Genomic DNA, 144,179 nt, shown 5'->3' on the forward strand with positions numbered 1-144,179 from the left:
GAGTCTACAGTATCTGTTTAAACAGAAGGATCTTAATTTGCGGCAGCGGAGATGGTTGGAGTTGCTTAAGGATTATGATATCACCATTCTCTATCATCCGGGGAAGGCCAATGTGGTGGCCGATACCTTGAGTCGTAAGGCGGAGAGTTTGGGCAACTTAGCATATTTACCGGTAGCAGAGAGGCCTTTAGCCATGGATGTTCAGGCCTTGGCCAACCAGTTTGTTAGATTGGATATTTCCGAGTTGAGTCGGATTTTGGCTTGCGTGGCTTCTCAGTCTTCACTTTATGATCGTATCAGGGAACGTCAGTATGATGACCCCCATCTGCTTGTCCTTAAGGATACAGTTCAGCACGGTGATGCAAAGGAAGTCACTATTGGAGAAGACGATGTACTACGGATGCAGGTCATGCTATGTGTGTCTAATGTGGACGGCTTGCGTGAGTTGATACTCCAGGAGGCTCACAGTTCGCGATACTCCATTCATCCAGGTGCTGCGAAGATGTATCAGGACTTGAGATAACACTATTGGTGGAGGCGGATGAAGAAGGACATAGTGGGGTATGTATCTCGGTGTCTAAATTGTCAACAGGTAAAATATGAGCATCAATAACCGGGTGGATTACTTCAGAAGTTAGAGATTCCAGAATGGAAATGGGAGCGGATCACTATGGATTTCGTTGTTGGGCTCCCACGGACTCAGCGGAAGTTGGACGTAGTTTGGGTGATTGTGGATAGGCTGACCAAATCAGCTCATTTCATTCCTGTGATTACCGCTTACTCTTTAGAGCAGCTGGCTCAGGTATATATTCACGAGATTGTCAGACTTCACGGTGTACCAGTATCTATCATCTCTGACCGGGGTACACAGTTTACCTCACGATTTTGGAGGGCAGTACAGCGTGAGTTGGGTACCCGGGTAAAGTTGAGTACAACATTTCACCCTCAGACGGACAGGCAGTCCGAACGCACTATTCAGATACTAGAGGATATGCTCCGTGCATGTGTGTTATATTTTGGGGGTGCTTGGGAACAGTTCTTACCACTTGTGGAGTTTGCTTACAACAACAGTTACCAGTCAAGCATTCAGATGGCTCCGTATGAGGCCTTGTATGGTAGGCGGTGCTGGTCTCTAGTGGGTTGGTGCGAACCAGGCGAGGCTAGACTTTTGGGTACAGACTTGGTTCAGGATGCCCTGGAAAAGGTTAAGTTGATTCAGGATCGACTTCGTACAGCCCAATCTAGACATAAGAGTTATGCGGATCGGAAGGTTCATGATATTGCATTCATGGTTGGTGAGCGGGTATTGCTCCGGGTTTCGCCTATGAAGGGTGTGATAAGGTTCGGGAAGAAGGGCAAGTTGAGCCCTAGGTATATTGGGCCTTTTGAGATTCTTGAGAGAGTTGGAGAGGTGGCTTACAGACTTGCACTACCACCTAGTCTTTCTGCGGTTCATCCGATATTCCATGTTTCTATGCTTCGGAAATATCACGGCGATTTGTCTCATGTGTTAGACTTCAGTTCGGTTCAGTTGGACAAGAATCTATCTTATGTTGAGGAACCAGTGGCAATTTTAGATAGGCAGGTTCGAAAGCTGAGGTCAAAGAACATTGCTTCCGTAAAGGTTCAGTGGAGGGGTCATCCGGTCGAGGAGGCAACTTGGGAGGTCGAGAATGATTTACGCAACTGTTATCCACACTTATTCACCAGCTCAGGTACTTTTTCTAACTCCGTTCGAGGACGAACGTTTGTTTTAGAGGTGGAGAATGTGATGACCCAAAATGTTATCTTTAAATTTAATAATTAATTATGTGATCTAAGCACTATTTACCATTACTCGACTTGCGTGTGCAGTTAGTAAAAAATAATTCGGAAAGATTTCAGGTGAAAAATGAATTAAAATGTGAATTAGATGTTTAAAACATAACTGAGTTGACTTTGGTCAACATTTTGAGTAAACGGACTCGGATCAGTATTTTGACAGTTTCGGTAGGTCCGTATCGTGAATTGGGACTTGGGCGTATGCCCGGAACCAAATTCCGAGATCCCTAGCCCGAGATATGGAATTTTGATGAAAAATTTAAAGTTTGAGTTCAACTAGTGACCGGATGTCGAATTATGTGCAAATGACCCCGGAATAGAATTTTGATGATTCCAACAGCTCTGTATGGTAATTTTGGACTTAGGAGCGTGATCGAAATTTTATTTGGAAGTCCGTAGTGAAATCAGGCTTGAAATGGCTAAAATAGGAATTTAAAGTTTGAAAGTTTGACCGGGGAGTTGACTTTTTGATATTGGGGTCGGAATCCAGTTTTGAAAATTTTCACAGCTCCGTTATGTTATTTATGACTTGGGTGCAAAATTTGAGGTCAATCGGACATGATTTGATAGGTTTCGACATCGAATGTAGAAGTTAGAAATTCTAAGTTTCATTAAGCTTGAATTGGAGCATGATTCGTGATTTTAGCGTTGTTTGATGTGATTTGAGGTTTCAAATAAGTTTGTATGATGTTTTAGGACTTGTTGGTATTTTGGGTTGAGGTCCCGAGGGCCTTGGGTGAGTTTCGGATGGTTAACGGATCAAAAGTGGGACTTAGCTACTGCAAAAGCTGCTGCAATTTTTCTGCTGGAAATGCTGTCAAAATCGGGCTGCCTGTCAAAATTGAGTTGTTTGTCAAAATCGAGCTCCCTGAAAAAATCGAGCTCCCTGACAAAATCGAGCTACCTCAGAAAATCGAGGTCCCTGACAATCGAGCTCCCTGACAAAATAACAAAATCGAGCTCCCTCACAAAATCGAGGTCCCTGACAAATCGAGATCCCTGACAAAATCGAGGTCCCTGACAAAATCGAGGTCCCTGACAATCGAGGTCCCTGTCAAAATCGAGGTCCCTGATTGAACTGGACAGATCGAGCTCCCAAGATCGAACTGGACAGATCGAGCTCCCAAGATCGAACTGGACAGATCGAGCTCCCAAGATCGATCTGGACAGATCTGTAAGTTATAAAAACAGTGGCATTCAACATTTGCCATTTTTGACAAACTTGAGCTTGAACAGAGGCGACTTTTGACAGATTTTCAAGGAAAGACATTTGGGGTAAGTGATTCCAACTCGGATTTGGTCTATATACACAAATATATCATTGTTTTCACCATTTAATTAGTGTTTTGAGATTGAAATTTGAATTTTTTTAGAAATCTCATAGAAATGAATTTTTGAGATTTCGGTGTCGATCCGGAGTTCGATTGGAATGAAACTGGTATGGTTGGACTCGTAATTGAATGGGTTGTCGGATTTTATAAGTTTCGCCGGATTCCGAGATGTGAGCCCCACGGGCAAATTTTGAGCTAATTTCGGATTTTATTGAAAAATGTAGTATTTTCTTATGAAATTGATTCTTATAATTTTTGTTGACTGCATCGAATTTTTTATGACTAGATACGAGTCTATCAGAGTCGAAAAATTGAGAAAAAAGCATAATACTTGGTTAAACTGGAGCAAGTCGAGGTAAGTGACTTGTCTAACCTTGTGTCAGGGAAATTTTCCTAGGATTTGTATTAATTGTAATGTGATGAAAGTCGTGTACACGAGGTGACGAGTGTGTACACGGACTAAATGTGAAGGATTATGTGTTCAAATTATGAAGATCACTGTTACATATTAATTAAATTATTAAATCTTGTTATATTCTCCATTAATGATTTGATTTGTATACCTTAAATTTGCTTGACATTTTTCTGCTAATTATTTTACCTGTTTGATTGAAACTTGGTTTTTTTTATACTGTGCATTATTTGAAGGTTGATTTTTCTTTAAATTAAGTATTATTAATATGAAATATTATTTTCCTGAATTATTTTATTCCTGATTATTTTCGCAAGATTTTTGGTAATCATTGTGATGGAGCCGTGAGCTCTTTATTGCGGAAAAATATTATTTTTGGATTATTTTGGCATGAGCCGTGAGCTCTTTATTATTGAAAAAATATTGTTGTTGATTTATTTTTGAAAAATTAAAATATTGGGCACTTGAGGTGCAAATTGTGATATATTGTGATATTGATACGTATACGGTGGTATAAGATCTGGGGATTGAAACACATGCGGTGAGATAAGGGTGACTTGATACGCGTGACTAGTAGGGGTGAATACTAGAAGTCATGCGGTGTGATAAGGGAGGCTAAAACGCGGGATGCTATTTCGGGAAAAAATATTTTTTTTAAATAAATTGTGAAGGCTCCCGCGGTGATATAAGGAAATGAGATATTGTGAATTTATTTATGATTTGGGACTACGAGGTGATACCTCGGTAGTGCCCTTGTTGATATTGATTTATGGTCATAGTTGCCTTCGATTAATTGTTGTGATTTTCATAAAGCTGAAAGGAAATTCTGTTTTGATTCCACGAGATATTATTTGCAATTAATTGGTGTCATTAAATGTGACATACTATTAGATTTATTTTCGCAGTTATCTTATTAAATTGTTTAAATATTTTTTCATGTCATTATCTATTCTCCAGTAGGGCCTGACCTGACCTCGTCATTACTCTATTGAGGTTAGGCTTGGCACTTACTGGGTACCGTTGTGGTGTACTCATACTACGCTTCTGCACATCTTTTTGTGCAGATCCATGTATATCTTACCAGTTTAGACGTCAGTGAAGCTACCTGCGCACGGAGACTTCGAGGTATATATGCCAGCATTCGCAAACTCCGGAGTCCCCTTCTATCATTTTATGTTGCTTCCTTATTTTTCTTTAGACCTTGATACATAGAAATATTGAGAATAAATTTTAGAAGCTTGCGACTTATTTCTACCGGGTTTTGGGAGTTGTAATTATTTGAATTGTAGTTTATTTATTTCAGATATTTATGATTATTCCGCATTGATAGGCTTACCTAGTCTTAGAGACAAGGTGCCATCACGACCTCCTACAGAGGGAATTTGGGGTCGTGACAAGTGCGCACCTGCGGACAATCGTCCGCTTCTGCGAAGTCCTCACCCACTCGACTCCCGCTTCTGCGATCACTCCCTCGCAGGAGCGGTTCCGCTTCTGTGCCCCTTTTGTTGCTCCTGCGACCACTGGTTACCCAGACCAGGGCCACAACTGCGAGCTCTCTTCCGCACGTGCGAGTCCGCGCGTGCAGTCACCCCACCGTAGGTGCGATTATACTAGAAGCTAAAATGCTTCAGCAATTCCTTTAACTCCCAATTTGATCTGTTGACCATCCGAAGTCAACCTCAGGCCTCCGGGATCTCAACCAAATATACCAACAAGTCCCATAATATAATATGAACTTAGTCGAGGCTTCAAATCAAGTTAAACAACGCCAAAATTACGAATCAAATTATGAGTTTTCAAATCTTTCAACTTCTGTAATTTGCGTCGAAACGTATCAAATCAATCCGGAATGACTTCAAATTTTGCATACAAGTCATAAATGTTATAACGAATCTATTCCAATTTCCAGAATCAAATTCTGACCTAATTATCAATATTTCAACCTTCGGTTAAACTTGTCAAAAATCTTATATTTCCAACTTTCGGCAAAATGCGTCGAATTGTGGACTTCCAAATTCAAATCTGGACACACGCCTAAGTCTGAAATCACCATACGAAACTATTGACATCATCAAAGTTCCATTCCGGAGTCGTTTGCTCAAAAGTCAAATCTTCGGTCAACTCTTTCATTTAAGTTTCAAAAATGAGAATTTCTCTAACAATTTAATTTCGAACCTTCCAAAAACCAACCTCGACCGCACACGCGAGTCATAATACATATTACGAAGTTGCTCGGGACCTTAAGTCGATGAACGAGGTGTTAATTCTTAAAACGACAAGTCGGGTCGTTACAATTATACATATACCATACAATACATTAGTGGCAGGGCGAGAATTTTTACTAAGGGGTATTAAAATATAAGAATTTAAATACACCGTAAAATCAAGGGGAGTCAACGTATAGTAAATATATATAAAATAAAATAAAAATTATCTAGCAATACAATATAATTTTGCGGCGAATGGGTGTTAACACCCCTTGGTTGAATGTGGCACCGCCACTGTCATACATGGATATACATATATTATATAATTGCCGGCTATTTTTAATTTAAACAGTTGGGTGGACAGCTATTTAAGTTAATTCTTATATATCTTTTTAACCATAAGTCATGACATTTTATTGGAGACAAAAGATTTGGTTAATAAATTGAATGATAGACTTATCAAAGAAATGGGACAAAATTAAACCCCACTTCTACCAGCTGAAAGTTGCATGACATATGATATGTCTTAGTCGTAAGTCGTAACATGTTGTGATTAAACACCAATCTAATTCTTTTTGGCAAAAAAAATGGTAATTATTAAAGGTCAATATATAGGTAATTAAATGGTCTAATATATATACATATATATATATATATATATATATATATATATATATATATATACATATATATGTATATATATATGTATATATATATATATATATATATATATATATGTATGTATATATATATCGTTCTTTTGTTATATGTTCATTGTACAATAATAAAGCATCCACTTTCTGAATTATTTTGGCAATTTACCAGTAAGTTCCATATATATAGGAAATTTGATAATATCAAATCATTAAAATTAGAACTTAGTGAAAATGACTAATTCTTTTCGGTACATTTTCTTAAATCTTTTTCTTTTATGACACAGATTATAGGAGAATAAGGGAATGTTCTTTGCTTTTATCAAATTCTTTAACAGAACTATTAGTTATTGTTAATTCCCAAAAGGAGAAGATAAGGGAATGAAAATGACTAATTTTTTTATATGGTTTTCAAGCCTTATCTGATATATATATATATATATATATATATATATATATATATGTGTTTTGTATTTGAGAAGACATTGAGAATTTCCACATATTTGTGGTTGACGATTTTGCTTATTTCTTGTACATATGTATACGCAAATACACATAAAATAGAGTAATTAAAGCTCGAGTATAAAGTTGACTTTGAAAATAATGTGAATATTGTATTGAAATTATAGATCTCTCCCTTTCTCATTTCAATATATTAACATTTCTTTAGATGTTATTTAAGCAACATTCACCTCTTAATAAAAGTTCAGTTTTGTTGAAAAACTTCTTATTCTGAATAGAATGACATCTAACGAAACACTAATTATTTGGGTTATCATTTTCAATTTTTTTTGAAGTAACATTCCAACTTATAAAAATGTAGAGTAATTAGAAGCATAATAGATATCACTAAAGATTGCGGTGGAGTGATAAATAACCTTCCATCTTTACTAACATATATTGATTGAGTTCAAATTTTAGGAATGAAATTGCCTTTGATAAGAAGTATTTATTTTCAATAAACATGGAAAGTATTATTTCTTCCATAATTTCTAAGAAGTGTAAATTGAGGATGGTACATATAAACAAGACATATGTATGAAGTAAAGAGCTCCAACCTAAAGTATCACAGAGCCTACAGGCAAGCACATGACTTGTACATTCAGGTTCGAGTTTGGAAGTCTATCAGAGTTCATTAGATTTACTAGGTTCGAAGTCTATTATTTATACTTATTTAGTAGATATTTAACACATACACAAGATCCAAGCCAAAGTAATTGCGTTCAGATGAATCCATAAGTTACCTACATATCAGCCCTGACATAGGATAAAATTTAAACTATTCGGATGAATTCATAAGTTACCATCTATATCAGCTCCCGACGACAGATAAACTTTAAACCATGTTAAAAAATAGAGTAATTTAGATTATTTTTTCCTCAAAGCATTTTGACACGTGAAGTTCAGTCATTTCATGTTGGAGTTCTATTAATGACAAAACCAAATACGAGATAATTTACTAATGGTTAAAGTATAAATAAACCTAATGTATAATAAAATTGAGTGATTCCAAATAGTACATGAATAAATTTGGACTTTTTTCCTTTGAAAGATTATATGAGACAAGAACTTTAGATTATAACATTTTATAAGATTGAGAAGAAACTTCTGTCCAAGTTTAAAGTGAATTGAAGCAATCAAAGTTGAAGCAGATGCAATTTTCAATAAGTTAGTTGGTTGAGAAATTCAAAAGATCTGACGACAAAATGGGGTCAAAACAGAAGTCAGTGTAACCTTAAAACTAGACAAAGCTGTAACTTTAAAGCCACCTCTTTTCTTCATTTGCTTGCGGCGCTGGACATTCGGAGTTTTTAGATGACAAATATATATATATATATATATATATATATATATATATATATATATATATATACACACACGACGTTATCAGAAGTTTGGTTAATTAATGGTTGACCTAATTCTATATTTGGTATTCTCTCAAATAATTTGTCGGATTTTTCTTTTACACGCCCCTTAAGAAATATTAGTTAGGAGGAGGATTGGACTATTTAATTTACCATTATTTATATCTTAAGATATAATCTCTCTTCATTTTTTTCGATAAGAATAATTCTTCATTTAATATTTGTTCTATTTATGTGCATCTCCCTCTTCAAGAACAATTATTATTAAGGGTAAAATAGAAAAAGTATAATTTATTTTGTCTAAAACTTATAAAATAACAAATAACAAGTTCAATAACAAATTAACCATAACAATCGAAAGTGTTTCATTAAAATCAATAATTTAACAACAAATGCTACTATTATGACACCAATAAAGAAGCAATTACTATCATTTGAATGCTTCAATTTGCATTTTTCCTTTGAGGTTACAACTTGCAATTGATGAATAAAGGCACCAAATTCGTACCAAAGCAAAAGTTGAAGGCCAAAATAATTGCTCCTATGTTATTATATTGATGCAACAGGCTAACTACCTAGGCTTGTCACTCCATCCTCCCTAGGATTTAAGATATATATTTTTTATTTGTGATGTCCGCCCCAATTTATTACTTGCATATCGATTAATTTCAAGGAATACACGCTACCATTTTGAAACATCATCACCAAAAATTATATATCGGGACACATAAAATATGCAACAAGAACGAAGAGAGAGAGAGAGATTGTAAGTTGTAACCAAAATATCCAATAAACTAAAATTTCTTTTCCAACAAACTACAAAGATATTGTAAGTTATAACCATACTTCTTATAAAGAATTTTTGGAATGATCACTGACTCACATTGTTACATAAGTACTACTATTCTTTATTGTTGAAGGAGCTTTGGAACAATCGTAAAGTTATTTTTATGTAACCTGTAAGTTACGGGTTCAAGCTGTGGAAGCAGTCACTATTACTTGTATTAGGGTAGGTTGCCTACATCATACAGTTAGAGGTGCGGCCCTTCCCCGGACCCTGTGTGAATGCTAGATGCTTTATACATCGGGTTGCCCTACTATTCTTTATGTTGTATTTAGAGGCGGATCTAGAGTTTATACTCAATCAGTTCAAAATTCATTATATTTTTAAAGTTATGTCACGTTGAAATTACTGAATTCAGATGATCCAGTGCTTTAAACCTGCATCCGTCCCTGGTTGCATTCACACATTTCCAATTCTAAGGGTGTGTTTGGTATGAACGAAGATGTTTTTTTTTATATAAAATGAGTGGTTTTATCACTTATTTTACTTTGTTTTGTTGGTAAGTGAAAACTTTTTTTCAGGAAAATATTTTCTAGTATTTGGTTATAGAGTAGAAAATATTTTTTTATGCTATACTCTTCACTCCCCTCCCCCCCCCCCCTCCCCTCCCAAAAAAAATACCCAACATTTTCATGACTTTATTTTCTTCAAGAATTTAATTGTTCTTCTAAAATTCATACAAACCCAAAGGAACTAATGTGTTGCTTTACTTTTTTACACAAAAATAATGTTGAAATTTGTGTTCCATAACTTAAAAAGTACTCTCTTTTTTTTGTTGAAAAAGAAACTACTATTTCTACAACATGAAAATAAAGTACTCATTTTGTTGAAATAAAAGAAAATACTTTTTACTATATCATTTTGTTGAAATAAAAGAAAATATTTTTTCTACATTATCAAAAGAAAGTACTTTTTTTTTGTTAAAATGAAAAAAAAAACTTTTTTTATATCGTGAAAAGAAAATACTCATTTGTTGAAAAAACATACTTTATCTATAACATGAAAAGAAAGTACTATTAATAATATTTTTATTTATAATGGGGTGGGTGATGGTGGGGTGGGTGAGGTGGGGTGGAGATGGGAAATGGGGGAAAGTTGGAAAAAAGTTTTGGAAAATATTTTTCCTTTTCTTGATAGGGAAAACATTTTCCTATCCGAAACATTTTAGCGAACCAAACATGAAAAAATTGAAAAATATTTTTATTGACTAAGAGGTAAAGTAACCTAAATGCTAAGTACCAAACAATAAGTAGGGTATACCCCAAAAATATTAACGAATTTTTTATTGGCTAAGAGGTAAAGTAACCTAAATGCTATAGGCCACAACAAAAGTTAAAGTTTAGGGGGGGACTAAATTTTGATACAAATCTTGAGCTCCCCGTGATATGGACTCATCATGATCTATTATAGCATTTTCATGGACTTAAATTAAAGCAAGTGGTCCTTTATTGATTTATTTATTAAGTTATAATGATGTAAAATCATCAATATGACTAATCATATTACACACAACCAAAAGAGAAAAAGAGAAAAAGAAAAAGAAGATAAAATATAATTCTTGATGCAAAAGTTCATGACGCACGGTTCAACTCCCGACTTATGCGGTATCAGGATTTGAAGTTTATGGTTCTGAACTTGCCACAAAGTTCGTAGTTCGACTCAGTTAGTGGATTTGCAATTAAGAATTTATACATATTAAATAAATCTCCTAATGTAAATACATAATCTAAACAATTGTTATTGAGTTCGCCTGAACTCGTACTCTAGCTCCTCCCCTAACTTATATCAGTACATTCATAGTATATGAAATAACGATATCACTAACTCGACATTATATATATTTGACTTGAAATGTTGGCTTGTTGAGGAAAAAATTAAGTAGGAGTTTGGACATAAAAATTATAATTTTTGAAAAAAAATAATAGTATTTGGAGTTAAGTTGAAAAATAAAGTATTTGAAATTTGAATTTATGTTTGGATATGCATTTCACTTGAAAAAATATTGCGATTTTGTGAGTGGAGAAAAAAAATTAAATTTTTTGAAAAAGTGGTCAAAACCACTCTTTGATTTTTGAAAAACTCATTTTCGAAATTTTTTCAAAAACTTGCAAAAATTCATGGACAAACATATTTTTGAAGAAAAAATTCGATTTTTTTTTAATGGACAAACGGGTCCTAAGTTTTATTTGCAATTTTTAGCATCATGTGTGCGATTCATGCTTTCCGAGTTGAAAGACCCTTTCATTTCAGAAGTTGATGTTCATCTCCCTGTTTGACGAACACCACTTAAATAATAAATTATAGTTGGTATTCGTCAAACTATAGAGATTATTTTTGGTAAATATCAGAAGTTGATGTTCCTCTCTATGTCGTGACACATTTAGTCCAATAAATGTGCAAATTAAGTGTTTGATAGGACACAGGTTCAGTTAAAGTACTTAAATAAAAAACAATGTGACAATTTTAGCGGAGCTGCCTATATATTTAGCTTATTATTTATATATGCCTCTAAATTGATTGTGAAATTGAATATCATAATATGTGATTGTATATATTGTGAGTCATATAATTCTTCTAATCATTGAGCAATTATTCATTTTACCACAATCTTATGAGGAGTAGTAGTTTTTTTCTTTTTCGAAATAATAGTATCTTAAATCATTACGAAAAAGAAATGGATGAAGAAGAATTAGACCAAGTAATAATAAACATTATAATAATTTTAAAACTATTTTCATCTCTTAGTTGACAAACTCCTCTCAATTACTTTTCTAAATTTTTTTTAACTCCACTTAATGCACAACTAATGAGACTTTGATGAACTACTACAATAATAATATCATATTCAGTGTATTTTCACGATATGAGGTCTGGGGAATATAGAGTGTATGCGAACCTTACATCTATTTCGAGACGGTAGATAATTTATTTTCGATAGTTCCTCGTTTAAACATTGATGAACTAATAAGGAAAAGGAATTGGTCACTTCCTTTAAGCCGACCTACTATGATTTTGACAAAAATAAAATCCTTAGTTCAAGTATAGGAATACTAGCTACTTGAGTTGTATCCTTGAATGATGTGATATGATGATAACGATTTATTATTTTTACTTAATTAAAGGTTTTAAGTTCGAATGTTAAATATAAAATTTTCAAAAAAAAAAAAAATTTACTTTTCTTAATGACCTTTATGACAAGAAACCAAATTAATCAAACACGTTGTCTTTGGATTCAAATACTTGAAGCAAAAACAAAAAGAACTTAATTTGTTAATTGTAAATAAATTACAGTAATTACAATGACGTTAATTATTTTATTTTTCATATTGAATCCTTCTTTCAAAATTGTGTCCACCCTCGAGAAACACAACTCATGCATATCAATTCAAACTTTTTTGATATTTTATTACCATTAGAAGTTTGACACGATCTCGACATAGATGCGGCTAAAATTTAAAGTTTATGCGTTCTGAATTTGTCATAAAACCATAGCTCATCTTGGTTATTGAGTTCGTTATTAGATATCAAAATATATTTAATATAATTTCTAATACAAATACAATATTTAAAAAAAAATAACTATGTTCGATCGAACCCACACCTAATAAAATAACTTCGCCTCCGCCTCTATGACCTGATATATGTGTTATGGTAGATAACATGTATTAATGAAATAATTAATGCGTGTGCAAACTGATCTGATAATTCTGTTATTAAAAAGAAATTTTTAAAGTCGGAAAAAAAGTAGAAGACGTCAAATCGCGGAATTCCCGAAGATGATATCGTTATTATTATTAATTATTAATTATTAATAAAGAGAAAAATAGACAAAAAAGTTTGAGTTTTTTGGCCTATTTTACTAATCAAAATTGGGTGGCGCCAAAAAAGAAACCAACTACGTCTTTTCTTTTTCTTCTTCTCCTCTCTCCCCAAACCATATTATACGGTTAATTAACGTAACTTCGCCGGGAAATTAACGGCGGCTGTCGTCCGGCGGCGACTTTGATGTTTTGATTATTTAATTACTGGTTAGTTTTGATTTCTCGCATTTGAATTTGTTCTGCGAATATTATATACACGTGATATATATGTATTTGAATTTTGAAATTCGTACGCGATTACGTGTTTTCGCCGGCAAATTAACAGCGGCTGTCGTCCGGCGACTTCGATTAACAGTATATTTTTAACTTATTTTTCTTTTGTTTTACAAATTAGAATATTTTTTACAAAAACTGCAAATTTTAAATCAAATTTCGGGCTTTTTCTGGATTTTAGTTATATTTTCCGTCTCTGTATTGCTAGGGTTATGAACTATGATCATGTATTAAAAACGAAACTTTTCAATTGGATTAGAACATTTTTAGCTTTGTTTGCCGTGTTTTTCGAATTTCATATTCTAAAAAGGATTCTTCTTTTGTCATATTTTGACAATTTTATTAAGATTTTTAATTTTATAGGGAAAATTGGACTTTTTTGTTTAAATTTGGAATTGCTTTTCTCTGTTTAGCTTCCTTTTTATCTCTGTTTTGCAACGGTTTTGATCAAGTTTTTGTTACCAAAATTTGTTCAACTTTTTGAACTTTCAAATCATATTTATGATGGCACTGTGTTCCTGATTTATGTAGTTGTTATTGTTCTATTGCCTCTTTTTCATCTTCTTGTGCTTCGAAAACAGCTTCTCTATCCGGGCAAGGGTATTTCATGCTCCTGTGTTTTAAGAAATAAAATTATTCTATCATTATGTTTGAAAACTTACTGAGTATTGTGTAAAATTCTCTTTCATCACTCTGTTTCTATGTGTAGGCAAAATAATAGTACTGCTACTTACTAATTAGGAGTAATTTGTTTCTAGTTTCTGAACCATCTTTATGGTGACTGTACATGAATAATGCAGATGTCCACAGAATTAGGAACAAAATCTGCCACAGCACATTATTAGATCTATTTTTCTTATGATTTCAATATATTCTCAATATTTCGTTGGTTTTTGTTCCTAAAATCCACTAAACAAGGGAAATAGTTAACATAAGAAATATTTATTTTTTGAATTTCTCCTTTTATCGATGTAGGCTTGTTTAGTGTAAAAAATAGTGTATATAGATTTTTTACATAGATATGAATAATTTTTTAAGTGCATTTATGATACTGAGAGTTCATGGGTATGGACAAAGATCTTACTTGCACGTGGTCCTCCATTTCCGCCCCCATAACCCTATATATTTATCTATCATTTGCTTGCTTAATTATTTTCTTATTCCTTTTATGGAGTATGATTGGGAAACAAACAAGAGTTTTATTATAATTTTATATCATTCTCCTAATTATTTAGTTAAAGCACCGAAATGCAGTTAATCTTGAAAAAGATGATTGAAAGCTTATTTGCTTGTTGATTCAAGCGTGACCTCCTAATTAATGAAGATAGGATCAAATCTCAGGCACGTAGTCAAAAAATAATATTAGTACTTCCTCCGTTCTCCGTGAATACGAAGTTTAAGAAAAAATGTAGATTTTTAAAATTTGTGGTCCTAAACAAATCAAAAAGGGACCTATAGTATTTGTGTGGTTATAAAAGCTTCTCATTAGGATAGAATTGTAAGTTTAACCTAAATTTTTTTCAAATTTAGAAAATTGTAATTATTTTTGGAACAGACCAAAAAGAAAATAGATTTACGTAAATTGGAACGAATGTAACAGTTGATTTCTTGCATATGCTCAAACGAGTTGTTTGATACTTGTACTTGTGAGAGGCAGTAGGTAGGAGTAAAATTAATTAGGTGCCTACAAGCTAGCTTGAAAGTCACCGCTATTATAAAAAAATAAGAAACCCAATTTATTTATTTGTGAGAAATTATCTTGTGTATAGTTACCTTAGGTGTAAGTTTGAGTGTAACTGAATTCCCTTTCATGAAAAGGAGTTGGGTGTGGGAGAGAAGGAACAAGACAGAGGGGCTGTGACTATCTGTGTAATATATCCAGCTTGGCTGACCATGGCACTCCCGTGAGAGGGATAAAAGGTTGTTGTTGGGGCCACAGGGAAAGAGGGGGGTCAAAAAGGAGAAGCAAAATTAGGAATGGGAAGGAAAGAGATACCAAAACAAATTATTATTAAAGGTTATGGTTGAATGCGGAATGGTAAATATTCTTCCATTCTTAAATAGAAATTTCTAGTTTAAGCCATGGTATATAATAGTCACTGATAGGGAGTAATGTTACCTCCAAAAGTGGAATTTTTTGGTATGAATTTGAACTGATCGCTTCCCAAAGCGTGTATTGGACCTCGGGTGGAAAAGTAAAAAAAAGAAGGAAAAAAAAGTAAATGAGAGAAGCTTTTCTTGTCCTGTGCATCATTATTAGTCCTATTTCTTATCCTACACCCACCCCGTCTCCCACTATACTTCCCCATTTCGAGGGAAGAGGTTAATATAACCTCTTTCTCTTTCTTTAACAAGCATACAATTTTTAATTTTTTTTCTCTGCCTGCCAATGTACATTCTTGTCTTGATAATATTACTGATTTGGCATATATTAGCTTAGGGATTCCTCTTTTAATTGAGTTCTTGACATTTGCTTGATCTACCTGGTTTTGGGTATTGATCATTGTGATTATAGAACAAGAATTTGCATTTTATTGGCTGGGATTCTAATATTGATTCTTCTTTAGATCTGGGTGCCTGTAAAGATGTATTCTTTTGATCATCCTTTTTCTTTTTTCAAATGGTTTATTAATTATTCCTTCTTTAATTTTATCTTTAGTATATCTTACTTTTAGCCTCGAATTTTTGTGGCAGATTTACAGCAGAGAAAAGGATCTTACTTTATTGGCATCGGTGTATAATTCATCAGATTAAAGTTGGGTTCTTGAGAGCTGAGCTTTTCAAGAATGGCTTAAGTTGTTATTAATATAAGAAAGGGGATATCATTATATCAATGCTGTCTAATCTTGGACAGTTTGGATGGATGTGTATGAATCAAAGTTAGCATTTCAGAAGCAGAATTCAACAGTGGAGAAGAACAATGGAAACACTCGCAGGCCAAGAACCAGAGAAGTTAGTTCTAGGTACAGGTCACCTACTCCTTCAGCAGCATCCTCTGGCGTTAGACGTTGCTCTTCTCCAAATGTCACAAGAATTGGAACTACTACATCAACAATGTCGTTGCCTAAACGAGCCATATCGGCTGAAAGGAAACGCCCCACCACGCCTTCATCACCTACCCGTACTACATCACGACCATCAACACCTGTACAGGATACATCTGTGGAAGAATTGTTGTCCAGAAAGTTGGGAGGTAATCGGTTGCCAGAATCTTTGTGGCCCTCAACAATGAGGAGTCTCAGTGTTTCGTTTCAATCGGATACCTTTTCTTTACCTGTAAGTAAGAGAGAAAAACCTGCCTCTCATGCTCTATGTGATCGTACTTTGAGGCCATCATCAAATGTAGTGCAGAAACAGGGCGAAACGCCTCCTGCTTCTCGAAAGGCGACACCAGAGAGGAGGAGGAGTCCATTGAAGGGAAAGAATTCTGCTGATCAAGCAGAGAATTCTAGACCAGTTGATAGTTTAAATGCTCGATTAGTTGATCAGCATCGATGGCCCAGTAGAATGGGTGGGAAGGTATCATCTGGTACTATGAACAGAAGTGTTGATCTGAGTGATAAGAGTAGTAAAATTGCGCCAATTAGACGCTCAGTCACGCCTTCCTTGAGGAGATTATCTTTGGATGGTTATACCACACCATTGCAAAAATCTTCCAGCGACTTGCTGTCACTAGTATCATCCGATGATAGAGTAAAAGGTAGAGTTCTGTCAGTAGATGATAGTTCACTTTCAATGCAGAAGTCCACATCTTCGAGTTCATTGGAAAGAACAGTACAAGGGAATCCAGTAGCTAGATCTCAGACTGTTTCAGCTCCTGGATCACGACTTCCGTCACCGAATAAGGCATCTGTTATATCATCCTCTGCATCTAGAGGAGTCAGTCCATCTCGAACAAGATCAGTCCCAAGTACACCATCTAGAGGGCCAAGTCCTTCTCGGATAAGACCATCTAGTCCATCTAGACAACCCAAAACTTCTACTTCTGTCCTCAGCTTTATTGCAGATATTAAAAAGGGGAAGAAGGCAGCTAACCACATAGAAGATGTTCATCAGCTGAGGCTATTGTATAATAGACATCTCCAATGGCGGTATGCTAATGCCAGGTCAGATGCAGCATTGCACGCGCAGAAACTTCAAGCAGAGGTTTGGTTATTTCCCTTGCGAAGCTTCATTGTGTGCCTTTAGACTTATTTCTTTAGTTACCTTATAATCATTAAAAAAAAAATCCATTGTGCCTCACGGAGTTCTCTTCTTCTAAATTGGTTAATAGTGATCTTATGCATGGAAATGTTCATTTGGTTCCTGAGAAGTACTGCATGACAGGAAAATCTATTAAAAATGACTGCGGTATGGACATTGTTTGGAATATTAATACAGAAGGGGAAAGATTATAATTAATGAACTTTTGATCACAAGAAGCAGGTTAAAACCCGTTTTTTATAATAGTATAGAAAAGCTGGCATTCATTTATCTTACTAATATTGGCTTCTTACTTTCTAATTTATTATTTAATTATGTTTTGTGGGGTTGGGATCATGGACTGATATCTTTGTGGCTTGATGTTCTCTGGGAGCTTTCCGATATCTCCCCATCATATAACCGACTTGGTTGCGTTTTTGCTGATTTAACTGACAGTTTTAATTTCCGCATGTGCAGAAAACATTGTACAATGTCTGGAGGAATACGTCAGATTTATGGGCTTCTGTTATTAAAAAGAGAACTGCACTCCAACAGCTGAAGCTGAAGTTGAAGCTTTTTGCAGTCTTAAATGAACAGGTAATGTATCTTTATAACATATGATTCGAATATCATCTCTGATGTTTTAATCTTTATGTTTTTAGTGTTTTCCAGAAAAATCTGTGGATTGTAGATTTCTAGAACTTCCTTATCATAGGATGATCCAGTTCAAAATGAAGATTTGAGTTTAAACCACATCTTTTGTCTTTTCTCGTCTGTGTAAGGGATTTAATATAGGCAATTATTGGCTTGTGGTTGAAGTTTGTAGTGATGGAAAGCAGGACTTTCACTGTGGAATTCCATGAATTTTCCTCTGGCTTAGTTCAAATCATTGAACACTATATGAATGTAGTCTCCTTTTTGTGATGAGTTTCTCCTCATAATTGAACTATTAGGTATGAGTAGGACGCAGTCACTTGTTAGCCAGAAGAATGTACCATTTTTAGGTACTATATGATATCTTCCTGTTATCTGGAACCTAACACCCATAAAATGCTTGAGGTTTTGATATGAATATGTGAATTTAGATATCTTCTGTTCATAATAGTGAAAGCTTTTAAACCTAGAATTTTGAGCTTGATTTTTTCTTGCAGAAACAGTCTCTAGTCAGGTCTTACCTTTAACTGTTCCAGACTTCTTCGTAATTCCTTTCCTTATGCTGATTTGACTTCTCTGTATCTGGATATATTTTGAAAATCAGGGTTCAGAAGAATGGTATGTAACAATATCATTTGGGGAGGGGGGGTGGGGTGGAGTAAGAGGTTTTTGTAGCATAACTGATGTTAAAACTCACGTTCATTTGTTCAGTAGACAATATGATTTCTATTTAGATCTTTACTGTAGATGTGGCGTTATTGTTTAAACTGATTTTGTTTCGGAAATGATTGGTTCAGCTCACCTACCTCGATGAGTGGGCTTCAATTGAAAGGGATCATACCAGTTCAGTATCCCATGCTATACAAGATCTACAGGCATGCACTCTCCGTCTTCCGATTATTGGACGAGCAAAGGTATGCAACTTGATACTTAGAGGTAGTTTGGTAGAGTGCATTAGAGAAAATAATGCATGCATTATCTTTGTGTATTAGTAAAACCTTGTTTGGTACACTTTTTCAACTTATGTATAACTAATACATCTTTGGTATTATCCTATGTATAGCTAATGCATAGCAAACCATGGTATTAGCAATACCAAGGCTATTAATGCATGCATTAGCATGGTTAAAGGCCAAATTATCCTTATAGTCCTTTAAAGCTAAAGAATATGGAGGGCATTTTTGTAAACAAACAATTTTCTTAAAAATTATGCAATGGATTCTAATTTTTAATACACTACACCAAACAATGGATAAGAAATAACCTTTGCATAGCTAATGCTTGCATTACTAATCCCTGCATTACTAATACACCTTATTCAACATTATTCTTATACACCCTACCAAACGACCCCTTGGTGTTTTGAGATCAATGCTTCCTAAGACAGAGTCTTATTCGAGTTGGCTCTTTTACAGGGTGATATTGAAAGTGTTAAGGAAGCTGTTTGCTCAGCTGTTGATGTAATGCAGGCAATGGGATCCTCCATGCGTTTTATATTGTCTAGGGTAAGTTCTTATATTATTTTAAGTTCTACTTTTTCTTGTTCTTTCTTACCATTAATTTACTTTCCCTATCTCTAGTGTTTAAGTAACATAAAATGCAATAGCAAATTGGACCAAATGGTGTTGTCTTTTACTATCAGGCTTTTTACAATCCACAATTGTTGTTTGAGATGAGAGGGAGTGAGAGAGCTGATATTAGAGAGATAGAAAGGTCATTAGCACCAGAGGCGGATCCAGGATTTAAATCCTGTGGGTTCAATTTTAAGATTTTTAACATTGAACCCATTATATTTTTAAAGTTATGGGTTCATATCTACTATTTTTGCAATTTTAATAAATTTTTACATACAAATTTTTACTCCGCGTCAAAAGTTATGGGTTCAATTGAACCCGTAGCTAATACGCTACATCCGCCTCTGATTAGCACATAGTTTTCTGTAACAGAGCTGGTAGCTACGTTATGCTAGAATCATTTTAGTTTGTTGAGCAGCAGAAGTTGCAACTTTGACTGTTTGACAAATGTAGAGATTCTCTTTGCACATTTTCTATTAGTGTTATACTGAGCGTCGATTTTCAAAAATAATATTGATTTGACGGAATGAATGATATGTATCTCAGAAAAATTTAAAGATTCTCTTGCTATTTTTTTCTTTTTCTAATAAATCTTCTTGCTATTCAAGATATGTTGCAGATGGAAAACTAAACTATAGATGAATACGACAATGCTCTGAGAATTAGGCTTAAAATTCTTACGCTTAGACTTCTGGATTGCCTTTGGCCTTTACCGACAGTTAGAAACTCTTAAATTGCCGAAGTCCACCCAAAAAGTAGATTTTATTTCTTGTGTAAGATAGCCTCAATTGAAGTACTAAAAGGAGTTGATACTACGAGCACAAACAAAGATCATGGGGCCATCCAGACTGCCAGTAATTATTGAATCACAAGTTATATTACATTCTTTGTCTATCTAAAAATGTGACTTTCAAGAGCATGATTTTTTGAAATGTGTTAAAAACATTTATTGAACCTGGGCCAATTGCTTTCAGTCTGTTTTATTAGAATTGAATGTCAAACAATCTAAAGTCTCAACTTGGTATCTTGATTGCTAAGAGCTTCTATATAATTGTCTGCACTGCGCTTTTGTTTGTGGTAAAATTGTTTCATACAATTTTCCCTAATTTTTGCATTCTGCACTTTGCAGGTGGAAGGGATGAACTGCCTGGTTTCTGAACTTGCTGATGTGGCAGCTCAAGAGCGAGCCATGCTGGACGAATGTGAAGCCTTGTTGTCTTCAACAGCGGCTATGCAGGTGAGACAAAAATTGGGGCCTCATAAAGTTATTGCCTTCATTACAGAATCTCCTCAACTACTCCTTAGTCTTCACTCTTCTCCCTGTCCTATTCACTTCTCCATTTAATGCCTTTATCATAGTTCAACCCAGTTGATGTATCATTTTTATCATCTCCCATATCCATATAGTGATCTTCTTCTTCTGGCATTTGGACTGAAATTACTTTTTACTTTATTTCAGATTCATTCTCCATTCCTTGCATGTTAGGATGACAATTTACGGTCATTATGGATCTGCATTGATCAGCATTAGTTTTTACCCAACAATGAAAATTCATGGTTCTAGTAACCAACAAAATGTGCAGTATCTATTATAGAAACTCAAAAAGTAAAGTCCCACCATGTCTAGCTTAAACGTCTTAGGAGGTTATCTCAGTGCGTAGGGCAGCTCGGTGCACTAAGCTCCCGCTGTGCGCAGGGTCCAGGGAAGGGCCGGACCACAAGGGTCTATTGTACGCAGCCTTACCCTGCATTTCTGGCTTTCTGCAAGAGGCTATTTCCACTGTTTGAACCCGTGACCTTCTGGTTACATGGCAACAACTTTACCAGTTACGCCAAGGTTATCTCAGTGTTTGATAGTACATATAGTTCATGTAAGGAGGGTTTGTCATCTTCATTCTAAGCATGTGCTAATTCATTTTCCATCTCTATTCCAAATACATTACACGATGGATGGAATAGCGAGTATTTTTGATGTTCCATGTCCAATGAACTGATTATCTAATGCGATTACTTGACAATAATGCAGGTAGAAGAATATAGCATTAGGTCTCATCTTATACAATTGAAACAAGTTTGGAGAAGTGATGAGCAGCTGATACTTGGGAATTAGATAGCTTTACCAAATGCTTCTCAAAATGCAATTCTAACCAACTTTTCCTTATCAAATGAAGAATATGCCACATCTCCAGCCTTAGCTAGTGTGTATAGTAATAGTTTTTTTTTTCTTTTCATTCTTTTTTTCCTTCTAATTTATCATGGGAAATCTTGAATTATTCCATTCTTTTTTTCTTCTCCACATATCTTGCAAAAAGCTGTCGTCCCTATCCTAATGTAACTTTTTGTATCATCAACAAAAAAAGGAAATGCAAAGGAAGAAAAAGATTCAAAATTAGTTATAGAGAAGAAGCAAACTTCCCCGAAGATCATCTTTGAGCACGTTCTTAAACTTTTCCTTAAACTCAAATTTTCTATTTATTCATTTACATACAAACAAATTTGACAATCTTTTTTTCTATTGATCACTTAAGATTGGGATTGGAAATCATAAATAGAGAGCAAGTGACCGTTGCTAAAGAAGATGACTCACTTTGACATAATATGATTTTGAGTCTAGTTCTGTTCATTTATCGAATCATTGACAGCTCTATGCATATATTGCTTTAAAATTTTTGGAAACTCAAATTTGCCATTTATTGGATTCATTGATACCATTGCTTTTAGTAAATGTTTAGTATTTACACCATTCAGAGACTTTTATAATGTTTGTGTTTACCAAATGAATATGCTAAATTGGGAAAATTTACAAACGTAGCATGAAATAACAATAACATAATAAAGGGCATTTAAATTTGTTTAAGGAATTAGAAAATCTCCAATTCATAGGTGAGTAAAACAAATCCTTCGAGGATCATTCACAAAGTTGACAGCCTTAGCAATTTAGGTTATACAAAGGTTGAAGAATGGGATAGCTTATTCTATTCTGTTTTACCTTGCTCAGTTTTCCCAAAACACTCTTCATCGATGGCCTTTTGTCTCCAGGTCAGCTCTGTGATATCTGAAGCATTCATGAACCAAATGAGTTCTGCCAAACATAACCTCATCTACGACTGGCTCATATTAAGGATAACCAAATACAAATTCCTTTTTGGTTATCAATTCTATCAGTACAAGACCAAATATATAAACATCAGATTTCATCGTCGGTTTACCTGCATTGATCCAGGAAAATAAGATAACCACAATATGCATGCACATGTAGAAACAACAAATATGAGTAAATTTTTCCATACTTGGAAGCTCAAGAGTCATAGTTCTTAAAACAGATGCATGCTGTCAAAAAAGTAGGAAAACATAGAAAGTGCCATGGTATTTGGGGTTTTAAGAAGGTGCTTTAATTTAGTGAAAATGAAAACAAAAGTATAATGATGCAAGAAAATAACTACAATCATATGTCAAAGCAAGTTCAAACTTCAAAACTATCTTAAGTTCGGATTCAGATGTATAAATGCAGTAAGAAGCTCCAAGTTTTCTCAAACTAAAAAAGTACCTAATATTTCTATACCTAACCACTATCACTTTTGTTAACAATAATATCTGCTTTTAGAAAGCAAGAGGAACATCTCTAGTGGCGGATCCGCATTGTAACTAGGGGCGGAACCACGTGTTACTAAGCGGGTTCAACTGAACCCGTTTCATAAAAAAAAATAAAACTGTGTATATTAGTAAGTTTCTGATAAAATACTATTAGGGAGCATTTGAACACACTTGATGCATGCATGCTCTCTGTATAAGCGACCATTTGGGTTCGAACCCCGCTTTCACATTTGTGTATGCATATTTAAGTTTGTTTTTCCTTTTTGTATTTCGGTGGGCCTAGTAAGCTTGCGGGTCAAATTAACCACAACTTCTTGTAAATTTATTACACTAAAGTTTATTTTACTCGGTGTTGTCAAAAACTCATTTAAGGCACACTTAAGTCCTAAAGCTCAAAAGAGTTCAAGAGGATGCTTCACCTCGCTTATGTTGCACTTCAGTGTAGGCAAGGTACTAAAGCGTGTGCCTGCCAATGATTTCTATCTTGAATAGAGTTGTAATAAACAACCAAAGAAGTGTATTATATTGCGCATTTTTTTTACTAAAGCTCACACTTTAATTGCGAGTTGCACTTAACCCAATAGACTTAGAACACTTTTTAGAGTTTTTCGCCTTTGACAACACTGATTTAACTACAAAATTAGACCCTTCTACAAAGTGAATTTTCATTATCTCTTTCATAAAATTTGCTAAAACATGCAATTAATTTTATTTGATGAAATTATTTATATTTATTTAGAGTACGTCGAAAGTTTTTATTTGTCTTATATTGAAATTTTTGGTTTAGGGTATACGCCCCCTTGCTTTAATTATTGGCCTTAATTTAGTGATTTGTAACTCTTTTCTTATTGTCTTCTATTTGTAAATAATAGTAACTTGTTATTTCTTAACACAAACGTATTTTATATTCTGTCAAATTTCTTAGAGTTGATAAAAAATTTAAATTGATTTATTTGTTCAATTTTAACAAAACCTTGACTTCGCTGAAGTAATATTTGTTTAAATTAAATAGATAAATTGTTTGAAAAATAGAAGTGAATAGCTTTTTTGTTCTTCTTTAAGAATATGTGACAACAACAATAACAAGCCTAGTAATTTTCCGATGATAAGATGTACGCACCCTTGCCCCTACTCTGAAAGGGCAGAGAGGTTGTTTCCAATAGACCCTCGGCTGGAGAGCGGATGAAAAAAAAAGGTAGTGGTGACAATAAGTAGGAATAACAACAAGATAAAAAGACCGAAGTCAAGAAAGCAGTTAAACTCTAGGTAGTAAAAGCCAATGAATAGAAGGATATCATACGAACACTAATACTAGTGAACAGAGTAAAACAAATAGAAACGCTCGACTGCCTACCAGCCTTCTACCCTAATTTTTGACCTTCACACCCTCCTATCTAGGGTCATGTCCTCGGTCAGGTCCAACTGTGCCATGTCCCGCTTAATAGCTTCTCCCCAAGACCTTTTAGGCCTACCTTTATCCCTCCTAATACCCACTGACCTCTCGCACCTTCTGACTGTGGCTTCTATACTTCTCCTCTTAACATACCCGAACCATCTCAACCTTGCTTGTCGCATCTTATCCTCCACATGGGCTACTCCCACCTTATCCCAAATAATTCCATTCTTAATCATATCCAATCGGGTATGCCCACGCATGCACCTTAACATCCTCATCTCAGCTACTATTATCTTCTGGACATGAGGATTCTTAATAGGCCAACACTCGGCTCCATATAGCATAGTCGGTCTAACTACCGCCTTGTAAAACTTGCCTTTAAGTCTCAACGACACATTCTTATCACACAAGACACAGGAAGCGTGCCTCCACTTCATCTATCCTACTCCGATATCCGATATGGTGCGTGACATCCTCATCAATCTCTCTGTTACCTTGTATTATAGATCTAGGGTATTTGAAACTACCTCTCTTGGGGATGACTTGTGTATCAAGCTTCACCTTCATATCAACTTCCTGGGTAACGTTGTTGAACTTACATTCCAAGTATTCCGTCTTGGTCTTGCTCATCTTGAAACCCTTAGACTCAAGGGTCTGCCCCTAGACCTCCAGCCTCTCTTTAATACTACCTCGCGTCTCGTCAATAAGAACAATGTTATCATCAAATAACATACACCATGGCACCTCTCCTTGAATGTGTCGAGTCAATGCGTCTATCGCCAAGGAAAATAGATATGTGACCTTGGTAAAAGATATAGATATGCCGAATTTAAAATGACTTTATTTTAAAATCACGCTATGAATAAAAATGACAAAATGAAAAAGGAAATAAAAAAGATGCGATCAAATCCTTCCTGTAGTGCTCGGCACCGCTTTGACTACTGATTACCATCGTCTTAAAGCTCATTTGGCCAAGTTGCCAATAACTGCTTGTTTTTAAAAGTGCTTTTATAAAATACTCCACTTATTTGTTATCTCTTACGGTGCTGATATTATTTATCCGGTTTATGTTATTGTTACGGACCTTTTGTCTCTGAGCTGATAGTCTCCCGGAAACAGTCTTTCTACCCCTCCGGGGTAGGGGTAAGGTCTATGTACACTCTACCCTCCCTAGACCCCACTAGTGAGATTACTACTGGGTTGTTGTTATTGTACTTTTACAAAATACTCCCTCTGTTTCAATTTATGTGAACATGTCTGACTGGCACGGAGTTTAAGAAAAAATAAAGACTCTTGAACTTGTGTAAAATGAGGCACATATTTTGTATGACTATAAATCATTGCATAAGGTAAATTGTGTCCAAATATGAAAAGAGGTCATTCTTTTTTACATGGACTAAAAAGAAAATAGGTTCACATAAATTGAAATGGAGGGAGTAGCAGTTTGTGTTTGTCCAACTCATTCACGTAGTGCTTTTCGCAAGCAAATTGTGTTTGGGCAATCTTTCTAAAAAAATACTTCTAAGTATCAAATTAGGAAAAAGAACAGTTTGGGTTCACTTCGCAATTAGTACTATTTAAACGAAAAAAAAGAATTAAATATTTACTATAAAAAAAATTCAATTCAAATATAAAATACAAAAAAATATATAAATTAAATTTTTAATTAATATAAAATATAGTCATTCCCAATCAATAATATTGGGGGTATTTGGTATTATTTGTTATGTACATGATAATTCAAATATATTAAAATACAACATTCAATATAAATTAAATATACTATTATAAATCACTATATAAAAGAAGAAACTACTTACAGTAGAGAGAATATTCTAAAAGAGGGATAGGAGAAGGAACTAGAAATTGTCCGTCCTAAAACTCTCTTAGAGAATAAAAATATGATGAAAATACAAAAGAGAAGAACGTATGGTAGAAAAAAGAAAAAAAAAAAGGTTAAATTAATGAGGGATAATTTAGAAAATATAAATTTATTGTAATGATATTTTTGTCCTGAATAAATTAATTTTGTACTTCGACTTCTTGAAAGAAACTAGAATTTGTAGCTTCTGAAGCAGTAAAACTACTTCTGTTGTTGTTCAAAAGCATTTTTTTTTTATTTTGGCCAAACATCTCACAATTCCAAAAAAAGTACTTCTTTGATAGGAAAAAGTACTTTTGACTTCTCCAAAGCTTGGCCTAACAAGCTCTTACAAAAGCTTTAGCCGTGCCTTGCATATGTATTAAAAAATACAGTAAATATTTATAAATATTTGATTGTGAATCCAATTATTATTGTTTTCTATCAAGAATAATAATTACTATTATATATTAACTGAAAGTTGCTATCGAAACCCATAAATTGGATACACCTCTGAACCTCTCAGGCTGCATTACAGCTAAAGGTGTCCTTCAACAATAAACTACTCTAGCCTGATTAATCACATTTGGGAAAGGAAAAAATTAAGTAGAAAATGACATAAAAACAAGAGAAAGGTGTGAAAATGAATGTTATAATGTTGGAAATTAAACCAAGATTAATTATTATTCCTACACTGTCTAGAATTTGATGTTTACTAGTTTATTTAATTTATGTCTAATTAGGATTCACAACCAAAATCATGTAGGAATAGGTTTTCTAGATTCTATTCAAGTCTTGTTTTGTTGTATTATAAATAGGGGTGCTACTACATATTTTCTAGTGTAGAGAGATTCAAGAGTTTATGAGTTGTGAAAAAACTTTCTACCACGTTCTCTCCCGAGTTTAATAAATTTCTTCTATAGAGTTTTTGTTGAATTTTTTGCTTGTGCCTAAATTATTTTTGGGGTATTTCTATCCTTCAAATTGGTATCAGAACTTGTGTGAGGTTCTGTTAGAGCCTGTGTGAGATCCAAGAAAACAAATATGGATACTCTATTACCTAATTGTCCCATTTTTATGTTTGATGGCAAAAGTAATTTCAAAACTTGGTATCAACAGATGAAGAATATTTTTAAGGCTATTGGATTATGGTCCACCATTGATGAAGGATTTGAGGAACCCTCGAAAGGTGCAACGTTGACTGGTGATATAACTACGAAATTGGAGAAGAAGAGACATTTAGATTATAAGGCACGCTACTATCTCGCTATCAAGGTTGAATTGCATGTATCTAAAAAATATTTGCATGCAAAGTCATCAAAGGAGGCTTGGACAATCTTGGTGAAGTCATATCGAAAAGTTGCTGAAATAAAAAAGGAGAAACTGCAAGAGTTTAGGAGTCAATTTGAGTTGGCTCGTATGAGACCAACAGAGTCTATCAAAGAATTCTTTACAAGAATTGAAGAAATAGTCAATGGTCTAAGGACCAATGGAGAAGTATTGGAAGAAGTTAAAGTTGTTGAAAAAATATTGCAGTCTCTAAGTTTAAAGTTTCACAACAAGAAAGTTATTTTTGAGGCTACCAAAGAACTTAGCATGCTCAGACTTGATGATTTAAAAGGTGAATTGGTGACATACGAGATATCAATGAATCAACAGAAAGATGAGACATTGGAGGAGGCATAGCAAGAAAAGGATGATCAACCAAAAGAAAAGGAAGGCACACCAATAATGGTGGAAATAAATCAAGAAGGCCAAAATTCAGAAATAAAGATGAAAATAAGAGAAGATACATGTAATTTTTGTTGTGATAGAGATTCCATTAAAAGCGAAGAAAAGTCAAATAATGTTCAAATTGATATGCCAAGAATTTCTGCGATTGTTAAAAAAGACGATTTGGTTGCAAGAGATACCCGTCCAAAAGAGATTGGTGTTTTACAAGAAAAGTTATTTGATGGTATTGAAGATGAACCTAGTAACGAAAAAAGCAAGATGATTCATCAAGAGAAAATTTATGATAATCTACCCAAGATTGAAGCAGAAATAATTTGGGATTCAGAACTACAACACGTGATTATAGATATTGAAGATGTAATCAATTTCGTGCCATTGTTCGAGATTGCATGTTTCAAGCAAGAGGAAATGTTTATTGGTGGCATTACTCTACATCCTATAGAATGACAAATTAGAGTTGATTGATTGTATAAGTCCAACTATAAGGAAACCAAAAAAGTAGTTGATTTCAAAGTGAAGGAGAAATATGTTGATGATATTTTGAAGGGATTTACCATGAGTAAAGCCAAATCATATAAGAGCAATATTCAAGATAAATTGAAGTTGACTAAAGATGACACTCGTGATTTTGTTGATGCTACATATTTTAGGAAATTGGTGGAGAGTCTAAGGTACTTGACTTCTACAAGGCTTGATATTACTTATGGAGTTGGATTAATTAGCAGATTTATGAAGACTCCGCGACAATCCCACTTGCAAGCAGCAAAGAGATTTTTGAGATATATTCAAGGTACGCAGACTGATGGTATATTTTATTTAAAGACTAATGATAGTAGTCTTGTGGGATTTACAGACAGTTACTGGACTGGTGATACGATATAAAGAAAAAATACTTCTAGCTATGCATTTTATTTGGGTTCTGGTGTATTTTCTTGGTCTTCCAAAAAGTAACAAGTTGTTACTTTATCAACAGCTAAAGCAGAGTACATAGTTGCAACAAGTAGTGCTACACAAACATTGTGGTTAAGAAGCATGCTTGGATTTCTTCAACACAAGCAAGACAGTTCTACAATAATTTTTTGTGACAACAAGTCTGCAATTGAGTTAATAAAGAATCCAGTTTTTCATGGGTTTAGCAAACATATTGATATCAAATGTTACTTTATTCGTGACTTGGTTCAAGACAAGAAGATAGTTATTGAGTATTGTAAGATTGGAGAGCAAGTTGGTGATGTTTTCACAAAGCCACTAAGATTGGAGTTATTCATCAAGTTGAAGAAGATGTTGGGCATGATCAAGTTTGAATATCTTGGTTTAAGGGAGGCTGTTGGAAATTAAACCAAGATTAATTAGTATTCCTACGCCGTCTAGGATTTGGTATTTACTAGTTTATTTTATTTATGTCTAATTAGGATTCACAACCAAAATTATGTAGGAATAGGTTTTCTAGATTCTATTCAAATCTTGTTTTGTAGTATTATAAATAGGGGTGCTACTACATATTTTTTAGTGTAGAGAGGTAACTACGATATAGAGAGATTCAAGAGTTTTTGAGGTGTGAAAAAGCTTCTTACCATGTTCTATCCCTAGTTTAATAAATTTTTATTTATAAAGTCTTTATTGAATTTTTTGCTTGTACCTAAATTATTCTCGGAATATTTCAATCCTTCGTATAAACACAAGATAAAATGACATAAGCACAGCACGCGTGCGCGCGAGAGAGAGAGACGAGTAGATCATAATATTGCCTTCCTTAAACTCAATCGAATGGAACTATCACCAGCGTAATAGAATTCAAAGGGCAGAAACACTAGATCTGGACAATAATATAGCAAGAGAGAGGAGAGAAAAAACCTAGAGTACATCGAGCAGTAACGACGAAAAAGCTGTTGGTTATAGCGATTAGTTTCTTCACTAAGCATAGGGTTATGCCAATCTGACTCATACTCGTTGAAAGGTTGGTAAAAATATGGTAAATCACGGCATTCCTTCATCTTCTATCGCATCATCTGAATGCAGCTCACTTTCATCTCCTCCTCCTTCTCCTCTCTCATCTCAGCAAATTTCTAGGAGACGAGAACCAAAAGTAATTAGAGTCCCTTCTTTTATAAGTATCCCGTGGGAGGACTTTAAAATTTCCTCAACTTTTGTTGAGCGAAAAAGAAGAAATAACGCAAATACTGAGTTTTTTAAGGAGTAGATCCCTTATCTATAATTATTCACATAAATAATTAGTGGTTTTGGTTTATTTTAAAAATAGCAGTTTATTTTTACAGTTGTAGCATATCTCAAGATTATGCATTAAATAACAATATATTTAGAAAAACAAACGGACCCACAAATTAAGGGATTAGTTTTTTAAATCCTTTCACTTTCTCTCACATCTTAGATAAATATTCTTGGCTGAATACATAGACACCCCTTAAACTTGTCGTTACAATAAGGAATATGCGTGTCGTTCAACCTTCGGTGACATGGCAAAAAACCAATGAAAAACTGACGTGTGGCTCTTTCCCAGAAAAAACTTTGAAGCAATGTCCTTTTTAACTGTTGAGCATTAAAAAGGAGAGAACAATTCTGTATTTTTTTTCCAACTCTATTCCTCTGTTCATCTTCTTCCTTAGTTGCTCTCAAATCTCAAATTAGTTTATAGCTTATTCTTTAGCTTATAATTTTTTTCTCTATCGTCATCTTTCCCACACAAATTTCATTCCCTTTTTAAGACTTTTCTCTATTAGACCAGATTGAAGATTATCTCCGCCGGGATCGTCGTGTGTTATTCACCAAATTATGATCAAGTTCTATAGATTCTGGACAAAGTTTTCATCTTCTAACTCAATTAACAATACCGTGTTATGGAATAACAAACAACTAATTAAGAGAAACACTTTTGGGAGTTAGTTTTTTGTGAATAAACCAACAAACCTCACATCACCAGCCCCAAAGAGAACAACAAGAATTTGTCAACAATTGTGAAAGTAAAACGAAAATTTAAAAGTGTGACGAGCTGAAATTTTTTCTTTCTTTATTGCTAGGTGTATATTTCGCATTCTCTGTGCAACTTTGTGTGCTAGGCTTCTGTTTGTGTGTTTGTTTTAGTGAAGTTATGGTATTGAAGAGTGAGGACTAATGGTCATACTCATGTTGGTTTGTAAGTTTTGAGAGAAATTTTCTGTTTTGAGAAAAATAAAATGAGAGCAAGAAGAGAAAAATCAATGGGACTAGTCGTGCCTCTTAACAAAAATTAAGGTTAGTTTAAGTGTCTAGGTGAAAAAAAGGGACAAGTTCAAGGGTTGTCTATGTATTCTGCCAATATTCTTTCAAATTCTCCAAACCTTTACCACTGTTTTTTCTTAGCCACTGACTCGACAATTTTCATTCACTTACTTTCACTTAGGATTCGTTCAATTTTTGCTTAGTATTTTTGCAATATTAAAGATAACTTAGATAATAAAAACATAAACACGACTATTATTAATATAGTATACAGGTATTGTTGGAATTATAATAGTTACAAATAAAATGCATAAAAAATGTATCCGAAACATCAAGATATCATTATAATACAATAATTATACCATATATTATATTTGTATGGAACTTACATGATGACGAAAGTACTGTCATGGGCTGCTTTCCGGTCACGCCTCATGACCCCTTGGACGCGCCCCGTGACGTCCTGACAAGCTTCTCAACGCCTAATGTCATGGTCGGTCTCGTGGTCTCGGCAGTGCCAAGTGACAAGCGTGCATGTGCCTCTATCGCCACAACGATAGTCCTTGCTAGCGCCCAGCGGCAGGCGAATACCAACAGTGTCGAGCGCACAGACTATCATGCTGCCAACAGTGCCGCGCACGCAGATCCGATGACAAGCGCCAACCCAGCCGCAGGCAGATTCAAATAGTGTTGCGCGCGCCGATCCTGATGCTCAGACAAAGTTGCTGCCAAACGGACTTGTTTCTACCTTGTAGAAGACTAAGTCCTTTTTATTGTAAATATAAATTAGTTTTACTTCATTTATGTTCAGTGTACTCCTACAGCTTTTATAAGTCAAGTCATGTAACTTTGGTTTATTTTTTTTAAACATTATTAGGGGGGATCAAGCAATCAAACTTTCTAGCAAGCAAATAATTCCTTGTACTGGTGTCTCTCCCCCTCGACACTGCGTTGCCTTTATGTAATAACTTTCATTAATGTAATCAAGCTTTCTTTCAGTTCTCATTTATGTTCTCTCAATTGCTCTTGACATTGGTTTTCCCATACGGCAATGACAATCTCGTCTAGCGTACGGAGGGGACTTCAGTTGGCGGACACCAACTACACTGACATCAGTTGCTTAGCCTTACGTCACCCTTCCAAGGAATCTTAGGAAGGCGCCGCGTAATAGTTGGTATCAGAGCCTAGGCTCGACATCAGACGAGGGAACACATTTCCATTACCACTATTTCTAACCATGGTGAATCATGGGGATCGCATTGCGGCCCTTGAAGAGACGGTTGACGTATTACGGTCCATCGTAGATATGGTGCCTGATCCAAGAACCAGCCTAGTGCAAAGGTTGGACGAACTGGACCGCAAGATGCGGCATGCCGAAGTTGACATAGCAAACATCAGTTACGACTCTGAGAAAGATCGGCAAACTGCAGCCGTAGAGGCAACCGAAATTCATGGCAAAATCGAGGACCTCCAGTAGGAGCGTGCTGAGGATTTAGCCCATCGGGAACTAGAGGCAAACAGAATGACTGTCATGCAGCAAACCATAGACAACGTGATATGCCAGCTCAATATTGTCAGTGCTTATCTTCAAGGCCTGCTTAGAGGAGACGAAAACCAAATCAGAGGTGCCATGAACATCGCACATGTGCCCCAAAAGCTGAAAATTTAGAAGCCAAAGCCATACAACGGAGCTCGGGATGCAAAAGAAGTGGAGAATTTCATCTTCGACATCGAACGTAGAACAGTTGGACGAAGCCAAAAAGGTAGCAATTGCTGCCATGTATCTTCAGGGTGATGCTAAACTCTGGTGGTGAGTGAAATACGAAGCCATTAGGGTCGAGAAAGATACTCTCAACACATGGGCAGAATTGAAGGCAGCCACACGCCTGCAATTATTCTCCGAAAACGTGGAATACAATGCACGGAGAAAGCTGCATGAACTCCGCCAGACTAGGTCAGTGCGAGATTACGTGTGGGAATTCTCCGCACCCATGCTAAACATACGGGATATGGGGACAAAGACAAACTATTTGCATTCATAGAAGGTTTGAAACCTTATGCTCGTATGGAACTGCAAAGACAAAGGGTAGATAACCTACCCAAAGCGATCCAAGCTGCGGAATGCCTTGGGGATAATCATATGGAAACTCAGAAGGATAGGCTCCAGCCACTTATCCGAGAGGGATATAACGGGAGCCAGCCTAGCAATAGTGGCCCTAGTAGAAATAGAGGAGATCGAAGTGCATCCAAATCTAAGACTCCTTCCTCAAGAAGCAATGGTGTTGCATCAGTCAACAACAATCAGGGAAGAAAACCCCCATCAGAATGTCGTCGAGGACGTCGCCAACTCAGGTGGGGGAGAATGTCATGGGTTGCTTTCCAGCCACGCCCCATGACCCCTTAGACGCACCCCGTGGCGTCCTGGCAAGCCTCTCAACGCCTAGTGCCATGGTCGACCTCGTGGTCTCGGCAATGCCAAGTGACAAGTGCGCATGTGCCTTTGTCGCCCCACCGATAGTCCTTGCCAGCGCCCAACGGCAGGCGAATACCAATAGTGCCGAGCGCACAGACCATCATGCTGCCAACAGCGACGTGCACACAGACAGTGCCGCGTGCGCATATCTGATGCCAAGCGCCCAGCAGCAGGCAGATCCAAATTGTATCGCGCGCGCCGACAACAATGCGCGGGCAGACCCTGATGCTCAAGATAAAGTTGTTGCCAACGGACTTGTTTCTACCTTGTAGAAGACTAAGTCATTTTCATTGTAAATATAGATTAGTTTTACTTCATTTATGTTCAGTGTGCTCCTACAGCTTTTACAGGTCAAGTCATATAACTTTGGTTTATTTTTTTTAGTATTATTATGGGGGATCAAGCAATCAAACTTTCTAGCAAACAAACAATTCTCTGTACTGGTGTCTCTCCCCCTCGATACCGCGTTGCTTTTCTGTAATAACTTTCATTAATGCAATCAAACTTTCTTTCAATTCTCATTTCTGTTCTCTCAATTGCTCTCGACATTGGTTTTCCTGTACGACACTGACAATCTCGTCTAGCGTACGGAGAGGAACCTCAGTTAGCGGATAGCAACTACACTAATATCAGTTGCTTAGCCTTACGTCGCCCTTCCAAGTAATCTCAGGAAGGCGCCATGTAACAGTACTCATGATACCATTATTATACAAGTATTATTACATATACTTGCTAATAAATTACATAAAAATACATATGAATCATCAAGATACTACTATGATACTAGAATCATACCATATATAATATATGTAATAACCTACACAAAAAATATATCTGAAGCATCAAGATACAATTATTATACCATATATAAGACCTCCAAATAATATACACAAAAGTACATGAAATATCAAAACACTACCATTTTAGACAAGTAATACTCTTTTCTGTGTTCTAATTATAGAATACAAGTATCTTGAATATAATGGATTGAGACCTGGGCAGTATTTCTATTTCAGTTACAGAATTTAATATTTTAGAACAAAAGTATAGGAAGTTAATCATTTGCGGTTGTACTTGCGTAATTCATTACTTTTATTTAGTAGAAGCTTTTATGATATGTTAATATTTAGTTGCCAAAAATGTTAATTAATGAATCATGCTAAGATTTTGTAAAAAAATTGTAAATATACAATGTTATGTTTTTTTGACGTTTCTCCGTTCGGATTGGATTGTTTGAATTTTTGATTTTCGGATTGAACAAAATGACAATCCAAATACATTCCAAATAAGTGCAAATTTTTTTAAATTTGATTTCGGATTAATCGGTTTGGATATTTTCGATTTTCGATTTTGAGCTTATAAGTTGATGAATATCCAAATGTATATAAGGTTTGGATAGATTGTATCGTTTACTATCGTTTCATGATGTCATGCACTAACAATACGAATAACAAACTTACAACATTACTAAGAAAATATAGGATGCAAAGTAGAATTATTATATAAATAAGTAGAATAAAGTATAAAATATGATTATTTAATAATAAATAAGGGCAAGATGAGAAAAAAAAGTAAGAAAACGACGCCACCATACTAAATACATTGTTCCATAAAGTGACACTTTTTATTGTTACGTAAAGAGACTTAACGATATGATACAATAAATTTTAATTAAATATCAAAATAAATATTATATTTAAAGTAATATGATACAATAGTATACGTAACAACTTGTTACCAATTTACTTCACAAAATTGACATTCCCGCCAAACCTATATATATGTTGCCCACACCACTCCACTCTGAAGCAAATTCTTAAATGATTTACAGAACCATAGCATCCATAGCTCAAAGAGACAGAAGCTTCTTCGTAAGCCTAATAAACCAAGCCACCACACTCTCACACCTCAATCAAACTCACGCCCATTTAATCCGCCATAGCCTAAGCACTGATCTCATTACAATCACAAAACTCACTCACAAACTTTTTGACTTTAAAGCCATTTCTAAAGCCAAGAATGTATTCACCACCTTTAATAAAACTAACCCACCTGATCTTTTTCTTTATAATGTCCTCATTAGAGGCTACTCAAAAAACAATTTGCCTTTTGAATCTTTACAACTTTATTTACAACTTATCAAGAATACAAGACTTAGACCCGATAATTTTACGTTTGCGTTTGTTGTTTCAGCTTTTTCTTCATCTGGGTATGAAAAAGTTGGGATTTTGATTCATGGGCATGTGTTAGTTTGTGGATTTAGTAACGATGTGTTTGTTGGGTCGGCTTTAGTGGATATGTATATGAATTTTTCAAGAATTGGTCATGCGTATAAGGTGTTCGATGAAATTACTGAACGAGATGGTGTTTTGTGGAATACAATGGTTTCTGGGTTGGTGAAGAATTGCTGTTTTGAGGAGAGTATTCGGGTTTTTGGCGATATGGTTGCAAGAGGGATGAGGTTTGATTCTACAACGTTGGCTGTGGTACTTACGGCTGTTGCTGAGTTGCAGGAGTTGAGGAATGGAATGTTGATACATTGTTTGGTTGTCAAAATGGGTTATCATAGTCATGAGTATGTTCTTACTGGTTTAATTTCTTTGTATTCCAAATGTGGTGATGTATCCGCGGCTAAATTGTTGTTTGGGATGATAAGAGAGCCAGATTTGATCTCGTGTAATGCAATGATTGCTGGTTTCTGTTTTAATAATGAGAATGAATCTTCGGTGAGGTTATTTAGAGAATTGCTTGTTCAGGGGGAGATAGTTAATTCAAGTACCATTGTTGGTTTAATTCCTGTTTCTTGTCCTTTCGGTCGTCTGAACCTCACATGTTCTATCCATGGTTTTTGTGTGAAATCTGGGATGGTCTCGAATCCTTCAGTTTCTACTGCTTTGACTACAGTCTACAGCCGACTCAATGAAATGGAATTGGCGCGGAGGCTGTTTGATGAGTCCCCACAAAAAAGCTTAGCATCGTGGAATGCCATGATATCAGGTTACGCCCAAAATGGGTTGACAGAAATGGCTATATCTCTCTTTCAGGAAATGCAGAAGTTGGATATCCATCCAAATCCTGTCACAATCACGAGTATACTTTCTGCATGTGCTCAACTTGGAGCATTAAGTATGGGAAAATGGGTCCATGACTTAATAAAGAAAGAGAAATTTGAGTCAAACATTTATGTATTAACGGCTTTAGTTGACATGTATGCAAAGTGTGGGAACATTGAGGAGGCGCGGCAAGTATTTGACAGCATTGTGGAGAAAAATGTGGTTACTTGGAATGCCATGATTTCAGCTTATGGTCTCCATGGATGTGGTCGAGAAGCACTGGTGTTGTTTGATCAAATGCTTGATTCTGGAGTTTCCCCAACTGGCGTCACTTTCCTTTGTGTCTTGTATGCTTGTAGTCATACCGGCTTAGTAGAAGAAGGTGAGAAATTATTCCACTCTATGATTCATGATCTTGGCATTGAACCTTTATCTGAACATTATGCCTGCATGGTGGACCTTTTGGGCCGAGCTGGAAAACTAGAAAATGCGTTGGAATTTATTTATAGGATGCCTCTTGAGCCAGGTGCAGCCGAGTGGGGTGCATTACTCGGGGCATGCATGGTCCACAAAAATATGGATTTGGCTCGCTTGGCCTCGGGTAAGTTATTTGCGTTGGACATGGGAAGTGTTGGATACTATGTTTTACTTTCAAACATCTACTCAGCAGATCGTAATTATTTTCAAGCTGCTTCAGTTAGGAAAGTTCTTAAGAACAAGAATTTAGCAAAGACCCCTGGGTGCACTTTAATTGAGGTTAATGGACACCAGCATGTCTTTACATCCAGCGACGAGTCACATCCTCAAGCAGCGGCTATTTATGCAAAGCTGGAGGAGCTGATGGAAAAGATGAGGGAGGCTGGATTTCACGCTGAGACCAGCACAGCGTTGCATGATGTTGAAGAAGAAGAGAAGGAGTTGATGGTCAAAGTTCATAGTGAGAAGTTAGCTATTGCTTTTGGGCTTTTAACATCTGAACCTGGAACTGAAATCAGAATCATCAAGAACCTAAGGGTTTGTGTGGATTGCCATAATTTCACCAAGTTTGTCTCCAAGGTTACGGACAGAGTTATTGTTGTAAGGGATGCCAACAGGTTTCATCATTTCAAAGATGGGGAGTGTTCCTGTGGAGATTATTGGTAAAAAGGACTTTTTACTGCCAAGGATGTTTAGTCAGCTTTTTAGGAGCAATATGGAGGTTAATGGAGCCAGTTTGTGTTTACCTTGTGCGTAGATCCGATTCTTATAGGAACAAGGACAAGAGGATAGCTCAATCACTTGTTGCACATGCAATGTCAAAGGTTCAAGTTTATCGATGCCATTATTTGCTGTTTATTTGAAGTACGCTACACGGTTTGGCTCATAAGAAAAGTTTAACCGGAAGGAATCTTTTGCTTGTAATGCAGTTTAGTGAAGAGTGTAATTTCTTCTTTGGTCATGAAAACTGGTTGTTTTCAGTGGCTTACATGATTTTAGTTTGTCTGGGCAAAATCAATAAATATCATCATACGTCGCAGATTTTATCCTTACATTAAGACAGCACTTGAATTTGCAAGAACAGCAGTCTTTCATTTCTTTTTCCTTCCACCCCTTTGTTAGCTTTCGAGTTATATTGATGAAATATAATCCATACAAATGTATATAAGAGCAGGATATCAACTGAAAGTTACTTTGGATCAAATAGGCATAACTAGGTTGAGCTCTTATACACATTTTCCTTACTCATATGATATCCCATTTCTCTTAATCTTATTTTTCCAAGTTGTCCTAAACCTGTGGTGCACAGGAAGTTGCTGAGGAGTCTATCTGCTTGAATTCGCAGAAGATTTGGCGAGAAAGGTTGCATAAATTTCTCAGAGAACAGGCTCTTTAGGTACTAAATCCTCTCAAAACCTAAAGAAGTACCACTCATCTACTTTTATTTCATTCGCTAACATGCATCTTCAAGTGCCAAGTGTTATCTTCTTGGAAATTATATTCACTTAACTCTTTTAAGATAGGATGAGGGTATTCGGCACATTCAAATTCTTCATTCATTAGGACTTCCCTCGGATATTGCACTGCATATTTGTTCATTAAGTTCACAAATTTATTAGCTAAAAGTTCTATCAAAACTCATAGTTGGTCACTTAAGTGGGAAAAAACTTAGCAGATTGTTCAAATACTTTCATTTAGCCATATGCAAAATCGAGTACAATTTGTACACTAAACAAAACTTCTCACACTAGGTTTATTCTTTTGTTTGCATACTCCACTTTGAGGGATGTGCTCCGAAGAGAAGTATGAGCAAGCACGTCAGCAGTTAAGTCCACATTGCTTGACATCTGGTCCCTTGGTTTTGAGCACAAATGGATCAATTCGAACCCACAGCAAGGAAAAGATGGAGGCTAAAAGTATTGACCATATGACGACAATGGTTGGGGTCCTGTTCTGCCTACCCATAAGACCCTTGAGGAATGGATATAAATGAACAATGACCCAAAAAGCAAAGAAAAGCTTTCCGAACAGGGGACCCCACGATTGGTATCCGTTGTTGATGGCATCAGAGATTCCGGCTACAACCCCAACCAAGTTGATTATGAGAATCGTCGTTGGAGGAATAAGGAGAGTAGTCCACTTGAAGGCATATAGCTCTCCAAAGTTGTCATCATCTGTTGCCTTAGATGTCACAGTAAAGTTGGTATCTATGCCAGCCAAAATCTTGAGAAGACCTTGCACTACTGCAAAAAGGTGGGCAGATATCCCTCCAATCACCCAAAATTGCTCATTTCTCCACCATTCCTCAATGCTTACTCCACTCCACCTTAGCTCGAGAATTCCCGTTGCAAAGATTGAGAGGAAAAGAGCGATGAAAAAGAGACTTGCAAAGGTGCTTATCTGCATCAATGAATTTAAGTTCAAGTCAACTGAATAACTCAGAAAGCAAGTAAGCTTGTGACATAAGTAGCTACTTAGTTGCAACTGGTGCTAGAACCATTCCTAATTTTCACTTATGGCCTTTAAGAAAAAAAATCGCATCCTTACCTCTGGCATTATGAATTTTCCAGTGAGCAAGCAGACAGCAGGGAGAGTACAGTAGGCAAGGAGAGGTAAGGAAGTGAAGGGGTAAACGGTTGTGTTAACATATGATAATCGTTCAAGCCACTTAAGTTTTCCCCCCTTGTGGCCATACCAAACTGGGCTGTGACGACTGAAAAAGATCTCAACGGAACCAAGAGCCCATCGAAGCACCTGGTTGAGACGATCTGACAGGTTGATGGGAGCAGACCCCTTAAACGCAGCTACTTTAGGCATACAGTAAACTGATCTCCAACCACGGCAGTGCATCTTGAAACCTGTTAAGATATCCTCTGTGATAGAGCCATAAATCCAACCCAGCTGCAAGTTGAAAAGCAGTTTCAACCAATCAAATGAGATATTCAGAAAGGTTATTACATTAGAGGTGGATTATGATTCTTTATATATCTCAAGCTAGCTGCATATGTTACTGGTACAGAAAATTTTAAGCATTCATATCCTCTTTAATTCACAAACTGAAATATGCTTGTATCCATGCAATAGCATATTTTCTCTAACCACAGTTTCTTTTCGTTAGTTTTAGTTTGCTAAAGAGTTTCTTGAATGTAATAGTCGAGCTATTAGAAGTACATCACACCACTTATTGATAATATTACCTCCAAACCCCATTCTGTTTTGTCTTCATAGCCACAGCTGATCACATGGATTGCTTCCTTTAGCAAGGCTGCTGGGCTCGATGAAGGAGGGACCCCACCTTCAATCATTAAAGTTGAAGTCACAAAAATTGCTGACTGGCCAAATTTCTTTTCAAAATTCATCTGGGACATTAATAGCTCTTTGTCATCGTCAAATCCTGAGGAGAAAAAAGAAAAAGAAAATAAGGGAAAAAATAATCTCAAGAGGATCTTATTAAACAAGCTGCTTAGGTTATCTTGAAAGTTGAAACATAAAATTTTAGTAATATGACCTTGAGCATTTGCTGCATCTCCATTGACTTCACATTTATAACTATCAAGCTTCTTTTTGCGTCCGAAACATGGGCAACAGTCACAGCTGACCATTCTTGGACGCTTGGCACGTTTAGGAGGATTGTAGCCATATAAAGCCTGCCTTCTGAATACACATCCTGTGCCAACATATACTGGACCTTGTATTCCGTCTAGGCCTTTCATGTTAATCTGCCCAAGTAATAGAAATAAGATCACGGTAAAGCTAATCTCAAATAAGTTAAAGAAATTGACCATCACTTTATATGTTTGCTATATTAAGTATTGTCTGTAAAACATCTTCTCAATTCTAATGTATATAATTTTTTGGTAGTGGCCTTATGTGGCATATTTTGCTGGATCTTACATCAAAGAAGACTGTGTTTCGGTTGGCATATCTATCGTGCCTGTCTATTCCATCAAATCTTTGAGGAAACTGGACGAAGCAAACTTTTTTGCCCATTTGTGGGTCCATTAAGAAGCACATGGCTTCTCTGGCAGCCTTGCTGTTGTTAAGGTAGTGATCACAGTCCAAGTTAAGCATAAATGGTGCATTGGTAAGAACTCCTGAAACACGAACCTGCAATGTTCACATTGAGAAAATATTCTGTCATTTCTGCAAAAATTCTTGTCAAAATATCTGATGTGATGTGCATAATGTTTCTAAATAGATGTGTAACAATTTTGACTTGTCAGTATGTTTACCAGGGCATTCATAGCACCAGCCTTTTTGTGATGCTGGAAACCAGGCCTTTTTTCACGAGAAACATAAACAAGACGAGGGAGTTCATTTCCTTCCACGTCAGTTCCTCCACTTTGGCCTAAAAAGACTTGAATCATACCGGGATGGTCCCTTGTATTATTTCCCGGCCATGGTGTTCCATCTTGCATGATCCACCCTCCCGGAGGCATTTTAGTTGCTTTGGCAACTAGTGCATTGATTCTTACCTTAAATTCTTCATACTCTCTCTGTCAAGTACAATAACGTTTGTGATTTCGTGACTTGGGAAAGTTTTATATTAGCACTAAGCTGCAGATGAAATCGAGAGTTCAAGCTATACCTTCATTGCTCGTCTCTCCTTAACGAATGTTGGCTGGACTTTGTCCTTGAGATAATCGATTTTTTGAGAGAAGTAAAACTCTGGTGCTCGAGGCTCTATAGCAAACTTCTTGCAGAAGGGTACCCATTTTCTAGCAAATTCTGCAGTTTCTGATAGTGCTTCGAAGGTGCACATTGAAGCTCCATCATCAGATAGGTAGCATGAAGTTTTGTCAACAGGGTAATCCATTGCTAATATTGAGAGGATCGTATTAGCCGTAACAAGAGGAGGTTCCTTCATAGGATCCACTGTACTGACAAATATATCGACGGGGGCTAGCATGTTTGGTTCTCCTTCCCTCTCATACCTACATAAAAATAAATTGTGAAATATGTATTTCTCTAGTGGTAAAGTTTGTTAGAACTTTTAAGAAGCAACTCGGAAAATGATTTGACTTGTAACTGTGAAAATTATAATCTCATTCAGATTAGATTGCAAATATGATTTGTCATAGTTTCTCTTCTAGTAAGTTTTGCCTGAATGCTAAGCTCTTCCTCTTCCATGGAACTTTAATGTGGTTCTGTTAGTATCTAATACATTGTACTTAGAGTATGGCATATTTTTGCGAAAACAAGGGCCACACATCGGCAATACTCAATTGGTTTTATGTCCGTGCTTAAGCAGGACAATAGACTTGCAAAGATTTTTCACCTGAGAGAGAGACGATCAAGGTAAGTCTCACGGTCGATTGGGAACCATTTGGGGAACTGATCAAGGATCCAAGAGAAGGCAAACCAGATCTCACAGATGATAGAAGTTAGCCAGAGACCAATCGCGTCATGCACTGGATTCAGAATTCTGTAACGAAGGAAGATGGCCAGAATAAACAGCCTAGCCACAATCACCATCCGGTAAGGATTTATCTTGCTTGATGCTATTGGCACTTTTCTTGACAAAGGCTGTCTTGCTTCATCCACCCTGCATTTTCACATTGATTAGCTGAGAGTATGTTGCAGTTTCTGTTAGCTAATTTTAAGCATTGAACTGATGGATTTGAGAAGAAATCACTGCAATCTAGTGAACCGGATATGCATTATCAACTAATAATCTACAAGACTAGATATACCAGAATTTTTTAGCGACTATAGATTTCTATACATCTATAAATGCCTTCTCATTTCAGCTAATTCATTCTTACTCCTACTGGCATGAACTTGTTATATGTAATCCTTTCACTTCCATTCATGTGAATGTGATTGAGAAAGAAGGGAGTGATTTTAAATAGTCAAATGCTAGTATATCTATCTCCAACCACAGGAAATAACCAAGACACAACCGAGATGCAGAGGCGGAGCTAGAAGTTCGAGTACGGGTTCGGCCAAACCCAGTAGCTTTTGCTTAAATAGTGTATTTGTGTTAAAAAAAAATTAGAACCCAGTTATTAGCACTTCAAGCGTTTCAAAATCCAGAACCCATAAAGTTGAAATCTTGGCTCCGCTTTTGCCTAGATGTGAGCATTTTGCATCGTGTAATTCCCATGCCTCAGTGTTATGGTTCAAGATATGTATTTGCATAATGTTTTCATGTTAAAGTTCAATGTTAACTACTTACATGGCCATATCAGGGTCAGCATAGTCATCATAGTCTTGCCCCAGATTTCCTTGCTGCAATTTCCAATCATCCATTCTTTCTTTCCACCCTCCCTCTTTCTTATCATCCCATCTTGCACTTTCAGGTTCGGAAGCTGGATACGGATGTATCCTTTTGTGAAGGGAAGATCCCAAAATCTGCTCTCCGTTTGCATGACTTGATATCGGGAATTCACCACTAACCTGTATCCATGAAATGCATTCTTATCCAAGGTATTCAAAATTTTCTCTTATCTTAGAAATTCTTGGACTGAGATTTTAATATTCATACCGGATGTGAGCGGATTCCAGCAATGACAGGAGGGTACTGAGCGGAATCTTCATCTTCTGGTCCTCTTCCATAGGTCATCTTACCATGGAGAATGGTCTCAACAATATTTCTATTCTTGTTTTGCTCGTCATCAATTTTGAATTCGTGTTCAATATCGTCAATATCTTCCTCATCTTCATCTCCCGCCACCCTTGGACTCCCTTCAAGACATCAAATACAATTTAAAACAAAAATTAAATAACACGAACAATTATCCAGAACAAGTTTGCATGGATGTGAATGTTTTATTCATCAAGATGTATATGTATATACCTTTGAGACGTTTGTATCTGGTCTTGCACTGTGGACACTGTTGAGTTCCTTCCCTTCTCTCATACTCGTAGCACGGCCGGCACACAGGGAAACCACACTCATTGCAGGCCACAAAGAGATCACCATCCACTGTTAGTCCTATTTCATCCCCACATATCTCACAAACTTGTCCACTCAAATCCTTCAATGGCTTATGCTGCACCAAATATAGGACAAGAAAGAAAGTTAGAATCGAACGAAAGAGAAAAGCAAAGGCATCTTTTCCTTCTCTATATTTCATATTGAACATAAAGATATAACGTAAATGTAACACTATGAGGGGTCGTTTGGTACAATGGTGGGATATCTTTAGATATCCCATGAGATTAGCTATCCCACCTTTTGTATGGGAAAACTAATCCCACCATTTTCTTGTAAAAGTTGTCCCGGGATTAGCTAATATCCTAAACCAAACATGGGACAAAATTAATCCCAATTCTATCCCGAGATTATTATCCTTATCCCATGTACCAAACGACCCCTAAGATTACTTCTATGCATGCAGTTCAATGTTAACTTTGGACATTCCAAAAGAATGTTCCAAAGACATAATTACCTCTTCATGGCCATGAATGACGACGAGCTCGTTCCGGTTATGCGAACCAGCGACAAGACCGGCACTGGCTTCCATGGCAGAGGGAGGTGGTGGATATGATTCTAGTGAGAAATGGAGGGTGATGACAATGGTATATATGGTTTAAAGTTTACTTTTTAAATGAAAGAAAGAATGATGGAAGGTAAACATTAGTAGTACTAGTGTCATTTTCTATGTATCTTTCTTGTACCTAATATATGTCCATTCTATGGAAGATGTGTTGGTTGCAGAGTCTTCATTGCCTTTAAGCTAAGCTTCCTCAGTTTTTCAACAACCATGCATATTCTTTTTCTCTGTCTCCAACAGAATTTGCTAGTATGGCCAGCTTCTTTGCTTAAGCTTTTCCTTTGGTTGGTTATTTTTGTCAAATTAGCCCCACTATTTTTCTTATAATGTGTAATGGTCCTTTACTTTTGAGAATTACTACTACGAATGTTCAATTTCAGATATGGCTTTTATTCAAATCATGATTAGTATAAAAAAGTTTTCTACTCTCTCTCTCTCTCTCTCTCTCTCTCTCTCTCTCTCTCTCTCTCTCTCTCACACACACACACACACACACACACACACACATCAACAGATTTGCTAGTATGTCAGCTCTTTGCTTAAGCTTTTCCTTTGGTTGGTTGTATTTTCATGTTAGTTCCAAGGTTTTTCTTACATTGTATGAATGGTCCTTTACTTTTAAGAAATTACTATTGTGAATTATTAAATTTCAGATTTGGCTTTTATGCAAATTATGATTAGGATAAAAGATTTTACTTATTAGTAAGTCAAATTTCTTTCAACTGAAAAGCACATATTAATTTCTAATTTGGAAAGTAATTTATTGATTGGAATCTAGTTTTTTTTTCTTTCTTGTCGTTAAAAGAAGCTTTTTTATGATAATTGTTTTTAGAAGTGGAATATATAAGAAAACAGCATAAGTTTTTTAAAGGAGAAAGTCAACGTTATAAATAACAGTGGGAAAGAAACCGAAAAACTGAAGTTTTTATATAAGTATTTTTATACTGAATAACTTTATAACTCAAATTGTATCCAACGATACCTTACAGCTTATCTGAAACTTATCACATTCGACGATGTGATGCTAACAGATTAAAATCATATTTAACTTGTTAAAAAAAAAAACAGGTAACCCAAATATTTAGTAATTGTTAAACAAAATAAATTGCAAATGAAAAATTATCGGTAAGAAATAACTGTATATCACCCTATTATCGATGAGATAACCAAGAATTGACATACTTTGGACCTTGACTTTGGTTTTTTTTTTTTTTTTTTTTGGATTTGTCGTCATACCTTATATTTGTGCCACATTTTAACATGTACCCTATTTTTTAAAATTATTGATTTGGTAGCCATTTCACAAAAAATTCGTAATAATATGACAATTACACCCTTGACAAAAGATATAAAACGATCTCCTCCTCTCCTCTCAGCAACTTTATAAAAAAAAAATTAGAAACTTGTCCAGATTCATCTTCAGAATCACACTTGCATGAAGTTGTTTCACCTTGAAGCTAAAACTTCATGCTATATAACATGAAGTTGTTTCACATTGAAGCTAAAATTTCATGCTAATGCATGCTGAAGTTATTTATCCTGCAGTCTACAGTTTTGTCATGAATCGTATCCGAAACATCAGTCTAAACATGCTGAAGTTATGTAGTTCATTTGCTAAAATTTCAGACTAAACATGCTTAAGTTATTTAGTTCATTTGCTAAAACTTCCGACTAAACATGCTTAAGTTATTTAGTTCATTTGCTAAACTTCATACTAAACATGCTTAAGTTATTTAATTTATTTGCTAAAACTTCAGACTAAACATGCTTAAGTTATTTAGTTCATTTGCTAAAACTTCAGACTAAACATGCTTAAGTTTTTGTCTTGTAGTATGTAATTTTCTAATGAGTTTTTTTCTAATGCATGCTGAAGTTATTTAATTCATTTGTTAAAACTTCAGACAAAACATGCTAAAGTTATTTAGTTCATTTGCTAAGACTTCAGACTAAACATGCTTAAGTTATTTAGTTCATTTGCTAAAACTTCAGAGTTTTTGTCTTGTAGTATGTAATTTTCTAATGAGTTTTTTTCTAATGCATGCTGAAGTTATTTAATTCATTTGCTAAAATTTCAGACAAAACATGCTGAAGTTATTTAGTTCATTTACTAAAACTTCAGACTAAACATGCTTAAGTTATTTAGTTCGTTTGCTAAAACTTTAGACTAAACATGCTTAAGTTTTTGTCTTGCAGTATGTAATTTTCTAAAGAGATTTTGCTAATGCATGCTGAAGTTATTTAGTTCAATTGCTAAAATTTCATACCAAAACATGCTGAAGTTTTGTAACGCAGTCTACAGTTTTGTCCTGAGTTTTATCCGAAACTTCAATCTAAACAAGCTGAAATTTTTTAGTTTATTTGCTAAAACTTCGGCCTAAACATGCTTAAGTTTTTGTCATGCAGTTTGTCAATAGTCTTTTATTAAAGAAGGGCAAAATCGTCTTTTTAAAATACTTTTAACAAAAAAATGGGTACAGATGCAAACGAAAAAATAAAACGGGTATAAGTTAAAAATGGGCGACCAAATAGGGCGCCCATGCAATTTGTACGTTTTTTTTTCTTTTCCCTAAAGGCATTACAGGCAACTATTCGTTTTATTAGAGGAAATGTTATAATATACAAAATTAATATCTATTTCATTTTGTGCGATCGTGTTTGACTTATATCAAATATTAGTTAGTAATGATGGAAGAATATACTAAAATAGTGGCTGAAAAAGAGAGAAACATGTATTACATTAATGTTAAGATATGAATACTTCAATAATTTAATTTCTTGAAAGTTGCAAATGCCGTATAGAAATAGTATTATGTCAGATATTTTGAGAATTAATAAAACGAAAAAGTATCATATAATTTAGAAGCGGAATGGACATTTCAAACTTAGCGAACCGAAAAACCTTAGTAGTTAAAAGGAAGAAAATAACCACAATTAAATATCTTTGAAATGGATCCTATATTTGAAGTGCCAACAAGAAATATCGTCAGAGGATGCTTAGGCTGCAAGTACTTCTATATAAAGTTTCCCACAAAATAAGCTATTGAAAGTGTAGCTAGAAAACTAATTGATAGCTCATCATTCTGATAAGGAAATCCCTCCCTTTGGTATAAAACTCTAACCATACAAAAATGAAAGGGAGAAAAAGAGGACCCAAATTCTCTCTTTTTTTTTGGGTAAAGGTAGTGTTGTGTCTGAGCCAGCTTGCGCACCTCGAATGAGTATCTGCTATCTCCCACCAATATAGGTATCAAATAATTCTATTTACTATAACCAACACACGAATCGAAAAACTGTATTTACTATAACTTAGAACCGCTCGCCTTTTCATCACTTTGGTCTGGAGACAATCTAGGGTGTACACTTGCTTCGCATAGGCTCGGATCGATGGTAAGCGATCCCTTGCCTTATTTTGTAGTAGGGCAATTGGATGAGACGGGGGCACAAGTCTCATTCTACTTGGGATTCTATATTTGGAGATCGAGAGCAGGGTCCAGAATAACATGATGTCTTCGTCTGAAGGCGAAACCGGCCTCGGACCCGAGGGAAGGAGCAGGCCCGCGACCTATACCTCTCTCCGAAGGAAAAAGGTCACCTAGCATTTTTACATCTGCTGGATATTTGAACCCTTATCTGCTATGGTCCATTTTACCTTTAATTGACTGATAGGCCACACCCATGGATACTTAGAGAATATTCAAATTCCTCATGCCAACGCGTGAAATATAACAAGTGAAGTAAAGCTCAACTTACTTCAACTTCACCTATTAGATGTTACTACAAAAACTTGAATGTTTCTTGCTACTATTACAGACACTACACAAGTGTATATCCTATTACAGACTTGTATTTGACTAATTCTATACAAGACATATATCAGGGTGGCATCTCACATTTCACTTTAGAAACATATGCATATGATTATCTGCTAATAAATTCATCTGATGCTCAAACACTGGCTGAAACTTCAGTTGCTGGTTTTTCCTTTTTCTTCGGTTGCTCTTGACCTTTCTGTACAATAGCCTTATTCGGTACCAATACTATGAACATGTTCCTATCCCTGAAACTTTTGTTCTCCTCGGTTGCAAGCTGCGAATGGCACCATAATATAAGACGTTAACTAGCCGGAGAGTGAAAAAGAGTTAGACTACTTCACGCAAAATAATTGAAATCCTGCATGCACCAAACTTACCTCGCCAATGTCATTCTGAAAACGCTTTATTAGCTCAATAGCATTATTTCTGAACTCATTTTCACGGCCTTTTAAGTTCACTATGATTTTTACCTGCAGGAGTTACCATTAAATAATGTTTAAATATTAAACCATCAAATTCGCAAAAGCACTTGCATGCTGAAATACAAGATTCCGAGCTACCTTGTCACCATCTTTCAAAAACTTTTGAGCAGCTCTCAAACGCACTGAATAATCATGAGAATCAATATTGTAACTGCAATAATATTCAAGAGAACTTTCAGATACCAGGAAAGGAGGCCAAAACAAATGAGGGAAAATAGGGTAAAAAATGTACCATGCCGCAACATATTAGTAAAGATTAGCGCTACAACCGTAAAAGATGTGACCTACTAGGTTTACTGGTCTTTTTTACTTCAGAGAACATTGATATTGAAGCGCTTACCGTGTGTTAAAACCTAACAATATAACTAACTTTTCTTGCTGGTAAATATGTCAAGCAATTTAACTAAAGCAAAGAGAAATACAAATATTGGAAATTCCCCCTTTTACCATTGAGAAAGCCTATTAACACAGAGAAATGGGAAGAAAACTTCATGCGCTTTTTTTCATAGAGGCCAAATCGATAGAGCAGCAATCACTTTAGAGACAGAGGAAAAGGATACATAGCACAATTGTTGACACAAAAGAGTAGTGTGCAGATGAGAAGAACCGTTTCAGAATACTTACAACTCTGAAAAAAGTAAAAAATGCAAGACCTATGGTGTGTGAGGTTCAAAAGGACTTACTGGTCTTCTGAAAAGGAGAAACGGAAGGTAAGTCACCCGTAACTAGAATTTCATGTGTCAAGTCATAATAGCCATTTCTTTTCATAGACAAGTCGTAGATACTTGTAAAGAGTCAACTGCTTACAATGAGCTCTCAGAGCCAATCCTTAGTAAACAGCCAAAACTAGTTAACTCTATGATGATCCACATCAATATTCAATAAACACATTAGGGAACTTGTTCATGATTATTACTTCTCCTTAATTTGAGGATACCTCAGAAGAGTTGATGTACACAGAGACGAACAATGAGTTAGATTATACCTCCGGTACTATCTTCTAACATAGCTAAAACATACTCTCTCTGTCCCAATTTATGTGTCATACTTTCTTTTCTAGTCTGTCCCAAAGAGAACGTATACCTCCTTATTTAGAAACAATTTAACTTTAAACTTCTTACTTCACCCTTAATGAGATGATTTTATAGCCACACACTTTAGACCACAAGTTTCAAAAGTCTTCATTTCTTTCTTAAACTTTGTGCCGAGTCAAACAATGTCACATAAATTGGGAAGGAGAGAGTATGTTTTCTCAATAAGTAAATAAAGAATCTAATAGCTAAAATAATTTCCTTTCCTAGTTTACCAAGGATTTTTCACATTTGCTCAACTCTCACAAAATCCCATGCTCTCTCTATCTTCTCTAAAACTCTGAAATTCCAGGATTTCACTTTCTTAGCCATCAAGGAAAAGGTTTTCACGGTCCATGTCTTTACTCAAGCCAAAGCAGATGTGACTTATATTTCTCTGTTATGTTTTCAGTCTTATGTTATTTTAGCAATTTACTCGTCACAGTCTCATTTTATATTAAATCAAAATGACTTAAATTCAGAAGGTAAAATCAACAAAGAAGTACAAAAAGGCTTCTATTGTTAGAGTATGCCCCATTCGACATAGTCAGATGGAAGACAACAAATTAGAGACACATCTCTGGATTTTATGGATGAATAAATTGATGCCTGATTATTTTGCATTTGTATATGATATCAGCCGATGGTTTTTCAAGTCTACATGCACTTCATTCTTGCTGTTCTAGTGTTAGTATTATATATTTGCATTAAATGATTTTGTTATTCTCAACCTCTCGGCCCAATAGCAACGCTAATGGTAAGAAATTTTTTTAAGATAAATGCAGCTCAAATGAATTATTTCCAGGAAAGAAGGCACATCCAGACAACAACAACATCAATTTGAACCCGTCCGCATTCCTCGCCTTCAATCCTACCCACCTGGTCTCCTGAACACAAGCTATATTGACCTTCCTCTTCTGGAGAATCTTCGCAAGCTCTATAGACTTACCCGTCAACGTCCCTATATTCCACGATCCAATCCTCAACCTACAGGCTCCCTTGTTGCCTTTACCCCCTCTGGTCCCCGTCCCACCCCCTGACCCGTGTCCCACCCCCCGCCCCTCCGCCCCGAGGACATGACCCTACTCTGCCATTACTAACCACACAAAAACCATAAACAATAAAGAATAAAACTTTAAATACTGAACCACCAAAAATCAAACTAAAGGAGAAAATATGGCCATAGTGTTAAAACTTTTCACCAAGTAGCCATCTAATGAAGGACTAGGAAAAAAGCTAACATTTTCTCAATATACATCAGCGCTAGGTATACATGATATGGAACCTTACCCCATTTTGAGCTCCTTCAAATCCATGCGGCTGGCTGCCATTAAAAGAAAAAGTTCATCCGTAAAAGGAAGTTAAAACGGGATCTATATTTCAAACGAAAAGCAAACTTCTAAAAAGGCAAGACATGTACCAGCATTTTTCTTTTGCTGCTCCTTTTTCTTCTTTTGCAGTTCATACTTATACTTACTGCCAAAAACAAAGCAAAATATCAATGCACTGATCTCTTAGCAATTCAAAATAATAAGAAATATGTGAAAAAGATCATTGCATCTAGTCAGCATACAAACGATCTAAAATTGATAAGCAGATAATAATTTGCACTATAACGTAATAGTCAAGCAAAAATAACACAGCATATACCTATGATCGTAATTTCTAACCCACCTAATTCAAGCCAAATAGTATGCTTTTTGAAACTTGCTTGGTTTTATATGATTTTCACAGTTTCATACAAGCTCGGCTTCCGGTTTAAGAAATATTCTTAACCCAGTTTGGTAAAAAAGAATCAAAATTCCAGCTCAAGCAGATCGTATTTCATGATTTTTACTCTTTCATTCTATTCCCAAGAACACAGAAACAATTAAACAACCCTACAAAATAGTAAACACTCTTAAATCTTATACTAGTAACAAGTTCATGTAAAACTAGGACTAATGAAACGGAACAGAGGGCATACCAATTACTCCTATTAGATGTGTCAAGCTACAAATTACGACCTTAATGACTCATATGGCTTATACTCAAATTCTGCACGTGTGTAACTAGATCATTCCAGGAATCAAGAAGCATCTGTCAAGATTGAAAATCAGAGACAACAAAAAACTTCTGATGGATATATCTTACTTGTAATCCATCATTTTGACAACCGGCGGATCTGCTTCTGGAGATAGAATCACCTACAAACATCCGCCAAAGAAAGAATAACATAATCAAACCAATATTAACTTTATCCTAATCAGTATTCTGGATAAGCTACTCTTCGTCTAGCTCAACCTAGGATAGAACTTCTGTTGACCACTAAATACATCATCTTGCATTTCAATTTTTTTCCTGCAAGTAATATATTCCCTTCTAACCAGGGGCAGATCCACCGTTACAATATCAGGTTCATCTGAACCCAATATTTTCGACATGGAGCACAAATTTATGCATAAAAATCCACTAAAACTGCAACAAATAATAGATATGAACCCATTACTTTAAAAATATAATGGGTTCATGCGAAGAACCTTAAAGGTTGAACATAGAGTTTAAATCGTAGATCCGCCTTTGCCTACATCTAATAACCTGAAGCAGTATTATTCTTATCTTCCTGTAACCCCCCAACCAACCAACCCCCTCCTCCCCACCCCCAAAAAAAAAAAAAAAAAACAGTACAGAGTATATTATCTTTCTTCTTGGAGCTTCATAACTGCAGTCAACTTTGCCTAGTTTAACACTTATAACTGCATATTTTTTACCATCTTTGGAATAAAATTCTTTTCTTGACACCACATTATTTTTTACCATACAATACAAGATTACTAGCACAAATGAGGAAAATTAGAGGACTACATTATCATAGTTGAGGGATATTTTATTATCCCCGTAAACACAAAACTTGAAGAAAAAAGTTACATACAATCAATTCAGTCTTTCAAAGACATACCAAGTCAAGGCTGGCATCCTCAGCTTTCTGAAGAGCTTCCATTTTTGACACTATCCCCAGCTATATAACAAAAACCAATTAAACAAAATCAATGATTAATAACAACTAAGAAACCAACACAAGAAGCAAATATGAAATTAGACTAACCATGTTCTGCTTTTCATCAATGAGCCTAACCTTGTCTGACCTATTTCAAAGCACCACAAAAAAACTAAAAAAGTTAACATCTCTAACACAAGCCCAATACATTTCAACATTTAAAAAGAACATTTAATATCACAATAACTGAGAAAACCAAAAAAAGGACATGAATTTCCTATAAACATTACAACAAGCTGAGCGCACAACAGAAGAGACTAAAACAAAGTTAACATCTTTAACAAGAACCTAATACATTTTAAAATTAAACAAAAACATTTAATATCAAAATAACCAAAAACTCTATTAAAAAGCAAAATGGATAAGAATTTCACATAATGTTACTCAAGCTGAGGGCATAACAAAAGAACATGTGGAATACCTGATAGAGGAAATATCAAGGGCTTCATCATCATCAGAACGTGGGGGCGGCCGGAAGTTACCACGGCCGCCTCCACCGCCGTAGCGGGCGGAGACAGTGGCAGCATAATAGATAAGGGAGGAGCAAGAACGGAGCTGAGGAAGGTGAAAACGGAGGCCAAAAAGAGAAGAATTAAGGGAAGGAAGAAAAAGGGGTTTAGTATTTGGTTTAGAGGAAATGGTGGGTGTGAGAGTGAAGGTGGTAAGACCCGCCATGGATGATGGGGGTGGGTGGGTGGTTTTACAGAGAGAGTTAACACACAGTGTGGTGGATCTTATCCATAGGTGCTCTTGCTCTTGAGGCTTTGCTACAAGTTTTTTTCTTTGGTGATATTTATATGGTTGATATAAATATATATATATATATATTCTTATTGGCTCCATTGTTTCACCCTCATATTCTTTTATTAGGGAGGTGGATTTTATGATTCATTAATATTCTTTATTTTAATATGTCATTAAAAAGGCAGTCTGATACACTAAGCTCGTTAAAAAGACAGTTCGGTACACTAAACTCACTCTATGTGCGAAATTCGTAATTCAGACTATATTTTTGTAAGAGACTATTTTCACGGCTCAAATCAGACTATATTTCTATAAGAGACTATTTTTACGGCTCGAACTCATATCCTCTGGTAACATAGGAGCAAATTTATCGGTTACACCAATGCTCTCCTTCAATATTTTTATATGTTATATATATATATATATATATATATATATGAGATTTGTTAAAATAATATATTTTCTATTTAAATTATAATTGATCATACGTGATCATTATTTATTCCTCCATATTGTCCTAATAAATTAGTTTTTGTTTTCTCTTTTTTTCTTCTTCTTGTTTTTTATAACACTAGTATTCGAGCTAGCTTTAGAGAAAGGGCAATCTGGTGCATTAAGCTCTCGCTATGAGCGTGATTTGGGGAGGATCGGACCACGACGGTCTATTGTGCGCGGACATTTTTGCAAAAGACTATTTCCACGGTTCTAACCCGTGACCTCCTGGTCACCTGACAGCAATTTTATCAGTTATATCAATGCTCCCCTTTTCGAGCTAGCTCGCCTTAATTATTTTTTAGCTAGAAAGATACACAAACCATTAAGTTTCAAGAAATTACACTCAATAACCTTGAAAATGAATGGTCTTGATTTTTTAAATCATGTTGCCCAATGGATAAAAGTTTAAGGTCAAAAGTGTTGCTCATGATGCAAGCGAGCAACACTTATTAAATTTAAAGTTTTACTTACGAAGCAAACGGGGTCAAAAAAAAAATAAAAAGTGTCACCTGAAGTGTCCTATATGTGCAAATCAGTTTTGGTTATGTTGCTATTAAGCGAGCCAAACTAGTTCCTTAAAATCAAGGAGTGGCTATGTTTTAATAAACGGAAAAGAGCCAAAAATACCCTTAAACTATTTGAAATAGCTCAAAAATATCCTATGTTTGTTTTTTTTTACCAAAAATATACCGATCGAACCGGAAAAACCGGCCGAACCGATAATTTTAGTTTTTTCGGTCTTTCGGTCGATTTGCGGTTTATATTTTTAAAAAGTTCGGTGATCGGTTTGGTTTTCGATTTTCAGTTTTGGTGCCCCAATTTTCAGTTAAATCGAAAAACCAAAATTTTAGTGTATAGTTTTGGTGGGCTCTTCTTCACCTATTAATCTCTAGCCCAATTTGCTTACCCACACTCTAAAGGCTGAAGTCCAAAAATCTATTTTTCAAAACCAAGCCCTTTTGTTAATATATACGTATAGTGTATAGTTTAGACTATGATTTCAGTTTACCAAATCCCTTTTCTATTTTCTCATTCAAGATTAGTTACAGTTCATAGGAAAGTTGAACACGGCCTCATTCTTTTTTCATTTTTGTGAGTTTGTGATGTATTAGTATTTAACTAGTTAACCGGAGAAAATGTACAATTAACTTTTAGAAAAAGTTAATTGTAAAAAACTGAATTTAAAGGTCTTTTCTTGGTAGAAAAAGCTCAAACAAAAATCCCTTAAACCGACCGAACCAAATCGAATATCGACCGAACCGAACTAAGAAAAACCGATAAAAACGAACTAATATTGGTTCGGTTATTGGTGCACCAAATGAAAAATCGAAAACCGATTAAACTGAACCGAACTTTTGAAAAACCGAACTGAACAGATCAATGCCCACCTCTATTGCCGTCTATATTTTGGACTACAAATGTCCTTAAACCGTTAGTCTTGCCATTGAAGGTGACATGGCAGTCCAACTGGGATAGATTTGCTTACATGGCCATCCACCTAAGCAATCTAGCATGGCAAAATTAATTTTTCGGAAATTTTTATTAAAATACAAAATCAACACTTATTCCGAAAAAAGTAAAAAAATTTCGAAAAAATATTTATTTCTGAAATTTTTATTAAAATATAAAATCAACACTTATTCCGAAAAAAGTAAAAATTTCAGGAAAAATAACCCCCAAATATTTATTTTTCCGGATTTTTTTTACTTTTTTCGGAATAAGTGTTGATTTTGTATTTTAATAAAAAAATTCGAAATAAATATTTTTCCGAAATTTTTTACTTTTTTCGGAATAAGTGTTGATTTTGTATTTTAATAAAAAATTCTGAAATAAATAATTTTTTCAATGGCATTTGTGGTCCAAAATATAGACTGCAGTGATATTTTTGGTACAAAAAAACAAACGGATGGCATTTTTGAGCTATTTCAGATAGTTCAAGGACATTTTTGGCCCTTATCCGTTTAATAAATTTACAAAAGCTGGTTATATTATGAACATTATCCTTAAACGTGGCCTTCTTTCCAATAAAAATTATTTGGGATGGTCCTTGTACGATTTTCAAAATTATCATAAATATTGTTTGAACATCTATTTGCATTTTAGTTATATGGTCATGAATTTAATAAACAACAAACTTTAGCAGAGTCATTAATTTTTTATTTCAATCTTAACTAGTCGTAGAAGATTATTTCTGTTATAAAATAAAGACCGTAAAGTAAAGACAAGTATAGAGAGAAATTGATATATTATTCAAATTTCAAACTTATGTACATAATGAACTGAAAACTCCTCTATTTATAGAAGAAATGAAGCTGTTGTGTAAGCTATTTGCGGGCTGCTATTGCAAGCTGTTGTGTAAGCTGCTTGTAAGTTGCTATTACAAGTTGCTGTGTAAGTTGCGTGTAAGCTGCTACTGCAAGCTATTGTGTAAGATGCTTGTAAGTTGCTATTGCAAGCTGTTGTGTAAGCTGCCACTGTATCAGATATAGATAATCTTCTACCGGGGGTAATGTTTATCCATAACAGAGTACCAAAATGATAAGCTTCTTTAGGAAGCTTATTTCCAATAGAGTACTAAATAGATAAACATATTTACGGCGGAGCCTCATATGGATAAACTTCTTCAGGAAGCTTATTTACAACGGAGTAAATGAACATCCATAATATAATATATTTATAACACTACCCCTTGGATGTTCATTAAAAGATAATCTGCCTCATTAAAACCTTACTAGAAAAAACTCTAGAAAAAAAATCCTAGTGAAGGAAAAAAAGTATACATATTTAGTAATACACATTGCTAACTGCCTCATTAAAAAAACCTTATAAGGAAAACCCTATGGAAAAAAACCTTAGTAAGGAAAAAAGAGTACATCGCATATTTTACTCCCCCTCGTGAAAACCTTGTTTCAAATATTTGAGTCTCCGCATTACACTCTTGTATACCATCTTCTCAAAAGTTGAAGTTGGCAAAGATTTAGTGAATAAATATGCCGGATTGTCACTTGAACGGATTTGTTGGACATCAATATCAATATTTTCCTGAAGATCATGTGTGTAGAATAATTTTGGTGAAATGTGCTTCGTTCTATCTCCTTTTATAAATCCTCCCTTCAATTGAGCTATGCATGCAATATTGTCCTCGTATAAAATTATAGATCTTTTATCACATTCCAAACTATATTTTTCTTGAATAAAATGAATCACTGATCTCAACCATACGCATTCCCCACTTGCTTCATGAATTGCTATTATCTTAGCATAATTTGAAGAAGTAGTAATAATAGATTGCTTTGTGGAGCGCCATGATATGACAGTACCTCCACATGTAAACACGTACCCGGTTTGAGATCGTATTTTATGGGGATCAGATAAATAACCTGCATCTGCATAACCAATAAGATCTGCACTACCTTTGTTAGCATAAAACAAACCCATATCAAGAGTTCCCTTTAAATATTACAAAATATGCTTAATTCCATTCCAATGTCTCGTTGTAGGAGAAGAGCTATATCTTGCTAGTAAATTAACAAAAAATGCTATGTCAGGCCTTGTAGCATTAGCAAGATATATAAGTGCACCAATTGTACTGAGATATGGTGTTTCAGGACCAAGGAGTTCCTCTTCCTCTTTTGGAGGTCGGAACGGGTCCTTATTCACTTCAAGTGATCGAACAACCATTGGTGTACTCAATGGGTACGCTTTGTCCATGTAAAAGTATTTTAAGACCCTTTCTGTATAGGCAGATTGATGTATAAAGATCCCGTCTGCTAAATGTTTAATTTGCAGACCAAGACAAAGTTTTGTCTTTTCCAAGATCTTTCATCTCAAATTCTTTCTTAAGATATTCAATTGCCTTTTGGAGCTCTTCTGGAGTTCCAACAAGATTTATGTCATCAACATAAATAGCAAGTATAACAACTTCGGATGCCATTTTCTTTATAAAAATACATGGACAAATAACATTATTTATGTAACCTTCTTTCAGCAAATATTCAGTGAGGTGATTATACCACATGTGCCCAGATTGCTTTAAACCGTACAAAGATCTTTGTAATCTGATTGAGTATATTTCCCGAGATTTTGAATATGCTTCGGGCATTTTAACTCCTTCAGGGATTTTCATGTAAATTTTACTATCAAGTGACCCATACAGATAAGCTGTAACCACATCCATTAGATGTATTTTAAGCCTTTTACGTAAGGCTAAACTGATGAGATATCGAAATGTTATGGCATCCATAACAGGTAAATATGTTTCTTCATAATCGACTCTAGGTTGTTGTGAGAATCCTTGTGTGACAAGGCGAGCCTTGTATCTTTCAACTTTATTTTTGTCATTCCTTTTTCGCACAAAAATTCATTTATGACCAACTGATTTTATACCAGCAGGTGTTTGGACTACTGGTCCAAAGACCTCTCTTTTAGCAAGTGCGTTCAATTCTGATTGAATTTCCCCTTGCCATTTTGGCCATTCAGATCTTTGTCGATATTCTTCGACAGATCGGGGTTTAAAATCCTCACTATCTTCCATAATATTAAGTGCAACATTATATGCAAAAATATTATCCACCACTATTTTAGATCGATTTAAATTAATCCCATCACCAGTAGAACTTATTAAAAGTTCATCGCTCACTTGAGTCTTGGGTTCATTGATTTCTTCAGGAATCTCAGAACTAATCAGATTTTGGGTCTCTCCAGGAGATCCTTTCATAGTATCGCTATCATTTGTCGATTTTCTTTTTCGAGAATTTCGATCCTTAGAACCCAAAGGCCTACCATGCTTCAGGCGTGCTTTAGGTTCAGTAGCTCTCATGCTAATAGATGGTCCTGCTGGGACATCAATTCGGATAGGCACATTCTATGCAGGGATATGTGACTTAATTATCCTATTCAAATCAGTAAATGCGTCTTGCATTTGATTTGTTATTTTTTGTAAATGGATGATCTTCTGGACCTCCTGATTACATATAGGGATACATGGATCAAAATAAGATAACGATGAAACTTTCCACACAATTTCTCTTTTGATTTCCTTTATCTCTCCCCCTAATTATGGGAAATTTGTTTCATCAAACCGACAATCTGCAAATCGTGCAGTAAATAAATCTCCCGTCAATGGTTCAAGATAGCGAATAATAGAGGGTGATTCAAACCCAATATATATTCCTAACCTTCTCTGTGGGCCCATCTTACTGCGTTGTGATGGTGCTACTGACACATATACAGCACATCCAAAAATTTGCAGATGGGCAATATCTGGTTCATGACCAAAAACTAATTGTGACGGAGAATATTTATTATAATGTGTCGGTCTGAGGCGGATAAGTGATGTCGCATGCAAGATAGCATGACCCCAAATAGTAGTGTGCAATTTTGTTTTCATAAGTAGTGGTCTTGCTATCAATTGCAGGCGTTTAATAAATGACTCTGCAAGGCCATTTTGAGTATGAACATAAACTATAAGATGTTCAACTTTTATCCTAACTGATAGACAATAATCATCAAAAGCTTGAGATGAGAATTCTCCAGCATTATCAAGGCGAATAACCTTTATGGGATAATCTGGGAATTGTGCCCTTAATCGAATTATTTGGGCTAATAGCTTTGCAAACGCCATGTTGCGAGATGATAGTAGGCAGACATGAGACCATCTTGAAGATGCATCTATTAGGACCATAAAATATCTAAACAGCTCACTTGGTGGGTGAATAGGTCCACATATATCCCCATGTATGCGTTCTAAAAAGACAGAGGATTCAATGCCAACCTTCATTGGTGATGGTCTAGTGATCATTTTACCTTGATAACAAGCATCACAAGAAAATTTATTATTTGTAAAATCTTCAGGTTCTTTAATGGATGCCCACTCAAAATTTCAGTAATTCGTCTTATTATTATTGATCCAGGATGGCCCAAACGGCTATGCCAAAGTACGAAAATATTTGAATCAGTAAACTTTTGGTTTACGATAGAGTGTGATTCAACTGTACTAATCTTTGAATAGTATAAGCCAAAAGATAAAGTTAGTAACTTTTCTACAATGCACTTCTAGCCAGAAACATTCTTTGTAATACAAAGATATTCCATATTCATTTTATCAGTGGTCTCAACATGATACCTATTTCGGCGGATATCTATAAAACTCAATAAGTTTCTTCGGGACTTGGAGGAGAATAGTGCATTGTCTATAATAAGTTTTGTTCCCTTAGACGGAAATATAGTGGCTCTTCCGGAGCCTTCAATTAAACTTATATTACCAAAAATTGTTGAAACATTTACTTTTTCCTTATGTAAATAAGAAAAGTATTTCTGATCTTTGAATATGGCATGGGTTTTTCCACTATCAATTACACAAATATCTTCATGATTGGTCTTTGATCCAAACATAATTTGAGGATTATCCATATTCTTCAAAATGACATAAACAAAATAAGTATGATAGTAAACATCATTATTAAAACATAACTTTTATTTACAACAATTACATAACCATACTATCTACTACAAACAATAAAAATTAAAATATTTACATCTCTACAGATTCATCACCGATCACATGACTTGTTTCTCCTTCCGGGAGTGCAAAGTAATCAGCTACATCCAAATGCATGAAGTCTAAATTATCTTCAGAAATAAAATTTGCTTCAGCATTTTCCTGTGTCTTCTTCAGGGAGGCTTGATAAAGCTCAACTAGGTGCTTTGGCGTACGACAGGTACGTGACCAATGTCTTTTTCCTCCACATCTATAGCATGCATTTTCTGGCTTTGCTGCTTGTACCGCTTCATGCTTTTGTTCCTTCCTTTTCCACTGCTGGTGGTGAGGAGGGTTCTTTGGTGCATTATTATTACCATGATTAAAGTTTCTTCCCCGACCACGGCCATGACCACTACTGGGGCCACGTCCTCTTCCACGCTTAGCTAGGTGGAAGTTCGTCTCATTTACTTCAGGGAATGGACAAGAACCAGTAGGTCGACTTTCATGGTTTTTCATTAATAGCCCATTATGTTGCTCGGCTACAAGAAGATGTGAGATAAGTTCAGAATACGTTTTGAATCCCATCTCTCGATATTGTTGCTGCAGGAGCATATTCGAGGCATGAAAAGTGGTGAAAGTTTTTTCCAATATATCATGATCAGTAATATTATCACCACATAGTTTCAATTGGGAAATAATGCTGAACATAGCAGAATTATACTCACTGATAGATTTAAAATCTTGTAGCCTTAGACGAGTCCAATCATAACGTGCATGTGGAAGAACGACCATCTTCAGGTGATCATATCTATCTTTCAAATTATTTCACAGTATAACTGGATCTTTAACAGTAAGATATTCCATTTTCAGGCCCTCATCAAGGTGATGACGTAGGAATATCATTGCTTTGGCACGGTCTTGATTTGATGCCTGATTTTTGTCCTTGATGGTGTCTGCCAGACCCATCGCATCAAGATAAATTTTGGCATCAAGCACCCAAGACATGTAACTTTTGCCCGATATATCCAGGGCTACAAATTCAAGTTTAGAAAGATTTGACATTATTTAGAAAAGGAAAGTTCGTACCTCTGATACTTTCAAAGTATTTGCTCGAGATGGCAGAGTCTCGTGTTGATAACGTGTTATAAAATAAAGACTGTAAAGTAAAGACAAGTATAGAGAGAAGCTGATATATTATTCAAACTTCAAACTTATGTACATAATGAACTGAAAACTCCTCTATTTATAGAAGAAAGGAAGTTGTTATGTAAGCTGCTACTGCAAGCTGCTGTGTAAGCTGCTATTGCAAGCTGCTATTGTACCAGATATAGGTAATCTTCTACCGGGGATAATGTTTATCCATAACGGAGTACCAAAATGATAAGCTTCTTCAGGAGGTTTATTTTCAATAGAGTACTAAATAGATAAACATATTTACGGCGGAGTCTCATATGGATAAACTTATTCAGTAAGTTTATTTACAACGGAGTAAATGAACATCCATAATATAATATATTTATAATAATTTCCACATTTAATAGTTATATGCCACAAGATATAATGTGACTCAACTAATGAGTCTAATGTCTTAGATATGTTATCCAGATTTACGAGTGTATATTTGGTATATCATGTTTTATACGATAGGAATTGCACCTGGTAGTTAGTTTTCACCTGTTATTTAAGGTATATTTAATTTTTTCAAATTATTTAACTTGTAATCGATGTTGAAAAACTTCAGACAAAAGCGTTGATTCTCCTCTTCTTCTTCGTTTAGGTCAATTTCAGACAAAAATAATTGAAGTTTGGGCGGCCAAACTCACACTATTGAGACTTATATTGTATTTATATTTATCCCCTTTATAGTTAGTGTTAGTTAGTGTTACGCCCCAAACTCGGGGAGCGCGACCGGCGCTCAACCGAGATAACCCGACCAAGCAAGCCTGTACAATACCTTCTACCCGAACTTACTCAAGAATAACAGTAAAATCCAATTCATTAATCAAGCGGTGAGTAGGATCAAGTAATGAATTGTTTTTATTAAACAATAGGGAGATCATATAGACAATAACAATTCATTACCATTAGTAACTATGTTTAACAAGTCTCAAAATACTTGCATTGTAATGATTTGAAGTGGAACAAGTGATCAAAACACAAAATAACTTGTTTGACTTTTCCAACACCCATATACAACCCACATATGTCTACGGAGCCTCTAATAGATACAAAGGAGTACAATGATAGTGCATGCAACAAGGCCCAGGCTATACCTCTAACACCTTACATAAAGAACAAAAGATACATGACCCCGAAATGAAGTAGGGTTCACCAAGTCTGTTGGGAAAAGAGTGTACCGCTATCACTGATCAATGCCTCCTGTCGTGGAACCACCTGCATCTATTAAAGATGCAGCGTCCCGGCAAAAGGGACGTTAGTACATGTGGAATAGTACTAGTATGTATAACTAAACACCCTCTCAATGGAATGAGTAATAATAAAAGGAGGAACCAACATGAAGTCAATAGAAACCTCAAAGAATACCAAAACATCAAGTTAAGAACCACATAAGTTTTCAAGTAAATTTTCATGTTTTTAGGTTGGGAGATCTTTAGTACCGATATACCATCATTCAAAATACCACCGTACTATTACAATGAGTCCGATCACGACTCGATCGGCTAGGCCGTTTCATTTGAGACATCAAGCACAATCACAATTTCAATTATAATTTCCAGCACAATCACCACCATGTGTGCGGCATGGTGTCCGATCTCGACCTGATCGGCTAGGCTGTCTCACCTGAGACATTATCCTTTTCTATCAATCATCTCATCTCATACTCCTTTCACATCTTTTCAATTCATTGGCACTAGCGGCCACAATTATAATATCATTCTTGGCACTTGGCCGTATCTCATATTTCATGCTCACCCTTTTCACTTTCAAACATCATCATCATTATCAGCAACAAGGCTTTTCAATTCAAGACTTTAAATACACATGTGAGCAATTAAGAGTCTTAGACATATAGAGGTTTTTCACTTAATTTGTCATAATAACCTTCATTCAAACTTGACTTGAAGTCGTAAAATTCTTAACACATAGCCCATACTTTGAACATATTCTCAAATGATATCATAGCATCATAAAAGCATTTGGAATGCACATTGAACATATAATTTTCAACACAAGTTTATTCGGAATAGCCAATTTCATAATGACCAAATCGGGTCTTACATAACTTACATAAACACCGTGAGATTCAATTCTAAGAAAGGAGTTTAGCCAACATGCCTCAATTAAGCTTCCTTAAACTCTAAAATATTCTGGAATTCTTAGCAACTTCAATCTATTTTAGAAATATAACAAGTTGAACAAAAATTAGGAAGATGATCATGGTTCTAGCTCATTTGAGCATTTTATCAAACACTAGGTGTGCGTTAAGGTTTCAAGGTCCTTTTATGGAGGATTCCATCATCCACAACCTATTCTTTACCATTTTTAGCTCACAATCTTCCTACACCCTTCGATTACACATGCATGTAAAATAAACAACTCCCATACCCACGAATTGTCTTGCTAATTACCCATTTTTAGTTAAATTTTAAAATTAAGGGCTAGGGTATAGAATCTTACCTCTAGGATGAAGACCTAGTGAGTTTTTCTTGTTAATCTTTGAGGATTTGAGCAAGAATCGAAGGACAATTTGTTGAAGATCACTCTCCCCTCTAGGGCACTCTCTCACTCATAAAATATCAGGTTTTTGCTAAAAATGGTTCATTGCGTCTATTTAATCGAAGTAGGGTCGGGTTATAAAAACCCCAAAATGAAGCTCCGGAACAGGGTCTGCGGTCCGCGAAATAGCCCTCCGGAACTGGGCTGGTCTGTCCCACTCTGTGGCCGTTATTCGGTCTGCAGACCTGTTCTACGGTCGCATAATGCGTCGCAGAACCTCCCTCCGCAAAATTTCCAAGCTGGTTCTGCGATCAGTGTGCGGCCCCCGAAATCATTTTGTGGTCGCATAATGGGCCGCGAAATGACATCCAAAAATGGCTCAAATGACTTCCTCATTCTGCGGCCATTCTGTGTCCCGCAGAGTGATTCTGCGAATGCATAATGGGCCGCAAAAATGCCCTTTTCTGCCAAACATTTACCTTCAACTCCCCAGCGCACTGTTTAACCCAAAAGCTATGTGCCGCGGTGAGAATCTCTATTATCATTAATACATACGCCTACCTCGGCATCACGAAACCCCGAGTTTTAGGAAAAATTTTAGGGGCCTTACAGTTAGTTGCAGTTTTGTACTTACACTTAGTAGTTAGATATGTGGTCCCACTCGTGTATATAATCTGTACATTGAGATAGTTTGAATATACAGAAATCATTTCACAAGTCTTCAGCTATCTTCTATAATGTTCATTTCCCCTCTCTCTCCCAGCAACTCATATGTCAATGGCGGATGCCTTCACCATGAGAATACACGAATTCAACATGATATTAGAGCTCGCGTTCCAGCTCTGAGTTTTTCTACCTCGTCTACTTTATCTCGTTGTTATTGCTTCTCTTTGCTCGGACTCAAATAGCAGAATCGAAGATTTAGGGTTTTGAGATTCACATGTTAATCGGGTGATTTTCTCTCGTTTTCTTCATAATTGATCAATCTTATCTACTAATTTGAATTGAATCATGGACGGAGATAAGGATACCTCAAATACAACTAACCCTAGCCTAGACACAACTAGTCCTCTATACATGCACCCGTCTGAGAGTGCTGTAACAGTGCTGGTACCGGTAGTCTTCGACGAAACTAGTTATAGATCCTGGAGGAGAGGTGTTATGAGAGCTCTTTCAGTGAAGAATAAAGTCGGATTCATCACCGAAAAATGTAAGAAGCCGAGCTCCGATGATGCGACCTTCGACCAGTGGGCTCGATGTGACGTCGTAAATTCTTAATTCACTCTCAAAGGATTTGGCAGGCAGTCTACAGTATGTCAATGATGCCGAGGAGTTATTGCAGGAGTTGGAGGACCGATACGATCAAACCAATAGGGCAAAACTTTATCAGCTTCAAAAGTAAATAAATGACCTTAGTCAAGGTACTTTGGACATCACATGATATTATACAAAAATGAAGAGACTTTGGGAGGAATTAAACACCTTAAATGCCTACGTACAATGTAGTTGTCAATACACTTGTGGAGCCAAAGCAAATATGCATAATCCTAGCATTCCACAAGCCTTCTCCATTCTAATTCAAGAGGAGAAGCAAAGAGAAGTCAGGCCAAGCAACCAATTGGCAATGGAGTCTGCATTACTCAATGCCAATTGGCCTGGTTAAAACACATTCAGAACTAACTATGATCCACATACACGGGGCACAATGAATAACTCATTAAGAGGAAATGGAAATTACACACTCAATAAGTCAAGACTTTTCTGTGACTATTTCAAGAAGTCGGGGCACACAAAAGAAATATGATATAGAATAATTGAATTTCCACAAGACTTCAAGTTCACTAAAGGCAAGGCAGAAATACAAGGTCTGTTGCAAATGTTCATAGAGGTTGTGAAGAGTAATTTGGTGGAAGTATTGAAGGATCAGAGCACAAGAATTCAAACCAAGGTGTGTTAGGTCTGACAAAGGAGTAATATGGACAATTGCTGAACTTGCTGGAGACTTTCCAAGCTGAAATACAGGGGAGAATCCAAACAACATTGCATGTGGAGTTGCAAACTTTGCAGGTATTCTAGCTTGCTCTACTTATAAAGAGATTGCAGAAACAACTATGTGTAAATAAATCTATTGCTGACTTATAGATACTAGATGGTAGAGCCTCAAACCACATGACTTACAGAAAATCCTTTAAGACTTTACCTTATCCATTTTTAGTTACCCTACCTAATGGATATAGAGTCAAAGTGACATAAATATGAGATGCATTCCTTGGTCCCAGTCTAACTTTGTTTAGAGTATTATATGTGCCTAGCTTCAAATTTAATCTCATCTCAATTCACTCATTAACTGTGCATCTCAATTGTATGGTTAACTTCAATAGGTATCTCTGCTTAATGCAGGCCTTTCAATGAAGAGGCCTCTGAAAATTGGTAAGACAAGAAGTGGCCTATACTTCCTCCGCTCAATGTGTCTCAGTCATAAGTCTAAGTCAAATTTTATTTCTGCTTTCAACTTGGATCTTTTCAAGTACTTTAGTTCATGTCTTCCTACATCTGTTGATGCTACAAGTGGAGTTAAGAGTCATCCTCCTCATTCATCTGCATTTGTAAATAAATCATCATGTCCATCCAATGATGTAAATATGCTTCATTCAATCAATAAGACTGACTTTTCTACTGTTAATTCCATTTCAATGTCTTCTGTTATGTCTCATAGAAATGTTGTTGATCACTTGTGGCACAATAAACTAGGACATGTACCTTTTGTAAAAATTGGGGGAATTTCCACAATACCTGTCACTTTTGCTCCCCAAACGACCTTTCTTTTGCCCAATCTGCCCAATGGCTAGACAAACCAGACTTCCATTTACCTATAGTACCACTACTTCTACTAAAATCTTTGAACTAATACACATGGATCTATGGGGCCCTTATCATATAAACACATATAACAATCATATATATATATTTCCTGACCTTGGTTGATGATTTCAGTAAATCAACCTAGACTCACTTGTTGAGCTGTAAAAGTAATGTAATCTAGATCCTCAAAGCCTTCATTTCCATGATATAAAATCAGTTCAAAACCACAGTCAAAATCATTTGGTCTGAAAATGGCCTAGAATTTGTCAATAATGAATCAATGTCATACTTCCAAACTAAAGGAATTGTTCACCAGAAAACCTATCCATACATACCACAACAAAATGGTGTGGTAGAGAGAAAACATAAGTACCTACTTAAAACAGCCGGGGCATTATTATACCAGTCCAAATAACCCATGATATATTTGGGGAGGGGGGGAGGGAGGGTGCATCCTCACTGATACATACCTGATAAATAGATTGCCTTCCTCAGTCCTTAAAAATAAATGTTCTTTTGAGATTCTCTATGATAGTAAGCCCAATTATTCACATCTTAGGAGTTTTGGCTACTTGTGTTATCCTACCACCTTGAAAACTCATAAGGATAAGTTTGAACCAAGATCCACACTTCATGTATTCATATGATATCCCTTTGGAACAAAAGGGTACAAGGGCCTACACTTCGTCACTAAGAGGATACATGTTCCCGGGATGTTCAATTTCATGAAAATATATTTCCTTTTGCCATTAAGTCTAAGTCAAATCCTTCTATTTTTCCTAAATCATTTCCAGATTCAACTTCAACATGCATTGATTCTGACCCTTGTAGTTTGAGAGATGATTGCTTGTCTGATAGGAATGCACCCTCATTAGATTTTGTCACCACTAACTCACCTAATAACTCACCTACCCATACTGCTTCATCACTTGAAGACTTAACCACTAAAAGCCAAACTACTACTTCACCTGAAAGACATTCACAACAAAATGATGATTCCACCCTCACCAACCAATCAGATCTTCCACAATTGAGAAGATTATCTAGAACTCACACAAGTCCCTCACAATTTAAGGAATATATTTGCTCCATACCAAATTTACAGCCTAGCACTTCCCAAATTAACCAAACTTCACTTACTACATTATGTGCTTATAAGCATCATGTTGCATTCAATACTCTTAACCATGAAAGTCAGCAGCTTTTAAGGAACATTTCACATAACTGTGAGCCAAACTCTTATGAGGAGGCAACCGTGAATCCTGCATAGCAGGAAGCTATGACACAGGAATTTCAGGCCTTACACACTAACCATACTTGGTATTTAGTGCACTTACCTGCAGAGAAGAAAGCCATAGGTTGCAAGTGGGTGTACAAAATCAAGCACAAAGCTGATGGGAGCATAGAGAGATTCAAAGCAAGATTTGTGGTGAAAGGTTACACTTAGGAAACAGGGATTGATTATACGGAGACATTCTCTCCAGTGGTGAAGATGACTACAGTTAGGACATTGGTCACTATTGTAGTAAAAAGGGGTGGAGTCTTTACCGGTTGGATGTAAATAATGTTTTCCTCCATGGGGACTTGCATGAAGAAGTATACATGGAGATTCCACAAGGTTTGATGGTAGATGACATTAGCTTGGTGTGCAAGCTCAGAAAATATCTATATGGGCTCAAACAGGCTAGCAGACAATGGTATGACAAGTTAACAGAATCTCTATATTCAAAAGGTTTTAGGCACTTAGCAAATGACTACTCACTGTTTTATAAGAAAGAAGGAACTTCACTGGTGTTTGTAGCAGTCTATGTAGATGATGTGATCCTAAGTGGCAATAACTTAGAAGAGATAGAAAAACTAAAGACATTCTTGCCCAACCAGTTTAAGATCAAAGACTTGGGAATATTACATTACTTTTGGGGTCTGGAGATATTGTATTAGTCTGGTGGAGTCCTGATGACTCAAAGGAAGTTTGCTAATAACTTGTTGAAGGAGTATGACTGCTTAGGCTACACCACTGTGTCATCTCCTCTTGATTCCACAATCAAGTTGAAAGCTGGAGAAGGGCCTCTACTTTCAGATCCAATGTAATATAGAAAATTAGTTGGAAAGCTCAATTTCCTCACCAATACAAGATTGGACAAGCATATAGTGTCCATCACCTGAGCCAGTTTATGCAAGCCCCAAGGGAGCCACATCTGAAGGCTGCTTTACATGTCGTGAGAGACCTGAAGCATGATCTTACATTGGGAATTTTTCTGTCCAAGGATCCCAATTATGGGCTAAGAGCTTATTGTGATTCAGATTGGGCATTTTGCCCTGATTTAAGGAAGCCAGTCAATGGCTATATTGTCCTACTTGGTGATAGTCCTATTAGCCGGAATTCCAAGAAACAGAGCAAAGTATCACTATCTTCTGCTGAAGCAGAGTACATGTCAATAAGGAAAGTGGTAGGAGAGCTAGTGTGGGTGGAGAGGTTGATGGAGGAACTAGCAGAGGTCTGCCATGATCCTATTCCTGTATTTTGTGATAGTCTGGCAGTTGTTTACATTGCATAAAATCCAGTTTTTCATGAGAGAACTAAGCACATAGAAGTAAATTGTCACTTTGTGAGGGACAAAATTCAAGATGGGTTGATTACACTGCATCACATCTCCACCAATGCATAGTTAGTAGTTATTCAGACCAAGGCTCTTACAGGGATTAAACATTCTGCTATTCTTGGAAAGTTGGCAGTGAGTTCCTCGCCTCCAACTTGGGGGGGGGGGGGATATTGAGACTTATATTGTATTTATATTTATCCCCTTTATAGTTAGTGTTAGTTAGGGGTAATTTTGTACTTACACTCAGTAGTTAGATATATGGTCCCACTCGTGTATATCATCTGTACATTGAGATAGTTTGAATATACAGAAATTATTTCATTGGTCTTCAGCTATCTTCTAGAATGTTCATTTCCCCTTCTCTCTCACCATCTCATCTGTCAACGGCGGATGTCTTCACCATGAGAACACACGAATTCAACACACACAAAAATGTCCGAAGTTTACTTGTTTTCAAATTGTATGAAGTTTGTTTTTGGCCAGCCTAACTTCAAACGTTTATGTCAGACTCGCGTATCTTAAGTTACTTTTGGGGAAAATAGTACGGGCTAGCCAGTTTTCAGACTGGTAACTGAAAAATAGCTAGCGTTTGTAAAGTTATTAAAAAATAGCCACTATTTTACTGCAACACAGAAAGTTCCAGCATAATATACTGAAAATTAGTGCATATGCGTATGAATTACCAGTATATTATGTTGGAACTCCAGCACACGGAAAGTTCCAGCACAATATACCGGAGATTGGAGCACCTGCGTATAAACTTCTAGCATATTATGCTGGAACTCCAGTATATTATGTTGGAAGTTCACATGTAAAAAGTTCGAACTCCAGTATATTATGCTGGAATATTTTTCGGATTTTGAACAGTGTTTTTGTTCAGATTTATCTTTACATAAAAAGTGACTAAATTTTGATTAATTTTAAAACTGTGGCTATTTTTCAATTACCACTTGTAAATTTGACTATTTTTGAATTTCAACCTTGCTTTTAAGCTACCAAACTTGCAAACGTTTATGAATTTTGGCCATATCTTAAATAGGGGACCTAAAACCGTCTATTTATGCACTTTTTCCCTTTATACTGAAGTACACAAATACCTCTCAAAGTGGATGGTCTAGAATTTTTGGCCCTGCTTGTTCATGGGCAAAACTTTAAGTTTAACAAGTGTTGCACTGCAACACGTTTAGCTTTTGACCTTAATGTAAATTTTTGCTCCTCGAACAAGTGGGAGTCAAAATTTAAAAACCAACCCAAAAAGTGTCATACTTCTCTAATTTTTTGGATACCCTTCCCTCTTCGTTCTTTGCCAATTTAGTTGAACTCACTTGTCCTGGTTGCATAGTGAAAATAACGAGCTAGCTAGTTTTGAACTGGTAATTGAAAAATAGCCAGCGGTTGCAAAGTTATTGAAAAATAGCCACTATTTTAGCAGAAACACGGAAAGTTCCAGTATAATATGTTGGATTTTGGAGCTCTTGCGTACAAACTTTCAACATATTATGTTGGAACTCAAGCATAGGGGTGGGAAACGAGCGGTTTGGGTCAAAAACGGATAATGCAAAAACGGATAAATAATCCAACCCGATCCATATTTAATACGGATAAAAAAGGGGTTAACTGTCGGATAATATGAATATCCATATTATCCATGGCTTCTTGAATATGATCACTTTTGAGAGAATTTCTAGTCTCTCAAACTTGAGAAACCCCCAATTTGAGCTTTACAAATAAAAAATTTAAACTCATTGATTATCCATTGGGTATTCATTGGTTATCCATTTTCTAAGTGAATAATATAGTTCTTCTCCATATTTGACCCATTTTTAAAAAGTTCATTATCCAACCCATTTTTTTAATGAATAATATGGGTGGATAACTATTTTTTTAATTTATTTTACCACCACTACTCAAGCACATTATGAAATTCTAGCATATTATACTGAAAATTCATATGTAAAAAATTCGAACTCCAGCATATTATGCTGAAATTTTTCCGAATTTTTAGGAGTGTTATTGTTCAAATTTTATCTTTACATAAAAAGTGGATAAATTTTAATTGCTTTTGAAACTGTGGCTATTTTTGAATTACCAATTATAAATCTGACTATTTTTAATTTTTTGGGGGATTTTTACCTTCCTATACACTATTTGAAACTTTATTACCCTCCCTACTCAAGTTTCAATTTAATTACATAGCCATATACAATTTACCAATTATATACATTTTAGAAATTAAATGAGTATCCCTTTTATAATAGGGATTGAATAAGGAATCAATTAGTTCTCATCCTTATTCTCTCTCCCTTCTGCTCTCTCTCTCTCTCTCTCTCTCTCTCTCTCTCTCTCTCTCTCTCCATCTCTCTCTGTCTCTCTCTCCTACACTCTCTCTTTCTCCGTCTCTCTCTGTCTCTCAATCTCTCATTCTCTGTTCTTTCCTCAATTTTTCTTCCTGTGATGTTCTCTATTTTTTATCCTTTCATGTTGTATATATTTTTAATGAAATTCATCAATGGATTTCAAACGCTTTACTATAGAGTTTTAACTTAGCAATTTCCTTTCATGTTGCACAATTGGTGTTCAAATTGAAATTGTCAATCAATAAATTTTGAAGGTATTTGACTCTCCACCATTGACAGCCATTAAAAAGCTTTGAAGCTTTGAATTTGAATATGAATTTTCAAAAACTATTATTTGTTTGGATTGTGTGTTATTGCAAATAATTGGGAATATTATTTGGAGTTTATATCTCAATTTTGAGGGTGTTTGGTGAAGATTAGACTTAATTTTGGCTGAATTTCAGATTGAAACTAGAAGAAGAAGAAGAAGAAGAAGAAGAAGAAGAAGAAGAAGAAGAAGAAGAAGAAGAAGGAGAACACATGACATACCATATACTTACGAAATTGTAGTAAAGTTGTAGTGTAATTGTATTATATTGTAGTTAAGTATTTTTTATTATTTGAATGTTGTATAAAAGTTAAAAAATAGTTGTATAATATTTGAATCGTTGTATAAAATCTGTATTTAAGTTGTCAATACTATCTTTTTTACATAAAGTTGTTGATATGTATCAAAATTGTATTACGAGAGATATTTGATTGGAATTTTAGAGAGGAAGAAGCACACACCACACAAAATATATACAAATCAGATACAAAATATATATAAAATATACAAAAGATGTATCGTATAATTGTAAGTTGTATGATATTGTAGTTGTATTTAACTGGGTAAGAAGGATGTATGAAAATTGTAGATAAGTTACAAATACGTTATATATTGTATAATTACTTGTATAAAATTTATTTTTATTATGTATGTTTTTGTAGCTTATCAAATTTTGTATTAAATTTGTATGAAATTTATTTTTAATTTGTATGATGTCGTACCATACATTACTCTTTTCTTGGAATATGATGTATTGATTAAAGGCATTGATTTTTGTAATCGGGGCTTGTGTTGTCATGAAAGAAGTCCCCATTGAATAGGTTGTGTTTTAGTTTTCTTTTCTTTCTTTTTCTTATTAACCGTGTGCCCACTTTTGCCCCATAGATGTCAGTTGATTTCTTTTGTTGGTAAATTAAGAGGGTCCTTCTTTTCTGGCTTTGTTTTTTATCGTTCTCCTGTTTGCCATCAAATTTTTTCTTATGAGAAGCATAATATGATGTCTGTATTTTATTTATGGATAAGTGACAGAAGATATCAAACTATATTCTAATGAGATGGGATTTTCGTCAAAATCATTAGAGAAATTATTGAAATATTTTCAGCTTCACTTGTCTGCATCTTAATATTGCTACACGATCATTGCACTAGCTGAAGCAGTTTTCTTTCTTCTTTTGTTTCCAAAATTCAGACAATATGCTTGTCTACAAAAAAGTATTTAAAGAAAGAACAATTAGGGTGACATTTGCTTAGAAGTATTGCTTATTTTGTACTCTCCCGTCTGTTTGCTTTCTTTTCTTATCTTTTAAAAAAAAAATATAGTTGATCAGGGAAGGGAAATGTGGTTAACACCATTGTTCTCTTCAGTTATGCCTTTTTTCAAGCAAAGAATCCCTTAATTTAAGACACTAATAATAGATTTGGAGCCTTTTAAGGTGGAATATATATAATTTGTAAGTAATTTTTATTTAGGACGGGTAATATATAAAATTAAGATAATTTTGATAAATAAATTTTAATTATTGTATAGAAAAAAAAAAATCTCTTCTTTTTTTTCGGCTGCAGAAGGTCCAATTCATATGTTTATCGGGCCCATTACAGTCAAACCCAAGTTCCACTTGGACTATTTCAAAAAGAAACAAGAACCAAATACTTTACTTCCCAACATAGTACTTGTATTTGCAAGAGTATAACAAAAGCTACGTGGGAGTTCAACATCTCAAACAACTCATCAATTTCTTGACAACTCACTCCACCTGAGCTAACCATTTCACCGCCACCTAAATTTTAGATAACCACCACCGCTCCGCCTAATCTGTAATTCCCAAAATACCCTCATTTCCCACCCCATAATCTAATATCACCAAGGACTTTTCTGTACCAACGGGGTCCGAAGAAGATTGTTTTCACAACTCGTTCTCGTGATCTTCTGTACTTTATCAATTACGTCAAGGGCTCTCCTTTATTTAATTATGCACTAAGCTCTCATTATGTACGAGATCCGGAAAAAGATCGGAGCACAAAAGTCTATTGTACGCAACCTTAATCTATATTTCTGCAAGAGACTATTTTTACGGCTTGAACTTGTGACCTTCTGATCACATGACAATAATTTTATCAATTATATTCAAGTATTATAAAAAAATATCTTGTTTATTTTCTTTTAATGACTTTATGTACTATAAATTAATTTAATAACTTTCATGTTATTTAGTTAAGCACGTAAAATTTAGGTACTTCTCGTTATTTTGGTACGACCGTCTAGAATCATCTCCATTCTTCCTCAAAACTTGTATATATAGTACTCGAACAAAATCTTGAATTATACATACTAGACTATTTACAAAAAAACCCCACAAAAGAATCTTGAAGTATTACCTCTTCAAAAAATGGCGACCAAAGAAGGAAAAGCAATAGGAATAGACCTAGGCACAACATATAGTTGTGTTGGGGTATGGTTAAATGATAGAGTTGAAATCATACCAAACGACCAAGGCAATAGAACAACACCATCTTATGTTGCTTTTACTGATACTGAACGTTTAATTGGTGACGCAGCCAAGAATCAAGTAGCTATGAATCCACACAACACAGTTTTTGATGCAAAACGTTTAATTGGTCGTAGATTTACTGACCCTTCTGTTCAAAGTGACATGAAATTATGGCCTTTCAAAGTTATTTCAGGAGCAGGTGAAAAGCCAATGATAGAAGTAAGTTACAAAGGTGAGAAAAAACAGTTTTCAGCTGAGGAGATTTCGTCAATGGTGTTGAATAAAATGAAAGAAACAGCTGAGAATTTCTTAGGGTATAACGTGAAAAATTCTGTGGTTACTGTACCTGCTTATTTTAATGATTCTCAACGACAAGCAACTAAAGATGCAGGAGCTATAAGTGGAATGAATGTTTTGAGAATTATTAATGAGCCAACTGCTGCTGCTATTGCTTATGGTTTAGATAAAAAAGCTTCAAGAATAGGTGAGCAACATGTTCTTGTTTTTGATTTAGGTGGTGGTACTTTTGATGTATCAGTTTTAACTATAGAAGAAGGGATTTTTGAGGTTAAAGCAACTGCTGGTGATACACATTTAGGTGGTGAAGATTTTGATAATAGGTTAGTGAATCATTTTGTATCTGAGTTTAAGAGAAAACATAAAAAGGACTTAAGTGGAAATGCTAGAGCTTTGAGAAGATTAAGAACTGCTTGTGAAAGGGCAAAAAGGACATTATCATCAACTACTCAAACTACAATTGAAGTTGATTCTTTATTTGAAGGGATAGATTTTTATGCTACAATAACAAGAGCTAGATTTGAGGAGTTGTGTATGGATTTATTTATGAAATGTATGGAACCAGTTGAGAAATGTTTAAGAGATGCTAAAATTGATAAATCTCAAATACATGAAGTTGTTTTAGTTGGTGGATCAACAAGAATACCAAAAGTACAACAACTTTTACAAGATTTTTTCAATGGGAAAGAATTATGTAAAAGTATAAATCCAGATGAAGCTGTAGCATATGGTGCAGCAGTTCAAGCTGCAATCTTAACTGGTGAAGGAGATGAAAAAGTTCAAGATTTGCTTTTACTTGATGTTACACCATTAAGTCTTGGACTTGAAACAGCAGGTGGAGTAATGACAGTTTTAATACCAAGAAATACTACAATCCCAACTAAAAAAGAACAGATTTTCTCTACTTATTCAGATAATCAACCAGGAGTACTAATCCAAGTATATGAAGGAGAAAGAGCAAGAACAAGAGATAACAATCTTCTAGGAAAATTTGAACTTTCTGGTATTCCACCAGCTCCTAGAGGGGTTCCTCAGATCAATGTTACATTCGATATCGACGCGAATGGGATTTTAAATGTGACTGCTGAGGATAAAACTGCTGGTGTAAAGAACAAGATTACAATCACAAATGATAAGGGAAGATTGAGTAAAGATGAGATTGATAGAATGGTAAGGGATGCTGAGAGGTATAAAGCTGAAGATGAGGAAGTGAAGAAGAAAGTGGAAGCTAAGAATGGACTTGAGAATTATGCTTATAATATGAGGAATACAATAAAAGATGAGAAGATTGCAAGTAAATTGAGTTCTGAGGATAAAGAGAAGATTGAGAAGGGTGTTCAAGAAACTATAGAGTGGTTGGAAAAGAATCAATTGGCTGAAGTTGATGAACTTGAAGATAAGTTGAAAGAACTTGAGGGAATATGTAATCCTATAATTGCAAGAATGTATCAAGGCGGCGGCGGCGCCGGCGGCGGTGTTTCTATGGACGATGATCAAATGCCGGGTGGTGGTACAAGTGGTGGAGCTAGTGGTACTACTAGCACTGGACCTAAGATTGAAGAAGTTGATTAGATGGTATAGAGTGAAAGATTTCAACTTTAGTTTGTTGCTGGTTGGGTGTTTATCTAGTGTCATCTTGTTATATTTTATGTTTCTAGTTTTTTGGTTTGTTAAGAATGTTTATATCTTGTGTTTGGAAGTTATTCTCGTTTCATTCTGTGTGTGAATAAATAGTGTTATTTTGTTATGTTCCCATCTTTTTGAGTTTTATATTTCTAGTCTTTTGGTTTGTATAGGATGTCTATATCTTGTCTTTGGAAGTAATTCTCGTGTCATTTTGTGTGTGAATCTAGTGTCATTTTGTTATGTTTTCACCCTTTATATAGACACTTATGTTTCTAGTTTTTTGGTGTGAAGGATATTTATATCCTATCCTACGATTATTTTTACGGCTCGAACTCGTAATAATTTTTATACGCAAAATATTTAATACGGTACAATAAATTACACTTCTATATATAATCACACCATCAAGAAGTTATTCTATTCCTAATATCGTCACAAACCCAAAATTGGTATGGGCACCCAACGGATTTCACATCTGTTAGAGAGAATCTTTACTCTCCAACATGACAGAGAACCCATGAAATGAAACATATAATGAAGTTACTATCAAATAAATACAAAACTACTCATGTTTTACTTTATCTGATAAAGTTTGAATTGATGCGGAATTATAAAAAAAGAAAAATATTTGACACTTATGATCTAAAATAAGTTATAAATATTTCGGTTGCTATAAGAATATCTCATTTAGAAAGTTAAATATTTTGTGGGAATGGATTAAAAATAAAATGTTGCCGCATACCGAAAGAACACATACAAATGCCATGTTTTATCAGGTTTATAAGTTTATTCCAACTATATATCTTGTAAAAGTGAAGTGAAATAAGGATTGATGATTATTCTCTAGCTCCTTCGGTTGGAGCAATTATATATTATTCTTATTTCATTTTTTTCCCTGCTTCTTATAAGATAAATGTGTTTCATTCGAAAAGTGGATAAACTTATTTTATTACAGGTCAATTTTAAAAAAACTGAATTAAGTTATTGACATTTTCAAAGATTTAATAAATTCCTGTAAGTTATCCTCATTAATATATAAGATCAAGGTTATGACACATCCACTTTAACCATATGAAAGTTTTCCTTGAACTTTAACTTTAGGAGGATACCTCAATAGGAAAAATCTTTTTTTTTTTTTTGTTCAATTTTTGCACCAAATCAAACTAATTCATTCGTTCATTAAAAATACTCATTACTGTTATAAATCTGTATTGCTGTAATAAACAATTAAATCATTAAACTTTCTGAAATATATAAACAAAACAGAAAGTTAGTAACACTTATTTAAAGAATAAATTCTGGAAAAACAGTGTAGGAATAAATCGAGCCCACTGAATACACAGTGTGTCCTTAAGAAAATTATTCCCCTCAAGTACCCGAGGTGCTGGAATATATCCTACCAGGATAGAACGATTTAACTCACCGGAGTGTTGGTACCAAAACGCCGGTGAACAACGAGCCACTCGAAGGCTGTAAAACACACTGGAATTTTTGTGCAGAAGAAGAAGAAGATCAGAAAATTTCGTAAGGAAAGATTCTGGGATTCAAAGTATATTTATAGAGTTGCTGGCATTGTTTCTGAAAAGGTTTGCAACCTTTCAGAATCAACCATGGCTGTTGGAACAGGTTGTTTGAAATATTGCGGGAAAATTTAAAATAATCCGGGAAAGAAAACGGGCCTGACCGGACCGGGTCGCGGGTTATTCTGGATTGAACTTTTCGTTAATTATTTATTTAAATAATTAAATAATTGAAAGGAATTTTGTCCAAAAAGATTAATCAATCAATCGATCTTTGACCGAAGCCGAAGCCGAAGCCGAGCGAGCGACGACGACGACGGCGCGAGGCTAGCCTTCTTCTTAACTCTTTAAGAGCTAGAAGAAGAGCAATTATATATATACCCATCAAAAGCCTTTTCTTCCTCCAATATGGGACAATGTCCCTTTGCGAAGGAGGAAAACTCAAATATTTCATTTTCCCTCAATTTCTCATTCACCCTCTTTAAGCTACACAAGCTTAAAATCCCAACAATCCCCCACATGAATGGGGAATGGCTATAAAATAAAGGAATGCACGGACGCGTGTGTGTTTTACATGCAAGAATTAATTGGATCTGGCTAAGTAAGTTTTCCTTTGAACTTTTCGTAGTGAACTTATATCGTATATACTCGGTCAATTGGTAGATTTGATATCTTTGAACCGTCGAGATTTGTTGTATACCTAGATAACATAAGTCACACAATCAATCCTTAACCATCTATGGTTCTCACGGTTGTGTTCGTTTCAGCCATGAATACCGCCTGGTTTCATGAGTGCTTAGAGAATGGGCATTTACTTTCATTCCCCTTGAAGCGGCTTACACTTCACACTCACATAGGTGATTTCTAAATGTGTAATCCTATAGACACACTATCTGGTCATATCCTGCCAGACTTAGCAAATCATTAAAAAACCTTTAAGCTTTGCTGACTCATCAAAAAGCCTTAATGCTTTACCTCGATTTCTGAACATTGTCTTCATCACGAGAATGGGTTGAGTTATTTGACAATGTTGAACCGTCATTCATAACTTTGTTTGATCTCTTTGAACCTAGCTCGTGGGATCTCCAATCTGCTAGGTAGAGTTACCGCCATGATGACTTGTCCTAGACCTTAACTCCATTCCCTTTTATGATCTTTCAACTGCATCTCTAGATAGGCCTTTTGTAAGTGGATCCTACACGTTATCTCTTGACTTTACGTAGTCAATTGTGATAACACCACTAGAGAGTAGTTGTCTAACGGTATTGTGTATCCGTCGTATATGACGAAATTTTTCGTTATACATAACGCTCCCTGCCCTGCCTATTGCCGCTTGACTATCACAGTGTATACAAATAGATGCCAAAGGTTTGGGCCAAAATGGAATATCTTCCAAGAAGTTCCGGATCCATTCAGCTTCTTCACTGGCCTTATCTAAAGCTATGAATTTAGATTCCATTGTAGAACGGGCGATGCACGTTTGTTTGGATGATTTACAAGGCACTGCTCCACCGCCAATTGTGAAAATATATCCACTCGTGGATTTAACTTCAGATGATCCAGTGATCCAATTTTGCATCACTATATCCCTCGATCACTGAGGGATATTTATTATAATGCAAAGCGTATAATTGGCATCACTATAATGAAATGCAAAATCAATCAGTATTTGAATAAATTAAAGTTGTTATCGAGAGGCAATTTTATACAAGTGTATTGATATAATAATAGCCGCTATTGTTATAGCTATAGCTAGAATGTGATTATAAAATATAACGTGAAAATCGATTAGAGAAAAGTTAGAAATTATAGTGAAATATTTATTATAGATGATGATTATTATATAAATGTTTGACTGTATATAGTTATATGTTAAACTGTTCGCACCCATGCCCCATTTTAAGGGCAAATTTGAGTTTTTTTTTTCCTTATAAAAAAAGGTCATGTGTTGGAAAGCTTCTGTCATTAGTGAATAACGGTATATTTTGAACTATTCTTACAATGATACGATGTGTATTTAATCTCAACTATTGACACATTATAATATTTGGTCCTTTTCTCAAAGTTCAATGGCATATTGGAACATTTTTAGTAGGGATTCTTAGCGTAATAACATAAACATGTAATTTGTGGTCATTAAATTCTATATTTCAATAAAATAATGCAACCATTCCCCCAAAATGTTTAGATAAATAATGACAAAAATTAGAATCACAAATAAGTACAAGATTTTTCATGGCTAAAATTTACACGATTTAACTAAAAATTCTAATTATCATTATTTTAAAAACCAATTTTCCGTTACTAACCTTTTGTTAAATGTAACTTTAACAATTTCAGACAAATAATTTTATTTTCGTCACAAATCGTATACAAGGTCAATAGTAAAATAATGTGTGATCAACAATTTCATTTTTGTAGTTGAATATTATCGAGTAAATGGTGTCCAATACTCTTTTTGGGTGAGAAATCTTATTAGAAAAGTTTGTTATAAGATTCGAATATCATCCCTAAATTATTATTTCCAAATATAAAATCTAATATATACCACAAAAATGAGCGATATGTGACGAATTTTTAGTCGTAGCTAAGCACCGCATTATTTGAGACAAAACCTCATCGAGGCTAAATTAAGTATTATATAGGGACACAACAAAAATCGTCATAAATTGTTTACATTATTAGTGATAAAAACTATATGGTCACAAATAAGTACAATATTTTGTAGCTAAAATTCGTATTATTTAGCTACAAATTTATAATTGTCGCTATTTTAATAATTTATTTCGTGACGAAACCTTTTCGTATCTAAATTTAAGTATTTATTAAGACAAAAACCATTTCTTCACAAATAGTATACAACATCAATCACAAAAAATATTTCGTCACCAATAACGTTATATTTGTCACTAAATACTTCCTAGTAAATGGCGCCAACTTATTTTTTGGTGGGAAACTCTAGAGGACAAAACTTTGCTATAATTTTTTGTGTTTCGTCACTAAAAGTATGTAGCTCATATATTCAGGCACGAAATATAATTTTTGTCACGAAAAGTGAACAACTAGTGACAAAGTTTTTGCCGTAGCTATTAATTTCGTAGCTGAATATCACATTTGTTGTAGTGACATAAAGAGGTCTCAGGAGGATAGAGTGTTCGCAGACCTTAACCCTACCTTGTGAAGGTAGAGAAGTTGTTTCGATAGATCCCGACTCAAGGAAAAAATTGAAAAGAAGCACAAATAACAGTTAATAACAACAACAAGATAGGTGATAAAGAGATAGAATAATCGAAGCAAACGAACCAACAAATAGTAAAAGAAATTTACGGATAAGAAAATACAAACATACAAGACTAATACTGATGCAACCGTCATGAAAATATATACTTACCTTCTGAGGAATGAGTGAGAATAATAAGGGTTGTGTTAACCCCCCTCCCCCAAAAAAAGAAAATATATGATTATTGTTTTTCATTTGGTTTATGATTTATGATGCCACTAATTTGTTTCTTCTTTATTGTTTTTCATTTGGTTGATTGTTTCTCTCTAGGTGGTTGACATTTCCGATGATATTCTTGAAATCAAACAAGAATTTCCTCTTCTGTTTGGTGAAGATACCAATCGAGGTCGTGGCCGATGTGAGTATCTCTTTAAAAGGTTATATTTTCCTTTCTGGTTTTTGATGATAGGAACACACCCACTTACAACACTGTGTATACCCACAGAAGGAAAAAATAGGAAATGCTGTTCTTCTCCATTTTTCAATTTACAAAAAATGTTTCTTTGCTTAATCTGTAGTTTCGTGCAGTATGCCTTAATGTCGCGAGATGTTGTCTCATTTATGTTTCTGTAGGTGCAGGTCCAGTCTCAGACTCGTTATTCTGAGCCACAGTTTGCAAGAACTCCAATCTCTTCCAACCTAGGGGTAATTCTTAATTTATTGATTCTTCTATTGTTTCCGGTATACATCCATTATTTATCTGGTTTTTTGCTACTACCCCGTCCAAAATGCGGTGGTAGATGAGTGGTATATTTGGCTTAAAGTATTTATATTTATATGCATATCGCCTCATATTTTACTCGAATTTTATGTAATTGTATATGTATTGTGATGATTTATGCTAAATTGTGGTGTTGTTATGTGTAGGAGTCGACTGTACGCGATTTGGAACGAAAGAGAAGTTGGGGCAAAAAGAGAAGCAATAGAAAAACTTCCCGGGTTAGTGCCCCAGGCCAGCGCAACGCGCCTGCCCGTGACTTGGTTTTGACGGCCCTACATTACCTCAACTCGTATAAAAGGAGTTCTAACACTAATTTGGAGGGAGAGACGCAACTTTGAGAGTAGAATACACGCACGGAACACTAGGGAGCAAGGATTATTAGTTTTCCTTCATTCTTAGTATTTTCAATCATTCAAACAATTGTGAAATTGTTTAGTACTATCATGAGTGGCTATGACTCATTAGTTTCGGGGTTGTGATTATATTGTTGTTAGACGCTAACTTCTCCTTGATTGCAATTCTCTATTATATGATTATTTCTTCAATTCTATGCTTATTGCTTGATTGTCTGGCCAACGATCAAGTTCTATCAACTATCTGAATTATGCATAGGAGGTGTTTGATATTAAACAAAAGCCATGACTGAACCAAATGTGACTAATAATGGAGAACAGAAAGCGGAAAGCACAAAATTACTGATTCTGCCGTTTCGTTTCTCCATTTATTATTAGAACATACACATCAAATATGGAAATGGGGAAAAGAACCAAAAATTTAGAGACTTGTTGCCTTGCCTTTTCATTATTCCAGGTGTATTTGCAGTAAATGCTACTTGCTGTTTAAGAGTTCGAGGCAGAAGCAAAAACCTTTCCTGTTCTTTATTATTATATATCTCAGAAATATGCTCAAAAGGGAGCTGCTGTTGCTTGTGAATGAGATTTTACTTGAGCCTTTTTGCTGAGAAACACCTAGTTAGGATTCTACTATGTTGCTAACGAACAAATTATTATCTGATAATCAAGATTGTGCACATGCCAATGTGAGTTTCTGATAAAAAGTTAATATTTTTCCTTTTTGATATATTTATGATAGAGGGAATGTTGTTATTTTAGTTATTAGTTATTTTTCCTAATCTAATGCTTTTCATATTGTTTCCCGAATATGTCCATTATCTATGTTTTAGGAAAACAATCTGCCTTTTTTGCTACTACGAAATGATTGTTGGGTCCATCCCATATGTGAAAGAATAAAAGGTTTCTTTTGCTTTTGAAAACTTAAAGCCAACCAATTAGTACTAGAAAAGATTTAAGAAGATTTTTGAAGTAAATATTGATGCCATTGCATACATCAATATGAACATTCTTCAATTATAAATAGATGCATCTACCTTCATTGTAAGACACACCAAAACAAAGAGAAAGAGAGTTATTTACAGAGTAAGAGGCCAAATATCAAAATACTCTGTAAGAAAAAATATAGAGAGTTTGAGCGGTATTGTAGTGAGGTAGAAACATTAAAAAAAAGGTTATTTCTTTTAAGTGTTTAGTGGTCTTAGAGTATTTTACTCAGTACCACAAATTGTAAAATTCTTGCTATAGTGAAATCAGTTGCTCCTCTCGGGCCATGGTTTTTCCCCTTTTTTAGAAGTGTTTTTCACGTAAAAATCTCGATGTTCTTGTTTCTCTTATTATTACTGTTGGTTACAGTATTTTAGTAATTCACATTTATTATAGTCGTATACTGTGAATATTATTTCTGTGGGGGGTTTATTCCCAACAATTGGTATCAGAGCACAAGTTCTGCTCATTCACAAAAAAATTATTTACGGTAAATTTTACTTTATGACAAAAACAAATGTTAGGAGTAAAATATAAAGTAACAAGATTCAACGGTAATGATGGTTTCTCCATATGGCAAAGAAGAATGAAGTACCTACTCATCCAACAAGGGTTAGATATTGCACTAGATGGTAAAGAGGAAAAGCCGGAAACCATGAAAGCCGAAGATTGAGCAGGCATGGATAAGAAGACGGCTAGTGCAATCAGACTACACTTGTCCGATGAAGTACTCAATGATATCGGGGATGAAAATAGTGCATGTGATATTTGGAAAAGACTAGAAAGTCTATACATGTCTAAATCCTTAACAAACAACTTATTTTTGAGAAAGCAGCTTTATGCCATCTATATGAGTGAAGGTATAAATTTTTTGTCCAATTTAAATATGTTCAATGGACTAATCACGTAGCTGAAAAACCTTGGAGAAACAATCACCGGAGTAGATAAGGCTATCATGCTTCTAAAACTCGTTGCCATCTTCCTATGATAATTTGGCAACAACCATCCTGCATGGTAGAGATACCATCGATTTAAAAGAGGTCACATTAGCCATCATACCCAATGATAAGATGAGGAAGAATCCCGAAAATCAAGGGTAGGCTCTTATCATGGAAAACAAAGGAAGAAGTTTCTATAGAGCATCGAGTAGCCGTAATAAATCCAAAGCTCGTGGAAAGTCCAAGAACCGGTCAAAGGGTAGAAATTGCTATAGTTGCAGTCAACCCGGTCACTTCAAAAGAGATTGCCCAAAGAAAGGTCTAGGCGAGAACAGTGGCTAAAAGAATGATGACAACACAACTGCTACAATGCATAACAATGATTCAGTGGTTCTTTTTGTTCACGAGGAGGAGTAATGCATGTACTTAGTAAGCCAAGAGTCAGAATGAGTGGTTGATACAGCAACATCCTACCATGCCACACCGGTAAGAGAATTCTTCTGTAGGTACAAAGTAGGAGACTTTGGAATGATCAAGATGGGAAATACCAGTCACTCAATGATTATGGGGATTGGTTACATTTGTATCAAAACAAATATCGGATGCACATTAGTTTTAAAAGATGTGCGGCATGTACCAGATCTGCGAATGAATTTGATTTCTGGGATCGCTCTAGATCGAGACGGGTACGAGAATCACTTCGCCAATAGGAAGTGGAGACTCACCAAGGGATCATTGGTGATTGCTAAAGGAGTTGCTTCCTACACATTGTACAATACAACCGCTGAGATATGTGAAGATGGATTACATGCGGTTGTAGATGATACGCCTGCAGATTTATGATACCGGAGATTGGGCCATATGAGTGAGACGGGACTGCAGATCCTATCCAAAAAGTCACTCATCTCATTTGTAAAAGGTACAACTATGAATTCTTGTGACTATTATTTATTTGGAAAATAACACATGGTATCATTTCAAGCAACTCTTGGAAGAAAATCAAATATACTTGATTTAGTATATTCAGATGTTTGTGGTCCAATGAATGTAAAATCAATGGGAGGTAACAAATATTTTTTTATATTTATTGATGATGATTCAAGAAAATTGTGGGTTTATTTCTTGAGAACCAAAGACCAGGTATTTTAAGTATTTCAGAAATTTCATGCTCTGGTGGAAAGAGAGACAAGTCAAAAATTAAAGCGTCTCAGGACAGACAATGGAGGAGAGTATACTTCAAAGGAGTTTGAAGACTACTGCTCAAGCCATGAAATCAGACATAAGAAAACAGTTCCTGGAACCACACAACACAATGGTGTAGCTGAAAGGATGAATCGCACAATTACCGAAAAAGTGAGAAGTATGCTCAAAATGACAAAACTACTTAAGTCATTTTGGGGTGAAGCAGCTTGCATAGCCTGTTACTTAATTAACAGAAGTCCATCAGTTTCATTGGATTTTGACATTCCAGAGAAAGTCTGGACCAACAAAGAGGTGTCCTACTCCCATATGAAAGTGTTTGGATGTAAAACTTTTGCACATGTGCCGAAGGAGCAGAGAACGAAGTTGGATGACAAAGTTATTCCCTGCATCTTCATCGGTTATGGAGACGAAGTGTTCCTTTACAGATTGTGGGGCCCAAAAAGGAAAAAGATCATCAGAAGTAGAGATGTGATCTTCAAAGAAGATGTGGTCGGGATTGATAGTGATCAATCAACAAATACAAAAAATGATAATGGTACAGTTACTAACTTTGTTACTACTCCTACTGTACTTGAACGTAATTCTTCCACAGATGAAGAATGGCACACGAAAGGCATAGATGAAGAGGTTGCTGAGCAGGGGGAGCACCCTAGTCCATAAGAGGAAGAAGGAGAGCAACAACAATAAGAAGAAGGACAACCACCTTTGAGAAGATCTAAAAGAGAGAAGGTGGAGTCCACAAGGTATCCTTCTTCGGAGTATATCCTCGTCACTGATGAGGGTGAGCCAGAAAATTTCAAGGAGCTGCAATCTCATTCGAAAAAAATCCAGTGGATGGAAGCCATGTAAGAAGAGATGAATTCTCCACAGAAGAATGATACATACGAACTAGTTGATCTTCCAAAAGGCAAAAGACCGCTCAAGTGCAAGTGGGTATTTAAGCTCAAGAAAGATAGAAACGGCAAGCTGGTCAGACACAAAACTCAATTGGTGGTAAAAGATTTCGAACAGAAGAAATGTATTGATTTTGATGAAATTTTCTTATATTTTGTCAAAATGACTTATATTCGAACAATCTTGAGCTTGGTAGCTAGCCTAGATCTTGAAATGGAACAGTTAGATGTGAAAATTGAGTTTCTGCATGGAGATTTGGAAGAAAAAATCTATATGGTGCAGCCAGAAGGTTTTGAAGTAAAGGCGAAAAAACACATGGTATGCAAGTTGAAAACGAATCTTTATGGGCTGAAACAAGCACCTAGGCAGTGGTACAGGAAGTTTGACTCATTCATGAGAAGTCAAACTTACACAGAGACTTTTTCAGATCCCTGTGTATACTATAAGAAATTCTCTAACAATAACTTTATCATCTTGTTATTATATGTGGATGACATGCTAATTGTAGGACAAGACAAAAAGTTGATTTCCAAGTTGAAGGAAGATTTGTCCAAGTCATTTTATATGAAAGATTTGGGTCCAGCACGACAAATTCTAGGAATGAAGATTGTCCGAGATAGGACAAATAGTAAGTTGTTGTTGTCACATCATAAGTATATTGAACGTATACTTAAACGCTTCAACATGATGGGAGCTAAATAGTTAGCACGTCTCTTGCTAGTAATATAAAGTTGAGCAAGACACTGTGTCCAACAAATGAAGATAAAGATAAAGAAAGTATGGCTAAAGTTCGATATTCATCTACTGTCGAGAGTTTGATGTATGCAATGGTATGTACCAGACCTGATATTGCTCATGTTATCGGTATTGTTAGCAGGTTTCTTGATAATATCGAAAAAGAAACATTAGGAAGATGTGAAGTGGATACTTAGGTATCTAAAATGAACCTCAGATGAATGCTTGTGTTTTGGGAGATCAGATCCAGTCTTGAAGGGATACACGGATGCTGATATGGCAGGTGATCTTGATAATCGCAAATCTACTACAGGATACATGTTCACTTTTGCAGGGGGAGCTATATCATGGCAGTCAAAGTTGCAGAAGTGTGTTGCACTCTCTACAACTGAAATAGAGTATGTTTCCGCTACTGAAGCTGGCAAGGAGATAGTTTGGCTGAAACGGTTCTTTCAAGAGCTTGAATTGCATCAAAAGGAGTATGTCGTCTATTGTGACAGTCAAAGTGCAATAGACCTGAGTAAAAATACCATGTATCACGCAAGGACGAAGCATATCGACGTGAGGTATCACTGGATTCGAGAAAGAATACAGGATGGATCTATACAGGTTAAGAAGATCCATACAAGTGAGAATTCTTCGGATATGCTGACCAAGGTGGTACCAAGAGACAAGTTCGAGCTATGCAAAGAACTTGTCGGCATGCACTCAAACTAGAAACTTTAGTGTTACCTCCTTTAGGTGCATGAGACTGGAGGAGGAGTTTTGTTGGGTCCATCCTATATGTGAAAGAAGAGAAGTTTTCTTTTGCTTTGAAAACTTCAAGCCAACCAATTAATATTAGAAAAGATTTGGGAAGATTTTTGAAGTAAATATTGATGTTATTGCATACCAAAACAAAGAGAAAGAGAGTTATTTACAGAGTAAGAGGCAAAATACCAAAATACTCTGTGAGAAAAAATATGGAGAGTTTAAACGGTATTGTAGTGAGGTGAAAAAATCAAAAGAGGGCTATTTCTTTTGAGTGTTTAGTGAACTTAGAGTATTTTACTCGGTACCACAAATTGTAAAATCCTTGTTATAGTAAAATCAATTACTTCTCTCGGGCTGTGTTTTCCCCCTTTCTTTAGAAGAGTTTTTCACGTAAAAATTTCGGTGTCCTTGTTTCTCTTATTATTAATGTTGGTTACAGTATTTTAATAATCTGTATTTATTGTAGTCGTATACCGTGATAGCTGATTCTGCCTTTTCATTTATTTGTTGAGATTCAATGAAATATGATATGTGTCTGCACTATCCTTCCATCGTTCAATTTAATATGTTTTTCTATTATGTTCTCTAGGTGGTTAATGTTTCCGGCGATATTTTTAAAATAAAACAAGAAGAATCTAAACTGTTTGGTGGAGATGTCGATCCAGGTCATGCATATACCTGTGTGAGTATCTGTTAATCAGGATATGCCTTTTCATTGATAATGTCTTTCTTTTTTCATTGTTGAGATTTAATTTAAGAACTTCCTGTATGATATGTGTCTTAGAGTCTTGACTATCCTTTTATCATTGTAGACTACCGGAGACTCTTGTTTTATATCAAAACTAGTGAACTCAACGTGCTTCGCGCGGTTGTGAAATATATCACTCACTTGCTTAGAAATTTATTTGTTTTGTCCATCATCATGTATTGTTCTATTTGTATTTTTAATATTATTTTGATAAAATTCAATGCAGCAAAGAAATGCAGGACCACTTTAATCTTGCTATTGTTCTAATATATCAAAATTCAGCTTGATGATCTTCTTGTTTTTTGATATTTCAATAACATGCAGTGTACATTTGCATATAGGTTTCGTTAGTTGTGGCTGCAAATACTTCAGATCTAACTTAAAAGCTTCTGCCTTGTTTTTAAAAAACTATATCATCCTCTTTTTTTTCATAATGCATACATGTCAAGAAATTGTTGTCGAACAAAAGTGACATTTTGTATAAATTGTACAAAAATCAATCGAAATTGTCTTCCGTAGAGTATCTAGTAGATCATTGTCAATGTTGTACATCAGCAAAGAAGAAGAAGCAGTTATTTGTGAATGTCTATAAATTATAACTTCATGCACCTACAACTTCCCATATTAAATTTGTTTATTTAAGAGAAATAGAAAACTTGAGAGGGCTTAGCAAGCAAAGTAGAACCAGAATTTTGGTATTTTTCTCTCTCTCGCTGTTTCATATACCTTATCTTAGAGATGCCAATACGAAAAACCAAACATGAAAGGTATAACAAACAAAATATATCTCAGCAATGTTGAACCAAATAAATAAATAAATTTAATATTTAACCTAATTTGAATGGCAAGGAAGAAATGAATATTTACATAAAAATAAAGACAACGATAGGGCATACGAGATTAACCACCGAAGAAAGGAAATTTTCCGAAAACGACACAAAAATCAAAACATTAGACAATAACACACACTACCCTTCACTGCCCTTTCTTCTTACTTTTTGTTTGAAAATAATATAAAAATAGTTTCATTTTAGTAAATTTTTTAATTTACTAATATTTTGTTGAGATAGAAAATTCAATTGTTAAACTCATGGACTTCCTTGAGAGAAGACAATTGAATTGTAACGACTCGGATGGTCGTTTTCAGTATTACAGCCCCGTTTCCCCATTTACTGCTTAATTTATGCTGCACAGTCGTTGTAAGACTTACCGGGTTAGTTGGTTCAGGTCCGGAAGGAATTCGAAGTGAAATGAGACAATTAGTATCATAATTGAAAATTTTAAGTTAGAAAAGTGACCGGATATGGACTTATGTGTAAACGACCCCGAATTTAAATTTTGATGATTCCAATAGCTCCGTATGGTAATTTTGGACTTAGGAGCGTGTCCGGAAAATTATTTGGAGGTCTGTGGTGGAATTAGGCTTGAAATGCCAGAAGTTAAAATTTTAGAAAGTTTGACTGGGGGTTGGCTTTTTTATATCGGGGTTGGAATCCGATTTTGAAATTTGGAATACCTCTGTTATGTCATTTATGACATGTGTGCAAAATTTGAGGTCAATCGGACGTGATTTGATAGGTTCCAGAGTCGTTTGTAGAAACTTGAAATTTCAAAGTTCATTAGGCTTGAATTGGGGAATAATTCATGATTTTAGCGGGGGGTTAACGGATCATTTTTGGCCTTGGTGAGATTGTTGATATCTGCTGCTGCATTTTTCTGATTTTCTCTTTCGCGTTCGCGAGTGGGCCCTCGCGTTCGCGAAGAGTGTTTTCTGAGTGTGAGGTTTTGTTCTTCCTGTTCGCGAAGGGGAGAACGTGAACGCGAAGGTATGATTTGTGTGTGCATCGCGAATGCGTGAGTGGTATCGCGTTCGCCAAGAGGAGTGAGGCTATTGGGGACCCCATGTCCTTGTTCTATGCATTCGCGAGGTGGTGGTCGTGTTCGCGTTCGCGAAGGTCTGAGCTGGTAAAGCTTCGCGTTCGCGAAGGGTAAGATTTGTAAAGCTTCGCGTTCGTGAAGCCACGGTCGCATTCGCGAAGGGTTAAATTTATGGGCAGTCAAGTTGTGCTTCGCGAACGCGGGGGACCTGTCGCGTTCGCGAAGAAGAGAGATCTGGACAGAAAGTTTAAGTTTGGAAAATGGGATTTTTAACGATTTTGAGCTCAGATTGAGGCGATATTTGGGAGATTTTCAGAGAAAATAATGGGGTAAGTATTCTTAACTCAATATTGGTTAAATTACCCGAATCCATGGTTGTTTTTATCATTTAATTGGTGAATTGAGTTGGAAAAGTTTGAAAACCCTCTTGGATAAATTTGAGGATTTGAGGGCCGAATTGTTATCGAAATTTAGTAATTTTGGTATGGTTAGACTCGTGGTGGAATGGGGGTTCATATTTTATAACTTTTGTCGAGTTCCGAGACGTGGGCCCACAGTCAATTTTTGGAGTTAAAATTCGGAGTTTTATGGAAAAATTATATTTCATATAAAATTAATTCCAATAAATTTTATTGACTGAAACGAATTATTTGTGACTAGATTTGAGGCATTCGAAGGCCGATTTGCTAGGCAAAGGCATATCAGAGTAAAGAATTTCACGCTCTGAGATAAGTAACAGTTATAAATCTGGTCCTGAGGGTATGAAACCTCAAAAATTGGTATCATGTGATTACTTTGGAGGTGACGCACATGCTAGGTGACGGACGTGTGGGTGTGCACCGAGAGGATTGTGACTTGATCCGTTCCGTGAGACTGTAAAGTTGAATAACTTGTTGTTAGCTATGTGCTCTCTATGTGTTGTGAAAATTTAACTAGAAATCATGTTTAGGCTATATGTTAGTAGTGTTGGGACCCACATAGGTCGTATACATGTTGAACTATCTGTTTAATTGTTGTTTGCACTCAGTCACAGTTTACTTGATTATCTTATCTTAGTCTCTATTGTTCATTATTGATGCATCATATCGGCATCTACACGACCTCGATTGGTATCTTCACCAAACAGAAGAGGAAATTCTTGTTTGATTTCAAGAATATCATCGGAAATGTCAACCACCTAGAGAGAAACAATCAACCAAATGAAAAACAATAAAGAAGAAACAAATTAGTGGCATCATAAATCATAAACCAAATGAAAAACAATAATCATATATTTTCTTTTTTTGGGGGAGGGGGGTTAACACAACCCTTATTATTCTCACTCATTCCTCAGAAGGTAAGTATATATTTTCATGACGGTTGCATCAGTATTAGTCTTGTATGTTTGTATTTTCTTATCCGTAAATTTCTTTTACTATTTGTTGGTTCGTTTGCTTCGATTATTCTATCTCTTTATCACCTATCTTGTTGTTGTTATTAACTGTTATTTGTGCTTCTTTTCAATTTTTTCCTTGAGTCGGGATCTATCGAAACAACTTCTCTACCTTCACAAGGTAGGGTTAAGGTCTGCGAACACTCTATCCTCCTGAGACCTCTTTATGTGGAATTATACTGGATTTATTGTTGTTGTACTCCTTAGTGTCCGAGGCGTGCTTAAATGGGCGACATGTGAAAAGTGAGAATTCATATAATCGATCCAAAATTTCTTGAAACTAGAACATAGGTGTTGTTTTCTACTGAGTAGCAGGGGGGTCGGTAGGGACGGGGGACCTAAAGAGAAAAGGAAATTTGAACACCCAATAACATGCACAACGTTAGAGCGGATACTAGAACAAATGACAAAATGGAACAGAAGAAGCACAAGATAGTCTACAATGATAAAAGGATAGACAAGACACAAATCATACAGGAAGTTCTTTTATTAAATCTCAACAATGAAAAAAGAAAGGCATTATCAAAGAAAAAGGCATATCCTGATTAACAGATACTCATATGGGTTTATGCATGAGCTCGATCAACATCTTCACCAAACAGTTTATATTCTTCTTGTTTCATTTCAAGAATATCGCTGGAATTGTTAACAACCTAGAAAACATAAGAGAAGAACATGTTAAATTGGATTATGAAAGGATAGTGCAGACACATATTTATCATACTTAAATTGAATCTCAACAAAGAAAGGCATTATCAAGTAAATAAACGTTACAAGCATCAAGAACAAATAGTAGACTCCTGTAAAAGGGGTTAATCTCGGCAAAAGACTTGACGAATCTCAATCTCAAGATACAGCAGCTACCTTTTGAGCATTTCTGAGATGCATACAATAAAGACAAGGAAAGATTTTGCCTTTGCCTCGAGCTCTTAAACAGCTGGTAGCATTTAAGGGAGTCTTGTCGTAACTCGAAAAGTTGCTGCCATGTTACCACGAGGTCACGGGTTCGAACCATGGAAACAACCTCTTGCAAAAAATGCAGGGTAAGATTGCGTACAATAAACCATTGTGGTCCGGCCCTTCTCCGGACCCTTTCACCTGGAAAACAGACCAAAGAAATTCCTTGGTCTTTTGGCAGCTATTCTGTCTATAGATCAACCTTCTCTCAAAGTGTCTACATTAAACAATTATATAAGCTATTAATTAACCTAAACGTCATGAAGCATATGTACTACTCTACCAGGGGTGGTTGCACCAGTTTTACCATGCCAGGAACAAAGACTAGCATCTTCGACACATAAACATGCCCTAATCTACAATGCGATAACTCGACTTTATTATAAGAAGAAGCATTCATGGCCTGTGGGGAGGACACAAGACCAGAACTCTCAAAGATGTTTGTATACAATACGAAGAACAGAGCTCTGATCAACAGTTTGATCACAGAATATATACCTTCGGTAGATTCAAATGGGCAAGAATCTATATATATTAATATTACCCTTCTCTTAAACCAGGAAAGCTGCTTATATCTTCTACTCCCTGCCCTTCCGGGTAGGTTAAGAACCTGTGGGGTCCATCCCATAAATTAAGGACGATAACATTCTTCCTTTGATAAGCAGCCACCTTTCTTTTCTTTCTGCGTTGTCAATATTGTAGGCTATGGGATTTGCAAATTTGCAAAACAAAAATGTCAAATATAATAGGCGTGAGAGAGTGAGGTTCCGCCTATAAAAGGAGAGTTTCGGCTTCTTCATTTCAACACACCAACAAAGAGAGAAAAAAAGAGTGGTTTCATAGACAACATATACGGAAATAGTCGGTGAGAAAAATAGAGATCGAGCGATATTGTAGTGAGGTGGGAATATCAAAAGAGGATTATTTTTTTTGAGTATTGTAATGGTCTTTGGAGCATTTTACTCGGATCTACAAAGTGTAAAATTTCTTGCTATAATGATATCAGTTATTCGTCTCGGGCCCGTGATTTTTTCCCTTATTCAAAAGGGTTTTCCACGTAAAAATCTTTATGTCATTGTCACTCTTTTATTCTAGTTAATTACATTATCTCGGTGTTACGTTATTATTCCGCTTTTATTACTGTGAATATTATTTCTGTAGGGTGTTTATTCCGAACAGATTTTTTTTTTTTTTTCCCTAGAACACTTGTGAGAATTTACTAGTCAAAAAGTATCTTTGTAATATGTCGGTTCTTTTCTCATTTCCATACTTAAGGTTTATACAAGAACTAGCTATTTATCAATGTGAAAGCTTCTAATAATTAAAGGAGAAATGAAAACGAGAGTCCCCAGTAGTCTACATTGATAAAAAGATAGTTAAGACACATATCATACATGAAGTTTTTAAATTGAATCTCAACAACGAAAGAAAAGACAATATCCTTTTGGCATCTTCACCAAACAGTTGAGATTCAACCACATAGAAAATATGAGAGAAACAAATTAAATTGAACGATGAAAGAAAGGATAGTGCAGACACGCAGACCATATTTAATTGAATATCAACAAAGAAGGAAAGAAAGACTTTATCAAGTAAATAAACGTTACAATCATCAATAACACATCAATAACAACAAATTAAGCCTCAATCCCAAACAAGTTGAGGCCAGTTGGATGAATCCTCACTGACCATGTTACTCCAAACAAGTTGATTATAATTTATACTGATAAATAAATCTCTGAAGGAAGCATCAAGAACACATACATATTCATCAAGAATTACCCCTTGGTTGGGAGATATTTTAGTTGTTGTAAACTCTGAGCTAAGTTGTTCTTGCCGACTACATTCATTCGCTTCCTCGTGTCTAGAGTCGAATTGGTCACAAATTTCTCTGTTTTCTAGAAGAGGGTCCAATGATTTGTCCTCGACGGGAGCAGAGAAGGGTGCCGACTTACTACGCCAGTCATCGGTGTCTGGCTCAAAATTACTAGTGTGAGACTGGACCTGTACCTAAAGAAACATAAATGACACAACTCGTGGCAACAGAAAGTGCATATTGTAAGAAAGTAATAAATCAAAAAGGAATCATTTGCTTGCATTCCCTCTCTTTTTTCCTTGTGGTAGTGCACAGTATGTTGTAGATGAGGGTGTTCCTGCCATCACAAATATTAGAAAGGGAAAATACAACTTTTTTATTGAGATACTCACATTGGTATCTGCACAATCTTTATTAGAATCTTCATCAAATAATTCAGCTTCAACTTCTTGCTTGAGTTCAAGAATATTGTCCCTCAGCTGCAGCAGCTGATCTCCGGTCTATACAACAACAGCAATAATAATAATAATAAAAGAAGACTAAGACTCAAGAAACATATTGTGCAGGAAGTTTTTAAATTGAAGGCATTATCAAGTAATACACGTTACAAGCATCAAGAAGACATACATATTTAACATAATGTCCAAGTAAAGAGAGTTGAAGATGAAATGTGAAAGCCGGAATGGTGTAATTAAAATTAAGACTTTGACAGCTGATCTTAATAGACTCCAGAATAATTTGTTCAATAGCAACATGGTAGAATCTTATACTAGGTGTTTCTCAGCAAAAAGACTCAAATAAATCTCAATCACAAGAAACAGTAGCTCCCTTTGAGCATTTTTCTGAGATATAATTAAGAAAAGGAAAGGTTTTGCTTCTGCCTCGAATTCTTAAACAGCAAGTAGCAAATTCACCTGGAAAAATATAAAGGCAACAAGTTTCGTTCTTTTCCCATTTTCATATTTAATGTGTATATGCTTCTAATAATAAATGGAGAAATGAAAAGGCAGAATCAGTTGTTTTGTACTTTCTGCCTTCTGTTCTCCATTATTAGTCACATTTGGTTCAGTCATGGCTTTTGTTTAACATCAAACACCTTCTGTGCATAATTTTAGGTGTCTATGTATTCAGCCTTTGTTAATTATATGTTAAATAATATAAGGACAAAAGTGTCATTGTCCATAAGTTGGTTAAGTTGTTAAGTAAGTAGTTACCGAGCTAGTTAAGCTCGTTCTCTATATATGTATCTGTATCCCAGTTCAATAATCAGATCAATGAAATCTCTTTCTCCTTCTCTCATTTCTATTTTCTTTTATAAATTACATCAAACGAATTATGAAATGCGACTTATATGTCACGTTCAAGGAATGCGAATTATAAGTAGCACTGCATTCAAGGAATGCGAATTATAAGTCGTATTCCAGAAATGCGTTATTTCTTCTGAATACACTAAATATTGGACTCAGTTTCGAATAATTTATTGCCTCCTTTTTCATAGTCCTGAACAATCCTAATAAGATAACTTTTGAATTTGAGTTAGGCTTTTTAATTTCTCTTTTTTCCTGAGTTACTCGATAAAAGGTTAAATTTTGGTGCTAGCTCATCGAACTAGCAATTTGTACTATTTTATAGCTTACAAATAAAGTAGAGACAATGGCGAAACTAAGAATTTTTTTAAAGATATTCAAATTTAAAATAAGTGAATAAAAATTTCCGACAAAGGGTGTTCAATATGTGTTATATACCTTTAAAATATAATATTTTATCTATATACACAGTGTAATTTTTCGACGAAGAGTGGTCAGTTGACCACCCTTGTGACCATGTGGCTTCTGCGTAGAAAACATGGAGAGGGAGTTAGCATTATTAATACAGTAATACTACCCACACTCCGTATTTATATGAATGTAATCTTCATTTTGACAGGCAAGAATAGTCTGTATTTTATGTCATAATTGAAGACTAATTTAAGATAAAATCGAAAATAGAGTAACTAGAAACTCTAAACAGTAAGAACTAGAGTGGTATGATTGACTTGTCACATTCAATAATAATTTCTTTTTTCCACTGATATTCGGTATCTGTTTTGTCGCTCGGACTAATCCGGGTTCACGCCGGATACGACTCATTAATATTAAAGCGGAAGCATTTTTTTTATTCCGCGTGTTGATCGAGACTTCTGATTAAGAGGACAAGGGACACTATAGTTAATATGTAAAGGGTTAGAAAGTATGTAATGCCTTTTATATATGGAGTAATTAACAATATTTTTATCCTTTTAATCTATACTATATTAAAAGCACGAAAGCCCTTAGCGAAATGTCGTTCGCCTTTTTTACCCTTTAAAAATAGAGCTCACATTGAATAAAATAGTCATTTTATTAATTTTCTAATATCTAGGATTTTGAAATCAACTAAAACTTTATTTATTATAGTAGGAAATCACAATATTTAGGACATTTAAATCAACTAGAATTTTCCTTTTATAATTCAAAATCCTAATATTTAGGAATCAAATATAAGAACTATTTTTTACGTTAAAATAAATTTTAGGAATTCAAATTTCAAAGTTTAAATATCTCACCACTAAGCGTTAGATTTGGGTTCAAGACATACTACTTTTTAATTTAAAGTATTGATTCGTCCATTTATTTTTTTTGTCCAGTAATATTAATTATTCTAAATGGAAAGCTAGATGAGGAATTAGAGTTAAAATAAGCCAATATATGACTAATATAAGGGAATTAATTTCTACTTCCTCCGTCTCAAATTATTTATCGTAATTTCTAAAAATAGATAATTCAAATTATTTGTCATTTTAAAAGTTCAAGATAAAATTAATTATTTTTTTTCCATTTTATCCTTAGTAGTAATTGTTCTTGAAGATGGAGATGGCACATAAATAAAGTAAATGTTCAATGAAGAAATATTATATTAAAGACATGAATAAGGGTAAAACAGTCAAATTTCTTCTAACTAATATTTTCTTAAGAGAATATCAAATAGAAATACGATAAATAATTTGAGACCGGATGAAATATCTATATAAATATATAAAAGAAGGACATAGCTGCGGTGATGTGGCTAGGCTCACTTATCTGGATTTGCTTTTCTCTTTTTTCTCTTTTTTGGGGGGAGTTTCTCGATGAATGAACAACGGTTGCTACCCAATTTTACTTTTTAAAACAGTTTCTCTAATAAGCGTCGTTTGTTTTCCCAAATATGGCAGCCGTTTGCTTTTACCAATAAATCAACAGGGGTAAAAAGAATTAAACACATTAGCGTTTCAACCAAAACCTTAAGGTCTTCAATTCCAATTGCAGCCAGGATGGAGAATAAATTAAAGATAGAGGAAGAAATCAATTGAGGAGAAGCAATTTCTCTCTGTAAAAATATCCGAGGTACAAAATTCTTCATGTTTGATTAGTGTTTGATCATGTGTCTCCTTATTAAACTTTTTTTTACCGGCTTCTTACATTAATTTTTTGCAAAGTATCAGTCCAAGCATTGGATTCCTGTGAATTTTTCGACTCTTACTTCTTTTTCGTTTTATTGGGATTTCCAGTGTTTGTCTTGACAGTGGGATTAGGCTTTGAAGATATGTTTTATTTATATGTCATATTTGGCCATCCTTGTGTTCGTCATTTTTTCTGTTTGTTTTAAGCTTCAATTTCAAATTTTGCTATGACTTTTGATATATATTACTCTATGCTTGTAATATATCAACAACTTATTTCAACTGGGTTCGGAAAAAATTCTGCTTTACAACATTCAATCTTAATTCTTCTGTATAATATGGGGTGAGTATAAAATTATATATTTTGGGTGCCCAACATATAGTTAGTTTATTTCCTATAAAGTGTTTCAATCGTTCTTCTAAATCTTTTTTCTCCTTTGTCATTGTTTTGGTTATTTTCCTCTTTCTTGTAACAATTATCTATAATTATTTTATTTGTTTTTGTAACTTGTAATAGAGTAGGGCAATAAAGAGTTATACTAGAAAATGATAACCAAGTCATAGTATAGGCATGAACAACAATCTCCTTTAATTATACCGCAGCAATTTGACTATGCCTGTAGTCTTTCAATGAAAAATAGTGAATGTTATGTCATCAGAAAAGCCACCTTCCTTTCGTTTAACATGATTAGTTCATTTTTCTTTTTGCTGGACAATATGTCTTCAGCTCTTGATTGTCGAACGATTCTTCTGTTTGTCCAAAGTCTATTAGGAGATTCAGAATTTTTCTGCACCGCCTTCCCTTCGTTGTTTATTTAATATTTTTACCTTATCGTAACTGTAATTTCTTTTGCAGAACAAAATATTGAGAGCCCTCTTAATAGCTTGCTGCAATACCTTTGGAAGAACAAGGAAGGTGAGAGTGCTCTCTAGCACTTCTATTTAAGTAAAGCCTATATCTATTTTCTTCTCCATCACTTAAATCTAATAGAGGCATTTGTCTGTTTGTATGGAACCTTAACATTTTCACAAACTTCAGAATCAAAATCATGTCCATGTACTTAAAAGTTCACTTGAAGTATTTGTATGGCTTAAGCTTAGGATTGGAATGAAATAGACTGTCGAAGCGACCAATTTGGTATAGAAAGATGGTAATGAAGCATTTTTAGCTGGAGAAGCAATTGATAGTTAACTAAGTCCCTCAATATCTTGGTATAGGCTTCAAGTGCAAGCGAAAATAAGTAGGAATTAGGTGGTTGAGAACTTCCTAGGATTTGACTTAACAGATAGGTACAAGAAGACCTTGGGTTATTTTCTTTTCATGTTTCCTTGGTTATAACTTATAAGCATGAATCATGACCTAATGTAATTTGCTAGGATGCTGCGGCTGTTAAAATTATCAAAAGTCCCACATCGGTGGATGATAATTTTGAATGGGAATTTCACCCTATAAAAGGAGGCCTAATGTTTAGGATTTAAACACACCTCTCATTTACCCTTTTATCTTCTTAAGACACTTGTATCTTCTCTCTTTAGTATTATTTTACTTGTAATTTTGGAGTAGAATAAAATATTGATTGTGTCCGAGGAAGTAGGCAAAATTGGCCGAACCTCGTAAATTCTGGTGTTCTTTTATTTTTGTCTTATTGTCTTGTTTATTATTTAGTGGTTGTCATAATTTTTGGTATAGTAGTTGTGACTCATTCACACTATATACATTTGGCTTCCGCAATAATTGGTATCAGAGCCAAGGTACTATCTAAGTATGTTCTGTGGTTGCAGCATAGTCTGACCTTCCACATCAGAAAAGATCTATCTTGGTAACTGAGTCAAGGTTCTGTCTGAGTATGCTCTGTGGTTGCAGTTTAGTCTGATCTTCCACACCAGAAAGAAAATAATCTTGATTTGTGTCGTCAGCTACTAAATAATATTTGTGTCAAAATGGAAGACAATAAACAAGAAGAATCTACATCAAGTGTCAATAATACATCATCGTTGGTATCTTCGCTTATGACAAGAATTGTGTCAAATGCGAAATTTGCGGTAGAAATTTTTGATGGGTCAGGACATTTTGGGATGTGGCAAGGTGAGGTTCTAGATGTTCTTTTTCAACAAGGGCTAGATCTTGCCATTGAAGAAAAGAAGCCAGATATTATTGGAGAAGAAGATTGGAAAATTATCAATCGTGTTGCTTGCGGTACCATTCGATCCTACCTTGCTAGAGAGCAGAAATATACATACACAAAGGAAACTTCTGCAAATAAATTATGAAAAGCACTGGAGGATAAATTTTTGAAGAAAAACAGTCAAAATAAATTGTACATGAAGAAGAGACTGTTTCGCTTCACCTATATTCCTGGTACCACAATGAATGAACATATCACCAGTTTCAATAAGTTGGTCACAGATTTGCAAAATATGGATGCAACTTTTGATGATAGTGACTTGGCCTTGATGTTGTTGGGGTCACTTTCTAATGAGTACGAGCACCTTGAAACTACTCTACTCCATGAAAATGACGAAATTTCTCTCAGAGAAGTTTGTTCAGCTTTGTACAGCTATGAACAAAGAAAGGGAGAAAAACAGAAGGGCGGAGAAGAAGAAGCACTAATTGTGAGGGGTCGTCCTCAAAATCAAACGAGGACTAAGAAGGGAAGATCCAAGTCGAGATCTAGACCCAGCAAAGATGAATGTGCCTTTTGTCGAGAAAAGGGGCACTGGAAGAAAGACTGTCCGAAGTTGAAGAATAAGGCCAGACATAACAATGGAAAGGCCATTATGGATTCAAATGTAGCTGATTGTGATGATTCAGACTTCTCATTAGTTACAACAGAGTTATCAACATCATCAGACATATGGTTGATGGACTCGGCTTGTAGCTATCATATGTGTCCCAACAAGGACTGGTTCATTAATTTTCAAGAAGGAGAATATGGAGTCATCCACACAGCGGATAACAGCCCTCTTACCTCATATGGCATTGGTTCAATAAGATTAAGAAGCCATGATGGAATGATCAGAACATTAACAGATGTTCGATATGTACCGGGTTTGAAGAAGAATCTCATCTCTGTGGGAGCCCTAGAATCAAAAGGGTTCAAAATCATTGCAAAAAATGGAGTGATGAGAATATGCTCCGGTGCACTAGTGGTAATGAAGGCCAATCGGAAGAACAATAACATGTACCGCTATCGTGGTAGTACAGTTATTGGGACAGCGACAGTGACATCCAGTGATGACAAAGAGGCAGAAGCAACCATGTTATGGCACATGCGCTTGGGACATGCTGGAGGGAAATCCTTGAAAGCTCTATCTGATCAAGGATGGTTAAAAGGCGTAAAGACTTGCAACTTGGAGTTTTGCGAGCATTGTGTCAAAGGAAAACAGAAAAGGGTTAAATTTGGTACAGTGATCCATAATACTAAAGGCATTTTAGATTATGTACACTCTGATGTTTGGGGTTCTTCCAAACCACCTTCATTGGGTGGGAAGCACTATTTTGTAACCTTTGTTGATGATTTTTCTCGAAGAGTGTGGGTGTATACAATGAAGAGGAAAGATGAAGTGTTGGGATTTTTTCTCAAATGGAAGACGATGGTGGAGAATCAAACAGGCAGGAGGATCAAGTGTATTCGCACAGACAATGGAGGTGAATACAAAAATGATCATTTCAATAAGGTCTGTGAAAATGATGGCATCGTCCGACACTTCACTGTCAGACATACACCATAACAGAATGGAGTGGCAGAACATATGAACCGGACTTTACTGGAGAAGGTACGGTGTATGTTGTCCAATGCTGGCTTGGGCAAAGAATTTTGGGCTGAGGCAATTACATATGCATGCCACCTCATTAATCGTCTACCATCTGCTGCTATTGATGGCAAGACACCATTTGAAAAATGGTATGGAAAACCTGCTGTAGATTATGACTCTTTGCACGTGTTTGGCTCAATTGCATACTATCATGTGAAAGAGTCAAAATTGGATCCGAGAGCAAAGAAGGCTATATTTATGGGGATTACTTCTGGAGTCAAAGGATACCGCTTATGGTGTCCAGAGACAAGGAATATTATATTCAGCAGAGATGTTACCTTTGATGAATCTGCCATAACAGATAAGGTGACAGTTGAAGATGTCAAACAAACTGGTGGTGCATCAAAGCAGGTGGAGTTTGAGGGAAAATTTATTTTTCCTACACAAGAAGCAGAGGAGGAAACTCATGAAGATTACCCTCTGGAAGAAGAGCCAGTAGAGAGAGAGATTCCAACTCAGGAACCTCGACAACAACTTGAATCAATAACAACCAGCAAGCCAAAAAGGACAATAACGAAACCTGTTCATCTCATAGAGACGGTTGCTTGCGCAACCTCAATTGTAGCTGATGGTGTTCCTACCACTTATAAAGACGCAATCCAAAGTTCAGAAGAAGATAAGTGGAGGATTGCCATGAATGAAGAAATGCAGTCCCTTCATCAGAATCATACATGGAAATTGGCCAATCTCCCGAAGGGAAAGAAAACAATTGGGTGCAAATGGGTATTTGCAAAGAAAGAAGAATTTCCTAACCAAGAAAATGTTCGCTACAAATCAAGATTGGTGGCCAAAGGATATGCTCAGAAGGAGGGAATTGATTACAATGAAGTATTTTTTCCAGTTGTAAAACATTCCTCCATTAGAATTATATTGGCTTTGGTAGCACAGTTGGATTTGGAACTAGTTCAGATGGATGTAAAAACTGCGTTTTTACATGGAAACTTGGAGGATGAAATCTACATGAATCAGCCAGAAGGATTCAAAGTTGCTGGAAAAGAAAATATGGTATGCAAACTTGAAAAATCGTTGTACGGATTGAAACAATCTTCTAGACAATGGTACAAGCGATTTGACAAGTTTATGTTGTGAAAAGGGTACAAGAGAAGCAAATACGATCATTGTGTGTATTTGCGCAAACTTAATGATGGTTCCTTTGTATATCTTCTCCTATATGTTGATGATATGTTGATAACTTCCAAGAATTCGGAAGAAATTGATAAGTTGAAGATTCAACTGAAGGAGGAGTTCGAGATGAAGGATCTGGGTGAGGCAAAGAAAATTCTTGGCATGGAGATAATAAGAGATAGACGTTCAAAGAAACTCTGTTTATCTCAGAAAGAATATTTGAAGAGAGTACTACAGCGTTTTGGCATAGATAAGAAGACTAAGCCAATTAGTACGCCACTTGCTCCCCATTTTAAGCTAAGTACTACTATGTCGCCAAAGGATGAAACTGAACAGGAGTATATGTCAAGGGTACCATACGCAAATGCTGTTGGTAGCTTGATGTATGCAATGGTTTGTACGAGACCTGACATTTCACAAGCCGTTGGAGTTATTAGCAGATATATGCATAATCCAGGAAAGGAGCATTGGCAAGCTGTGAAATGGATTCTACGGTATATTCATAGTACTGTAGATGTTGGGTTAGTTTTTGAGCAGGAAGGCAATCGGTCTGTAGTTGGATATTGTGACTCAGATTTTGCGGGTGATCTGGACAAACGAAGGTCAACTACTGGTTATGTGTTTACTTTTGCAAAGGCACCAGTTAGTTGGAAGTCTACTTTGCAGTCAACAGTTGCTTTGTCTACAACAGAGGCAGAGTACATGGCTATTACAGAGGCTGTGAAGGAGGCAATTTGGCTTCAGGGGTTGCTAAAGGAGCTTGGTATTGAACAAAAAAATATTACAATTTTTTGTGATAGTCAAAGTGCTATTCAATTAGCGAAGAACCAAGTTTATCATGCAAGGACGAAGCACATTGATGTTCGGTATCATTTCGTACGAGAAATCATAGAAGAAGGTGGAGTCACGGTGAAGAAAATTCATACTACGGAGAACCCTGCTGATATGCTGACAAAAGTGGTGACTGCGGTCAAGTTTCAACATTGTTTGGATTTGATCAACATTGTTGAACACTAAAGATTGAAGATGAAGACACAACCAAAATTTGTTATTGAGAGAAAATTGAAGATGTGGAATTTTGCCAAGGTGGAGATTTGTTGAAATTGGCAAAAGTACCACATCGGTGGATGACAATTTTGAATGAGAATTTCACCCTATAAAAGGAGGCCTAATGTTTAGGATTTAAATACACCTCTCATTTGCCTTTTATCTTCTTAAGGCATTTGTATCTTCTCTCTTTAGTATTATTTCACTTGTAATGTTGGAGTGGAATAAAATATTGATTGTGTCCGAGGAAGTAGGTAAAATTGGCCGAACCTCGTAAATTCTGGTGTTCTTTTATTGTTGTCTTATTGTCTTGTTTATTATTTAGTGGTTGTCATAATTTTTGGTATAGTAGTTGTGACTCATTCACACTATATACATTTGGCTTCCGCAACAGCGGCAAGCAAAGAGATCGAGAACATAGCTGTTTCAGCAAGATGTGGAGCTTATTGATGTGAAGAGCTTGCCTTCTATTATACAAATTAGTGAACAGGAGGCGATGCTTCCTTATGGTTGCCTCTATTATGACTGCTTAAATCTATCTTTCCTTCTCCATTTTAATAGTTAAACTTAGTATTTATCGACAGTTCTATTTAATTTAATAGTTTATCCAAGAGTTACTTAATGAATCGGTTTGGATAGATATTACTAATGATGAAGCAATTTCTTTCATATGTCTGTCATCAAAGCTTGCTTTTGTAATCCATATTTATGTATTATTTTTTAACTTGAAGTAGTTGTATGACCACATCTTTTTTCAGTGGAAGTAGCTCTTTATTTGCTTTTTCATTTCAACTTATTTTCCTTCACTGAGTATCTTCAATTGATTTTGCTTAAGACTCAGAAGAACTCTTGCATTTGATAAACTAATGTCCTTTCTTAGAAGCATTTTTGGAAGTAACAAATATTACTTTGAGTAGTTTCAAATCTGATTTAACTTGAATGATTTTTTGAACGCTAAAAGTCTGTTTTGTGTGATCTAAATGAAAAAAATTAGTGTTTCTCCTTACAGTTACATGTAATGCACTTTTTCAGTTAGCCAGAGTAACAAAATAAAATACTTTTAGATAAGCCCTTAATATATATTTGACTAAGAGAATCATGTATTTACCTCTTCTCTACCCAAAGATATATGTATAAATATATTTTAAACTGAACATTTTGCTTAAATATTTTTCTATTTCTTCTTTTCCGAAAGAATTTTTGATAGTGTAAAATGTTATTTATCCAAGCTTCAATTTTTGTATTGTGATTTCTTCAAACATAGATAATTAATTTTTATTGCATAAGTGAAGTGTTTTAACCTCTTCTGTGTCAGCTTATAGGACAATTCTAATTATGTTTTTCGCGATCGCGTGAAGCGCGGCATTTTCACTAGTTTATTAGTAATCAAGAGCCTTTAAATAGGTAGAAAGATGGTAAATTTGTTAATGTTATGAAACATTTATTTTACCAACCAAACAAATAATTGGTCAATGACAGAAATCTCATCAATTGATAAATGATGATGAACGATTACAATTACAGATTTATTAGTACAGAAGTTGCACAAATCTACAATGTCACTCGTCTTTTTTACTCTTTAAAAAAAATCGCAATGGACAAATATGTAATTTAAGTTACTTTCCCAATATTTAGGACTTTAAAATCAAGTAATTTTTTTTTTATTATTGCCTAATATTAGGAGTTCGAGATCAACTAAATAAGGATAAAATATATTAAGAAAAAAGAAGAGAATATAAAAAGTAAAAAGTGAGTTTTTTTTTCAATGGACAAAAAATATTATATATTCGTGTAAATTTTTGTGCCTATATCGTACAAGGAGAATTTTATCGTGCAAGATCAATTTTGATCCTTTATTTTCCTTTCCATACAAAAATATTCTCGTGGTTGTTTAAATTATATTTTATTAAATTATTTCAAACCTATAATTATTTCATGTGTTAATTTTCCTAATATTTACCTATTTAGGATTTTCAAATCAGTTTTATTTATCGAATATGTATTATCTGAACCATGTCGGAAGTCTTAATATGTAAAATTTAAAATTAATTAAAATTTTAATAATCTTTTACAAATATCCTTAAGAAAATATTTAATTTATTTTGATATAAATTTCTATTTTTTAATAATTTATTCTTCTTACATATAAATATATTTATTAATTGACGCGACACACATGCAACGCACGTACACTAAAACTAGTTAAAATAAAAGTATGAGATAGTCACAAAACACAAACCGAAGCTTTAAAAAAAACACAATAAAAATAAAAACGGAAGAAAAAAAAAGTGCATTCAACATGACGATAGAATTGGAACGATGCTCAAAAGATTAAAATGACCATGTACAAGGATGACTCGTGCAAATCAAAAAGTAGTCCAAAACTTTTATAATAAAAAGAAATCCAACATGAACAGATAGTAAATCTAAATAAGAACTAAATAAAAATTACCATTATAGAAAAAAGTTAAACCCTAATTTTGATTCTAATCCCCGACAAATTCAGCCCATCCCGCCTATTTGTCAACCCTAGTCACACCCTAAAAGCAGATTTTTGTTTGGTAAATCTACAGTAATTAGAGCCCGTTTGACCATAAAAAAAAATTTACTTTTTTTCAAAAAATTTTACTTTTTTTTTCGAAATTAGTGTTTGGCCATACAATTTTTATTTGTCACTTGAAGATAAATTTTGGAATTTTTTTAAAAATTTTAAAAACTTCAAAAAGCTATTTTTTCAAAATTTTCAGTCAAATCACAAAAATTCAATAACAACCTAAAATTATATTCATGTCCAAACACAATTCTAATTTTCAAATACCATTTTCACTTGTAAAAAAAAATCACTTTTTTCCAGAATTTTACAATTCTCATGTCCAAACCCCACTAAATTACATATGGTATGAGCTGAACTAACATATATATGGTACTTGAATGATGTAACTGAAAACATGTACGTTGTTCTTGCCAATGGAATTTATATCATGAATACTCAAAATCTTTTCTTTTTTAATCTGTTTTTTAAGCTTTATAGTGCGACATTATCAAAATACACACCAAAAACGAAAACAAAGAAAAAGTAAAACAGAAGTATAATAAACAGGAATAGCATGCATTATATATCATATTAAAGTCATGACTCTCAAGCAAGGAAGATATTAAAATAATTAGTACTACTATGCGAAGGTGCTGTTATGGAGTAATATAGAATTACTCATATCCTTTCGATTAAAAGAGAAGAAAAGTATGAGATAATCACAGAAGACAAACCCAGAAAAAACACACACACACGCAGTAAAAATAAAAAGAGAAGAAAACGATTCAGAGGCGAATTCAACATTATGAGTTTGGAATTAGTGCTTTTAAAATACTGAATTCTAATTTAATAATTTGTATATAATTAAATGGATTTCTTGAGACAAACATACGGGGTTTGGACCAAAGAGGTTCGGCAAATTATTAAGTGGCAGCTCTTTCTATGAACTCGTCTGCTGACGAGGATTCTGATGTTTCGAATGGAGATAGTTATGCTGATGCTACAAGGTTCGACCGAACCCGCAACGGAAAGGCTAGCTCTGCCATGTCCAATATGAAGATAAAATTGATACGATACAAAAGGAAAGTAGCATAACCATACGCAAGGATAACACACAAAAATTGAAAAATAGTCAAATTTTTATTTAAAAGAAACATCCAACATTAAACAGATAGTAAACCTAAACATAACATCAAATCAAAATTACTACTTAGAGAAAAGAAAATCATAATAAATTTAATTCTAATTCAATAATAAACAAAGGATCAACTTCACCAACAATATATCAATTCATCTAACCAAAGAGATCAAAACCAAACTCCTCCTCAGACTCTTCTTTCTCTTCAACTTTCTTTTCCTCCTTCGCTTCCGCCACCGCAGCAGCAGCGGCACCACCTCCACCACCAGCGGCAACCGCAACACCACCGCCACCAGAAGGCACCGAAGCAATCATCTCTCTACCGGCGGCAATAAGTTCAGCAAGGTCTTTTCCTTTAACTTGTGATAATAACAGTTCAATTTTTTCATTATCAGCTTCTGCACCAACAGAAGAGAGAATTGCCTTCAAATCCTCCGCCGTGGGACTGGCGTTTCCGCCCAGTGCGCCCAACAAGTAGGCGGCGATCACCTTCATCTTTTTTTCTCTGAGAAGAAAAGAATGGTTTTCTAGGGTTTTGAGTTTGGAAAATATGAAGTATAGGCTCTTGTAGTTTCTTTATATACACGTAATAACGTAAGGGGTATTAATAATAATTAAAATAAAATCCGAATATAACTAGGTTAGGAGAGAGGTTTTCCTTTTTCTTTGTTCCTTCCAGGACACGTAATAAGAAATTGCTACTTTTTTACCAAATTAACGCAAGAAATTTTATAAAATTTAATCATTAGTCCATCATATATAAAAAAAAAATTAATTAAAGGAGCACATAAAATAAGGAAAATAGTACTAGCTTTATTTGTTCAAACGATTTTGCCAGTATTTAGTTGTCAAGGTATAAATTAATTATTTGGTCATTTTTAGTACCAAAGTTATTTCTTGGAAAATAAAAGGACAGAACATATAAATATAGGTTAAAAGTATTTATAGTATGCAGTGATCTTTAATTGATGCCACATCCAGTCCTTACATGAGAAATACGTATTTGATCTTTGTTAAATTGGCCTTTAACAACATACACCATGAACTTTTACGTTGGAGTTTTAGCTTTACTAGTTTTAATGTACGCGCGTTGTGCGTGTACCTATATCAATGATTATATAATTTAAAAATAATACATTATTAAATAATATAATTGAGTTATAAAATAAAATTTTAAAAAGTATACGTTTTTGAAAATAAATCATGTTAATGACATATAGATAGATAAAGAAAAAAGTCTTGATTTTGAATAAGAAATTCATAATCAATTTGAATACGAAAAATATTGTCCATCACTGATTTTATCAAAATGTTAAGTGACACGACTCTAGTTTGTTCAAAGCTCACTATAAACTAACATCTAAACATTAGTAGAATTAATGAGATAATCTTAATTACTTTTCCTCGCCTAATAATTATACAAAGCTTTTCAAATATACTTTTATATTAATTGTGATTAATGAACTATTATAGTCATTCAATCTTTGAGCTTGTCACCTATATCTTAATCAAACTTTTAAGAATAGATTATATCTCCGTATTTAAATATCTGGCATTTGACCAAAATCTTATAGTATTTTTTTCTCTTACTATTAAATATTCCCTCAAGTATTTCTTCATATCAAAGTTCCAAAAGATATGTTCCTTTTTCTTCTCCTTTCAAAAAAAATTGTCACGACCCGAAATTTCCACCTTTGGACCGTGATGGCGCCTAACATTTCATTTGCTAGGTAAACCAACGTTAGAATAATATTAGCCATTTTTAAATAATTTTTAAATTTATTAATAACAAAGAAACAAATGTGAATGTAAGGTTTGAAATATAGTGAATAATCCATAAAAATAACGGTGTCTAAATACCATCCCAGAATTTGGTATCACAAGTGTATGAACTTCTAGAATAATACAAATAAGGGTCTGAATAAAATAAAGCTGTCTGGAAAAAACCACACAGCTAAAGTAAAGTAGACAGGGACTTCAGAACTGCGGATGCCGTGCAGTTATACCTCAAGTCTCCTTTGATAGCTGAAATCCAAGCAAGTCTATGGTACGCCGTTGGGACCAACTCCGTAATATATACAAGAAGTGCAGAGTGTAGTATCAGTACAACCAACCCCATGTACTGGTAAGTGCTGAGCCTAACCTCGATGAAGTGGTGACGAGGCTAAGGCGGTTCACTTACATTAACTTGTACGCAAATATTAGTAACAATAATAAATAATAGAAATAAATCAGATAACTCATTTATAATAATTGAAGCCAACTTAGCAGTCATAATCCATTTATCATTTTCATCAATTTTCGTTGCAGCGTGCAACCCGCTCTCACAATATATTCATATTCAATTCTGTTGCGGCGTGCAATCCGCTCCTCCAATATATTCATTTTAATCAAGTATATTGCGGCGTGCAACCCAATCTTCCAATATATATATATATATATATATATCGACTTTTAAATAAGTCTGTTGCGGCATGCAACCCGATCCTCCAATATGGACTTTTAATAAGTCTGTTGCGGCGTGCAATTCGATCCTACAATATGGACTTTTAATAAATCTGTTGCGGCGTGCAACCCGATCTTTCAATATGAACTTTTAATAAGTCTGTTGCGGCGTGCAACCCGATCCTCCAATATATTCATTTACTAATTCTTATAGAAGAAATTTTTTCAATAAATACAACAATTAATATAAAATTATAAGACAACAAGAATACAATAATTATGATTTAATTATAAAACAAATAATGACAAATAGCAAGTTATTATGAAAATCAGGGAGAAAATAGGCAGTTTAATACTTAATATGTTAAATGTCAAATAACAATTAAGACACATAATTCAAATAGCATGTAACAATTAATGCAGGAATTCAAGAATTAATATTTGACAAACAATAGGAGAGAAATAATTATTATAATAATTAATTCATGATTTAAAACGATTTATGATTTTTTAAGTAATTATGCAAACAATTAATTTGACGACGTATAGACACTCGTCACATCGCCTATACATCGTTCACATGCATTTCACATAACAAATAGTTTAAGGATTCTATTCCCTCAAGTAAAGGTTAACCACGGCACTTACCTCGCTTTGTAAATTCCAATCAATTACTCGACCACGGATTTTTCTTTTAAATTTGTCTCCAAAAGCTTCAAATCTATTCATAAAAATTTCAATATACTCAATACGAATCACAGGAATTAATTCCATATGAATTTACTAATTTTCCGGATAAAAATCTAAAATTTATTAAAATATTCGATAGTGGGAGCCACATCTCAAATCTAGGAAAAACTTGCGAAATCCGAACACCCGTTCCGATACGAGTCCAACTATACAAAATTTATCAAATTCCGATGTCATATAAATCCGAAATAAATGATGAATATAGACTTAGATTTATGAAATACAATCACTATATGATAAAGAACACTTACCCAGTTCGAAATCATGAAAAACTCCTTTGAAATTGCCCCTAAACCGAGTTCTAATTGAGGGTTTGTGAAAAATAGGAAAAATACTGTTTTGGTTCTGTTTTAAGTCACAGGCGTCAGGCCTTCTTCGCATTCGCGAAGGGCCTGTCGCGTTCGCGATGAGTAGTAGCCCATGGCTTTCGCGTTCGCGAAGGCTTTTTCCCCCTGGCCTTCGCGTTCGCGTGCCAGTGCTCGCGCTCACGTAGAAGGACGATTGACCCCTCCTCCAGGCCTCTAAAGCTTCGCGTTCGCGTTGAGCTGGTCGTGTTCGCGAAGGGTAAAGTCCCCATAGCTTCGCGTTCGCGACCCAATCTTCACGTTCGCGAAGAAGGAAAATTCAGCCAGCCCAGTTTGCTCTTCGCGTTCGCGAGACTACATTCGCGAACACGATGAAGGAAATACCAGAAGCCTAAAGTTGCAGCAAACCAGATTTTTCTAAGTTCAAAATTATTCTGTATCCTATCTGAAACTCACCCGAGCCCTCGGGGATCCAAACCAAACATGCACACAAATCCTAAAACATCATACGAACTTGCTCGCGATATCAAATCGCCAAAATAACACCTAGAACTATGAATCGGACGCCAAATCAAAAGAAATTTTCAAGAAAACTTTAAAACTTATATTTTTACAACCGGGCGTCCGAATCACGTCAAATCAACTCCGATTATCACCAAATTCGGAAGACAAGTCATAAATATTATTGTGGACCTTTACCGGGCTCCGAAACCAAAATATGGACCAGGGGTCAATAAATCCAACATCAGTAATTTCTTAAAAATCATTAAGCTTTCAAGCTTTTAAGTTTTCATCAAAATTCCATATCTCGGGTTAGGGACCTCGGAATTCGATTTCGGGCATACGCACAAGTCCCAAATCACTATACGGACCTACCGTAACTGTCAAAATACGAATCCGGGTTCGTTTGCTCAAAATGTTGACCAAAGTCAACTCAATTGAGTTTTAAAGCTCTATTTCACATTTTAATCCATTTTTCACATAAAAACTTTCCGGAAAATTATACTGACTACGCACGTAAGTCGAGGAATGATAAATGGTGCTTTTTGAGGTCTTAGAATACAGAATTACTTATTAAATTTAAAGATGATATTTTGGATCATCACATTCTTCACCTCTAAAACAAACGTTCGTCCTCGAACGGAGTTAGAAAAAAATACCTGAGCTGGTGAATAAGTGTGGATATTTACTCCACATGTCCGACTCGGACTCACAAGTAGATGCCTTTACCGGCTGACCTCTCCATTGTACCCGAACTGAAGGATAACTCTTAGACCTTAACTGTCGGACCTGCCGGGCTAGAATAGCCACCGGCTCCTCCTCTTAAGTCAAATCTTTGTCCAATTGGACTGAGCTGAAATCTAACACATGGGACGGATCACCATGATATTTCCGGAGCATAGACACATGGAACACCGAATGAACCACTAATAAACTAGGTGGTAATGCAAGCATGTAGACTACTTTACCCACCCTTTCAAGAATTTCAAAGGGTCCGATATACCTAGGGCTCAACTTGCCCTTCTTTCCGAACCTCATTACACCTTTCATAGGTGAAACTCGGAGCAATATTCTTTCTCCAACCATGAATGCAATATCACGAACTTTATGGTCGGCATAACTCTTTTGCCTAGACTGATCTGTGTGAAGTCGATCCTGAATAATCTTGACCTTATCCAAGGCATCAATTACCAAATTGGTACCCAATAACCGACCCTCTCCCGGTTTAAACCAGACAACTGGCGAACGGCATCGCCTTCCATATAATGCCTCATATGGCTCGACTGGTAGCTATTATTATAAGCAAACTCCACAAGTGGAAGAAATGATCCCAAGAACCTCCAAAGTCTATAACACAAGCGCGAAGCATATTCTCCAATATCGGAATAGTGCGCTCTAACTGTCCATCTATCTATGGATGAAATGTTGTACTCAATTCCACCTGTGTGCCTAACTCACGTTGTACAGCCCTCCATAAATATGAGGTAAACTGCGTACCTCGATCTGAAATAATAGACACGGGCACACTGTGAAGGCGGACAATCTCACGAATGTAAATTTTAGCTAACCTTTCTGAAGAATAGGTAACTGCCACTGGAATGAAATATGCTGATTTGGTTAACCTGTCCACAATGACCCAAATTGCGTCAAATTTTCTCTGAGTCCGTGGGAGTCCAACAACAAAATCCATAGTGATACGCTCCCATTTCCATTCAGGAATTTCTAACTTCTGAAGCAAACCACTAGGTCTCTGATGCTCGTACTTAACTTGTTGACAATTCAGACACCGAGCTGCATGTGCAACTATATCCTTTTTCATTCTCCTCCACCAATAATGTTGCCGCAAATCTTGATACATTTTGGCGGTACCTGGATGAATAGAATACCTAGAACTATGTGCCTCTTTAAGAATTAATTCACGAAGCCCATCCACATTAGGCACACAAATACGACCATGTATTCTCAAAACTCCATCTTCCCCCACAGTAACCTGTTTGGCATCACCGTGCCGCACCGTGTCCTTAAGGACAAGTAAATGAGGATCATCATACTACCTCTTGCTGATGCGCCCATATAAAGAAGATCGAGCTACTGTGCAAGCTAGAACCCGACTAGGTTCTGAAACATCTAACCTCACGAACTGATTAGCCAAAGTCTGAACATATGCAGCTAAAGGCCTCTCACCAACTGGAATATACGCAAGACTGCCCATACTCACAGCCTTTCTACTCAAAGCATCGGCCACCACATTGGCCTTTCCGGGGTGATATAAAATGGTGATATCATAGTCTTTCAACAACCCCAACCATCTTCACTGCCTCAAATTAAGATCTTTTTATTTGAACAGGTACTGAAGGCTACGATGATCAGTAAATACCTCACACGAGACACCGTAGAGGTAATGCCTCCAAATCTTCAGCGCATGAACAATGGCTGCCAGTTCTAAGTCATGAACAGGATAATTCTTCTCGTGAACCTTTAACTGTCGCGACGCATATGCAATTACCCTGCCATCTTGCATTAATACTGCACCAAGCCCAATGTGAGATGCATTACAATATACTGTATACGATCCTGAACCTGTGGGTAATACCAATATTGGCGCCATAGTCAAAGCAGTCTTGAGCTTCTAAAAGCTCAACTCACACTCGTCTGACCATCTGAATGGGACACCCTTCTGGGTTAGTCTGGTCAATATGCTTGCTATAGATGAAAACCCTTCCACGAATCGACGATAACAACCTGCCAAACCCAGGAAACTACGGATCTCTGTAACTGAAGTAGGTCTAGGTCAATTCTGAACAACCTCTATCTTCTTAGGATCCACCTTTATGCCTTCTGCTGATACAACATGCCCCAAAAAGGCAACTGAGTCTAACCAAAAATCACATTTTGAAAATTTGGCATATAAATAATTATTCTTCAAAGTCTGAAGCACACTCCGAAGATGCTGCTCATGTTCCTCTCGACTGCTAGAGTAAATCAAGATATCATCAATGAATACAACCACAAAAGAATCCAAATAGGGCTTGAACACCCGATTCATCAGATCCATAAATGCTGCTCGGGCATTTGTTAACCCAAATGACATCACTAGGAATTCGTAATGCCCACATTGAGTCCTAAAAGCTATCTTAGGGATATCATATGCCCTAATCTTCAACTGATGGTAACCAGACCTCAAATCAATCTTCGAAAATACCTTGGCACCCTGAAGCCGATCAAATAAGTCATTAATTCTTGGCAACGGATATTTGTTTTTGATAGTGGTCTTATTCAACTACCGATAATCTATACACATCCGCATAGAGCCATCTTTCTTCTTTATAAATAATATTGGTGCACCCCAGGGTGAGATACTGGGTCTAATAAATCCCTGATCAAGAAAGTCTTGTAACTGCTCTTTCAATTCTTTTAACTCCGGCGGGGCCATACGGTATGGTGGAATAGAAATGGGCTGAGTGCCCGGAGCCAAATCAATACAGAAGTCAATATCTCTGTCGGGTGGCATCCCCGGCAGATCTGCAGGAAATACTTCTGGAAATTCACGAACAACTGGTACTAAGTCCATAGAAGGAACATTCGCACTGGGATCGCGAATATAAGCCAAATAGGCTAGACACTCTTTCTCTACCATACGCCGAGCTTTCATATAAGAAATAACCCTGCTAGCAGAATGACCAGGAGTTCCTTTCCACTCTAACCAAGGTAACCCCGGCATAGCTAGGGTCACTGTCTTGGCATGACAATCCAATATAGCATGATAAGGGGACAACCAATCCATACCTAAGATGACATCAAAATCTACCATATCAAAAAGTAGAAGATCCATACTAGTCTCAACATTACCAATAGTAACCACACGAACGATAGACATGATCTACTACAACAGAATCTCCCACCGGTGTAGATACACATACAGAAGCACTCAGAGAATCACAAGGCACAACCAAATATGAAGCAAAATAGGAGGACACATAGGAATAAGTAGATCTTGGATCAAATAAAACTGAAGCATCTCTATGGCAAACTGGAATAATACCTGTGATCACAGCATCAGATGACTCGGCCTCAGGTCTAGCTGGAAAAGCATAAAATCGGGGCTGGGCCCTACCACTCTGAACTGCGTCCCTGGGACGGGCTCTAAATGGCTGGCCTCCACCTCTAATGATCTGACCTCCACCTCTAATGGCCTGACCTCTACCTCTAATGGCCAGACCTTCACCTCTAGCTGCCTGACCCCTACCTCTAGCTAGCTGAACAGTCGGGGAAACAACTGGTGCCGGTATGATGGCACGAGAATCTTGCCGAGATCTGTTACTCACCAATCTAGGGCAATACCTCCTGTTGTGACCAATGTTTCCACACTCATAACACTCATCTTGATGCCGTGGCTGCTGAAGCTAAAGCTGACCCAAATGGGACGGATAACCGCTGTAGCAACTGTGGAGTGGTGATGCACTGATAGGAGCTGAATGTGCATTGAATGCTAGCTGTCGATAGTAAGGCATAATAGGACTGTGACTGCCTGAAGCACCGGGAGATGCATGAAGTGCTGAATGAAATGATCTGGGAGGATGACCCCTACCAAAATTACCCATGCCTCCAAACGAGGCACCACTGAAACCACCGAACTGACGAGGACTCTTATTAGACTTTTGCCCTTTCTCCTGTGCAAGAACCATCTCGATCCTTCTCGCGACATTAGCAGCCTCCTGAAAAGAAATCTAACTTCCGGTCTCCTTGGCTATCTGAAGCCTAATAGGGTGAGTGAGTCCCTCAATAAACCTCCTCACTCTCTCTCCCTTAGTAGGTAGTAAAAGTAGAGCATGACGGGCCAAATCCACAAGACGGGACTCATACAGAGTAACAGGCATACTGCCCTGCTGTAGACGCTCGAATTGCTTGCGGAATTCCTCTCTCAGTGTGATAGGAAGGAACTTCTCCAGAAATAGCTGAGAGAACTGCTCCCAGGTAAGTGTAGGCGATCCAACTGGTCTGGTCAATGTATAATCTCTCCACCACCTCTTGGCGGAACCCGTCATCTGAAATACAGCAAAATCAACCCCATTGGTCTCAACTATACCCATGTTCTGCAGCACCTCGTGACAGCGTTCAAGATAATCATGTGGGTCCTCAGAAGGTGTACCACTAAAGTGAACTGGAAAGAGCTTAGTAAACTTATCCAGTCTCAATAAGGCCTCAAAAGACATGACGGGCCTATCATCGGTCTGTGCCGCAACAACTGGCTGAACTATCCCAACTGGCGGGGCTGCTGGAGCCTGATTCTGGGGAGCCACCTACTCCGGAGTAGGAGTAGTGGGAGTTTGTGCTCTTCCCCCAGCCTGTGAGACGGCCGGTGCCACTGAAAATGTACCATTCTGGGCCACGCCCTCCATAAGACTTACCAAACGGACTAGAGCGTCCTGAAGTACTGGAGTGGCTATGAATCCTTCCGGGACCTGAACTGGTCCAACTGGTACATTCTGAACTGGAACTTCCTCCTGAAGATCCACCTGAGGTTCTATAACAGGTGCAGTTGCTCGAGCTCTGGACTGAGCTCTACCTCGGCCTCTAGCACGACCTCGGCCTCGACCTCTACCCTTGGCCATAGTTGCCACCGGGGGCTCTGGTCCCTGTCCATCGGTAGAGGTATTACGTGTTCTCACCATCTACGAGAGAATAAGAGTGGAATGATTCAATCATCGATGATAGAATAAATTCGCACGACAGAATAAGAAAGAAGTGATATTATTCCTAAACTTTATAATTTCTGAGAGATAAGTACAGACGTCTCCGTACCGATCCTTCAGACTCTACTAAGCTTGCTCGTGACTCGTGAGACCTATGTAACCTAGTGCTCTGATACCAACTGTCACTCCCCGAAATTCCCACCTTCAGACCGTGATAGCGCCTAACATTTCATTTGCTAGGCAAGCCAACGTTAGAATAATATTAGCTATTTTTAAACAATTTTTAAATTTATTAATAACAAAGAAACAAATACGAAAGTAAAGTTTAAAATATAGTGAATAATCCATAAAAATAACGGTGTCTAAATACCATCCCAGAATTTGGTGTCACAAGTGCACAAGCTTCTAAAATAACATAAATAAGGGTCTGAAAAAAAATAAAGCTGTCTGGAAATAAACACACGGCTAAAGTAAAGTAGACGGGGACTTTAGAACTACGGACGCCTTGCAGTTATACCTTAAGTCTTCTCTGATAGCTAAAATCCGAGCAAGTCTATGGTACGTCGCTGAGACCAACTCCGTAATCTGCACAAGAAGTGCAGAGTGTAGTATCAGTACAACCGACCCCATGTACTGGTAAGTGCTGAGCCTAACCTCGACGAAGTAGTGATGAAGCTAAGGCGATTCACTTACATTAACTTGTACGCAATATTAGTAACAACAAAAAGTAATAGAAATAAATCAGATAACTCATTTATAATAATTGAAGCCAACTCAGCAGTCATCCATTTATCATTTCCATCAATTTCCGTTGCAGCGTGCAACCCGCTCTCACAATATACTCATATTCAATTCTGTTGCGGCGTGCAACTCGCTCCTCAAATATATTCATTTTAATCAAGTATGTTGCGGCGTGTAACCCGATCCCCCAATATCAACTTTTAAATAAGTGTGTTGCGGCGTACAACCCGATCCTCCAATATGGACTTTTAATAAGTCTCTTGCGGCGTGCAACCCGATCCTCCAATATGGACTTTTAATAAGTCTGTTGCGGCGTACAACCCGATCCTCCAATATGGACTTTTAATAAGTCTGTTGCGGCGTGCAACCCGATCCTTCAATATATTCATTTCAATCAATTCTGTTGCGGCGTGCAACCCGCTCCTCCAATATATTCATTTACCAATTCTTATAGAAGAAATTTTCTCAATAAATGCAATAATTAATATAAAATTATAAGACAACAAGCATACAATAATTATGATTTAATTATGAAACAAAAAATGATAAATAGCAAGTTATTATGGAAATCAGGGAGAAAATAGGCAGTTTAATATTTAATATGCTAAATGTCAAATAACAATTAATAAACATAATTCAAATAGCATGTAACAATTAATGCAGGAATTCAAAAATTAATATTTGACAAACAATAGGAGAGAAATAATTATTATAATAATTAATTCATAATTTAAAACGATTTATGATTTTTCAAGTAATTATGCAAATAATTAATTTGACGACGTATAGACACTCGTCACCTCGCCTATACGTCGTTCACATGCATTTCAAGTAACAAATAGTTTAAGGGTTCTATTCCCTCAAGTCAAGGTTAACCACGACATTTACCTCGCTTTGCAAATTCCAATAAATTACTCGACCACAGTTTTTCCTTTTAAATTTCTCTCCAAAAACTTCAAATATATTCATAAACAATTCAATATACTCAATACGAATCATAGGCATTAATTCCGTATGAATTTACTAATTTTTCGGATAAAAATCTGAAATTTATTAAAATATTTGACAGTAGGACCCACGTCTCAAATCGCGGAAAAACTTACGAAATCCGAATACCCATTCTGATACGAGTCCAACTATACAAAATTAATCAAATTCCGATGTCAAATGGACCTTCAAATCATAAATTTTCGTTTTTGGAAGATTTTATAAAAATTCCAATTTCTTCCATCTAAATTCGAAATAAATGATGAATATAGACTTAGATTTATGAAATACAATCACTATATGATAAAGAATACTTACCTAGTTCGAAATCGTAAAAAACTCCTTTGAAATTGCCCCTAAACCGAGTTCTAATTGAGGTTTTGTGAAAAAAAGGAAAAATCCTGTTTTGGTTCTGTTTTAAGTCAGAGGCGTTAGGCCTTTGGCCTGTCGCGTTCGCGATGAGTAGTAGCCCGTGGTTTTCGCGTTCGCGAAGGCTTTTTCCCCTTGGCCTTCGCGTTCGCGTGCCAGTGCTCGCGCTCGCGTAGAAGGACGACTGACCCCTCCTCCGGGCCTCTACAGCTTCGCGTTCGCGAAGGGTAAAGTCCCCATAGCTTCGCGTTCGTGACCCAATCTTCGCGTTCGCGAAGAAGGAAAATTCAGCCATCCCAGTTTGTTCTTCGCGCTCGCGAGAGTACATTCGCAAACGCGATGAAGGAAATACGAGAAGCCTGAAGTTGCAGAAAACGAGATTTTTCTAAGTTCAAAATCATCTTGTATCCTATCCGAAACTCACTCGAGCCCTCGGGGCTCCAAACCAAACATGCACACAAGTCCTAAAATATCATATGAACTTGCTCGCGCGATCAAATCGCCAAAATAACACCTGAAACTACGAATCAAACGCCAAATCAAAGGAAATTTTCAAAAAAACTTTAAAACTTATATTTTTACAACCGTACGTCTGAATCATGTCAAATCAACTCCGATCCTCACCAAATTTGACAGACAAGTCATAAATATTATGTTGGACCTTTACCGGGATCCGAAACCAAAATACGGACCCGGGGTCAATAAATCCAACATTAGTAATTTCTTAAAAATCATTAAGCTTTCAAGCTTTTAATTTTTCATCAAAATTCCATATCTCGGGTAAGGGACATCGGAATTAGATTTCGGGCATACGTCCAAGTCCCAAATTACGATACGGACCTACAAAAATTATCAAAATAATGATATGTATCTGTTTGCTCAAAATATTGACCAAAGTCAACTCAATTGAGTTTTAAAGCTCTATTTCATATTTTAATCTATTTTTCACATAAAAACTTTCCGAAAAATTATACGGATTGTGCACGCAAGTCGAAGAATGATAAATGATGTTTTTCAAGGTCTTAGAACACAGAATTACTTATTAAATATAAAAATAATATTTTGGGTCATCACAAAAATACAAATTCTCTTTTGTGTTTTTGGTTATTAACTAATATTGTAGTAATAAATTTTAAATTGTTAACGCTAATGATAGTAATATCTAAAAAGAGATCTATATACCGTATATATTTACAAAGAAAATGGCACAGATCCTGAGAACCTAAAATATCATCAAATGTAGAAGGAGTGTCGACTGATATATCGATTTTAGTAACAATTAGTCCTTACTTATTTTTGTGTAAACTTTCTCATTTGAAGTATTCTTGTTCATTATTATATCCAAACTCATTTATCTCATTTGAATCGGCAATATAGTACTTTTGATTGGATTTATCATTCGAAACATGAGATAATATACCTTAACATTCCCATTCTTTAATTCAAAAAAATATTGTTAAAATAGGATGCAACTTAGTTCATTTGTATTTAATATTCATGATTGTTATAGCAATATTTTTTTTGTTAATTTTAGAGTGATAAATATTAAAAAATAACTAAATGACAAAATTATATTTAACGTGTATGATATAATATACATGTTATCCATCATTAATTATTTAACTTTTATATTAAAATTATAAATCACCTTAAGACTTTCTGCGCATGTGAAATATTCAAATTCAATACTCAAGATGGTTCAAACAAAATCGGAAAAGAATTGACATGTTTGATGATTCTCACGTGGTTAGTAGTTAGTACTACAACATTAAAATGAAGAAAAAATTTCTAAAGTGTTAAAAACTTGAAAACATTTAAGGAAAATACTTACACAATTTAAATATGAAAAACAATTATATAAGTAAAATAAAACTCAATTTTAGATTCCTTAATATTAAGAGTTTCTACCTAGTTCAAATAAGGAAGAATTTAATAAATAAAAATTAGTTGATTTTTAAAGTCCTAAATATTAGGAATATAAGTAAATTACAATTATAAATTTGTCCAATTTGAAATCTATTTTTAAAGGGCAAAAAGGCGAACGACATTTCGCTAAGGGCCTTCGTGCTTTTAATATAGTACTAGTCTTACACTATCTCAATAAGAAAGAATTTTAAAATACTATATAAATAATATATTAAAATATTATATTTGGGTGATAAAATAAAAGTTAATTTTTTCTAAAATGATGAATCTTCATATAAGTTCTCAATCATGTGTCAATATATTCAACTAAAAATTTATTTTAATTTTTAATTCAATCGCTTTAAATTCATAAGTTATCATGCTTCTTTTCAAATTCAGCAGTCACATATAATCCTTCAAAACTTAAGAATTTTTTGATTTTCTTTTTTCGAAAAGTTATTCCCTTATTCATTTTTTATTTAATAATAACTATTATATGAATTATTTCCAACAAATTAGAAAAAAATAAATTATTGTATCTCATGGTATAATCAAATTACATAAATTATACGAAGAAAAGGAATTCAGAAAAAGAAAAGAAAATAAACAATAATAAACCTAAAACTTTTTAACAAAAAAAAAAAAAAAAAAAAGCTCCTCAAGCACTCTTACACAAAAAGTTTTATAACAAAAAGATAATTATATGGTTTTCCATATCAAAGTCCTAATATTAGGCTATAATTAAATGATTGTCCCTAAATATTAAAAAAATAATTAATGACTATTCCTACATATTAGGAAAATAACTAAAATTACTACCCTGGCCAATATAAAATATACTCTGGGTAAAAAAGGCGAATGACATTTCGCTAAGGACCTTCATGCTTTTAATATAGTATAGATATAGATATATGGAATAAATATATAAGATTTCTTTATTCCTAGGATTTTAAATAATATTAACAAAAACTCTACTAATTTGTTAATGATCCTCTTGACTTTCATCAATGACAATCAAACTACAGTCACACTTCTCTATTACAGCATCCTTATATAACAGCACTTCACTATAAAAGCCAAGTTTTTTCTAAACCAAATTTCATGTTCTGTTATACTATATGTTTAACAGCAATTCGCTATACATTCTAAAAATATCTGGAAAAAATAATGTTATAGAGAGATTTGACTGTATTTACATAAAGGTAGATAGGACCCACGCATGGTTTTAAGATAATAGATAAAAACAAAAATAAATAAACAAGAACCGGCAAAAATTCAAGTAAAATGAAATATATGCAAGAGGGAAAGTTGAGAACATGATTTTACGCTTGTGATATACTGTAGTAAACGGATGGCTTTACTCTTGCAATATATTTTAGTAATCCATTCAAAACTCAAAGAAGAGTATTTACCACATGATACCAACATTATATACATCCACTTTTCCTCTTTCTCAATACCGTTTTAGCGTCTACAAATATTCTCAAAATAAGTTTTTCTCGACAACAACAACAGTGAGGGTAGTGTGTACGCAGACCTTACCCTATCCTGGGATAGAGAGACTGTTTCCGATAGACCACCGGCTCCCTCCCTCCAAAAACTCCTCACCTTGCTCTTGAGGTAACTCGAACTCACAACCTCTTGATTGGAAGTGGAGGGTGCTCACCACTAGAGCAATTCATTCTTGTCATTGATTGATAGTACTAAAGGGTGATCAATTTAATCTGGAACCACAAGCATCAATACTCAATAGTGTCTCTAGTTGAATGAACATAACTAAGAAAATAAGAAGAAAAACAAAAAGAAGAATTAACCCAAATAGCAGCCCATCCAATCGATTAAACTAAAAATAGTCCGTGGAGGCATAATGTATTTATAGTTTATGTATTATATGTGTATAATTATGTATAAACAATATATAATCTATGTATATGACTAGAAAAAGTAAACAATAAATATGACTGGCTATTTAGGTAAATAGATAGAAATAGATGAGACTTTTTGGGCTTGTAAAGTGGCAAAATATAGCTCTAATTATAAAACTAAAAAAATCATTTCTTTTAATTTATTTTGATATTCAAAAAGGGCAAAATACTACTTGCACTTTGTACGAGCCTCCTCTTTTGTAGGGGATATTAACTGGTCCTACTAATCCGAGTTCGCTCCATAGAAAACTTAGTAGTGTGGAAGGTTTTAATGCTTAAAACTAAAAGGGAACCTTTACTATTCCACCACATCCACCATCGGTATTCAGTGATCAATGTTACATTGTTACTTTCAATATAATATTTATTTTGATTGTTACTTAAATTTTATTGTATTGTATCGTTAAATCCGTCGAAATTACTACTTTTTATAACGAGGGATTTGGTGTGATGACATCGTTACCTTGCTTTTTTCTCTCATCTTGCCCTTCCTTATTATTAAATAATTACATTTTATCTTTTACCCTACTTTTTTATATAATAATTTTATTCTATATCCTATTTTTTCTTAGTAATGTTGCAAGTTTATTCTTCATATTGTTGGTGCATGGCATCATGAAACGTCGACAAACGATACAATCTATTCAAACGTTGCATTCATCAATTAATACAATACAATACAGTATAGTACATTATGAAACGACATGTAACAACCACCCAAACATGCTGTAACATTTGAAGACGCTCTGCTATGGGACGAAGGAACCTAATTTTGTGGTTTTTGGTGGGAATAGTTTTACTATGTGGGGCTCATATTGAAGAAAGCAAAAAAAGAAAAGAAGAAAAATGGGACGGGAGGTGCCTAACTTTGTTGACAACTTTGTTGAAGAAAAATGGGATAGGTGCCTAACTTTATTGAAAAACTATAGGACTAAATCAACAACAAGCCATCTTCTTTGTAGTAGTTAGATGGAAACTCTTACTATAAATAGAGGCATTCATTCTTCATTTCAATCACACCAAATAAAAGAGAAGCAATAGAAGTTAGAGAGAGTAATCCACATATTGTAGTCTGTGAGATATATAGGGAGTGTGAATAATATTGTACTAAGGTGTTTTTAAATAAAAAGTGTTATTTCTTTAAAAATTATAGTAGTCTCTTGACACTACTAAGTTGTAATATTATAGTGGTTATATTGCTCCGCTCGGGTATTGTGTTTTACCCCATTAAAAGAGTTAGCGTCGTTGTTACTCTCTTGTGTTATTATTATTTGCCGTGAATATTATTCCTGGGCGGGATTATTACTCTTCTCAATAACATGGTATCAGAGCCATGGCGAATAATGGTCCGCTATCTTTTCAATTCTCCCGTCTCACAAAAGATAATTATGAGAAATGGTGTCTACGTATGAAAGCCATTCTTGGCTATCAGGATGTATGGAAAATCGTAGACAGAGGATATGCAAAACCCGATAATGAGGAAGTTCTGCCTCAAAATAAAAAGGAGGTCTTGGCAAAGACGAGGAAGAAGGATCAACAAGCCCTCACGCTCATCCACCAATGTTTGGATGATGCCATATTTGAGAAGGTGGCAGATGCTACCACCTCAAAGGAAGCTTGAGGGATTTTACAAACTTCTCTTTAAGGAGTTGACAAGGTGAGGAAGGTAAAACTTCAAACTCTAAGGGCTAATTTTGAAGTTTTAAAAATGAAAGAATCTGAATGCATTTCGGATTATTGTTCAAAAGTGAAGGCTGTTGTAAATCAACTAAGAAGATACGGGGAGGACATACAAGATGTCCGTGTGGTAGAAAAGATCCTTCGCACTTTAACACCTAAATTTGATTTTGTGGTGTGTGCTATTGAGGAGTCTAACGATTTAGACTCTATGATGGTAGAGCAATTGGAGGGATCTTTACAGGCCCATGAAGAAAAGATCAAAAGGAGACAAGAAGTACTATTGAAGCAACTTCTTAAAACTCAAGCATCCTTCAAGGATTATGGAGGTGAAAAGAGCTATCGAGGGAATAGACGGGGACGAGGCCATGGCGGTCATGGTAGAGGAAGAAGTAATGGTAAAAACTTCAAAACATTCAGAGGTCGTGGTCGTGGACATATTGGAGGAAGATGATGTAGCTACTACCAAGAAAATAATGAAAAAAGGTATGACAAATCAAAAATTGAGTGTTATAATTATCATAAATTTGGCCATTACTCTTGGAAATGTCGTAGCAATGCTGAAGAAAAAGCTAACCTTGTTGACGACAACAAAGAAGAAGTTGAGTCAACGTTGTTGATGGCACTCAAGAAAGAAGACAGGGATGATTGTAACTCATGGTATTTGGACAATGGAGCAAGCAATCATATGTGTGGATGCAAAGAGAAGTTTGTGGAGATCAATAAAATGGTGAGAGGTAATGTGTTCTTTGGAGATACCTCAAAGATTCAAATCGAAGTGATAGATACGATTCATCTCCTATAAAAATGGTGACCACAAGTTAATCCAAGATGTTTATTATGTCCCAAAATTAAAAAGTAATATTTTGAGTCTGTGCAAACTTCTTGAAAAGGAATATGACATCCACATGAAAAATATGCATCTTTGGCTTAAATATTCAAGTGGAATTCTAATTGCTAAAGTGCATATGGCAAAGAATAGATTATTTTCTCTGAACTTTAAAACAATTGATGTAAAGTGTTTGAAGGCTAATGTGCAAGATGAATCATGGTGTTGGCACATGCGATTTGGGCACTTGAATTTTGAAGCGCTCAAATCAATGGGAGAAAAGAACATGATGCATAGGATACCATCAATCAACCATCACAATCAATTGTGTGAAGCTTGTCTTCTTGAAAAACATGCAAGGAGGAATTTTCCGAAGGAGTCCATGTCAAGAGCAATCATGATACTCCAACTTGTTCACACTGATGTGTGTGAATCAATCAATCCACCTTCTTTTGGTAAAAGTAAATATTTTCTTCTCTTCATTGATGACTTTAGTAGAAATACTTGGGTTTATTTATTGAACCAAAAATCTGAAGCTTTTGCTACTTTTAAAAATTTTAAAGTAATTGTGGGAAAAGAATGCCATGAAATAAAAGCTTTACGACCCGATAAAGGAGGCGAATTCACTTCAAAAGAATTTAATAACTTTTGTCAGTCTCATGGAATTTCTCGTCCTCTAACGGTACCTTATTCACCCCAACAAAATAGAGTTGCAGAGAGAAAGAATCGAACGATTCTTAATATGACTAGATATATGTTGAAAGCTAAAAGTATGCGTAAGGAATTTTGGGCCGAAGCTGTTTCTTGTGCAGTTTATTTGAACAACAGGTCTCCAACAAGGAATGTTAGAGATCAAACCCCTCAAGAAGTATGGAGTGGAAGAGAGCCAAGTGTCAAGCACTTGAGAATCTTTGGGAGCATAGCCTATGCTCATGTGCCACATCAAGGGAGAGCGAAACTTGACGATCGAAGTGTCAAGCATGTGTTTGTTGACTATGATACGAGTTAGAAAGGCTACAAGTTATACAACCCAAGCAGCGGCAAGGTGGTGGTAAGTGGCGATGTTGAATTTGATGATGAATTGCCATGGAACTACGAATCTCAGGAAGAAACTTTATATGATTTTATTCCATACTTTGGTGATGAAGAAGAACCAGAGACCGTGGAACCTGTGCATGATACAACTCCACCTCCTTCTCCAACTAATGTTACATCTCCCTCTTCTCAAGAAAGTTCAAACGAACAGCCGCAAAGGACAAAGAGTATTCAAGAACTCTATGAGGACACAGAAGAAGTTACTAATTTTAATTTTTTATATTGTCTCTTTGCTGACAGTGAAGCAATGAACTTTGAAACAGACAAAAAGTGGAGACAATCCATTGAGGAGGAGATCAAGTCAATAGAGATGAACAACACTTGGGAGTTAACAACTCTTCCCAAGGGTCATCGAGAAATTAGAGTTAAATGGGTATACAAGACAAAGAAGAATGGTGATGGAGATGTGGAGAAACACAAAGCATAACGTGTGGCTAAGGGCTACAAGTAAAGGCAAGGCATTGACTATGAAGAAGTTTATGCACATGTTGCCCGCATGGAGACGATTCATTTGCTCATCTCTTTGGTGGCGCAAATGAAGTGGAAGATCCATCAGCTAGATGTCAAGTCAGCTTTTTTGAATAGCTATCTTGAAGAAGAAGTCTATATTGAACAACCATTGGGCTTTGTGGTCAAAAACCATGTAGATAAAGTGTTGCGGTTGAAGAAAGCTTTATATGGATTAAAGCAAGCCCCACGAGCATGGAATAGTTGCATCGACAAGTATTTTCAAGACAATGGGTTTACTTGTTGTCTCCATGAATATGCTCTTTACCTTAAAGTTCATACTAATGGAGATGTCTTACTTGTTTGTCTTTATGTTGATGATCTTGTTTTCACGGGTAATAACCCAAGTTTGTTTGAAGCTTTTAAGAAAGATATGTCTCGTGAGTTCGAGATGACATACGTAGGGCTCATGTCATACTACTTGGGCCTAGAAGTGAAGCAGATTGATGATGAAATTTTTATCTCTCAAGAAAGCTATACAAAAGAGATATTGAAGAAATTCAACATGCTCGATTACAATCCCGTGAACACACCGATGGAGAGTAGGACAAAATTGTCCAAGTTTGATGAAGGAGAAAAAGTAGATCCCACATTTTTCAAAAGTCTTGTGGGAAATTTGAGGTACTTGTCTTGTACTAGGCCAGATATACTCTTTGGGTTGAAGTAGTGAGTCGTTTCATGTAAGCTCCTACCTCCACTCACTTGAAGGTCACTAGAAGAATTCTTCGTTACCTAAAAGGTACGGTCGACTTTGGGTTATTTATTCTTCTTCTAATGATTTCAACCTTATGGGATTTTGTGACAGTGATTATGCGTGAGATATTGATGATAGAAAAAGTACAACTGGCTTTGTGTTTTTCTTGGGTGATTCTGTTATTTCTTGGAGTTCAAAAAAATAGTCCATAGTTACTCTCGACTTATGAAGCTGAATATATAGCAGCAGCATCATGTACCTGTCATATTATTTGGTTATTTGGCTAAGAAGATTATTGAAGGAGCTCAATTTGCCACAAATTAAAGCTACAGAGATTTGTATTGATAACAAATCTGCACAGGCACTCGCCAAGAATCCGGCGTATCATGATCGAAACAAGCATATAGATACAAGATATCACTTCATCAGAGAGTGCATTGCCAAGAAGGAAGTCAAACTCAAATATGTGAAATCTCATGATCAAGCTGCATATATCTTTACAAAGCCTCTTAAGTCCGAGGATTTTCAGAGATTGAGATCAAGTCTTGGAATGAAAAAGAAAAAGAAAAATTAAGGAAAAGATTTGTGGGGCTCATATTGAAGGAAAAAAAAATGGGATGGGAGGTGCCTAACTTTGTTGACAACTTTGTTGAAGAAAAAATGGGATAGGTGCCTAACTTTGTTGAAATATTATAGGACTAAATCAACAACAAGTCATCTTCTTTGTAGTAGTTGGATGGCAACTCTTACTATAAATAGAGACATCCATTCTTCATTTCAATCACACCAAATAAGAGAGAAGCAATAGAAGTTAGAGAGAGTAATCCACAGATTGTAGTCTGTGAAATAAATAGTGAGTGTGAGTTATATTGTAGTGAGGGATTTTTAAATAAAGAGTGTTATTTCTTTCAAAATTGTAGTAGTCTCTTGACACTACTAAGTTGTAATATTATAGTGGTTATATTGCTCTGCTCGTGTATTGTATTTTACTTCATTAAAAGAGTTGGTGTCGTTGTTACTTTCTTGTGTTATTATTATTTGCCGTGGATATTATTCCTGGGCGAGATTATTATTTTTCCCAACATACTATTGGATTCGAAGTTCAAAAAAGGCTTGTCTCACACCTGCTGTGTTCTCCTCTATTGCCTTTTTCTTCGACTCCAAACAATTCAAGGGTTTGAAACGGGTAACCAGGTCCTCTGAAAGACTTTCTGTCTCTCTTCCTTTTTAACTTCTTGGTTTGAGTTCTAAATCCATTTTACCATATGGTGTAATGTACTCGTTTTGAGTTGGATATGATGGCAAAAGGAAAGGCAATAGCTTCCATAAGTTTGTTGAAAAAGCCGAGGCAATAGCTTCCATAAGTTTGTTTTAATTTGCTGACTTGTCCTAATCTTAAGCAATTATTGAACATTACTGGACCAAGAGTTACTGGAGGAGATCCTTTCCCCTTTATCGCAGAGATGTGACCTTCAACAGTGGTTTTCTCGACTTTGCTACATGTGACTCTGTATCAAGTGTAACATACCAAAATAAGGGCGCGTTATCGTTGCCTAAAGACTTCAATATTTTTTTGCATCACGATTTATGTTGATTATAGAGCAACAATAATTGTCCATATGAGCGAATTGCCAACAATCAATTCACAATTTGTTATTTGCATAGAAAATATGTAGATATTCGTTTGAATATGAGTTTCTTGCATAATAATGGATCAAAAACAACAATCCGGTAAAATCCTAGGGTAGAGTGTATGCAGACATTACCCGTCCCAGAGGAGTAACATGCTGTTTTCGGAAGACCCTCGGTTCAAAAAGAAGAAAAGATAATAATGGATCATAGATTAACAAAATTAATTAATCTGCAAACTAGTAAAACAAAGCGCTAAATTATGGTTTACGGTGTCTCTTTTCTTTTTTACTGGAAATGGATACGACTGTAATGAAGCTCATTATTTATTTTTATCAAAAATCAACTATGCTGATATACAGTTCTGATTCTCCATTCTTTTCGCTTTTCCTTCTTGGCTCCACTTCGGTCAAAGAGTTAAAAACGTGGACCAAAGAAGAACTTATGTGCCAAAACCGAAAAAAGATACGTTTCTGTGTACGGTCAGAACCGATTGAGTCAGTCGTACGGACTGATCGAGACGGCAATACTTCAATCGGAAAGTATCTACGTAAAGTCAGGTCGAGGTCCGAAGAAAGGGCTTCAGGATTCGAGCTCCAAGTCCGATCAAGGATCAGTTCGGTATCATTATCGGGCCCATGACCAAATCGAACCACGAGGCAAAAGGTTGTCGGAGATGCACAGACCGACTAACACCCACCCCGAATATCAAGACTCCGAGTCAGGATCGAGCTAGAGTCAAGGCCAATGGCTCGACCCGATATCGAGTTCGAGTCAGTATCGAAGCTCACAGACAAGGTCGTTACAGCCGCACTAAGGGAGAGAATCCTGACGGAAAGTGGGGAAAAGACAATACATCATGGGCTCTCCACTACGTATTTTTTATTGTATATAAAGGAAGATCCCTCTACTATAAGATGGGGATGGATTGTAAGCAGAGACACATTGTAACAAAAGATTTCTTCTCATATTGAAAGATATCCCCTTGTGTTTATTTCCCTTTATCTTATTCGTTCTTCTCCTCACTATTCTCATTCTCATAGTCAAGAATACACATATTTCTATTTCTCTATACGACTTGTATCAAATTATATCACATATCCTTAGAACCATACATAAATTTAACTCTATCCAATTTTTCGGGTAAACAGTTTGGCGCTCACTGTGGGGCTAAGGGTAACAATAGTTGTTTGATATAAATCTGCAATACACACCAGTTTACAATTTCAAATCAACAATGACAAACCCTCGATTGATGGCTTTACCTACCGACCACGAAGCTGGCCTTCAAGATGAAACCAACAACTTGACACCCAGGGCCGGAAGGGGAATTAACGATGTCACCGAAGCTCGAGTCGAAGTACCGCTAGATGTCAATTCACAAGTGGCTCTTGAGGCGAACCAACGTTCCGAACCGAAAAAAAGCATTCAGGGCGGTACTCGATCCATAGCTCGAGACACCCATAACATGGAGGAGATCGGAGTCAGCTTACGGATGATCTTCGAGATGTTACAAGCCCAGCAAATAGCGATAGCTTAGTTGCAGAGCCAAACTCAGATACAAAGCAGGCCGGAGCCCAATCCACTTCGAGAAATCACCCACAGAACGGAGCCAGCCATAGTGAAGCAAGAATCGGGGACTACTCCCGAAATTACTAAATTACTCAAGGAACTCACAAAACGAGTCGAAGCCAACGATAAAAAAGTAGAAACATATAATTCCAGGGTCGATCAGATCCCGGGAGTTCCACCAATGATAAAAGGGCTAGATTCGAAAAAATTCATTCAAAAACATTTTCCCTCGAGTGCAGCCCCAAAACCAATCCCCAAAAAATTCTGTATACCCGAAATACCCAAATATAACGGAACGATTGACCCCAACGAGCACGTCACTTCTTACACGTGTGCCATCAAGGGCAATGATTTGGAAGATGATGAGATCGAATCTGTATTATTGAAAAAATTCGGTGAAACCCTATCAAAAGGGGCAATGATATGGTATCATAATTTACCATCTAACTCTATTGATTCTTTTGCTATGCTTGCAGATTGCTTCGTAAAAGCACATGCCGGAGCCATAAAGATCGAAACCAGAAAGTTGGACATGTTCAAGGTAATACAAAAGGATAACGAGATACTAAGGGAATTCGTATCTCGTTTTCAAATGGAACGAATGGATCTGCCGCCAGTCACAGACGATTGGGTTGTTCAAGCTTTCACTCAAGGTCTAAACGAGCAGAGCTCGATGGCTTCACGGTGGCTGAAGCAAAATCTGATCAAGTACCCAGCTATTACTTGGACCGATGTGCACAATCGATATCAATCCAAAATAAGAGTCGAAGATGACCAATTGATTTCTAGGTCCGTTACGAAAAGAACTACCAAGCAAAGGTCGACCAGAGATCGATACCAGTCATATAGCGGAAATGATACAACTGCTGAGTATCTGAGGCCTCTTTAAAATCAACCTCGTATACTGGGGGGCTTTATCATTGAACGCATCTGTGATGATTATCAAGTTCGGTGCAAAGGAAGTTACTTCGTTATTTCATGACAAACAGTCTCTAAACAGGAAACGTTGTAAGAGCCAAATGGTCAAAACGAACCATGTTTATATAGTTGGCCCGAGCCCTGACGCAAAACATGAACACATGTATAATGACTTGCAAAGAAAGCCCTCTTCTTTACCGATATTCTATGTTCAAGATTTATTATGCAAACAAGATCGAGTTCGACTGTTAGGCCTACGGGCTACTTTTATTTCGAGTTCGAGCAAGCACTCACTCGACCATTAAGCCTACGGGCTACTTTGACCATTACGCCTACGGGCTACTTTTATTTTGTATTCGAGCAAGCACTCACTCGACTATTACGCCTATGGGCTACATTGCACCGAGTTCGAATCATTCACTCGACTGCTAAGCCTACGGGCTACTTTTATTTTCGAGTTCGAGCAAGCACTCACTCGACCATTACGCCTATGGGCTACATTACTTCGAGTTCGAATCATTCACTCGACTACTAAGCCTACATGCTACTTTTATTTCGAGTTCAAACAAGCACTCACTCGACCATTACGCCTACGGGCTACATTATTTCGAGTTCGAATCATTCACTCGACTACTAAGCCTACGGGCTCCTTTTATTTCGAGTTCGAGCAAGGACTCACTCGACCATTAAGCCTACGGGCTACTTTGACCATTACGCCTACGAGCTACTTTTATTTCGAGTTCGAGCAAGCACTCACTCGACTATTACGTCTACGGGCTACATTGCATCGAGTTCGAATCATTCACTCGACTGCTAAGCCTACGGGCTACTTTTATTTTCGAGTTCGAGCAAGCACTCACTCGACCATTACGCCTACGGGCTACATTATTTCGAGTTCGAATCATTCACTCGACTACGAAGCCTACGGGCTACTTTTATATCGAGTTCGAGCAAGCACTCACTCGACTATTACGCCTACGGGCTACATTGCATCGAGTTCAAATCATTCACTCGACTGCTAAGCCTACGGGCTACTTTTATTTTGAGTTCGAGCAAGCACTCACTCGACCATTAAGCCTACGGGCTACTTTGACCATTATGCCTATGGGCTACATTATTTCAAGTTCGAATCATTCACTCGACTACTAAGCCTACGGGCTACTTTTATTTCGAGTTCGAGCAAGCACTCACTCAACCATTATGCCTACGGGCTACAATATTTCGAGTTCGAATCATTCACTCGACTACTAAGCCTACGGGCTACTTTTATTTCGAGTTCGAACAAGCACTCACTCGACCATTACGCCTACGGGCTACATTATTTCGAGTAAAACTACTCGTTTCTTCGAATTCAAACGAACACTTGACTATTTAAAGCTGAAGAATGTTCGAGCCCGATAAAGCAAAGGGGACTACCCACAAGGCCCGAAGGCAACAGAGATTAAAATTCAAACTATATATTTAGCTTGAAAGGCTATTTTGCTTCAAAAGGAAGAAAGATTTATATTTACAAATTTTTTGTACAGAGGCGGCTACTCTGCCAAAAGGAAGTTCTTTATACAAAAATCGAAAGCGGTATCGAAAGAACGCAGCAAACGACCTAAGGCCCTAAATGACTCAATCTTCATCGGAGGTGGTATTCTCGGCATCGTCCTCATCTTCAGACTCCCCCGAGTCATCGGAGTCCTCCTCAGGAAAGGCCAACCTCCGAGCTTTGTTCTTCTCTGCCCTGGCGACTTCAATCTCGACCCTAATATCGAAGCCCTGAGCTCTGACCTCCTCGAGAGCCTCTCTCCGAGCTTGCCATTTTGCATGTTCGACCATGCTCTAAGCTTTGGCTTGGTTAACATCGACATCGATCCTGAACTGAGCCACTTTGGCATTAGCTCTTTTATTGACCTCAATCACCTCAGATCTGGCCACTTCAAGTTCTTTGGCCAAATCTGCTTTATCTGAAGTGGCCAAATCCAACTGATGCTGAAGCTTTTTCATCTTTTCGATTAGCCCCAAAGCATTTTCTTTCGCAGATCGAAGTTGGACATCGGACAGCTCCAACTGAGCTTCAACGGCTTCCTTTTTCGAGGCAAGGATATCCATACACTTTTTAAATTCTTCTGCCTCGGCCACTAGCGCATCTACCTGTGAGTTAAGCCGTCCAATCTGCTCGATCCTCTGCCGAACCTGCAGAATCGAATCATTAGTGGTTATCTCTTTTTCATCTTCACTATCATGGAACATTCGGAATACCTGCTCAACTATCTCCTCATGCTCTTCCCAAGCCACTGTCAAATCCGCTTGAAGTTTTTCACTAAGGAGCTTGTACGAGTCACTTTTCTCAGTGAGGCTTCGAACCTCGGCATCATGCTCCTCCCGGATTCGAAGAAAGGCCTCGTGATACAACACCGAAGCCTGCAAACAAAAGAAGAAACATTAGAATTACCTACAACTCTATGTGTAAAAGAAGCAGCGAAAATGCCATCAAAGTTACCCGATTCAAAGCATGTTGGGCCTCGTTGAAGAGACAGGCGGGCCCCACCGCATTCATCACTGATTGATCTTCTTCGGTCACCAAGGACCGAAGGTAGCTGGCAATTCCCACAGGGGAAGAAAAAATTCGGGTATCCGCAGGTACGGAGAGTACTATCTTCCGCCTTCGGTCGAGATCGATACTCGGGGCCGGAAATCGGTCCACTAGTTTATGAATCGATGAAGGCTCAGTAGAACCCGACCATGACGCTTTTTTAGGTACCGGCATTCCACCAAAACCGGTAACCTCCTCTGAGGCACTGACTCGAGCCCCTCCAGAAAACCATGGATATCGGTCGACTCCTGAATACCCTCATAGGACCGATCCTCCAACATGACGGCCTCTCGAATCATGGCATTCAAAATCTGAGGGGATCCGCCAATGTCAACTATCCCGAACTCATCCCTTGAAATATCTTCTACTGCCCGAAAAGATCCACCCTTGGTGTCCCTTTCAATCATCTTAATTCGAGAAGGGATAATCTCAGCTTCTGGGATTATGGCCAAGGTTCCCTGATTTGCTTCCACCAAATTGGAAGACTGTTGAATCACAACATTAGCCCGTACGCAGGCTAAATTCTCCCTTCCTTCTTCGAGCTCATCCCTTAAATGGCGGGCCACTTCCGAAGACATAACACCAAGCCCCCCTTCGGCTTTCGAGATCTCTTAGCCGGTTTCTTCTTTTCCGAGCTCGGGGAGCCCGATACGTCTTTTCTCTTCCTTTCTTTTACCTGCTTCAGGACAGGAGCTTCTTCGCCACCAGATGGAGGCCTCATGGCTACATCTTTCCTGAGTCCTACAAAAGGGAAAAGGGAGATTTACCATACAAACCGATAAAGAGATAAATCGACAAAAAGATTTACCATGACTGCGGGCCTCCCATCGACCCTTTGATAATTCGACCCAAGCACGCTTGGAGTATGGTCTCTGCAACACCAGACTTTCGACCCATTGTCATCGGTTCCGGCAATCGAGCTACGGCTGTGATAAGGAAAGAAAAATGGATCAACAAAATAAAAGGCAATCACAAAATCAAAACGGGCAAAGAGAAACGTTCACTCACGGCTCATATTCCATTTCTCGGGAGATGGCAAGTCATCGGTAGGGATCAGGTCCGAGGTTTTGATTCGAACAAAACGGCCCATCCAACCCCGATCTCGGGTCTCGTCTATGCTCGAGAATGGCGTTTTGATTGCTCGGCGAGCAAGCTTGATCAACCCTCCTCGATAAAGTCGGGGACTGTAAAGGCGCATAAGATAATCAAGGGTGAAGATACGCCCCTCGGCCTTGCTCGAGAAAAATCGAAGAAGAATCACTATCCTCCAAAAGGAAGGGTGGATTTGGCCGAGGGTCACATCGTACCTCTTACAAAAGGCAACGATGACAGGGTCTAAAGGTCCCAACGTGAAAGGATAAGTGTAAACACTTAAGAACCCTTCGACGTGGGTAGTAATTAATTCATCAGGCGATGTGATTACTACGAGTTTATTATCCAGTTGCATTCTTGTATGACTTTATCGAGAACTTTTTCGGTAATTGAACATTGATACCTCGACATCGGCTCACACCGACCCGGTATCGGAGAAGGCTTTTCAATTTTAAAATCACCTACAGTCGAACACCCTACCAGAACAAATTCCTCAGAGCGGGGCTCTTCCACATCCTCGCCGCCAGCAGGTTGAGATGAAGAAGCGGTCTCTTTTTGCGGAACAGTTTTAGACGTTTTTGCCATTTAAAATTTCGTGAACAAAGAACGAAAGTATTTGGTATTTTAAGAAAGAGTTTGCAGTAAAACTCACAGATTTACAGGAAGAAAACTCAGAAGAGACGAAAAAGAACTTAGAAAATTTGGAAGATTGAAGACGTAAAAGTATGAATGATGGAAGGAAAGGCTATTTATAGATTGGAGCAATGACAATTCAATATCAGAGGTGGCCGACCACCGTCTGACACATTAAATGCCTTGGTAAAACCGAACCGATGGGACAGCTATCACATACGTCATGGTCGGGATCGATGTAAACGTCAGTATATATCTGATCGAGCTGTTGGGAAATCATATCGTTTCTCGCCACGTCCTTTTCCGAGAAACGAGGGGACTATCTGTGTACGGTCAGAACCGATTGAATCAGTCGTACGAACTGATCGAGACGGCAATACTTCGATCGGAAGGTATCTACGTAAAGTCAGGTCGAGGTCCGAAGAAAGGGCTTCAGGATTCGAGCTCCAAATCCGATCAAGGATCAGTTCGGTATCATTATCGGGCCCATGACCAAATCGAACCACGAGGCAAAAGGTTGTCGGAGATGCACAAACCGACTAACACCCACCCCGAATATTAAGACTCCGAGTCAGGATCGAGCTCGAGTCAAGGCAAATGGCTCGACCCGATATCGAGTTCGAGTCAGTATCGAAGCTCACAGACAAGGCCGTTACAGCCGCACTAAGGGAGAGAATCCTGGCGGAAAGTAGGGAAAAGACAATACATCATGGGCTCTCCACTACGTATTTTTTATTGTATATAAAGTAGGATCACTCTACTATAAGATGGGGATGGATTGTAAGCAGAGACACATTGTAACAAAAGATTTCTTCTCATATTGAAAGATATCTACTTGTGTTTATTTTCCTTTATCTTATTCGTTCTTCTCCTCACTATTCTCATTCTCATAGTCAAGAATATACGTATTTCTATTTCTCTATACGACTTGTATCAAATTATATCACATATCTTTAGAACCATACATAAATTTAACTCTATCCAATTTTTCGGATAAACAGTTTCATATTTTGAAACCAATACAGCTAGGTATTATTTACTAACATTTGCCAAAAAACATAGGCAATGCAAGGGAAGCATCTTATAATACCATTTGCTAATACAAGAGAAAAAGTTGCACCAAGTATTACAACTTACACGTAAAAAGCATCAGCTCCTTTGATGCCTTAAATATAAAGCCATACTTTATCCTAGAGCAAAAAGAAGAATAGATGAATAATCCATTCAAGCTCAATGCCGAAGTCCGAAGATACAGTAGTAGAAAAGTTAAAAAGAAAAAAGAAAAAAAAAAAGAACTGATCAACTTATATTCCTAATAAGATAACATCAACTGCCTTTTCTTTTTGTTTCTATTTTTTTCTTTTATTGGGTTGTCCGGGCAAGTAGGCCTTCACCATATTTCTGCTCTAGCATGACTGCTAGAACAAGGAGAAACAAAGTGAAAGGAGATAAAACAGAGGTGAATACACTTGAAATGAAGATATTTGTTTTCCAATAGTGGATGATGACCTTGATCTTGGACGAGCACCCATGTTTGGGACAGCCGTAGCTGGAACAAATCGTGCTCTCCTCTTAAGCTGGACGTTAATATCTTGAGTTTTAGGGCAACATGGTTGCCCCTTCTCCAGCGCCAGAGTTTGGGTTGCAAGTTTGGAAGTGGATGGCAAAATGTCATTAGAAGCTGAGGTTTTGTTGTATTGGGACAGTAAGAGAGTTGCGAATAATGAGATAAACAGTATAAATTTGGCTTTAATCATGTCTACTAAGCAAGATTTAGATACAGAGATGATATACAGTATACTAGAAACTATGAAAGATGAGAAGTGAAGTACTATGCTAGGAGCAAGTTTGGTTAGGTGGAAGTTAGGGAGGACATTATATATCAAGCAAAAAGCAGAAGTGTATACAATACATACACCTTTTTTTGCATCTTTCGAATATAATGAACTTTTCGGTACGAGTAAACCATCATAAAAGCAGAACAAAATTTAAGGACTCTGTAATAACTCTTCAAAATGTAGTTAGAAAGATAAACAAGGTGGGGACAGGAGACAACTCTAAAGTTGGGAAAGACAAAAGGTTGTACATGACTAGGAATTCTTGGTATATAAGTAAACTAATCAGATTCCCACCCCCTATTTCACCAAGAAAATTACATTAAAATGAGAAAAGAACATGTCTAGATTAAACTACAAAGAGCCAAAAGTCAAACTGTCCAACAACCTCCTTTATGCAAGATCTCAATTACTTGGTATGTTGAGGATTACCATTAAATTGAGCAATTTAAAGTTAATGAAAATTAGTGATGCCAAGGGAAATCAAAGATTTGCTTGCGCCGACTGATTTTGTTGCGGGATATATTTCAACCTGGAATCAGGTTCAGTATAAAGATATGTGGGATTTTGCTCTGGCTTTCGGCACATGAGCTGTGTTATGTCATGTGGATTTTGTCCACGAGATAGATTCCTCTCTACATACTGTTTCATCTTTTCACATTAAAGAGCATCTTTCACTTTAAATAACTATGTTTCTCTAACCAAGAACCCACTTGTGGGATCGCATTTGGTACATTGTTGTTATTGTTGGCAAGAGAGAGAGAGTGGAAAAACATGTGGAACAAATGACAATTATAAAATGGTAAATAAGTGCTGTCATCATGAAGCTCCTTATAAGTATCGAGAATACTGAGGTCGACTTACAAGGTGAAATTAAGTTCCTAAGAATTTAGCATTTAGTTGATGATCTTTGATTTTCAGCGAATCAATTGATAAGAATTCTTGAATTTTAAGTAGAAAAGCATTTGCGATGAAACAACTGAAATTTCTATCCACAAGAAAAGAAGAATTGTGTTGAAAGCAAGTTACTTACAATTCAAAAGGAAAAGCTGCAGGTCAGTGCTTAGCTAAACAAGTTCTCAAGAATCTGTGGGTTTAGCTTCTGCAGAAATGACAACTGCCCCACTTGCTTGGCCACAACTCCAATCACACGATCTATGTACAGTACATAAAGAGAATTCCTGTTCTCCAGTAGTTCCAATGCTTTTCTTCCGTGGAGAATTGATACAACCCATTCTTCAAAGAGCCCTACAGAGTAAATACAACATATGGATATTTTAGTTCCATTCATCATAACAGTATGAAAAATATACTTCACCAGATAGGTCATTTCCTACTAATTATCCTTGTGGGCATGTAACATGCAATATGTTTAGGACCGAGAGCCTATTAATTTGAATTTCCCTCGGTCAGTGGCAGAACTGCCTTGTATCCGAGGGAAGGAGGGAAAATAGGTTATGAACAGTGCAAATGCATTATTGTATCTAAGTGATTAAAAGAAGCTCACTTATGTCAAAATCTCCAGCGTTTGACCAGGTTAGCAAATAATCAGAAACCAGAAATTCAATAAGCTGAATCCTGCAATTGAGAACATATAACATGCAAAAACTATTTTAGAAACGATGAAAGCTATGCATTTTAACTAAATTTTCTCCTTTTATTGTCACAGTTTCAGGAAGATTCATGAAAATTTTAAAAAAATAAAAATAACTCAAAAACAAAAGGAAACCGAAGTTTCGCAGCAGTAAAAACAAATAACAAATAGTAAATTGTATGCCACATCATTTTGACAGCCCTTGTTACCAACTAAGTCTAGCGAGCCCAAGCTTTTGTTTTAAATGTGAAGCTTAAACATAATTCCGATGATAAATCTTGAGGTGCATGTATATCTCCATATTGAGTGAGTAAATGATTTTGCAATGACTGGGCAGAATGCAGTACTTCGTTCATGTATCTTTTTTTTAAAAAAAACATCTAATTTTGAATCTGAAGCAGGCACTGCTTCTATAATTAGGAGAGAATGACATGACTGGGATCCCAGGCACCTCTGATCACTTAATCATGACAGTGTTTTAAGTAATGATAACTATACACCAAAAACAAAAACACGTACCAAGTAATCCTGCACTAAAACCACCATTTACAATAAATAAGATTGTCAAGATGACATTAAGAATACAGTAGCAATCACTCCACTAGAGGATGCTAGAAAAAATGAAAAAGATGATTATACCACATACAAATTTAACCAATTTAAACTTTATATTAGCTGAACTGACAAAAGAAGGAATGAAATAACCAACTCGAATTAAATGCTGTCCCTGTAGAAAATCCACATCCAAAAGAACAAATTCCAACTCCTCAGCCTAAATACGGAGTGTTTTAAAAGTCACATTTCTTTCAAATCGGGAAAGTCTGGATGGATTATTGGTCCAAAACAGATGTAAATAATACACTGTTCCTTTCAAACCTCCAAACTGAAAACAGAAATAAAAACAAAAAAAAAACATGATAAAATATCAAACCATAGGAAAATGTGAAATCGAAGATAGTGCCAAATTAATGTGTGTCTATCACCAACAAAGAAACAAATATCAACAAATAAAGGAAGACCACATTAACAAACAAGAAGCGTACAATCCTGGCTTACAGCTTAGAACTACCAGTGGGAATCTCCCGCACAACATGGGTGGGTTTGACTCCCACTGTCCCCCTTCTCCCTTCCCCGTCCCCTTCCCCTTCCCCTTCTACGGCCCCCCTAATATGCATATGAATTTTTTTTTTTAAAAACAGAAGCATAATTAAAAGAATTAAGCCAGATAAAGATTAGTTCATAGACAATATACAAGCTGGTGGCACTTACATCATGTACATAGAGTTATGCATACTTGAAAAGGAGTCATCAAATGGATCCATGAAAAGCAAACTCTCTGCCACTACAGAAATTCTTTGAGAAACCGCAAATATTAGACGCTGACCGACAAAAGCCTCATTTCCAACCTTACGCATCAAATGTTGAATATAGAACTGAACAGCAGTGTCAAAGTGATGAGATTCTGAAACATATCATTATGGAATCAAGAGTTAAGAAGCTTTGCCGAAGGAAATATAAGTAATTTACATTGATGAATTTAATATTAATAATTCTGCTGTCCAAGAGAGACAAAAATTACTTTAATTTGCTCTGAACTTCAAACTCATGATCCAACTAAACTAACAATCAGTTCGATGATATCAGGGCCATAAGGGTCTGTCCCTCTTTTGATTTGAATGGTCTTTGCTTCTAACTATTCGTTATGGCCTGTCCATCTTTTGATTTCAGTTGTCTTTGCTTCTAACTATTCGATACGATACATACTACTTTGAACTAATATGAATTAGATCAAATGAAGCTTTTTGAAATCATCTTCACAAAAGTTGGTTCCTTCAAAGATAACTAAATTGTTCATAAATATTGTTCAGCATCCGTCCAAAATAATTAGAAGCATTTTACATAATCTCTGTTGTGTGAGAACAATCATTTTTTAGTTTCTACAGGAACAAAAAAATCAAGGGGTATTTCTATACCAAGCAGATAGTTTAATCGCAAATATTACTCCCCTCCATTCGAGTTTACGATACTATATTTATTTTGAAATGTCCAAAAACTTTCTACACCTTTCTACCAGTAGTATCTTTTACACAACTATCATAAATTTTAAGAATTCAAATTAGTTTAACAATTTGGCCACTGCTTTAATATTTTATTCACACTATTTACAATTTGTAAGTCAACTTAACATCTTAAACTCAAACCTAATGGAGTGGTATTGCATAAAATGGGAAGATCAGAGTATACAACAATAATAACAACCCAGTGGAATCCCACAAGTGGGGTATGGAGAGGGTCGTATGTACGCAGACCTTACCCCTACCTATGAGGGTAGAGAGGATGTTTCCGAAAGACCCTCAACTCAAGAACGTTAAAATGGAGCAATAAAGAAACAATAGCAACAACAATGTAATAAGACAGTGTAAGCAAATAATACAACGAGTAATGATAGAGATCCAGGGATATGAAACTACAAGAATAGTGTCAATCCTAGTGCTAATACTGACATATCGTATAGAAACAAGGGACCAGGAATAGGAAGGTACCCGACTAGTACTACTATTACTACTGGTAAGACAAGGCGAAACTCTAGACTGTCTATCAACCCATCACCCTAATTTTCGACCTCTACACCTTTCTATCGAGGGTCATGTCCTCGATAAGTTGGAGCAGAGTCATTTCCTGCCTAATCACCTCACCCCAGTTCTTCTCAGGCCTCCCTCTACCCCCGGGAAGATCAGAGTCTAATAAACCAAAAATCAATTATTATATGAAAACTGATTTGTTTCAATTAAATACGTATCAAACCAAAGAACCTGTACTTTGCCAATTCTCAGTATCATGACAAACCATTTCTTAGTTCTGTATATGCATATACTGGGACATATCTACCAAAATCTTTTGAATGCCTGCTGCCAGAATCTCGGAGCTCAATTAAGAACTTCATGGTGTCATTTCCAAGTATGGACACTCAGAAAATTTATGGGTATAAAATGTACTACTCGGTACTCCCTCCGTTCCATTTTATGTAAACCTATTTCCTTTTTTAACCGTTCCAAAAAGAATGACCCCTTTCTAAATTTGGAAATAATTTAACTTAAACTTCCAATTCTACCTTTAATGAAAAACTTTTATAGCCACACAAATACTTTAGTATATTACCACAAGTTTCAAAAAATTATAGCCACACAAATGTCATAACCTATTTTGGACCACAAGTTTTAAAAGTCTTCATTTCTTTCTTAAACTCCGTGGTCAGTCAAACAAGTTCACATAAATTGGAACAGAGGAAGTAGT

General features: G+C 35.9%; 8 protein-coding genes and 3 long non-coding RNA genes across 13 annotated transcripts in view; 6 read left to right on the forward strand and 5 right to left on the reverse strand.

Moving 5' to 3' along the window:
• The first annotated feature begins 13,021 nt into the window (after nucleotides 1–13,021).
• Nucleotides 13,022–22,054, forward strand: LOC104114145 (AUGMIN subunit 8). Of its 2 annotated transcripts, none has more exons than XM_009624524.4 (7): nucleotides 13,022–13,161; nucleotides 15,922–17,373; nucleotides 17,887–18,006; nucleotides 18,861–18,977; nucleotides 19,479–19,568; nucleotides 20,767–20,874; nucleotides 21,664–22,054. In XM_009624524.4, the coding sequence occupies exons 2-7, from the start codon at nucleotides 16,087–16,089 to the stop codon at nucleotides 21,745–21,747; spliced, it is 1,806 nt and encodes a 601-aa protein (XP_009622819.1). In that variant the 5' UTR covers nucleotides 13,022–13,161; nucleotides 15,922–16,086; the 3' UTR covers nucleotides 21,748–22,054. The 2 variants fall into 2 exon arrangements, with proteins under 2 accessions (XP_009622819.1, XP_009622818.1); XM_009624523.4 differs by lacking the exon at nucleotides 13,022–13,161 and adding an exon at nucleotides 15,492–15,814.
• A 431-nt stretch (nucleotides 22,055–22,485) lies between these two features.
• On the reverse strand, nucleotides 22,486–30,385 carry LOC104114146 (uncharacterized). The gene is made up of 2 exons (XR_690327.4): nucleotides 30,077–30,385; nucleotides 22,486–22,846 (listed from the first exon to the last, which is right to left on the reverse strand). It is a non-coding gene; the product is annotated as an uncharacterized lncRNA (long non-coding RNA).
• A 5,297-nt stretch (nucleotides 30,386–35,682) lies between these two features.
• LOC104114147 (pentatricopeptide repeat-containing protein At4g30700) lies at nucleotides 35,683–38,250 on the forward strand. Its single transcript, XM_033660758.2, has one exon. It carries the CDS (start codon nucleotides 35,732–35,734, stop codon nucleotides 38,105–38,107), a length of 2,376 nt encoding a protein of 791 aa, XP_033516649.1. The 5' UTR covers nucleotides 35,683–35,731; the 3' UTR covers nucleotides 38,108–38,250.
• Nucleotides 38,251–39,117: 867 nt separating this feature from the next.
• LOC104114148 (cellulose synthase A catalytic subunit 7 [UDP-forming]) lies at nucleotides 39,118–44,992 on the reverse strand. 2 transcript variants are annotated; one of them, XM_009624527.4, is made up of 12 exons: nucleotides 44,836–44,992; nucleotides 44,241–44,436; nucleotides 43,929–44,128; nucleotides 43,620–43,840; nucleotides 42,720–42,986; nucleotides 42,030–42,375; nucleotides 41,674–41,937; nucleotides 41,336–41,548; nucleotides 40,950–41,160; nucleotides 40,639–40,835; nucleotides 39,989–40,342; nucleotides 39,118–39,841 (listed from the first exon to the last, which is right to left on the reverse strand). In XM_009624527.4, the coding sequence occupies exons 1-12, from the start codon at nucleotides 44,908–44,910 to the stop codon at nucleotides 39,260–39,262; spliced, it is 3,126 nt and encodes a 1,041-aa protein (XP_009622822.1). In that variant the 5' UTR covers nucleotides 44,911–44,992; the 3' UTR covers nucleotides 39,118–39,259. The 2 variants fall into 2 exon arrangements, with proteins under 2 accessions (XP_009622822.1, XP_009622821.1); XM_009624526.4 differs by having other exon boundaries at nucleotides 40,639–41,160.
• A 3,669-nt stretch (nucleotides 44,993–48,661) lies between these two features.
• LOC104114149 (translation initiation factor IF3-4, chloroplastic) lies at nucleotides 48,662–54,127 on the reverse strand. Its single transcript, XM_009624528.4, has 9 exons — nucleotides 53,763–54,127; nucleotides 53,390–53,429; nucleotides 53,243–53,302; nucleotides 52,438–52,490; nucleotides 51,725–51,780; nucleotides 51,595–51,628; nucleotides 49,313–49,385; nucleotides 49,130–49,222; nucleotides 48,662–49,026 (listed from the first exon to the last, which is right to left on the reverse strand). The coding sequence occupies exons 1-9, from the start codon at nucleotides 54,014–54,016 to the stop codon at nucleotides 48,886–48,888; spliced, it is 804 nt and encodes a 267-aa protein (XP_009622823.1). The 5' UTR covers nucleotides 54,017–54,127; the 3' UTR covers nucleotides 48,662–48,885.
• A 21,053-nt stretch (nucleotides 54,128–75,180) lies between these two features.
• Nucleotides 75,181–77,401, forward strand: LOC104114150 (heat shock 70 kDa protein-like). The gene has a single exon (XM_009624529.3). The coding sequence runs from the start codon at nucleotides 75,256–75,258 to the stop codon at nucleotides 77,224–77,226; it is 1,971 nt and encodes a 656-aa protein (XP_009622824.1). The 5' UTR covers nucleotides 75,181–75,255; the 3' UTR covers nucleotides 77,227–77,401.
• Nucleotides 77,402–82,506: 5,105 nt separating this feature from the next.
• LOC117277201 (uncharacterized) lies at nucleotides 82,507–83,351 on the forward strand. Its single transcript, XR_011412261.1, has 2 exons — nucleotides 82,507–82,725; nucleotides 82,948–83,351. It is a non-coding gene; the product is annotated as an uncharacterized lncRNA (long non-coding RNA).
• A 15,393-nt stretch (nucleotides 83,352–98,744) lies between these two features.
• Nucleotides 98,745–99,996, forward strand: LOC138900885 (uncharacterized). Its single transcript, XR_011412208.1, has 2 exons — nucleotides 98,745–98,893; nucleotides 99,806–99,996. It is a non-coding gene; the product is annotated as an uncharacterized lncRNA (long non-coding RNA).
• Nucleotides 99,997–108,591: 8,595 nt separating this feature from the next.
• LOC104110751 (large ribosomal subunit protein P2A-like) lies at nucleotides 108,592–109,163 on the reverse strand. Its single transcript, XM_009620293.4, has one exon. It carries the CDS (start codon nucleotides 109,101–109,103, stop codon nucleotides 108,765–108,767), a length of 339 nt encoding a protein of 112 aa, XP_009618588.1. The 5' UTR covers nucleotides 109,104–109,163; the 3' UTR covers nucleotides 108,592–108,764.
• Nucleotides 109,164–125,937: 16,774 nt separating this feature from the next.
• On the forward strand, nucleotides 125,938–128,257 carry LOC138901021 (uncharacterized). Its single transcript, XM_070188746.1, has 3 exons — nucleotides 125,938–126,235; nucleotides 126,473–126,636; nucleotides 127,841–128,257. The coding sequence occupies exons 1-3, from the start codon at nucleotides 125,938–125,940 to the stop codon at nucleotides 128,255–128,257; spliced, it is 879 nt and encodes a 292-aa protein (XP_070044847.1).
• A 10,258-nt stretch (nucleotides 128,258–138,515) lies between these two features.
• LOC104093498 (protein MULTIPOLAR SPINDLE 1) overlaps nucleotides 138,516–144,179 on the reverse strand; it is an 8,536-nt gene continuing 2,872 nt past the window's right edge. Inside the window, exons 8-11 of the mRNA XM_009599245.4 lie at nucleotides 142,155–142,347; nucleotides 140,799–140,869; nucleotides 140,325–140,539; nucleotides 138,516–138,646 (exon numbers count right to left, since the gene is read on the reverse strand). Of these exons, the coding sequence (XP_009597540.1) occupies nucleotides 140,355–140,539; nucleotides 140,799–140,869; nucleotides 142,155–142,347 (449 nt within the window). The 3' untranslated portion in view covers nucleotides 138,516–138,646; nucleotides 140,325–140,354. The remainder of the gene's footprint in view (nucleotides 138,647–140,324; nucleotides 140,540–140,798; nucleotides 140,870–142,154; nucleotides 142,348–144,179) is intronic.

Source organism: Nicotiana tomentosiformis, chromosome 11 (assembly GCF_000390325.3).
Source record: "Nicotiana tomentosiformis chromosome 11, ASM39032v3, whole genome shotgun sequence".
Classification (NCBI taxonomy): domain Eukaryota; kingdom Viridiplantae; phylum Streptophyta; class Magnoliopsida; order Solanales; family Solanaceae; genus Nicotiana; species Nicotiana tomentosiformis.

Bases quoted from the DNA above. Each gene is read 5' to 3' on its own strand.
- LOC104114145 (XM_009624524.4), top strand. From the start codon at position 16,087: ATGGATGTGTATGAATCAAAGTTAGCATTTCAGAAGCAGAATTCAACA. The intron at 18,007-18,860 runs GTAATGTATCTT...TGATTGGTTCAG, and splicing joins TTGCAGTCTTAAATGAACAG to CTCACCTACCTCGATGAGTG. The intron at 18,978-19,478 runs GTATGCAACTTG...GCTCTTTTACAG, and splicing joins CGATTATTGGACGAGCAAAG to GGTGATATTGAAAGTGTTAA.
- LOC104114147 (XM_033660758.2), top strand. From the start codon at position 35,732: ATGATTTACAGAACCATAGCATCCATAGCTCAAAGAGACAGAAGCTTC.
- LOC104114148 (XM_009624526.4), bottom strand. From the start codon at position 44,910: ATGGAAGCCAGTGCCGGTCTTGTCGCTGGTTCGCATAACCGGAACGAG. The intron at 43,841-43,928 runs GTATGAATATTA...TCATGGATACAG, and splicing joins CTGGAATCCGCTCACATCCG to GTTAGTGGTGAATTCCCGAT. The intron at 41,938-42,029 runs GTATAGCTTGAA...TGTACTTGACAG, and splicing joins AGGAGAGACGAGCAATGAAG to AGAGAGTATGAAGAATTTAA.
- LOC104114149 (XM_009624528.4), bottom strand. From the start codon at position 54,016: ATGGCGGGTCTTACCACCTTCACTCTCACACCCACCATTTCCTCTAAA. The intron at 53,430-53,762 runs GTATTCCACATG...GCTTTGAAATAG, and splicing joins CTTGATATTTCCTCTATCAG to GTCAGACAAGGTTAGGCTCA. The intron at 49,386-51,594 runs GTAAGGTTCCAT...ATATTATTGCAG, and splicing joins TTGAAGGAGCTCAAAATGGG to TTACAATATTGATTCTCATG.
- LOC104114150 (XM_009624529.3), top strand. From the start codon at position 75,256: ATGGCGACCAAAGAAGGAAAAGCAATAGGAATAGACCTAGGCACAACA.
- LOC104110751 (XM_009620293.4), bottom strand. From the start codon at position 109,103: ATGAAGGTGATCGCCGCCTACTTGTTGGGCGCACTGGGCGGAAACGCC.
- LOC138901021 (XM_070188746.1), top strand. From the start codon at position 125,938: ATGAAAGAATCTGAATGCATTTCGGATTATTGTTCAAAAGTGAAGGCT. The intron at 126,236-126,472 runs GTGAAAAGAGCT...GCAATGCTGAAG, and splicing joins ATCCTTCAAGGATTATGGAG to AAAAAGCTAACCTTGTTGAC. The intron at 126,637-127,840 runs GTGAGAGGTAAT...TACGAATCTCAG, and splicing joins TTGTGGAGATCAATAAAATG to GAAGAAACTTTATATGATTT.